Below are 144179 nucleotides of genomic sequence, written 5' to 3'. Positions count from 1 at the left end.
TATTCGCGAAATTTGTGTCGCGGTTTGCCCTTGTTACAGCTCCGCACTTTCTGTGGTTTAGAAAGGATTGTGCAATGATTTTTGTATTTTCAATTAATACCGCTTGCAATTCAACCTTGATGCTCAAAACAACTGGCACACGTGTTCTTTCTTTTCAAGGAATGGCAGCCCCAAAATGTGAAATAAAAAGAGCAGGTTGTGGGTATTGTGGGACGTCCTTTCTTTCTAGCCTCAAAAGAACTTCCAGCCGGAATAGCGGTTCCATTATTAAATTAAGGAGTTGTTGCCGGGACTGGGCTGGATCTTGTGGTTCGTGGATCCATTCCCAGCATAACCTGGGACAAAACTTCTTCAGGGTTGTAGGGAAGATCATCCCGTGGCGGCATTGCGTTGTGTTTTTGTCCTACGGAAAGCGGTCACGTGTTCCGCTCCACCTTTCAAATGGAGAATTGTACTGGTCGTTTCGAAGCGCGTCATAATCAGTAGACCTGATTCGAGATTGAGCAGGCCATCCGAACGAAGTCGCTTCGCCTACGGTTCCGCAGTGGGTCGTGACCACCCCTCCGGAATCGGCGGATGCCTTTCCTTCGGTCGTTTTTCTGGGAATCTCCTTCCCGCGGTCCAGGATCTCGAAGCACATGGTTTCGCAATCGTGGCGCTAATAACAGGTGTTCAGAGCACGAGCGAAGTTAATCATGATATAAAGATGAGTGTCCATAAGCGATGTGCATCCGCGTTGCAGTGAAGCCCAACTGTCTCTTCATCAAAATACTCTTGCACTGTGTCCAAGTACGTCTCAGTTTTCTGCCTCTTCCTCGGAGGTCCGAAAAGGCAGTCGAATATATGCGGAACATAAAAGAAATCCTGATCGTCGCTGCTAATCCACCCTCTGCTGCCGGAAGAGCAGCTCAAGCCAACTTGACGACGAACTGTCATCAAGCAGCAGCAGCACTAAAGTGTGCGGGACTTCACGAATGACCATTAGGAATCCTTTTGAGGTGAGATTCCCGGCGAGAAAGGAAGTCACGTGTGCTTGCAGAGCACACGTGACTTTCTTTGCTGGCTGGCCACGCTGACTTCCGGTCGAATCCTTCGAAATTGGCAGAGCGAATTTCCTCAAATCGGTATGCAACAAGATGCGACGAATGTGACTGATGAATGAGATTTAGTGGACTATGGAGGGAAATGTCTTAATTTTTCTGGTTTGCTTTAAAACAGGCACAGTTGTCATATATTAAAAAAAAGTTATCTCTTCAGTAAATCTATATAATTTCAATGCAAGTAATGTGGTTTTCGGAATTTACCTGGGTATGCACATTGTCTTACACCGAAATGAGCTGCTGGACGAGTTGGTTAGACATGTTGACTTTAACACCACAAATAAGGTAAGGAATAAAAGGATAACAGGAAGGCAGCGCTCGTTGCTTCCTATTGTCTCTTCCTTCCTTACCTTTGTTGTGATGTTTAAGTAACACATCCGCTTCGTTAAGACGTATTCATACCATTGTGCTAGCGTGTCACTAACTTTATTGACATGTTGGGAGCATATTTTGTCTTACTAGGAGAAGCAGCTCCTGTCTCTAGGAGACAGGAAGACGCTGCAAAAATTGTACGAGAGATGGTGGGGCGCCGGCTCTTGAAAGAGGTCCAGGAGCGGTTCCCCCTCCTGGGCTAGCTGTGAAAATCAAGATTTCAAGGACACTACGATGTCAATGTGGCCATCGGTAAAGCATATTCATTACTAGCTATTTAATTGATGGTTATAATGATAACAGAATTAATGAAAACGTGCAAGCAAGCTGGACGAGTGTGACGATCTCAAAGCTGGGTGGACTCCGGCATTGGGCCCGGCCTAATGTCGTCGCTTGGGGCGTTTCCGGCGCTGGCCGCTATCAGTTGTTGATGGGGCGGTATCGGCAAGCCAATACCACCCCATCCCCAACCCGGCGTGTTTTGCTACTTGGGTCAGTGTAATTTTCTCGGAAAGAGCACATCTCATAGCGCCATTCCAGAGAATCATATGTCTCCAAAATACCATCTCCTGAGACTAATATACTGAAAAAAATCTTCTAAAGATTAGCCGCTGCTGTCAATCGCAGCACGACTGCGGTGGTCGATACCTAATTCATTCTACCTAAATCATTTTGTTCTGGCAAAAAAACCTTTTATTGCATCCATCCACACCTTAAGGAGTAAATATATGAAAAAGGACTGTAATGCAGACCGGAGACTCGTACACCATCTTATATGAACAAACCCTACAACCAACGAACTCTCACGGGTTCCCCGTTGACATTTATATCAACGCTATGCTGTGTCCAGCACTCTTACTTAATCTCAGAAAACTGCCTCTGACTCCATGCATATAGTACAGCTTTGGAACGTGGTTGGTGGCCTCCACTTTGATTTTGACCGTTCTAAATTCAATAAACACGTTTGTACGAGAACAAAATAAAAATGCTACATTCTAGATTGCTCTTACATTGCGTTCCGCGAGTCACGAGGGATACATTCGTGAGCTTCTTGAATAATATTTACGCCTTTTGTAAACAATTAACTTGAGCCCCGTATTTATGAGACGCGCGGAATTTCTTAGAAACCTTTTTTTTTTCGCCTAATGAAATAATAAATGTTGATATACTCGATTCACAGAGACATCTCAACTCAGGCTTATAATATGCAAGTCTGATTTAACGGCATTTCATATAATATTGCAACATTTAACGAGACAGAGCGTCAAAGGACTAAGAATTTAACGTTTTATAAGGCACAGAAAAAATAGTTGCAGCGTCGCTGTCGTTGATGCAGGGGTGACTGTATGAGGGCGCCTGCTACGGGTGGTTCCTTTGAGGCTCCCTTCACATTTGGAAGCATTCTAAACGAAGACAGAGAGTCAACATATGAAATTCATCTGGAGCATTTTCGTCGGGCTAGCAAAGGTAAAAAAAAAAAATAAAAAAAAACGAAAAAAACAGGCAGCTGATAAAGGAGCTTTTTATCTCCGGGTGTGATCCCGGCCATGCGTGCGGCGATATTATCTGAACTTTTATAATTCGGTACGGTCACCAGTAATAGTAAATTTCTTCCACACCAGAATCCTCAAAGCGCAGTACTTTATTGGTAGGCCGTATGAGCAGGATGAGGGTATTTATATATGACTCAAATAGTCAGCAAAATAATGAGCAGAATAATTATAATTTCCGGCGTGTTAACTCTAGAACAAACCACTGAAAACGCGACATGAAAAACCCTAAAATATTTTAGCTTTTTTTTTCGTCCAGCGAACCATACACAAGTGTGCACATAAGTATCAAATATCCATCAACAATTTATATTTGCAATTGTTTTTGTGTAGTAAAAGCACACTATGGAACGGTTTTTTATGTTCCATACTCCAGTTGATTTTTCACTTTTCAACTCTGTTTTAAGCTTCAAATTCTAGATACGAGTGCAAACCACAAATAATTTTAAGCATATAAGGTTACTGCCGTTGTAGCTCAGATGCGTCCTTTCCATTCTGCATAGAACCACTACGTTTCAAAACACACAAAATTAAATTGTATTGCCACTCTTCTATGCTCTAGTTTATCGCCGATTGTCCCAGTATATTGTGGTATACTTTTTCTAATAGACGAGTAAGTCAATTTTTGTTACAGTTATTTACACATCTCATTGCCCCCTTCATGTTATCAGGATAGCCTACTGCGGATCTTGACTTGGCTTTCAGGGTTATATTACTGCGTCTCCGATACCTCGTAAAATGTACCGGGCACTCTTTGAGGGCCTGCATTATCGAGCTTGAACAGGACCTGAATTTTGCCTGTATTGAAAGCCTTCAAGCGCCATCAAAACCATATGACGAACGGCTGGAAGATTCAGCAAATTTTCTGGTGTACGAGATTCAAAAGAAGCTGAGGTGCATGAGAAGATCGAGTGGTCAGCTAACAGTGTCCTTCCCACTGGACATTTTCAGGTGGACGTTTTATGAACAGGGGCAGCAACTTGGCCGCGGTTGGCTTCTTTGTAATGAAGACTACTTTCACCGGCGCTCCCTACGGACACAATGGCATACCTCGTGCAGCAGTTCAGGAGAGGTCCTCAAAGGAAGTTTCCCCGTCCGGGTTACTGATGCACTGCGGTTGCTAAACTTTCGAGGACGGTTATCCCCAGGATCCCCCCCCCCCCCCCCCCCCCCCAGAAACTTCACATCTCCGCCACAAAGGGCTCGTGCGTGCCCCCTCTATTATGACAGATTATATAGACATTACTTTTCGAGAAGAGCAGGTTTTCATTGGCTTTAGCACGAAAACGGCGCTCGCCATTACAGGGAAATATGATGGCACCAGGTGGTCCAGCATTAATATTTAAAAAAAATATCTTCTTCAACGTGATGATGCATCACTATTTCAAATATCGGCTGACCAATTGAATTATTTTCTAAAAGACATGAACCGAGAGCACCCGAAAATGAAAAGTAGAAAAAGTACAATTTTGTAAAATAAACTTATACATTTACGCTTCAAATTGCGACCGCAAACTCGTTGCAACCATGAGCATTTCCTATACTGTTTTCGAACAAAGCTGAAAATCGTTATCTAGGGTTAGGCGAAGTTAGTAAACCTAGGACATGGCTTGAATTTGATGAAACGGAGGTGGCACGTTTGCAGCGATAATAAACAGCTTAAAATGCCAGCTATCTTGCGTGATTAAAAAGTGCCAGCAGTACAAGGAAGATAACGCACGGATGAAAGTATAAAAAATCGACGATCTCTGCAAAACTGTCCAACTGAAAAAAGAATGCAAAGGGATTGAGAAAAACGGACCGTAGCGCTTGGAAATCCTGGCCTCAATCATAGGGGATGTCTCCAACTGCCTAGTTCACAACTTTGGGTTAACACGTACCTTCCTGTCAAAGCTCCTAAGATCTTAAAATATGCTGACATATCCAAAAATTCTAATCATGCACTTCTTGACTTACGTAGTTGCAGGAATTATGGCACCTTCTCTATCAAAAGCAATCATACGCAAACATACAACCCATTTTTCATTTTACATGTGAAAGAACCTTGTCACCCGCTATGTGCGTTTTTCAATGAAAAAGTATAGTTAAATTTGATATTTGTTATGGTTTTCTAACATGCTTTTATAGTCAGATTTCATATCAATCGCATCGTTTTCTTTCCTCAGTCATTAATAATGTATCAATTAATGTTATCACAATTAAGTGCATGTAACTCGGAAAACCGTCAATATTCAACGTGCTTTATGTGCATTTTACGTGTGTAAGATAAGGTAGGTTGCCTATAATAAATTATAATGTGAAGACCGCTGAAAAATATCTAAGTTTCAGATGCTTCTTCCTGTGGTTTGGTTCTATGATATTATGGGGCACGTGTAGGATGAGTGCTAACAGTTTTGCTTCAGTGAGGTTTTGGCTTGTAATTGTTTGGTGCAAACTTTCCAACATGACCGAGCGTTCTATTAAAAGTTGTCAGAATGGTTTTCTATCTGGGAGGATGATAAAAATACGGTAAACAATTTATAAAAATAAAAATAATAAAACATGCAATGGTGACACGCTAAAAAAATTACAAACACTAAAAAGGTCGGGACTGGGGATAGCGGAGTTATAAAAACAAAAAAATTAAAACGCGTATGCTGTGTTATATCCAAGCAATTGGTATAGTTAAATAAAGATGGTTAGCTTACATACATTTCTCAATACCGGAAACGTAATTTTGGGTAATGAAGTTATTTCAGGTGTTCTCGTAAGAATCGTGGGTGGTGGCACTATTGAACAAATGCAGGTTAAGTATTACCGAAAGAACTCGGAGCTCGTCTACAGTAGTCTTAGAGTGCTGCAAAACCCTACAAAAGATGACCGCAGGCTCTCTTTATTTGTAAACTGAAAACATCTAGTACAACACGTTTTATACACATAAGATATAATCATTTTTATTACATGTTCTCAGTTAAAATCCCTGTCGAAATCTCGCTGAACCAGAACTTATCATATTAGACTAACTAAAAAAAAGAGAATAAATGAGAACAGACCGAAAAGAGAAAGATGAAAAAAAAAGTGTCTCACTTCAACGACTGCAAGAGTTTTTTGCGTAAAATTAATAGATCTCCATCCAAAAATTAACTTTTCAAAACTCAGACCACTCCTGCTTGCGAAAATTCACGATCACTCGGGAAGACGAAGACACGATTTAATTACTCCCTCCACGAAGACGCACAAAACGTGATCAGGATTCCGGCCTCAATATGATGGTTCTACCCCTAAAGAAAAGTAATGGCACGTTTTGCCACTATGCTTGTATAAAGCTAGTTCCTCAGCACAAGAAAGGGATCATGGATTTAATTATTGATTCCCAGTCAATTTCCCTGACAAATATACCTTGCAAAACTTTATAACACGTAATTCATTCTCATCTAGGGCAAAAGTTTGTAAAATTGTTTCTATCGAAACACAACATCGATTATTAAACTTGAGGAAGAAAACGGGAATGGGCGGACAAACACAAACTTCCAACTGGCAACAACATTTAATAACACCCGCTCGTTCGGTCCTTACAACACCGATCTTTCATTCATAATCTGTACGCCGTTCTGTACCGTCGGATGTCTCAAGCGGACTGCATATTCCTGAATTTTTCGGAATCATTGGATAAAGTCAGTATCCAGTTATTGCTACACAAACTGAGTTACCTTAATATTCATTCAAATGTTCGAAACAGAATATAATGTTTCTTTCTTCATCGCTGACAATCCATAAATGGTGCTGTTTCTATTTCTTTAACCCCAGTTAACTCCAATATACCCCAATGTTCCGTTTTAAGATAATTATTTTTTTCATTCATATTAACGACTTGTCAACAAGCATTTTTTAAACCTGGTTGTTTATTTGCAGTCGACTGCGTAATTTACCGTGACATATCATCTGACTATGACATATTTGCTTGTTGCTAATGTTAATATCTAAATGTTTCTGTACATATTTCACAGAAATAAACATCATTGAGTGCAAATCGAAGTGTGTCCCGTCGCAAGGCCGTTTTCCTATTTACTACTGGAATCAAATTCATTCGGAGTGTGTGTCTTGTTTTAAATACCTTGCTGTTTACATATCAGCCGACTTTTGTTGGATATTCACATAGATTTCTGCATTACAAATGTTTTATTTTTTAAGAAAAAAGTATTTTTGTTGATGCATCATTTGAATGTCTTCAAGATAAGTCACATACAAATGGAAGCCTGAGTGCGCAGCTTCCGTCTGAGTCACCGGCATCGACAATCTTACTTTTTGATTGGAATTTGTTAGAAGTAAATTCAAAGTTTGGTACATTCTAACAAACATCGCACCGCTAATGCGACCTCTATGAAACGTTTTTATTATCTCTACCGAATGTTTCTTTACATAGGGTGCATTTTCACGAATTCATTATTCATAAAATATACCATCCTTCTACACTCGAACACCACCTATGCCCGCAACCATCCTATATATCCAATGGCTTAAATGTACAACAAAAGGTTGTCACCTAATCGTAGGACTTATGTAGAGTATGACCACATTTCCACCAAACTGCAACTATTCATGACGCATACTAGAATATTGGTTGCTTCAGCCAGGCATTTCGAAGTTGAGAAAAAAAAAGAACTCTTTACGGAAACAAGTACCAGCAATGTAGGACTTCAGGAACGGCCAAAGCATAGCTGAATATTTAACTAAAATGAACTGATTGACTCTTAATTACTGAAAATGTACACACAGGTCCAATTACAAATCAGCGGAGCATCGTCGAAAACCACCAAATCAAGCGAAGCAGTCGTCACCGACACCTAAGCCGTCAAGTGACAAACGCCCAGGCCAAGTCGGTTGGCGGCGCGACGGTGAGACAGCCGACATGTTCGTCATTTTCCATCTAACTGTCGAGGAACCTGCTGTCCGGGTCGTCATTGAGGTTAACGGAAACCCTCTCAGATGGAAGTCGACTTGGGAACCGTGTGTTCCATGATCAACGAGAGACCTATGCGCAAGCTGGGGTTCTCCAAGCACAAGCTACGCCCTTGTGAACTGCGTCTTCGCACGTATGACCACCAGGAATAGATAATGCCCGGCTCAGTGATGGTCCAAGTCACCTACAAAGGGCGCCAAGAACGACTGCTTCTTGTTGTGATCAAGGGAGCAGGTGTAGGCTTGCTGGGCCGAGACTGGTTTAAGGCTCTCGGGATTGCGTTAAATCTCAATCAACTGCAAGGCAAATCGAAGAGCCAGAGTCCGTCCACAGCAGCAGTGCGGTGAAGTCACGCCGAGGTCTTCCAACCGGGTCTGGGTAAAAGTAAAGGACCAAAAGTCCGAGTCGAGGTTGAACCGACCGCTCAGCCCAAATTCTTGAACCACGTCCAGTTTTCTTTGCCTTACTACCACGAGTGGATGAAGCCTTGGACAAGCTTATCAATTAACGCATTTTGAAACCCGTGTGACATTCCCGTTGGGCGACTCTAATAATACCTGTGATCAAGAAGGATGTGGCACTGCGAATTTCTGGCGACCACAAGAGTACGGTGAACCCTGTCGTTCGTTGGGGAAGCTACCCCCTGCCCACAACGGAGGAAATTTTTGCGAAACTGGCGGGCTCTGCCAAGTGTGCCAAGCTTGATTTAGACCAAGCGTTCTTGCAAGTTACCGCCGATAGTGATACAGTTGACCTTCTCGCCATCACCACACACCCCGGACTTTCCCATGTCACGCGCCTGCCGTTAGGAGCTGTTGCTATTTTTCGGAGGTACATGGAACAGCTGCTGCAAGGACTGGAAGGGGCGCAAGTTTTTCTAGATGACATACTCGTATGCGGTAAAGATGACGCCGAGCACCTCACCCGTCTGCAAGCAGTCCTTCAAAGTATTAAAGATGACGGTGTCCGTCTGAAACGTGATAAGTGTACTTTTGAAGCGAATGAAGTCGTATTCCTGGGTTATAAAGTCAGCAAGGCAGGAATACAGCCGACGGAGGACAAAGTTAAGGCTATCCACGAAGCACCCGAGCCGAAGTGCAAGAAGGAGTTGCAAGCGTTCCAAGGTGCACTTAACTTCTACAACAGGTTGCTGGATGAAGGCCGTAAGTGGAAATGGAAAATGCGGGAAGCAGAAGCTTTCCAGCGGGCCAGGAAGTTACTGAAGTCTTCGGTCGTCCTTGGCCACTACAGCCCACAAGCCACTAGTCATGGCCTGTGATGACTCTTTGTATGGACTCGGGGTGCTGCTGAGCCACGTCGACAGCGAAGGCCGAGAGGTTCTGGTACCATATGGATCTCAAACAATGACACCTGTCGAACGGAACTACGCACAGACAGACCGTGAAGCCTTGGCAATAGGTTCCGGAACACGGGAACTCCACAAGTTCGTTTATGGCCGGCATTTTCGGATTGTGACAGATCACAAACCTCTAGTAGGACTATTGCATCACACAAAACGAATGCCGCAGGTTCTGTCACTGAGGATGTTGCCATGGTCGTTAATGTTGTCTGCTTACGACTACGAGTTGGAGTACATACCTGCTCATCAGCTCCGGAACGCAGATGCACTGAGTCGACTGCCTTTAAATGAGAAGGACAGCGCATCTGACCAGAAAGGTTTTGAAGTCCGGACGCTGGAGACTGCGGCGGAGATTCCTTGGGGTTACCAAAAGATTGCACGATGCATCCGCAACAACCCAATCTTGATCAGGGTTCTACATTGGACGTTGGTCAGATGGCCTCAGAAGAAACTGCCGGACCAGTTCAAGCCATTCGTTCGACGGCAGCGTGATTTGTCAGAGTATCGGGGTTGCCTACTCTGGGGAGTAGAGTTATAAAAGTTTTTCTTTTGGTGGTGGACGCACACTCGAAATGGCTGGAAGTCATCCAGATGGCATCCATGTCTTCAGCAACAGTTTGTCAAATGCTGCGAGCGTTGTTTCCAACATATAGTGTTCCAGACACTATAGTCTCCGGCAATGGAACGGTGTCCATCTCGTGAGAGAATTTTAAGAATTCACGCTGAGGAACCAAATTCGGCATGTCAAGGTGGCGCCGTATTATCCATCATTGTCACAGTCGCCCCCGCCTGGAGGTTAGAGGCGCGATTCCCCCTTGACAGTTCGCCCGCCGGCCCTCTACAACGACTGAGAACAATATTTATTTTTGTTGAGGCCGGTCAGCCCGCGCGGTTGGCGCGTGTGCTCAAGTCGGAGAAGAACGGAATGAGCTCAGGCGGACACATGGAGTTTCAACAATAAACAATATATTTGCTTGAAAAAAAAAATTAAATATAAATTTCAAGGTTTGGCACAGAGGCAAACAATGCACAACAAAAAAACAAAACCCCGAAGTTCCACACGGAACTTCAATCAACATTAAAGCCAAAAGAAACAAAAGAAAACGGTTGGCGCGCTACAGCAATACACAGGGCCGGAACACATACAACAATTAAACAAAGCAACCAAGCCACGGACGGAGAGAAAGTAAAAATAAAACGTCCGGAAGAGTAAAGCCCGAAGTGTACGGACGGGTCTCACTCAAATTTGGTAACGAAGGGGATCGTCGGGCTCTCGGCGGTGGTGAGCTGGCAGGAAGACGGCGTTGGTGACGATGAAGAAGACTCAGAAGATATCGCGTTGTCGGGCTGTCATTCCCGCCGACTTCACCCCGCAACCACGAACATCTTACCCCCTTGAAGACCCAAAAAGCTCTGCCCCGTAACTATCCGCTCCCCACGAAAGCCGTCTCAACCGTCCCCCTCCACGGCAACGTATTTCCCGCCTTTGTCGGCGCCGAAGGCACCGCCGAGTACCGGGTTTCGTCTTGCCGTTTTCCGGTCGCCGCAACCCGAGCCTGCGCACCGGAAAGGCAAATCGGCGAAGAGGCACGGCGAGCAGCACGAAAACACAAAGAAAAAAACATCGCGGGAGAGTCGGCCGGCGCCAGAGTTTGTGACAATCATCTAACGGTCAAGTAGAGCGTATGGTCGAAGAGACTAAACAGGTTTTCAGGCGCATTGAAAAAGGTGACATGGCCATCAAGCCAGCACGTTTCCTTTTGAGCCAACATATTCTGCCGCACTCTGCGACAGGAAAGAGTCCTGCAGAATTGTTGATGTGTCAAAGACTCCGTACAGCGCTGAACCGGCTTCACCTAGACCCATAAACAGAGATGGTAGACAAACAAGAAAAAAAAAGCGCTGCGGGGAAGACACGGTGTACGCGAATTTGAACTCCAAGACCCCGTCTTCATTCGCAATTATTTAGCAGGCCCTAAGTGCCTACCCGGTGTCTTCACTGAGATCCCTGACCCGGTGTCGTACGAGGTTCGAACCATCGACGGGCATTTATGGAAGCGACACCTAGACCAAATCCAAAGTCGGGAGTGGAGCACGTATCTGGAGCAGGAGCCTGCGACAGAGCTGCCACAACAGCACCGTCCCTTGTCATGCGAGCCACGACTTTTGGATAAGCCAGTAGAAGTGCGTCCGCTCTCGACGAGTAAGGCGGCCTTTTCCGCGGAATGAACCAGTCCCGATGAAACACCAGTGGCAACACTTTCTTCACAACTTCCGCCTGCTTCAGAACCAAGGCGCCAAGCAGTGTTGCCAAACTCAGCGCCCGTTCAAGAACGGTCGAGTCGCCCCCAGCGACAACGGTAACGTCCTAACCACCTTAAGTACTACGTGACCTAGGGGGGAGGGACGTTATGTGCTGGCAACTGTGAAGACTGCCACGGATCGGGACACGAGCACGCGCTCGAGCTCGGACTCTCGAACTAATTGTCGTGGATCCAGTCCAATCATGTCGAGTAGGGACCGCTACACTTGCTATGTACGTACATAATGTATATGAAGGCTAAATATACAACACTGGGCTTTTTATGAAGCGTGGAATCCAATTCAACGAATTGCTTGGCAAGAAACATAAGGAGCATGGATGTTCTGGTTTCTTGCAGTCGCAACGCAGTGAAACGCACTCAAACGCTCTCAAACGCAACAGTGCGTAGGGGCCTTAGCCCACAAGCACAGTTGCGTTTGAGAGCGTTTGGGTGTGTTTGACTGCGTTGTTGCTGCGAGAAACCAGGACAACCGTGCTTCGTATGTCACATGCCAAGCTACTCATTGAATTGAATTTCACGCATTATACGAAGCATGAATTGCCGGTGACTCGCTCCTGTTTCTCGGCGCACAACAGTCAAACGAACTAAAACGCATGTTTAGTTCTTCAAACAACACGGCGCCGTGTATTTTGAAGACCGGTGGCGTCGCTGCGTTTCGATAGGAGCTAAGCTTTTTTCCTTCTTTACTTTTTCCTCAGGTAAGTTCGCTCTTTGCAAATTTTCCAAAAAGAATGCACAATCTGCAGTGGACAACGCTGCACAAAGTCGTAGCGCGATAGATTAAGAAACCGAATTTTGCGGTCGATTTAAAGAGCCTGGCCTCTCCTGGAATCACCCTGTACTTTCATCTTGCGATGCGCTGTCGTCGAATGAACTGCTGGGTCGCCCAACTCGTCAAACACAAAATATGGGCCGAAGTTCGCGGACCGTTCTGACTAGACTCTTGGAGGGAGGCGTGGCGAAGACCACGCACACCAGGAGAGGCAACTCCAAGCGAGCCGACCACAGCTGCACGATGGGAGATGTGTTTGACTTTAACAATGTCGTGACTTTGGCTCGCAAGTAACGGTAGGGTCCGATAAAATGTGTGGAGTCCTGGTTTGTCTGCCATGAGCGAAAGCCGTGTGATATTAATGGGGGACCCTACGGGGGTATACAATAATGTTTTCGTTTATTGTATTTGTTCGTGCCACCCGTAACCACCAGGTAAGTGTATACCGAGGATGCCGCCTCTATAACGACACATCTATGTTGTTATTATGTATTGTTCTCTCAAGCCAAAGTAAACTTTTTCGGTACTTATTACTCGCCGCAAATGCTTCAGTCGTAGAGTTATCATAATGTACGCTAGATGTTCAACTGGCGCTAGTGTCTATTCGACATCCGGTTTGAAATTGAAGCAGAAAACAACTTGTTAAATATTGTGCTGCTCCTGCGCATTCCTATGGGTAAAGGAGCGTGCGTTTAGTCTCTATGACAGAAAATAACGGAAATTATATTTTGTTACTTGGGTCGCCGCGAACAGTAGGTAACATTATTAACAGCATAAAAAATTGCTTTAGTTAGAGTATATATATTTCCAGGGAGCGATATTTAAGTTCTTAGCTATTCCAAGCCCAATTCTATTTTAACAGTCTTATGCGATTAGACAGTACAGAGTCGAGTGGCCCAGATGTAATTCCTAAAGCTCTCTAACGAATTTACGCTGAATGGTGTTACAAGTTTCTTTGCGTGATTTATTCTTACAATTTAAAAAAATTGCAAGAATATTGCAAAGTAGCCATAGTTGTCCCTATATATGAAAGTGGAGAGAAAAGAAAAAACGTTTTTGCAACTAGAGACTGTCATTGTTGAGTACATGTAGCAAGGTTCTCGAAAATTTTATATTTAAGCACACCGTAACTTTCCTTGGATCTGCACCTTTTTAGTAGATTATCGACTCGGGTTTCGAAGAGGCTTCCCGAAAGCGACAAAGCTACTTCATACGGTCCACACTTTTTGTTCAGTGATTGATAAGAATGGTCAAGTCGACACCGTCCTCTATTTTGCGATGGCGTTCCACAGGGTTTGGCATAGATAGTTACTGCATAAATTGAAGCTAGTGTTAGGCAATGATTGGCTACTGAGGTGGATACACTCGTGCCTTACGAATCGTAAACAGTTCGTGTGTGTAGGCAATTCTGAGTCAATAGAGTTACCTGTTCTTTCTGGGGTGCTCCAGGGCTAGGTATTTGGACTGCTGCTCGTTTTTGTTTTATCAATGACCTGTGAGTTGATAAGCCCTCCGTACAGTGACTTTTTTGCTGATGATTGTGTATTGGTTTTAAATTTATATTGTGTATCTAACCAAAAATGCTTAGAATAGAGTATTCAAATGATATTGTGGTGTCAAAATGGCAAATGGATCTGAACGTCAAGTAATCTGTGCAGAGGTGAGTTACACTAAAGAATGTGCCAATCGTTCATCTTATTCTAACCATTCAAATGCCTCAGAAGTAGACAATGAATAAAAATATTTGGGTGTTACTATCACGTTCAACTTAGGCTGGGGTAATATTGAGCATATTATCACAAAATCTTCTAATAAGTTGCTGTCCCTGCGTACAAAAATGCGCGACTTTACTCCTCCCACAAAGCTCACGGCCTATAAGTCGCTGATTCGTTCTTTGCTGGACTATGCTGACCTTATATGAGACCCGCACTCGCAATCGCTCATTGACCGATGGGAAGGTCTGCAAAAAAGATCGGCTAGGTTTATTTATACCTCATACGGCAAAGTTGCGCATGTGACACCGTTGTACACCACCTCCGGAGTGTCTATATTACAATTTTGAAGGAAAGTAAAGCGTTTCAAATTTTAGAATAATATAAAATTAGCTGGTTTAAAACTTTATGATTATAACACGGATTCAGCTCGAAAATTTGCTCCTTGAGTTCCGTTGTACAAAATATATTTTTAAGCACTCCTTTTTTTCTTGTTGTGTCTGTGAGTGAAATGAGATGCCCCCAAATGGGACGGCGATTGCGTCTGCCATTTTTATTAGTAAGTGCAGTTGATCACTTTTTTTTTTCTGTCGCCAATGACAAAGCGACTTGTTAATTGTTGTTGTGTTCATTCAACTCATTGATGCTTTCTGATGTTTTCATATCATGTCTTGGCCCTCAAACGTTGGCCGCCAGTATTCTAAAAAAAGAATGAAATGTCCACAGCAAATGTATAAAGACAAGTGACGAATATACGCAAGAAGTCTTAGAGATCGTAAGGCTTGTTCAAGTAGCAACAACCCACCGATAACGCTAATACTAATAATCTGGGAAATAATCTCCAAGAGAAAACACTACAACGATACGCACACAAGAAAAGGTGCCCTTTTTTATATTCTGCTGAATATATTAGGCGCTAAGAGTTTTCTGACTTTTTTCAGCCCATTTTAAAAGTTTTCCAGCATGCACATATCCATTTGAACATTAGAACTACCTTTTCTCCTGACCTATACATGAACGGCATAGCGAATAAAACGAATGTTACCGTGAAACATTCTTTTACTAGATATTCGGCATTTTGAAAAGCACAGAAAAAAGCGTCGCCGCGAGGTTTGACACTGATTGATTGCCGGGTAGGAGATTGGAAGTGAGGTGCTGACGCTGATTGGTTAACAAGGAGGTCATGTAACCAGAGGGGTAGAAGAGGAGGAGTGAGCTAGGCGAGAAGCAGCTAGACCACCTGTGCGAGACGAGAGAGAAGAGATCGAGAGTAAGGAATGCACTGGAAGATCACCGGGTTCATCAGCCCGATTAGCGGTAGCGTCGCTTTACTGTAGAAACTAGCAAGAGTACGCATTAGACGCCTTAAACTATCTGATAAAGTGCGTTTTGAACGTAGGCATCTGGCGCCTCGAAACGTATAGCACAAGCTTCCTGAAGTTAGAACTTTTCACATATGCAACAGAATAAACTAGCAGTTTTCCACACATTTTTGTTTCTTGCAAAAAGATCTCATTACTTGACTTGAAATTTCATCCTCTATAGATGCACAAGTAGGTACTGACCCAGTGTTAGTGCCTAATTCTCAACTTGTCCCTCGGTTTGCGAGATGTTTTTCAATGATTTGGCACGTAGTACATCCCCGTGCAAAAAAGTGGTGACGCTGTATTCGCAGTAACAATGTCGTACATTGTACACATATAAATATACGTAGTTGCCATTTTAGCACCGTATCTAATGCCATGGTTTTCAAAGTAAAACAACGTAAATGACTAATATTTTTGTCTACCTGACTGAGAAATAGTCCAAGCCATCGAGTACGTACCAAATATTAGTGATATCTTTTTATAAGTCTTCACAGGGAGAGAATGCACTCACGTTTTGCCTTATCAAGGCATCGCCGGAGGCCAATTTCAAAGTTGTTTTCTTCTGCTTTCTTTTGCAACAGCAAACCGTTAGCAACGTGCGCCACAAAAAGCGCCTCTTCGGGGGCTTTACTTTCCAAGATTTGCTAAACCACGGGCATACGGGCATTGTCAGACGGTCAACATCGACACCGCCGTTGGCTCTATTGGGGCGAACCAAGGAGGTTAGGACACATGAAGAGGACATGACGTCCTGTTTTAGAAGCTTAAAAAATGAATATAAACAAGCAGAATGTAAACATGAACAAATTTGGTAAACACGACGCGTGTCACGTGTAAACAAAGTGAACGTCTTTTCGTTTGTTGTCGTTGCTTTGCCACGTTTGTCTTGTACGATCACGAGCAGAGCCGGCAGGGCGGCGAATCGAAAGTGTGTGGCATCGCGCGCCGTCGGGATGGGGCTTTGCTGTGTGAACGGCTGCAAAAGTGCACCGGCTGTTCTTCTGCGTAGATTTAGTATCCGCGGTAAGGCTCATGTGCGTCCTTTTTAAAATTTTGCAGTAACGTGAAATGATAAATGATTATCCGACGCTCACCGAACTGAGAAAACGATGGATTTCCGTAGAGGATCGAGTATGCAGACTGTGTGACTCTGTGCAGTTCAAAGCAGCCAACAAGAGCGTGCTGAAGAGCTGTACAGCCGTATTCCATCTGGCTACAATTCATAATTTCTCTTATTTTTTTCAGGAATGCCTCCATTGCCCGGAGGTGAAAGAAAAAAAAATAGAAAACACGCCTGGGTCGTTCGGGTGAGGCAACTGATTTAATTGCTACTAACAAAAGTACATCGGGCGCGAGCACGACATGCTCAAGCTGCCCAGTCAGCACGACACATGTACAGTGCTAAAAGATACTCATGAAGAGAAAATGAAGAAAACTGAATTTCAATTCTGAATAGAACCTGACGCGGTAGACGCGCAGTCGTACGCTGGCTGAACGCCTCAAACTGAGATAAATCGTCAGCGTACGCAAAGTTAAAAATTGATTTACATATTTTAGGCCAATCACACTATTTTTGTGCAGTCACACGTTTGTTCCGCTCTCATTTAGGAACACCTTTTTAGTTCAGTCGTACATAGGTGAGGTCATATGCAATCGGCGCTCGATGTCTTTTATCAGTTGCGATACGTACCATGTGCGAGAACCAGTCGAGGTACATAAAAAAATGCATCGCGATCATGCCTGGCGTGAGTGTTCAACAGCGCACGCATCAACAGCCTTCCTCCGTTCCCCAAAAACATAGCGACGATCCTCGATAATCACGAAGTTTCCATCAAAGACCGTCACAACATAACCGAACGCCGCACATGCTTGCACTTTCGCGTGCCGCTGTAAACATGTAAATCGTAAACAACGCGAGCACCACGGGATGCCCGTGGACAATTTTCTTTGGCATTTCGACGAGAGAAGTGCGCGTGAACAGCTCTAATTGACGATCATGCGCGTGTTTTGCAAAGCTTCAAAATCAGTATTTTTTTCGTTCGGTCGTTTAATGAGGCGCGCTAAATTTTTTAGTTGACCGTCGCACTGCACAATTAACATTAACCGAACGGTATCTTAATGCTTACGACTTCGGCATCATTTCATACAGCTAAAACCCTGTAATTCTCAATGTTAAATGTCGCTTCTTCTTTTATTGAGAAGCTTTAATTGGAACACTAAATATTTAAAATAGCTACCTATCACGAGGAAGCTCGCATGTCGAACACATGAGCCTCCACGATTATCTCTCTGACTGGTGCCCTTGGCAGAGGTGAGCTGATTTGACTTTGTATTTTCAAAACTTACTATGTCGTACCGATTCGCTTTTCCAAGGCAGGATCGTTGTGTTTTAGTAGTAACTCGGGGCTGGTATTCGGGGGCGTCTAGTACCTGGCGTGTAAAATAGACCCGTGTGTTTTGGCCAGTGTAAATGGACCACACATCGGAGGGAGCAGAAACTACGTCAGATTGTGGAGCCAGCAGTCGGTACAGAAAGCGAGAGTTTAAGAACGTGCCATTAACTGGGTGAAAAACTAAAAGGAAAGAAACGTTTTTTTTTTGAGCCCACTTCTACCTAAGCACGATATTGTCAAAGGAAAAAATAATATTGCAGACATCTTTAGGACTAACTTTTTTGACGAAACTAGCAAGTACGAAAGCAATATTCCTTTTCTTGCTGCCAAAAGCTTTGTCGCCGACAAAAATGTCAGATGTGTTCACAATGTCACGTTTCGTATTGGAAATTTGAGGCTTAGGTGGACGTCGGCTCGTAATAAAACGTTTGCATTTTTCTCCTAGCTCTTTTTTATCCAGAAAGACCTCATATTCTCGAAGGTTCGCGTTTTATCTCGTTCACTATATCGTCCCATTCTCAGGAAGTTTCAGGTTCCTGCGTTGTGTTTTTTTTATTTACGCAGGCCTCAAAACACTGTTCTTTTGTCTCAAAAGTCCCGGTACATTTACTGGCGTCGCCATAACATTCGACAACTCTAAAACTAATAACATTTTCAAACCATTAACTATCGCAAGAAACAATATTGAGAGACACCCGAATGCTTCTCCTATATTTAGACGCTCAAATTCCAGCACTGGAAATAACACAATGGAGTGGCGGCGATTAAAAAAATTGTGCCCGATTAATTTAGTCTCTACCTGGAGTTTATTGTCCTTAGTGGGGTGCTACTCACGCATTTTGACGAGGGACGTACTGATAAGAAAGACCATGGACCCATGCTACACGGCGTGACAAAGCGGGGTCAAGAGACGAGGACAAAGCCGTCTACTGGGACTGGTCAGAGCTGCGTAGCTGACCTAATCGCCGCAAGCGGTGTTTTCCTTGTCCCTTGGCTCCAGTTGGTCTCGCCGTGCATTATAGGGCCCCAGGGTAACTTATTGAGCTTAAAAACATACAGGGCACGGTGGTCTTGGACAAAACCCAACACTTTTATTTTGAACTGCACAAACTGGTTCAAACAAAAGGTCCACCGCCTCGGGTTCACTGCTCGGTCGCTTTGGCTCCACCTTTCGTTCTGTCCGTCTCGACTTTCCACGCTGCTGAACTTCTCGGCTGCATCCGAGCGCTGCGGTACTAAGTTCAGCTCGCCCCCGCGCTCGATCGTTTCCGAAGAGGCAAGCCGATGCCGTTGTCAAAAAGTTCCTATATTTCGTTGATCGTGAACTGTACTATTTAAAGCTCAGCAATATATTGTTTTACAAGTGCATCCTAAATATATATGCGTTATTTAATAAACGTGACCACTTATCGCCTATTGGTGTTTGTGTTCTCTAAAACAATGTCTTCGCTATACGTAAACTCAATCCGTTTTCCCCACTTTTTTTTTCTGTAAACTGCTTTTCCTTCTTAAAGAGGGGCATGTGAGATTGTCACGTATGACAACGGATGAGGCGGTAATAACTGAATAAACTAAACGTTTAATGCGGCGAACTTCCGCCAAAAAAAATAATTAGAAAACAAAACTGGAGCAGAAGAAAACAGCAGAGCGTCGCAGGGGTCGATGTCGGCGAAATCGCAGGATCAAGCGCTGGGGCGCGACTGACCCCGCTCGCCTTGCGGAGTCCCTTATGTACCCTCGTGGGTTTCTGGATCATTCGGCGTAGAACTTTCGGTGCGCAGAATATTCGAAACTAGATCAGACGAGAATTTTCTCGAACTTACGAGAAGGCCAAATTGAAAGAATAAATGAAAGGACAGTCCACTGACAGGAATCGAACCTACACCTACCGCGCGAAAGTCAAGATCGGTAACCACTCGGCCACGCACGCGCTTTTTTTTTTCTTTATTGGTCGGCCACGCACGCGCTTGCTTGCTGCCACGCGTGCCAATATTACATAATTTTTTTTATATGCACACTGCCAATATAGAACAGGTAATTACATGGTTATTCGATCGCACGCAAAAATACACATCATGAATTGGCGGCCCGTACCGGGTGCTTCGCGAAGCGCCAGGCGTGCTGTACGTGCCTTACAAGCTGTGTATAGCACAAACATATATATGACCCCAGTCTGGCTACCATAAAGAGCTCGTTCCGTTTTCTCAACCCTTTGTGCCCTGGTTTTACGCACCGGATAATGGAACATCCGCTGCTCCGCTAAAGATCGGAGTAGGGAACGTCAGTTGCCGTGATTACAGAACTAAGAAAATGCAATATTAAGTCAAGCACGAGTGTTCTTTATCAAAATAAATTTACCAGCTGCATTCTAACACAAAGATAAGAGGCATATTTTTTGCAGCAAAGCCGACCTGCGGAAACTGTGTTTGGCCGGTCCGAGAACGTGGGAGCGTTTCGGTCACTTCTAAAGAAGACACAACAAAAAAAGGGGGAAATCGCATCAAGCCAATTAAACGTTCATATGATCGGCAGCAATAATAAAAAAATGTACGGAATAAAAAATAGCTTTTTTGATCAAATGGGTTCAAAATATCGATCAATCTAAATTTTGACGATATTTCAAATTTTATATAAATAATTCCGTGAAAATTATATAAACTAAACTTATGCCCGTTGATAACCCATGTACAGGACTACACCCGTATAGTATGTGGTAAGGGACAAATATAATAACTCATGAGTTACAATGCTCTGAAAATGCCACCGTATTGTTAAAGAGACGATGTTTGACATTGTTTACCTCAATAAATAAAAATACAGAAGTATATTTCTTTGAATTGAAAAATAGTCGAAATAACATACAAGCGCATAAAAAATACCTGTGAGTTTCGTTTGCTTTCCTTGCTACCAGCGTACAGAACTTCGTAGAAAAATCATGGAGTAAAAAACAGATTTTCACCCCGCTCCACTTAATATTTTTCGTGAAACGAAATATTAAAAAAAAAAACGGTTTTGTTTTTTTGCGGAAGAGGGGCAATTATACACACACACACACACACACACACGCACACACACATATGTATATATATATATATATATATATATATTAAATCGAAAGTCCCACCTTGACAAGCGTGTTCGATTTCAAATGATGCCACCCAAATAGCAATAGTGCGCGTACATGACTTTGACAGGCGCTGAAAATGCGCCACAGCGGTTATCCTGAAAACTCCTAATATAACGTCACGCTCATGGACTGAGGGGCTTTTCAGTGGTACATCAAAACTAATTTCTGCAGCCTCCGTGTGCTCAATTCAAAACCAATCTTGATATTCGTGATACCGGAGGCCAAATGAAAACGAATACAAAACCGCTTCAGTCTCCCTTTAAGGGTGTAAGGATTACAGCTGTGCGGTTGGAGTGGGGCTTGTGACTATTATAGACTGCGTGACGTATCATATATTAATATTTTCATCGCAGCTAAAAAAAAGAAAGAATTCATTTCCAAAACGCAGCTTTTACTTAAAAATTCGGAGGTTGCGCCTGGCTTTTATACTTATTTTTATTAAAAACATATTAATTAATTTAAAACGTCCGTGTAATTCAAGTATTTTATGAGAAATAATATAGAATATTGTGTCCCATTGTATATACCATTTCGTTCCTTCGAGAACCGCGAAAGTAAGAAAAATATTCTTTGGAGAAGAAAGAAAATTGATTAATTAAATAGTATGACAAAACTCTGAAGTGGCTAAGTTAGAAACACCACAAAGATGAAGAAAACTATAAACTTATAGTCTACATGAGAAGCGTCTTGCAAACAGTTTCGAGAAAGCTCCTTAAAGGGCAACTCCGGTCAATATTGTTGAATTTGGCATTATGACTGTTTCCGGCAGAAACAGTGCCCCTGAACTACAAGGTATGTTGTTGTTCTTGTTGTTTGTTTTTTTCCCTGTATTGTGTGTAATTTTATAAATATCACGCCTCAAAATTTGGTACCGGGCGACCACGGCAAAATCGAACCCTAGCAGCAAACGTCCCCAGTTCATGCTTGGGCCAGTTTCGCGCAAGATTCCGCCAGTCTTGAGCCAAGTTGGCTCTGGCTCTCGCCAGTCTGGCCCAAGCCTAGGCAGAGGAACTGTGCTACTTGGGAAACTACCTGCTACAGGGATGGCGACACAGTTCATCAGCCGTGCGGCGGTGACGCAACGCCTGCAATGCTGAGGTGAGCGGTACAAACAATCAACCGCAGCTCCCGCGCTACGTGACGTCACAAGGGTTCTGCGTCCGTCTTTTTTTTACCCAAATCTTACCCGCTTTCCCCCCGCTAAAAAACAGCGGGTCGCATCCTTAAAGTTGTTTTTAGTGGGGTAGGCGGTTCACCTTCGGGTGTGATCATATTTCGTGCCACTTAAGCGAAACCACTCATTTATTTTGTTTTCCTTTTCGACCCGAGTTGCCCTTCAAGTTATGTACTCAAAAGTTTTTTTTTTTTTTTCACAACATCCTTGCATAAGTCTGACGTACTTGTTACGCCTCACGCCTTACTGAAAATAATGACGGAATTCGAAATGAAATACTCATTTTTAATTAAAAAGTACGGTTTATTTTTGGGCTTATTTTTTTACGAATTCAGCAAAATATTGCAAAAATTAACTTGATTCCAGAAATATATTACTTGTCAGTGATCGTGACGTTAATTTTTTTCCTTGTTCGGTATTCGCAAACCTAAAAAAAAAGTTAACCTACTAAAAGCAAACTTTCCGCAGCACAACCAAGAGGTAAAAAAGTACTAGAACATAAACACAACACGATTCTATCTCCTCTAAAAAAAAGGCCGTGAAAAAAAAAATTGAGGAATAATATTCACTTATGGACGTCGGTTCAAAAATAAAAAAAGCCATTCAATGGATTCAGAATCTGACCGTTGCCTGAAAAATTTTATGGATTACAATTACAAATTACCGAGCCTCAAATGTAGTGGATAACTGTTACTAATTACTTTCGCTGAAAAATAACGGATTGCTTTACTCGTTACGTTACAAAATACTTTCACGTTACTTTTCCCGTACACTCATCAAGAAAACAAAAGAAGCAATAGTGATGTTCAAAAAGAAATGTTCTGCCTATACTACGTTTCATTTCTCATACTCAGTAGAAAAAAAGCAAAAAAAAAAAAAAAACAGGATGAAAGACGATGGAAAAAGGCAGAACCTCTCGGCGTTGTCTTCTTGGTCGTTGTTTTTCACACTTGTATAGGCCTTACACGTTCTTCGAATGGTTCCAGTGAACGGTAATACAAAAAATTGTGTTTTATTTTCGGTCATACTTCTGTTCACGATGTTTTTTTTTCTTTTAAGTTTTCTAGGTCTTGTGCTGCTGAATTGCCTGCTCCACTCTCTGTATTGTGTTCATATTAGAAAAATGTAACGAGTAATTCAAGTAATTCGTTACGAATATTTGCACTGAAATTACATACAAATTACTGCCCCAGAAAAGTAACGTGACAAATACAAAACTACTTAAAAAAGTAACGGATTACAAGTAATCCGTTACCTGTAACGGATTACTTCCCAAGTTTGAGTGGAATGCTTCAAACGCATTTTATGACGTCACGCTGGTTGACAAGCGGGGCATGTGTACCTGTTATTTGGTTTTACCAGGGTACATTTCAAGAACACGCGCCATGTTAGAAAAAAAAACCCGCAATAAACATTCTTGTTGATACTAAGTATATATTTATCCGATTTATAATAATACATACATAAAAATGTCTCAATATAAATATAGCTTATAAAGATTTTTTTTACACCAGGAGTCAACGAATTGTCGTATTTACAACTCCGTCCTGCAGCGAAACCTTTAAACACAAGTATTTTCTACACACGAAGGACGGAGTTCACGGAAAGTTAAGAATTAAATACTCCAAGGCGCACCCGCCGCGGCCGAGAGTCGTCTTGCGAAGAGTGAATTCCGTGTTCCGCATACTGATAAGAGGGTGGTAGTGAGGGAATTCAGATGTTGCCGCGAAACCTCGTTATGACCTTCTGGCTGCTGGAAGCTGTCCAAGCCTCAACAGGATAACGCGATTAGTAGTATCTGCAGTGTCGCGACAAAAAGATATGCGCGGGATACATTGGGATCGGCGACCACAGTTGTTTACGTTAAGTACCCGTGTTTCCACATAGCCGCCTCATAAATGGATTCCTATAACAGGTCTGTATCACAGTCCTTACTTAAACGAGTCACTTGAAGCATCTCCGCACACAGACAGCATGAACACCTTAGTAAGTACCCTCGATTCTCGCTGCGATAGTGGGAATTTCTTACAGCAGCAAAATAGGAGTCAAAATTAGTTCAGATTTCAAAGAACTAGATTGAGTAACGCAAAACAATATGAACAACTTTTGTTTAATATTAACATTTCCGCATAGTTTGAACGAGGGATTGCAGCACGAACTCCAGCGCCACGATTAATTTTAAGATTATTCTTGGGATTAACAATCCAACTCATGATATCAAAGCCATCAGTGCATGTTTTAAGCTACAGCTAGGACATATCTTTCCAACGTGCTTAGCTCAGCCCTGGTGCTTTAGATCATCATTGCAAAAGTAATGGTTTTTCGGAATCGAAGGACACCATGCTACGCATTAGAGATACAATTCTTTTCCATGCTTTCAAAGGCAATTTTTTGTAAGTGGGTGGCATTCACCAACCTCCATATTTCAGTCTGTTTGTTCTGAGGCGGTGGCTAAAAGCAGGAATCTCCTAGGCTTCATTAGCGTGAGCTCAGCATCATAAACACTTATCCTTACCGGCAGGCATTCAAACTTGTTCCACCGTGTCGTTCCAGGACATCCTGGAGCCCTGCCTTGTCCTGCTGGCCGCCTGCTACTTTGCACCAAACTCCTACCAGGCTGCCGCCGTTCACATCCCCGTAGTCACCACGGTGGTGCGTCAGCCGGTGGCATACCAGCACAGCGAGGTGGCCTACGTACCATCCCACGCCCACGGGTACACCCTAACTCAGCAAAAGGTCCTCCACCCCAAGACCACCGTCATCAAGCACGATCTCTTGTTTGGGTGAGTTTCGTTTTGCTTCCTTGGAAAACAGGACTGTTTCAGAATCAGTGTCCATATGAATATTACTCGTTAAGGCAACAAAACGTTGTACCTTATTTCATGATGTATATGAGCTGTCATGGACGTATTTTTCTGGCCAACTCGCATTTTAGGTACCGTTGTTGTATTTATGCCAAATAGATGTATAGCTCTAGCTTGCCATAAAGTTACTCAGCAGCCGGCAGTATAGCGAAAGTGTAAAAAAGTCAGCCTGAAGCCATAAATAGGATTTAGTTATAATACATAATATCATGTGAAAATAACATAGAAGTCGATTTTGCTTTAACTTGCACTTAATATTAACGGAATTATTAACAATAAAAATTCTTTAGGGACATGCGAGTGCTTCGCTCACTAGTCCGGCTTTATATGTTTCCTTGTTACTTACTCTCAGCGATAACTAGTTTTGTTTTAAGAGTAAACCGTGGCATGACTTTTACACCCGCAGTGCCTACCGCCAGGCCGAGGTGCACCACGCTCCATTCGTGACCGGCTCTCACAGTTTCGTACACCACAGCCGAGGTGGACACTTCGTGCACCGGCCGGTCGACACCATCGTCTACTAGGCACCCCCCCCCCCCCCTCCTCCCGAAATCGTCATTTGCTTATCATACCCACATCTGAAGAAGGTCAATAAATGCAACTCACACTTTCGGCGCAGGTGTGACCTGCCTCTGATATGCGTCAAAACTGTCTTGTGAAGGGGGAACTACTTGAGTCCGTCACTCGGTTCATTATTTAATTAATTAATTAAATATTAATAAAATCACATATTCATTTATTAGTCTTTAAGAAGACAAGAGGGACGTTACAAAAAGGGAAGAGACAACGCAATTGAAAAATATGAATGTAGACCATTCACATGCAGATAAGAAAGGAACATTTTTAATATCGAGGGAAAGAAGATACACGTAAAATATTGTAGAAAAACAAATACAGCAAAGAAACCCATGGTAAAATAATCTGAACATGATCAAGCGGTGGTCACGCTCGAAAAAATGGCAGAATTCAAAACATAATGAGATACAAATGCATTTCTACAAAATATCAAAAAAATATATTTGGATCTCTTGTCGCTCAGTAAAATGTGAGCAGGTTCTGACGACTGACATTTTCAGACATTCCGAAGAGGAGGAATTCATTCCAGACGAAACAAACGTCATGCTTTTGCGCCTTGAAGAGTGTGATGCTAAGCGTTACCATTCATTTCTATATGTGTCACACGAAAGGAATTACAACCTTTATTTATTTTGACGTAGAAAAAATGTGACATTTTGTGGAAGACAGAGCAAATATAAAGCAAGTGACAAGAAAAAACATTCAAATGCCTGACTGATTTTTTTCTCTTTTGCCGGTTACTTGCAATAATGTGTGTGACTATTGTGCATAGTAGTTTTTGTTTTTAATTCTTGAAGACATTTGCGGATGTAAAGATGAAATCACACACTATAGGATTATTGCCTTAAAAATGGAATATTTTAGATTGAAAGCCCTACTGAAAAACAAAAATTGAAATTAAAATGGGTGGCAAACTGGTCGACCCGTTTGAATAAAACGGGTGGCGAACTTGTCAATCCGGTCGGATCAAACGTGGTTATGGGATACCGGTACCCGTTTAATACGGTACCCGTTTCATACGGTACCCATTTGAAACGGGTTCCCCTTTGATACGGATGACCGTTCGACCTGGCACGTGACCACACATTTAAACACGCCGTTCGGATAGGCAAATTATTCGCTAGCCCTTAATGCGTATTGTCTGGAAGGTTGCCCAAGCAGAAGGGATTTTGGCCAAGCAAGGGCCAATGTCTGGCGATGGTCTTTTGGTCAGTGGCCAGAGGGCGGCCATTCATTGGCCAATGCTTGGCCGATGACTGATGGCCAGTGGCCATTGGCCAGTGGCCATTGGCCAGTCGCCAGATAAAGGCCATCACCGGCCAGTCTCTGGCCACTGTCTGGCCACAACTCTGTGCTGCTTGGGTGGTTACCTTAAACTTATTTATAACATGCAGGAAACCCGTGGAAAAAATATGCTCGCACAGGTGCTACCAAATGGGCAGGAAAACAGACACAAAATATTGTTTTCAATTTTTCTAAAAGTTTATTACAACCTATTTGTTGTGTCTGGTGGTTTGGACCAAAAACAAGAAGCCGGTTATGTAAACTGATAACCGTCTTTATTCATAGACCCGGAATGGATCCCCTTAAATTCGCTTGCCTTTCTTTGGCTTACAGAACGGCGTGCTAAAATATCGAAACTGAAATCGATACACAACACTATTCCGTAAACAAATACAAACGTGCAAGTGGTCTGTGAAATGTGAAGAGGCACTCTAAGCTTTTATACAACTGAGAAGATTGTAAAGCCAAGAAGAACCGATTTAATCCTAGACTATAATGGTTGACTTAGGCAAAATTATTCTCCCGGCTGCCGCGAGAATCGATGCCGCATAATTCTATAGATAATCTGGAAGAGTACGCGTAGAAGAACGGTCAATCGTTGCCAACAAGTAGGTCCCTACTGATAAAAAAAAAAAAAAGTAGACGGGTTCATACCGGTAACATTTTAGCCATACCGGTCACCAGTTTGTCAACGGAGTCGCTTTTATGGCTTAAAGGGGTCCCCCGTATGAGCCATAACGGTCACCTATTTGGGCAAACAGGTTAGTCCTTTCGCAAAAGGGTCACTCGTCTGGGCGAATGGGCCACTCGTTTGGACAAAGTTGTCGCACGTTTGCTCAAACCGGTGACCATGTTGTACAAGCGGGTGACCGGTGACCGTCAAACTGTACCGGTTTAATCAAACAGCTCTCCAGAGCCCGTTTGATACTGAACGTACAGATCGGCGGCATGGGTCCACCTGTTGCAGCCATTGCAGCCTGTTTCCGGAAGGCCGGGAGCGCCGGTTCATCGATTTCAAATCGTCCGCGTAATGCAAGCAATTATGTTTATATTTAATTGCGCTAATGTTCACCTTAACTGCAACTGCAATAAGCAATTTTTTTACGTAAACTCGCGACGTTGGCGAGCCAATATTTTTTTACAAAACTTCAAAATTTCGGCGTTTTCGTTGACTCAATTTACTTATTTAGCTTGAATCTCTCTCGCAGAAGACGCGACCGCGTGAAAGAATATACTTCTAGACTCCGTTTCACCTCAATTCAAGACGCAGCGAAGGTAGCGCCCGAACACTTGGCTTCAAGAACATCGAGCATTGCGACAGCACGCCCGCCATTGCAGCAGTCAAACTACGAGCTCGCGCTGATTGCTTCGCTCCGGCGCAACCCGAACCGCCGGCGCCGTTGCCTGCGCTGCGCCTTGACCTCCTTGAACGCCACCCATCGCTCCTCTCTGGTCACCTGTCACGTGACCCGAAGTGGAGGAGGGCGCCAGTGCGCGCGAGCTACACGCTGATAAGGATCGCCTGCGAGACCCGGTAGCGCGCCTGATGGCAGCCGCTTTTTTCTTCGTCTGCTTGTTATCTGTTCAGTTCGAACTTCGTTCGTCCCACCTGCTTCGATCTGTCGCCTTACCCTGCGGTCTTATTTGGATGTCTCGACAACGTATTGGATGTGCACCAAAGCTATGAATGTTCGGAAAGTCCTATGCGTATATCGGCAACAAGCGAGTCTTCAAAGTCAGGAATTCTTGGGGTTTAGTTGGGTTCAGCAAATGGCGGCTTGTGCGCCGCATCGTGTTGAAACTTCAAGGAACCTTCCTTTTCGTTTTTGTGTTTGTGTTGTTGTCCTGCTGTGACCGGGTCGACAGATATCTCGGATTACAACTTTGAAGTCCGCTATTATTATGGTGAGTGCACTGCAACGTGCTGGACCTCATATTAACAGCATCGCCTGAGCTGATCTCCTCGTTAGCTTACATGCCTGGCCTTAGTGACCATTTCCTACTACATCTTTTGTTAAACATTCCTGGACGCAATAAGTCGAATCGCGCGAAAACATTTGTTGACTATGCTAGGGCTGAATTTTATTCACTCAACAATGAAATTTGTAGTTTACTAGAGGACTACATAGGGGGTTTCGCTGAGCGCTCAGTTGATGATAACTCGTGTTTATATAAGAAACAAGTTATGTCACTCATGAACGCACATGTTCCCCTTCGCGTGGTATCGTCTTCACCAGAATCTCCATGGTACAGCGTGACACTAAAAAGGCTGTCAAATAAAAACAAATGATTATTTCGTGCTGCAAAGCTATCGGAAATTGTACAACACTGGGGAGCCTACCATGTGGCAGCTGACATATATCAGAAAGCACTCAAAAAGGCGAAATTACATCACTTTAACAGTACGCTGCCGTCAATGTTACTTAACAATCCGCTTCAATTATGGAGAGTTATTAACCCTCCTACTAGTCCTGGCCAGGGATGGCCAGTATTTCAAATACAACTATTTGAAATACGTATTTCAAATACTTTGTGTATTTCGCACTTGTATTTAATTTCAAATTGGGTAATGTATGTGACGTGTGTATTCAAATACGAAAACGTGGGTATTTCAAATACAATTGTAATTAAATACAATTTTGTAGGCCAAAATACATCCCTCAAATTTAATGTCACGACTCAATTCGCTCATCCTAAGACGTGTCGAGAGCAGGAAGAAAACTACGTTCTGCACCGGAATGCAGTGTCTCTCCTTCAAGCACACGCGTTTAGTGACTTTGTGATTACGGTGCTAGTCCAGGGCAAAAATAGCGACGAAATCGAAGTTCACAGGCAGACTGGCTGATTAAGTGCCTGTGACAACTTGTGACGTTTTCCAGCCTGATTTCCATCCATACTTTTTTCCAGAACATCCTAAATGCGCGGGTCGTCCAGATTTCCGTAACTGGTGCGAGTTGCAACAAAAGAAATTCTCTAGCTAGTGCTGCGTCTTGGTCGTCTCGGTTCTTTGTTGGTCTATACCAAAATGTAATCAACAAAAAAAGCTGCTTGAAGCTCTGTACTTTCTTCATCTATTACATCCAAGCCGATTACATTTCTTTTGTCATTATATTTTTATTACGTTACTAGAGCCTCGCACAGTATCTTCAAAGTGTGCGATGCAAAATTAAAATGAGATACTCAGAAAGCCGTTGCAGGTGCCCTGAAGTCGCTGACGCAAATTTTGAGGAATGTATTTGGAAAAGTACTTGGAGGAGACCAAATACAATTGGTTGTATTTGTATCTTGTACTTAAATACTTTTTTGGAAATGTAATTAGATTTGTAATTAAATACATTTTTGACGAAGTATTTTGTATTTGTATTTCGATACATATTTGCATGTCTTTTGCCCATCCCTGGTCCTGGCATAGTACTTAGGTACACCCATGCAGTGGAGGTGCCCAGTGAACTGTATTTTTTGTGTTAAATGATGTTTTTTTTGGATCTTTCTCATGCACGGTCACCTCAGATTGTCCGTTATCTAGAACTTATGATTTTTTGCCCATGTTTCCTGTTATCATAGACTGTGAAGGCATATATAGCATTATCGAAAACCTTAAAACAATACGACAGCAGCATTCATAATATTAATGCTAAGTTTTTGAAAAACACTAATATGTACTCATGCGTTATCTTATATAAATTATTTTCTTAATTACTTGAACAAGGAGAATTACCAAGAGATTGGAAAATGGGGATATTGATCCCTCTCCACAAAGGAGACGATAAGCATAACCCTTTAACCTTTCCTACCATTTCGTTGACGAGCATTCCTTGTAAATCCTTGAGCACATCATTTAAACTAACATTTTAAAGTTTTTACACTACAACTCCCTTTATTATTCAGCGCAACATGGATTTCGAAGGTTTTTATACGTGTGAAACTCAACTCCTAACTTTTACTCATTACCTTCACGTAACAATTGACCGGGGTAGAAGGACTGAGTGCATATTTCTTGATTTCTCAAAAGCTTTCGACAAAATTCCTCACGCACTGCTTCTTCATAAACTCCGTAAACTTAACATAGACCTTAATATAATCGTTTGGCGTAGAATCGTTTCTATCAGACCGTTACCAATTTGTTCAAGCAAACGGAACTAGTTCTTCAACCTCACGTTTAAATTCCGGTGTCCCACAAGGTTCGGTATTAGGTCCACTTTTATTTCTTATATGTATTAACGATTTTCCCACGCATGTATCCTCTTCTATTAGCCTATTCGCTGATGACTGTGTAATTTATGAGGAAATCGCTAACCGCTCTGACATATCTGCTCTTCAGACTGATAATAACAATGTCACCCACAGGTGCGATAGTTGGCTTAAGGAACTTAACTCCTATAAATATAGATCCATGAGAGTGTCCCGTCAAACTAACTCTTGTCTTTCCTACTGCATTAATAACTCCACCTTGCTTTCAGTGTTAAGCTATAGATATCTCGGTGTTCATATAACTGATGATCCCTCCTGGAACATCCATGTCGAATATACCACTAACAACGCCAATGGTTTATTAGGCTATCTCAGAAGAAACTTTTCCCTTGCCAAGGTTTAACTTGAATTTCTCCTATATTAAACTTTAGTGCGCACCAAAACTTGAATATTCAGGCTCTATCGGAACCCTCGCGTATCCGTAGCATCATACATTGAATTCATTCAAAATCGCTACGCACGTTTTGTACTTTCTAACTATCACCATACAGCCAGCGTCACCTCCATAAACGTCTCTATATTTGCCCACCCTCTCCTTTCGTAAAACATAGGTCGCCCCTGCTTATTTCACAAGGTTTATCACTCTAGCCCAGCCCCTTCGAACTTCATTATTTTCAGAACCATCATACATATCGCAGCGCACCGATCATCCACTAAAAGTAGGAATCCCCTACCGCATCGCCTCCACCTTTTATGCCCCCTTGTTACCCCTGACCTCCGTCGGCTGGAATCGCCTTCCCGCATCCGTAGTCTCACTTACTGACGCTGCTGATTTTAAAACCGCCATCACTGATGCTCTTAAAGGGACCATGAAATGATTTTAAAATCTAATTTCATCCACCGCACGTCGTAAAAGGTGTGAAAAGAAACACAACAAACGCAAAAATAGGGAGGCAAAAAAATTATTTGCTATAGAACTTTTAAAAGAAAACGGGACTCTTTTGCGCCTTCTTTCCTTCGAAAGATCGCTGCCTTTTCACTACGATGCATCCGCGGAAACGGAGCACGTCAGCCGAATCCACGTCGCTTATTGGGTAAGAGCCTACCTCACTAGCACCGCGATCGTAAACAATAAATAGCCGGCGAATGTTTCCTAAAAGTTTTTTTTAAATATTATTCAGATCCACATTTTAAAGCATAATTAGAGGTGTGTGGCGAAAATTGCAAAATTTGATAATGCTGAGCGCCAAGCGCCATCTATTGTGTGGTAAACAAAGCAACTACTGAGCGTGGACAGTAAACCAGGGCCGACTTCAGTTACTTGGGTCGCATGGGTCGCGACGACCGACGAACGGTTATTTCCTTTGATTTCCTTCCTCTCAAAACTCTGACTGACTGAACGTTTATTTTTCTACCTGTTCTTCTCGCGCGTGCCGACTTCAAGCAGCAAGAAAAAAAGTGCTTAAAACAGACCACGACGAACAAGAACGCTGGATCCACAAACACCCGTGAAAAGCGACTCCGACGAAGCGAGCTGTTCAGAATCTAGGCCTAGCAGGCACTCCGACTCGGCGCAGCGTTGCTTCGTCGCAAGACCGCCTGCCTACGACCGGCTGGCGTGCTGGAGGGAATATGCCCGCGCTGCCCTTGTGGACCCTTCCCGTATTATAGTTCGATCGCTGACCTCAATTTTAGATTAAGAGGTTTTCCTTGTTTTCCGAGGCAGTGTTGAGGAACACTCGTCGAAAAGGGACTCTCGTCGATTCTATCTTCTTGTTTTGTGTGATATAGAGCTGAAATAAACGCCGTATGGATTACCTTCGTAACACGGTATGTACACTTTGTTATTGGTATGCCATTTTTAATCTGAGAGACTGCACGTCACTGTCGAGCTATAACAGTTCGTGGGAGATATATACGTGCAATGCCGGTCCAAACTTTCTTTGCCGAGTGTCGTGTCAGTATCAAGTTGCAATCGTAAAAGATCGGTCCCGAAGCGCTTACCGACAGCGCGAATACAGCACTTCCATCAAACGCGCGCGGCCGCTCCAAGTGTGAACAGGTATTTACATGGCCCTTGCTGACACTCGTAGTTCAAACGTAGCTTTTTTAACGTCGGCTCGCTCCTACATCTCCGAGGCCGTGAAAAACGCCGCGGCAATTTGTTTCCATCTACGTCGCTTTGCAAACGACTGGCACGGGCCGCCTTTACCAAAAATGACAGTCGGGTTGACTTCTGGGGTCTTCACCGGAAGACTCGCTGCACTTCCCAACAGGCATACCGGCGTATGGGACTAGTCCCATGCTGTCGCTGTAGCGCAACATATCTCATTGAATTTCGCTCAGCTGCGATGCGGCGATGAGAGGCGCCGATTCAGAAAATACGTCGGTGACATCAGCGCAGTAAAACCTACCGGCGCACCCCAACTCGTCGGCGCTAACGCTCCCATTCTCCTACTGCCGAGAAAACTTCCGGTTCCGGAAACAGCGTACGTCACGGCTTGTTTTGCGGTCAGTTGGAGAGAAAGAAAAAGTCGACATTTCATTAATTTTTTGTGTAGAAGTTAATAAACCGAGACGAAAACGGATGCCTGTTCGGCATTCAGTGAACATTGACGGTTTAATGTAAAAGTTATCTGGAAAAAGTAAGAAGTTCATTTCGTGGTCTCTTTAATAATATATTCCAGAGCGATGACGCAATCTGGGATCCTGGTCTCTCAACCCTCGTGACCGATCTTGAAGCCCTACAGAATCGCGGTGCCCGTTTTATACTTACTAACTATCATCGCACATCTAGAGTCTCAACTATGAAAACTAATTTATCACTTCCTGCTCTTTCATTGGGCAGAAAAATATATCGTTTGTGTCTGTTTTATAAAATTTATCATTCCAATACTTCGCTAAAAAACAAACTAATGTTAAATCCTGTTTTCATCTCGCCGCGCGTAGATCATCAATTTAAAGTCGGAATTCCTCATTGCATTACCTCAGCCTATTATAACTCTTTTATTCCAAGGACATCTTCAGAATGGAAGCGCCTTGCCGCGCGATTAGTAAACATACCGTCCTTTCACTTGTTAAAAAGCGCGTTGACTACTTACCTATGTTAATATTTTTTTTTGTTTGCCTTGTTCTCTACATTTCTTAATTTGTTTACACTTTTTTTACATTTTTAGTACCTGACTTTTAGTGATTGTATATTGTTTGTGTTCCAAATTTGTCTTGTATCACTCCTCTCTGTAATGTCCCAGGGCCCTTGAGGGTACTTAAATAAATAAATAGATTCTGTACCTTCAGTTGTTTTTTTTTTTTTCGCGTTTTATTTTTATTGTTTACTTTTATATTGATGTAACATTCCACTCCACTCTGTAATGCCATCCGGCTTTGAGAGTATAATAAATGAAATAAAATGAAATGAAATACCCGAAGTTGAAATTCCATTTACTTTCGCCGCCCCCCCCCCCCCCCCCCCTCCTTTCCCAGTATTATTCCCGTTTATGTTTCTTCTTTTTTTTTTCTTTTGACAAGTATCTGCAAAACCAGTTCCTGATATAAAGATCGGCTACAAGACGCTTATATTAATTATATGCATACATAATTTTGAAAGTCAGGACCGCACACCAATCATGATCAAGATGCTGGTCATGCCGTTTTTCTTTTTTTACTTTCTGCTGATGCGAAAACATCAAGCAAGAAAACGAAGATCTGGAGCCTTATACTACCGTTTTAAGACATAGAGCGCCAAACGTATTCATGTCTACAGCGATATTTATTGTTTCCACAGTTATACGGACTGTAGTTGCGTTCATACAAATCTGCTATAAATATATATATATACCTTTTTTTGTGATACTGAGTTAATGTCACTTTATTAAGCCAAACCTTGCCACAATAAACATTGCCTCCTAAGATATGTGCAACGCGGGATCAAGCAAAAGCGGATGCCCCAACACCTTCAGCCCTTCACTCTCCAGAAAATAAGTAATTTGTTTTAATGACTTTAAGACAGCGTGAGGGAGGTCTACCCTCAAGGGCGTCTGATTTTTTTTATCCATATAAGCATTTTAGCCAAGGCAGCATGAGTGTAGGTGGATCTTTGAACACGCATTAGTAATACTAGAATGAGCCTGGGAACGATGCTTATACAGATTGAAACAGGCAGGCATAAAACAAAATAAAACACGCTGATGCAGGAGTTCACAAGAAAAGAGTATTATTACTGGAGTGTACAAAAAATAAAGACATATTGGAAGAACTGAAAATACATTAGTTTTTTTAAGATTATCATCAACGCTTATTTACTTATTTTTTTTTATTTACATTGTACCTACATCGCCCTGTGGGCATTATTGTAGGGGGGTTTTAGAAAACATTATAACAAGTGAAAAAAGAAAACGTCATTCTCATCAATGGACACAACATCTTCCGGGAGATCGTTCCACTCTCTCGCGGTTTTGACAAAAAATGAATTCGCAAAACTGTCAGTCCTGTAAGTGGGAACAGCAACCTTTTTAGAATTATCACAACGGGTAGAAACGTAGGATGACTCCATAAGATAAGTGGCTTTATCAATTCCTGTTTTGTTGTGAAAGACACGGTGGAAAAATTTTAGTCTTAGTTTTTTTCGTCCACATTCGAGTGTTTCCCATCCCAGCATGGCTTTCATATCTGTAACACTAGCATAAGGGTCATAGTTGTTCAGTACAAAACGCGCGGCCTGATTTTGAATTTTTTCTAGTTTATTGATAAGGAAGTCGTGATAAGGGTCCCACACAACGCACGCGTAATCAAGGATCGTTCTTACCAAAGTAAAATAAAGTGTTTCTTTAACGTTTCGCGACGCGGATCTAAAATTTCGACGGATAAAATAAAGGCAACGAGCTGCTTACATAAAGGCAACGAGCTGCTTTCTACCACTGTGCTTAAAAAGTGTGAAAAAGTAATTTAAACCGTCGCATCCACTCGGCGAAGGTGTTGTTTTACTCTAGTCTCTCCCTAAGTAACCTATACTCCGCGACAACATTTCTTATCAATGCAGTGGAAGGTACAGGCCCGCGTCCCCTCTCCCATTTTGAGTGTACGCAGGGTCTCCTCCTTCCCCATTTCCGGGGAGAGGAGGAGAGCACGCGCACACTCAAAATGGGAGAGGGGACGCGGGCCTGTACCTTCCACTGCATTGCCAAGAAAAGTTGTCGCGGGGTATAGCACTGAATCGAGCGAGCGTCATAGAAGGAAGGCAACCGAAAAAGTAGAGACCGGGGATAGCCTACACTTTAATCCGGCTGTGTTTTACATAAGATGTCTCGTGAATGCAGTTTGTTAACTTCCTCCATGCAAGCTCTCACTGAATACATATATCACGTACTTGAAAACGAGGAATCAATACCGATATTATAACTATATTTGGAAATGTATTAGAATATAGATCACAATTTATTTGCGTAGATTGAACCCAATATGTTTTTTAAAAAAACGGGTATACCATTTTCTATTAAATACCTAAACTGTAACATAGACAAAACACGCCGAGTATGAGTACTCTGCCGAAGTACCGAAAAATAAACTAGCGAACATCTGAAGACAGGTTGATTGCTTTAGACCAAAGTAGATTCAATTCAAGTAAAAACAGTGAGAATGTAAGATTAGTGTCTGCTGTCTTCTCACCTGAATCTCAACTACTTATTTCTTCGCATTTGAACTCCGTCCACCATTCTTAAAAACCACAGTGGTGTGCCTTGAGAGGCTGTATTGATATATGAAGCGAATTTAATTAATTCTACTACCGGTGTGTCGCTGGAGCGGAACGAGAATTTTGCAATTTTTTGGCGCAAAATTTGTCTGATTCAAGAAACACAGTCACAGAACAAAATCAATTACGAATAAACCGCAGAGCTAATACTTTTTGAAGGGCTTTTTTAACAAGTCATACACTATTTGTTTCAACGATAAGCACAATGGAGTAGGTGTAGATACATCAAAGGCCTGTGGAGAACCACTCAAGAGAAGCAATTTAACTTTAATGATGAGTGCGGTGCACAGGAAATGCAATGTTCATATTTAAAGCGCAGCAGCCGCAACATGCAGTCGTCTCGCGCAGATCAAGAAACGTGCCGTGCACTTTGATGAGATGCCTGTAGTACGCGAATTTTTAAGTTGTCGCTAAACTTCGCTCCTGCTGGTGACACCTTGAAGGCAACCACAGGTAGAAAACCACGATCAGTAGTTCTTGCGGTGTCGCGATAAAAACAGGCGCGTGGCCCTGTTTTGAATTGAAGGGAATATCTATCAGTAGCCAATGGCCATTTCAGTTTGCGCAGGGATTAAAGTTTTATACGTGTAAGAGGAAATAATTGTATGATATTTAATTTTTAAGTTTCTAGATTAACGTAGCTCTCTGACCAGAGACCGGAAGATACTCCTGTATCAGGGTTCCATTAAAAACTGGTTATTGGGTGCAATACATTGCGTTACGTCTCTAGATCCATCTACAAAAAACGAAATCGTAAGGCAATGTGCTACCCGTTACACCCCACCAGTACTCGATTTTAAGTGCAAGTGGACATTTCCCCTAATACGCTACGTGCTCCTCATTGAGTATAGAGTGCCGTCGCCAATCTCAGCCACCGTCATGTTTTAATACAGATGATGTTCAGTGGCGGCCAATGCTAAGTTTGTTTCTGCGGCAGTCACGCAGAACCGAAGCTTCAATAACGCTTTCGAAACGTCCACTTGGGATGACCAATGCATTTCCTTTCTGGCGTGTGGTAATCGGAGCATCGGTCTTCGCGTGCACTCTCAAGATCTCACTAAAATATGACGTCCAAAAATGTTGCCCCACATCGTCTAAATAAAAGCATGTTCCATATCGTCCCTAAAGGCCACCTTCGTGCCCTGCCTCGTACTCCTAGCCGTTTGCTGCAAGGCCGGCTACGTGGCACCTTACGCCTACCACACTGCCACCGTCCATGTCGTTGTGGCCACCACCGTGGTACGTCAGCAGGTGGTGGTGCACCCCAGCGTGGTGGCCTACGTGCCACCCCACGGCCACGGATACAGCATCAGTCAGAAAAAAGTTGTTCATCCTAAGACCATCATCACCAAGCAGGACCCATTCTTTGGGTGAGTGACATCCCGCTTCCTTAGAAAGCAGGGACCGCTTCAGAATTACTGCTCCCTAGGACATAAGCGGAGAGCAGATAGGACTAGGATCTTTTTTTATATTTCTAAACTATCAACGAGTTTTCTGGTCGTGATCTCACATGACAGACGGCGTTCATGCATACATATATTTTAACATGTTCTACGGTTGGGCATGCCGCCAATGAATGCACGCCGATAAAAAAATAATTTACACCAAACTGCATCGCGGGAAATGTTGTGTGGATTATATAAAACCGACGCACATTTAACATGATGGAAACCAAAATTTACATTGTTTATAGTGACAGTAGTACAAACACAGGGCTAATTTAGCTGAACAAAACGAATGATGTTGAGCCGCCCCATTTTCGAAACTTTAATACTCTTTTGGAGAGGGACTAACGCACGAAATATATTTTCTTTTGTCAGCACTTACCACCTGGCAGAGGAGCATCACGCTCCAGTGGTGACCGGCTCTCACAGCTCCGTACACCAGAGCAGAGGTGGACACTTCGTGCACCGCCCGGTCGGCACCGTCGTCTACTGAGCGCGCTCGCTTCTAAAATAACCATTTTCAGACCAAACTCACTCATATTTGAAGCACAATAAATGGAACTCACTCTTCCGGTGCGGAAGTGACGTGCCTCTGATATATTAAGCCAACCTTGTTTTCTTAAAACAATCACTGCATTACTCCTTGGCACTAGTGCATTATTGACCAAGATAATTAGATTTGTCAATATAGGCATTAAAATATGAAGAAATACAAGTGACATTTCTAGAAATCTGAGAGGGAGGGGGGGGAGGGCGGATTACGTCCGACGAATTTAAAGTTTTTGTATGGCATACCGCAGGATTTTGACGCTAGACGTGTCCAATTTTATATCTGTTTTGCAGTGACTACTTCGTCGACAACATTTAAAATAGTTTTAAATCTTATTTTAACGTAGGTGGAAACACTCCCCGAAGACGTGAAAATATTTTCAAAATCATTTTGACGTCCCCCGTCACAATATTTGTTTCTCCCTATTTGGACATCTGTAACATGGAAATTTTGAGCTTCGGAGTTCTGAGTGGAAGGTGATGGAAAGTGGCTGTCAAACCAATATAATCCTGCTTGCAGGCGGCGTCGCGGTTCAACACACATGTTCCGAAAACCACTGCGAAGCCGACTGCTGGTATGAATACCTTTCAAGTAAAGTTAAACGCACAAAAAAAAAAACTTTCTAAAGTATGTATTACCTGAGCTATCAGGCCCAAAGTAGCCTTTGCAAGGTTGTGCCCAGTATTAAAAAATCCGGCACCATTTGTTTTCATTATTTATCTCAGGTGTTTTATACAGACACTTATCTGAGTGTTGTGTCATCAAATTTGCAGCTGATTGAAAAATGCGTGCATCTCGTACAACCGCGCCAGAACATTTGTTCACTCACACCGGTCAAGAAACATAAAGGAGGCAATGTTTGCATTTACCAATTTTTATTTAATATTCCGACAGTTTCGTATGTAACGCGGTTGTTATCCACGAACCGAAAAGAAAATCTATTCTATTAGCCCCGAGAAGTTCGCGTGGCGCCCCCTTACGGTGAACCGGGGTGACGTCACGGCGAGGAGAGAATTTTTCCCCGACTCGGCCCGCTCGCCCTGTGGAGGCTGTGACGACGCTAGCTGTTGGCGCGCTCGTTTCTGTTTAAGTTTTCTTTGGAGTGTTTTTCGTAGGGAGTGTAAATTTTTATATGTGCCTTTATTGAGGTATGGCCTGTAGCTACAGGCGAAACTTCAACCAACATTTTAAGCATGGTTGACAGGGCAGGCAACGCGTGAATCATAGCTGGTATATGAAAATAAAGAAATATGGCCATATTTGCAGGAGCATCACTATAGATTTACATCTCGCACAATGAATCGGCAGGTTATGTATCCTATTTTTTTTGTATCTGTTTTTAAGCAAGATCGCCGAAGCAGAAAAGCTGCATGCTGCTCGAGGAACATGCTAAATACAGTCTGGGCCATGGAGAGAATCACAAGTAAGACAGCCCAAGTGCAGGAGCAAAGTAAAAAAAAAAACATTTATTATATACATTGCTCGCATTTGACCTTTGCTGGATTCGGATAGTATATCAATGGACTACAAGGGTGGTATCTGTGGACTTGTTTATATCAACCCTCAAGTAATGTATAACAAACGTAAGCCAAGGTGTCTATCTCGTTATTAGTTCCTTAACCCCTAAAATTGAGATTTTGTTTAAATCGAATTGTCCTGAAGCTAAAATATACCAGAAGCTTTTCTCACGCAGACTGTCGCCCTTCACAGGTTCCATATTTTCTGCTGCTAGTGCTGCATCTACGACTGGACAGACGTTCGAATGCTTGCTTTTACTCCTGTTTTCCTCTGTTGTCAGAGAGTCCAGCTGCAGGGAGTTTGGAGGCCGAGGAAGCTTTTGGGGACCTGCAGCAGTGTCTTTTATTTCGAAATGACAATTCAGACTAAGCGGTGTATTTTCGGAATACCCAAGGCTGGAATAAGGAATGACAAGAAAAAGTATAAACATTCTATATTACGGCACTATTGCCGTGCATATTTTGGCAGTTCAGTACATATCATACAGGCAACTGGGGGCAATTCGGCCGTTTTTGCTGCTACCATACAAACTAATTTCCAGTAATTGTGCAGCTTCTAAAAAGTATGCCTGCATACGTGTATAAACTATATAATTAATTCACGAAGAAGCTACATTTATGTAAAAGAACCCTGTTCCACGAGCACTTCCAAGATCATCAGACGCAGGGCCTTTAAAACATCTGCGAACCCGTATGGAAATATTATATCTGGGCCATATCTCGCCATATCAAACATTATATGATTATATACGACCTATATACAGTCTTATCTGGCGTATATACAGACTTATCTGGCGTATATACAACCTGATATGGCGTATATACAGACTTATCTGGCGTATATACAGTCTTATCTGGCGTATATACAGCCTGATATGGCGTATATACAGACTTATCTGGCGTATATACAGACTTATCTGGCGGCCGGTTTTCAATATATTAAAAAGTTAAAACAAGTAAAAAAATTCTTTGTTAGAAAACTCTGAATGACTTATTGTTCGCGACCTAAATGTTAGCACAAATAACTCCAAACTTCAGCTTCGACAAGCTTAAGTTTAAGATTATGTGTGCTAGTTTTCGCTAGGATTTCAATGTAGCTTAATTATTTCAAAGTGTTAACATTACGCCCGAATAGACAATTTGCTAAATCCCGTAAGTGCCTCGGCCCGTACTCGAGGAATCATGGGGACGGTGTTTCTTCAGCTGCCTAGTGATCGAACATTTTGAGCAATTCTATGGTTACACAGATTTGAGTGTAATTCGAAGTCGCCCTGAACACGTGCTGTACAGAACCCAAATACCTGCCATACCACTTTTAAAATGTCCCGCCAGTGTCAGTACTGTGCATTCCGTCTAACCTTCAACCCGGGTGAGCCGCAGACATATCTCTTACATTATTATCATTCTCGTACTACTTCAAAGACGCTGATATTAAGTTAGAAACGCTAAAAATGTCATAAACAGCTCCGCGGAATCCGAGCTAAATCCCGGTTTTGGTTGTTGTGATTTCTCAGCTTTTAAGCAATTCCTGCTAAAACAAAAATCACGAGAATGATAATATGGTAAGAGATTTCGGCTGCTCAGCCTGGTTGAAGTTTGGACAAAATGCACAATATCCTGAACGCTGCCATTGACGAAAAACTTAAAAGTGATATGATAGGTACTTGAGCCCTATGAGAGGCTTGTTCATAGTGACTACGAATTACACTCGAAACTGTGTAATCATGGAATTGGTCAAAAGTAGCGATCACTAAGGAGCTGAAGGACCACCGTTTCTATAACTCCTCGAGTGCGGGCCGGGGCACTTGGGAGAATTGTAGACAATAAAAGGATATAAAGTGCTGATTTCAGGTTTTTGTACTTTTGAAATGCCTGGTCAGATCTGGAATTTCCTTACTCAGCCAGATCTGGGATTTCCATATCTGGCCACGGGTATCAGGCTATATCTGGCGTTATGAGGCTATATCTGGCAGATATACTATATCAGGTTATATGTGGCCAATTTTTGATATGGCCATATCTGAAATCTTCAGATCTGGCCAGATATACATTTTTTGTAAGGGAACCAGCGCATGCAGAGTGGCCGCGGGGTCGCGAGCTAATTTGCCACTTCAAATGCTTTGATAGCGGGATGTATCATCGTCTTAATTCATGAACATGCAAGGAACAGAATTGCAGCGTCTGAAACACTTGCACCACCGCGTCACCGACCCCTCGCAAGATTGCCTTGTGTCGTGTGGACGGACGGGGAGTTTCATCGGCGGAATTGCCTCCGCCGATAGCTTTCGGGATTTGTAACCCAATTTTAAAAGTAAAAGGGACAAGCAGGCTTATAAAATGAACGGAAGCACGTCAATATCGGCCTAACTCAACGTCTTGCACACCGGGTAAACGAAGTCCAGCTCCTCGAAGAGCTTGTGGCACGCAACGCCAAACCAGGAAACCGGTGCTGGGGAGCGAGCCGATGCGAGATCGCGGAGCGGAGTCCTCCTCCTGACGTCACGGTACACCTCACCCAATCCGGGCGCGGCGACCGCAGCGACGCTTGTGTTCGCTCTCGGGGCTAATACAACAACTCCACAAACTCTAGTTAAAAACAGGGCGAGAGCCAGATGCAAAGCGAGATTACAACCATACGAAGACAGGCTCGCACGTCATGGGGGAACAAAGAATTGCAGGCCGTTAAGCAATCACGTGGCAGCTGCTGATCTCAGCTCCACCTCTCAACTTGGCCTATTGGGGCTGCTCTAACATAGGATGATACCTACCAGGCGCACTGGCTTGTTGTCATATCACTGTATATCAGTGACATTGTTCTTTGGTTCGGTGGTTACATCAAAGCTTACACGACCCTCTTTAAAATCTCATCGTTCTTGAATGAGCAGTTAGGGAGGCGGTTGGGCCGGAAAGTACCAACAGAGAGGAGTCCCCTTTCAGTGCACATACAAGTCCATACGACGTGAAGCAGCTGTCAAAGGACACCTTAAAGCTCTTGCTCGGGAGCGCGAGTATTCAAGCATGAGGACAATGTCCCCACTGATGCCAAGGTAGATGATTGTTCGTTTGTCCACATACACATCAAACACATAGATGAAACCGCTAGTACCAGCTCAGGCAAGCACCTTGATCCCCCACTAAAGGGGCTTGTTTTTCACGTACTGCTTCAGAGCACATCGAACTTTGAATGAGATTATTAATTCATCAACGGCATTGTGCTGTTCAGGTTCGATTTCAGCCATGGCTTCCGACACTCGAGTGAACAGTGGTCAAACCTTAAACAGTCTGTCATTGTAAGGGTCTGTGGATAGCGTAATCTCACTGTTGTCATTGATGTGGAAATGTGACATCAATTTTGCTGATTCTGTTATGTGGCATCACGTCCGCGACAGTTCTCTAGCGCGCGGCTTTACTCCAGTACATTTTCAAGGACAGCACCTTGACATGAATGCCAACAAACTGTTCCATTTCTTTCGCAGTCGTCTTTATACAGTTTCTAATCTTCTGCACCGAGTAAATATTTGTTTGTAATGCAAAGTTCTAAAAAATAGAAGCATCCCAAAATATCTTGATGTACTTATGCGAAGACGGGAGTTCGCCAGGTGGAGTACTCAACTCTTCTGTGAACTCTGCATTCACAGGCGCGCTGTCAAGCTTATTTCAGACGAGTGTTTTTTGTTTTTTTTCCTTGAACACTTTTTTTGTTCTCTTTTCTCGCTGGCGCTGGGTTGATCTTAATCAACATACTCTTCGATTTCGTCTTCAAGGCCAACATCAGGTACAACGTCGTTTAGCATGTGTGTGTGTGTGTTTTTCCTGCTCTTATTAGCTTCTCTTTCTTTTTCACCGAGAATTTCATTTCAACATCGTAAACTTCACCCCGCGGGATGGGAAGAGCTACAGGCATTTTTTTTTCATCCCATAAAACTTGATGGCGTTAAAAAACCCCACCTGTTCCAATAAAAGAGTAATATATCAAAACAAGGAACAAAACACAAAAATATCACAATGAAGCAAAAAAAAAAAAAAGAAGGCCACGATTGTTGCATTTGAAACAAACGGATGGAAGCATACTGTTCAGAAACGAGTCTGCAAGCACCAATGATGCCATTTGGAATTGTAATAGTGTTCGAAGTTGTTTAGAACACGTAGGCATTCCTTGGCAATTATAATTCCTTTTAGGAGCTTCGATAAGGCTCATTGCTGAGAAATATCGACGAGTAAAGAAGGTATAAATGATTGTTCTCACCGGGAAGTCTTTACAAACCCCAGACGACGTGGACAAAAAACATCAATTCTCTCGATAGGGTGTTCCCGGTCCTTCAAAGATGGCGGTACTTTACTGTCGACTATAGGGTCGCCAGTAAACATAGCTAAAAATTTGTTTTTTTATCATGATTCCACTTAGAATCACTGCTCCTAAAAACGTCTTTTCAGTTTGAAAAGAAGTGATTCCAAATAGAATAACTGGTCCTGAAAGGAAATCAGTGTTCATATGAATATTAGAATATAATGCTACGAATTTTGTCCTTATTTGATGATGTATGTGAGCTGTCATGACGTAGTTATTTGGTGAAGTTGCATTCTAGGTAACGTTTTAGTATTTATCCCAGATGAATTTATAATTCGAACGTGTTATAAAGTTACTAATCAGTTGCCAGTATATGCCAAGGGGGAAAAAATGTTAGCCTGAGCTTATAAATGGGATAAACTTCTAAATTTCTAAATACTTCGTAATTTCTGATACCAACACGGAAATCAATTTTGTTTTAAAGTTGTCTTAATATTAACGGCATAATTAACAATACAACGCTTTAAGGACATGAAAGTACTTTGCTCCGGAGTAAGACATTATATATGTCTCTTGCTACTTACGTTCTCATCGATAACTCATTTTCTTTCAAACAGTAACCCGTGGCATGACTTTTACACCCGGAGTGCCTACCACTAGGCCGACGTGCACCATGATGCAGTGGTGGCCGGCTCGCACAGCTACGTAGACCAGGCCCGTGGTGGACACTTCTTGCACCGCATGATCGGTGCCATAGTCTACTAGGCACACCCTACTCCCCCGAAATAATTCTTTCTTTGCTGTATTCACATTTGAAGGTCGTCAATAAATGCAACTTACACTTGCGGTGCAGGTGTGACGTGCCACTGATATCTCTCTGAAATGAGTTATGAAGAGGGAACTGTTTAAGTTCTTAACTTGGTTCATTAATTAATGAACTAAAATATTAAACGCGTTTGTTCATTCATTAATATTTAGAGACACAACAGGGGCACTACATAAAAGATGGCGGGACACGAGAAAATATCAGTGTGGAACATTGCCATGTAAATAAGAAAGGAACATTTCAAATATTGAGAAAAAGATACACGTGAAATAGTGTCTCGCACAAAGACAAAGAAAGAAAAAAAAAGTAAAAAACCTGGAAGTTGATCACGTGGTGGTCATGCTTGCAAAAATCATTGACTAGAAAACAAAAGAAGTTGAGAACGTATTTTTATCAAATACAGAATAAAGGATTATCTTTTGTTAATGTGTAGAAAGTGAACAAAATCTAACGACTGACATTTCAGACATAGCGAAGAGGGGGAGGCATCCTAGACGAAAAAGATGTTCCGGTTTTGGCACTTCGAGGTGCGTGACGCTAAGCGTTTTCATTCCGCTCTAGACGTGTCACACGGAAGGGACTACCACTTTGTTTTTTGTTTTGTTTTTTTTTCGTACACAAAAATGTCATTTTGTTGAAGACAGAGCAAATATAAAGCAGTTGAGAAGATAAAAATTTTGAAATGCCTGGCCGATTTCTCCTTTTCTACCGATTACTTGCAGCAGCATATGTGACGTTTTGAGCATTCGTAGGTTTTCCCAATTGTTCAAGAAGTTTCGCATATAAACTTGAAATCCTACACTATAGCACTGCAGACGCAAAAATGAAATATTTTAGGTTGAGGGCACACAAAAATGCACACGAAGGATCCCCAGCAAACGCGCTTTAGAGCTGCAGATATTTATTACAGTGTTTCTCCGCTATTTGCAAATTTCGGACGCTGTTTGACTAATCCAAAATAGAGACAACAACCAAGAAAAAGTGAAAGAAAAAAAAAAAAAAACTACAAAACATTTTGTGAGCATCACACTGTGTTTAGACAAACGTTTAAGGAAAAACAAATGGCTTTGCAGCGTTTCTCCGCTATTTGCAAATTTTGGACGTTATTTGACTAATTCAAAGTAGAGACGGCAACCAAAACAAAGTAAAAAAGCAAAACAAAAAAACAAAAAATTTTGTGAGCTTCACACTGCGTTTAGACCAAAGTTTAAGGAAAAACAAGCGGCTTTTCAGATGGCCGACAAAACATGATCTTTGTCTGAGACTAGTCAAACTATTAGGCACTTGAGAATATAAGATAGGTGGACTAAGGCCTCCTTTCAAACCAGTTTTGTTCACGCTCTGCCCATAATTAAGGACGTCAAAAGAGCCGAGGCACGCAGCTGGTCTCACCATGCCACTGTCTGCTTCCGCACGATAAAGACCGTCTGCTATGGTCAAAAAGACCTTGGCAACGAAGCATCTCCTGAACAGACCCGCACGCGAACGTAGCAATCAGAAGCCAGGAACAGCTGGCGCCATTTTTCGCATATTGTCTGGCATGTCGACGCAGCAACGATGCCCTGCGGCTTTAGCTAGGCTTCCGAAAAAACGCGATACGGGGGTCATTGCTCACCTCGGTCCGCTTTGCTTGGGGTAATTACATTTTAATATGTGGTCCAAACATACTCCATGCGACATAGGTACTTCGAAGAGTTTGGTAGGCGACAGCTTCCCCCTCTCAGCGTTGAGCGCCAACACCGGCGCTTCCGGCTTTGGCGAACTTCACGGCATTGACTTTACAGGAAGGTGTTCGGAAACTAGAGACCGCTTTCTCTGGCGTCTGACTCGGCGTTTTCGTGTGCCTTTATTCAGGAGCTGCTTTGTTGCCATGAAGATGGTGTCCCCGGCAGATAACCTTCATTGTGCGGGAGGGGCTGGTGGTATGGCAAGATCAGGCACGTGCTTCGGTCTTTTCACTGTGCATTTCTATAGGCAAAACGTGAACAAGTATAGTTATAAAAAAAAGAAAAACGGAGATTGCGAATTAACTTATGCGACTAAAATCTTGCGAACCTTACACGGACAGCATGCTTTTAGCTCAGAATTCAAACTAATCCTTTTTTTTCTCTTTTTTGTGCAATAAATTGAGGTTAGATTGCGCGTGTGCATGTAACTGGAATAAACGGTAACGTATTGAGGAAAAAAAATAACGGAATAGTAAACACGAGGCATAATCTTCGAAAGAAAAATATGCTGTAAAGCCCTGTAAGTTTCACGGACAACGTTGTTTGCGATCTGGTCAGGGGGGTCATATTTCCGACCAATGAATTTTTCGAATTATAAAGGATGGACTGATTTCCGATTTCTAGACGCGAGAGATTGAGGCGTGTCTTTAAAATCTGCAAATTTTAGTGTTTTTGAAGTCTGCGAAATTAAGACCCCGAGAATATTCAGGGTTTTACAGTACTTTGTATAAATATGCGCAATGTGCGATTCGTGAATGCCGATCGCGAATTATTACTGAGTACTGCAACACTGTATAACCAGAAGGAATTGTTGATGGCATTCTCTAAAACTTGATGATAATAGCAAAAATAATAATAATATTATTATTATTATTCATATTAATTATGATAATTTTATTAGTACACGTATTTAACAAGGTAGATACATGGGTCTGTCAAATCGAGAAGAGGCTTGTGGGACAGCAAACTACAGTTCATGCTTAAAAGAGTCCACACAAACAAAGAAGTTCATAACTCAATCTCACCTACAGATACAGAACAATATAGGTGATGATGGTGATTCCAACATATGCACACAAAGTATACAGTCGCAGCTTCTCCCTAATACATTAAAGTGATTCTTTCAATTTTTTAAAGAGTCCACAGCATAGATATCATCTGGTAAGTTGTTGAAAATAAATGCAACGTAAAAACTTCGCACTATTTTTCAGTAGATTGTTTCTACGAAAGGCATTTCAAACCGCTCAACATGCCGAAGAGGCCTACATAGGACACGACGTATCTTAAACGTATCGCTCTAGAAGTATTTTAAAACAACCCTGTGTACAAGTAAAGGATTGAAAGGGAAATCCAAGCATGCTAACATTCCTTCTTCAGTTTGTGACACTGAACAGTACAAAATACTTTTAAATATTCCTTTCAAAATTGAGTCACTTTTTTTGCCCCATAGTCTTTGGCTGAGATCAAAAATAGTTATCCCGTACCGTAATACACTGTGTGCTAAAGCGTGAGTTATTGTCTTTTTGGTTGAAATGGGTATCAGAGATTTGGTATTATACAGCAAACAGTATACACCAACTCATGTTTACAAACAAACCGGGGCGCCCCTAGCGCACGCCACCGGCGTCGCGCATGCGCGGTGGACGGTGGGCAAGAAACTCGCCGTCGCCCATAAACAAACCATTGAATTGCGTTGTTGTCGGCGTCGGTGTGACTCCCCGGGCTCTTTTTTTGCGTTGGAATTGTTGATTCTACGTCCTCTACGTCCTCTACTACTTGAGCGGCTTGAGCGAAATTAACGAAGCTCGTTACATCGCAAAACTTTGCGTGAATAATGTGTTGTGCGGCGATTCATTTCACGTGGACGCCGAAGAGTGGGCGCTAAAGCCCGAGTCCCACGATGAGATTCCGCTCGCTATGTTCAGTCGCGACGTCGCTCGGGCTGCAAAAGCTTGGACCGTAGCTGAGATGGTGGATGTCGTTACTGAAAACTGCAAGTAGAAGCGGGCATTAAAAGCCGGTGATGGCCACTTGTAACAATGATCAACATCTTCGTGTTTCGGCAGTTTACACTTAGCCTATTTACCCCAACCAACCTTCAAATGTGTTTTGAGGCCTGCACTTCTTAACGCAATTGCCGGGTCAACGTTTGGTTTACGGACCGCTGTCGTTTGAACGAGTTGACGAAAAAAAGCAGACAAGTTTGAAAGAGCAGGCGACAGTTCGAACGCATGCGCAATGGAGTGCGGGCAAGAAGCACCGCGTCCCGCGTCAACAAACCGTTGGAATGTCACGTTATCGGCGTCTGTTGGAGTCTGCATACTCTTTTTTACGTTAAATTTCTCCGTGTCTTACAACTTTAATTGCCTGAGCGAAATTACCAAGGCTCGTTACGCCTCTAAACTTTGCGTAAATAATTTGACGTGCGGTGATTCATTCGCATGAACGCCGCAGAATGGACGCCAAAATCATGATGACATTCTTCTAGCTATTTTCGGTTGCGACATCGCTCGTGCTGCAAGAGTGTAGAAGGTAGCGGCGATGGTCGACGTCGATACTGAAAATCTGAAGCGGGGACAGACCAAGCGCGACAAGTCGGTGATGGCCACTGGTACCAATGATAAACATCTTGTATCTTCTGTTTACACCGAGCCTACTTAATACTTTTGAGGTCTGCAATTACTTTTTATTACAACCACAGGGTCAAAGTTTGGTCTATGGGCCGCTTTTGTTTGAACGAGCAGACGACAAAAAGCAGACAAGTTTGAAAGAGCAGACAAAAGTTCGAATAATCAGGTGGCCGTGAATTTGAAGACGCACTGAACCCGCGGGTGATCCCGACATCTTGGTGGTTTTCTCTCGTTCATATTGGAATAAAACAAAAGCATCTGGCGACCACAAAGTGTTGCCCGCGCAAGCAATCGTAGTTCGACAGCGTCTGGTTTTCCCTTTTCACGGCTACTATCCAAGTTCTTATTTCCTGACTCTCTTGGTGCAGCCCCTATCGCAGCATTTTGACGAGAAGGTGGGTTTTTTGTCTGGTTTCTCCCAAAGAACACAGGAATGCATGTTTCGCACGGCGACTTCTGCCCACCGGCCCAGACCGGAAGTGCGCCCGACGCGCCACCACCGTGGCGCGACGTAGGGGAGTTGAGTTCGTGTATACTTTTCGCAGCTTTTTACAAAGTTGTGACAAATGGGTTTTCAACGACAAGTCACTCCCAAATTGTATTCTTAGATAGATAGTTAACTTGATCCACATAAGACAGAGGACAACAGTTGCAGGGTGTACACCCAGATGAATGCATATAAAGTGGATGATCGGTAGTTATAAGTATAAGTGGGTTATGAAAGCAAACAAGCTTTGTTTTATGTATATTGCTCGTGAGAAAATTACCAGGGGCGTTCATAAAGTTCGTATTATAGCACAAAAAAAATCGGAACAAACCAGGCATCAACATGAGTGCGCGACCCTCTGCTTTCCGCACAATATAAACATCGCATGGAACGCTGCTAGGGAGGCGAAACAAAAATGGCACCGCCCGTCGGTGCCAAGCAATGCAGCGATCCGGTTTTTTTTTATTTGAAGGGAAGCAATGCCAAGGATATTCATTCCAATCTGGGAGCGTCGTTCGCGGATAACGCCCCAGTTTTTGACACTTTGGTTAAATTGCGCAGACGCTTCCAGTGTGACAAAATACGACGAAAGCATTTCAAGGACGGCGACCAAGTGATTGCTGAATTGGAGCGATTCCTGAACACTCAAAGCGAGGAGTTCCATAACAATGGCCTCCGGCATGTGGTGCGTCGCTGAAAAAAATGGGTAACTTTTGGTGGCGAACATTTAGAGAAAGCCTCAACTTCTACTCGAGTTTGATTGCTGAATCTCTATTTCTTCGTGACAATAATACGAACTTTATGAACGCCCCTCGTAGCTCTAAACCAGTCATGTGGGTATTAATAATAATAATGATTATAATAATAATCACATATTTTTCCCATCATTACAAAGTCATGGAGGAGGTGAGAAAAAAAGCGGCAATATAATTGGTAAAGATCTCACTTCCCTTAGATCAGTCAGCGACGGAACTACAAACCATTTCGCATTACAAACAAATGAAAATATGTATATGTTCTAATCTCTCACGTAAACTAAGCCAAATAGAACTTAATATGCTTTAAGCTAAAACGTAAGGCGATACGTGATGAAATAACATAATGTAACAACAATAAGAAAAGAAGCGTGAATTAACGAAATAATTTCTAGGAATTACACGTTTGGATGAGGGAATTATGAATTCGAGACATTACAGAAGTAATGTCGGCTTTAACAAGTTTCTTTAAAACTGTCGTCAATTGATGGTTAATGCTCTGGCGACCGTCGTTGGTCCTCATGAGTGCCCAGTATGTAGCGTGGTTTGTGGGGGTGCGGAAAGGGAGATCCAGTGTGCTTCATAAAGCAAGCATGGCATCGAAAGGTTGTTGATGTCTCTTCCGTGCTCGGTTTTCTAGCATCGTAGTAACCTATGGGTGTATAGATTAAACATATATCTAATTTTGAAGTGAACAAATAAATGAAGAAGTGTGTGTCCGTTCGGCAAATCATAACTTATACGAAGAATGTTTTTCTGGACAACAGATATATACGAGAGCGGTCCGATAAGTACTTAGCCTCACCGCCCAATGGCGCCACTATCGCAAGAAAAATGTACTATCGTGTAGTACATTCTCGTAGACAGCTACTATGGAAATTTTAACCAAATGGGACTCACAGTTTTGTTTTGACCGCATATGGAAGCGGGCGTGTCTGTGAATTTTAGAAAAAAAATGGAAAAAGAGCAATATCGGTCGGTGATTCGATTCTTGTTTTTGAAGGGAAATCGTGCAGTGAAAGTAAAGAGGCCTTGGATGCTGTGTACAGTGACTCTTCTCCTTCGATGGCGACCGTCAAAAATTGGTTTAACAAGTTTCAACATGGTCGCCCGTCGGTTTTTGGAGAGTCACGCCCAGGTGCCCTGAAAACGGCTACTTTGGAGGATAATGTTACAAAAATCCACAATCTCCTATTGGCAGACCACCAATTGAATGTGCGTGAGATAGCTGAGACAGTAGACATCTAAAAAAACCGCGAGGGTCATATCCTGCATGAAAGTTTGGGCATGAGAAAGTTGTCGGCGAGATGGGTGCCGCGATTGCTCACTCCGGACAACAAGCGCAACCGTGAGACCACTTCAGAGCAGTGTTTGACGCTGTTTAAGCGCAATCCCAAGACGTTTCGGCGTCGTTTCCTGACAGTCGACGAAACATGGATTCACTGGTACACACCAGAGACCAAAAAACAGTCGCAACAGTGGACTTCACCCGGCGAACGTGCTCCGAAGAAGGCGAAGACTGTCCTATCGACCGGAAAGGTGATGGCCACCGTTTTTGGGATTCACAAGGTGTGATCTACATCAACTACCTGAAAAAAAGCAAAACAGTCACAGGGCTGTTTTATGCCGAATTATTGGGCCGATTCGACACCGAATTGCAGAAAAAAGGGCCCCATTTGGCGAAGAAAAAAGTGCTCTTCCACCATGACAACGCATCGGCTCACACCTCCGCCCTCGCCACGGCCCAATTGGTCGAATCGGGCTACAAACTGCTGCCCCATCCACCGTATTTTCCAGATTTGGCCCCGTGCGATTTCTTTTTGTTTCCAAACTTGAAACAAGTTACTCGCCGGGAAGAATTTTTAGTCGAATGAGGAGGTCATCGCCGCCACGGAAGAATACTTTGTAGACCACGAAAAAACCTGTTTTTCAGAAGGGTTAAAAAAGTTGGAGCATCGCTGGGTCAAGTGTATCGAACTAAAAGGAGACTATATTGAAAAATAAATCGCCGCTTTTCCAAAACTTTTTTTTTGTAGGCTAAGTACTTATCGGACCACCCTCATATATATATATATATATATATATATATATATATATATATATATATATATATACACAGGGCGCTTTACCAAAGGTGGATATATCCGATATTTTGAAAGCAACGCATCGCACTAAACACACAAAAAAAAGGTTTGTGTCGTTTTTGGTCCTAGGACAGGGGCCCATCTAGGGACATAATTAAAGTTCAGGATAATTAAGTTGTAAATCATTTGCACGAAATTCAGTTTTTCAATATTGAGCTTAAGGGTATGATTTCAATTAGAATCTTGCTGAGCATCATCGAAAAACAATAAATCAAGTAACTGCAGAACGATAGAAGGCACGCACTGTATTTTATGGCTTTCTGAAAAACCGCGCAACTTCGACGGGTTTTTAAGTTTCGGTTTGCAATCAAAGCGCTTTTCAGCACTGACGGCACAGCACCCCGTGGAGAAAAAGTGCAACCAGCCTCTGCTGCGTTGCGTGAAGACAGTGCAGCAGAGCTTGGTTGCACTATTTCTCCACGGGGTACAGAGCCGTCGGTGCCGAGAGGCGCTCCGATTGCAAACTGAAACTTTAAAAACCGTCCAACTTGTGCGGTTTCTCACAAAACCGTAAAATGCTTCGCGTGCCCTCTATCGTTCTCAAATCTGTTGATTTAGTATTTTTTGATGATGCTGAGCAATGTTTCAATTGAAACTATGCCCTTAAACACAATATTAAAAAGTTGATTACGCAAGAATAATTAACAATCCAATTATCCCGGACTTGAATAATTTTCCTAAATAGGCCCCCGACCTATCTTTTTTTTCTTTTGTTACGAGGCGTAGTTTTCACAATATCGAATATGTCCACCTCCCTTGAAACACCCTGTATATTTTAGTAAGTTTCGTGGTAGCCGAAACTAGCAAGCAATATTTCAAGTGGGAGCAAAATAAAGTGCAAAATCAAATGAGTTTAGCCCGTCGCGACAGAATATGTCTATAGCATGTATAGCACTCGTATCAATCAGTTTGAACTTCTCCTCAATTTCTCCAACTTCCATTGCGCTTAATTTGAAAATGGTTAATTAAAATCGCTTGTAGGACCTCCATGGATAGTTTATGTAATTAAAACCGTGTTCATTCCACGCCTTTAATTGACTTTTCGATTAACTCTTTCGAAATTTGGATCATGTCATTTAGTCTGAAGTCGGCCAGACGGAGGTTCGTCTGCGACATTTCACCTCTCTTTAAAGAAGAGGAAGACTGGTTGACCGGCGTTTTGTATGAAGTGTTTTGTGGTTTTTCTTTCACAGAAGTATATCAATAAAACAATTTTCAATATTTTTTTTCACGATAAAAGCAATAATCAACGCACACTCTGCCTCTCTCCGTGAAATCGAACAATCACCGAATGTTGCTTGTACGCGTCGGCAAAAAAATAGTCAAACAAATGACCCACTTTTGCTAGAGCTACCCAAGTTGACCCATTGAATATAAAAATTCGCACGCTGTGGAAACCAGATTAGAGATTCGTCACAAAAAAAAAAAATTATACAAACCCGAAGTTGAAATTCCATTCAATGATGCCCCACCTTCTTGCCCTTTCCAGTATTAATTCCGGTTTTCTTTATATTCTTTTTAACAAATATGTACAAAATAAGTTCTCAAAACACAGATCGGCTAAAGGACGCTTACGTTATTTATAGGTACAGACATTTTTTAAGTCAGGACTCCATACCCAAACATAATATGGACTCTGGTCGTGTCATTCTCTACTTCCTGCTCATCCAAAAAACTAAAGCAACAAAACGAATTCGAGCCTTATACCATCGGATCGCGACACAGAGAACTTACGTGCGCCCATATCGTCCATAATATGTATTTTTTTAACAATTATATGGACTGGAGCGGCATTCATACAAAATTTCTATGAATCTATATATATATACCTATCTTATATTACACAGTTAAGTCACTCTATTAAGCCGAACCTTGACACAATAAACATTTCCCCCTAAGATAAGGGCAATGACCACGGGAACTTGCTATAACAGATGCCAACAAGTTCAGCTCTTCGCTGTCCAGAAAAGAAGTACTAATTTGTTGTCATAACTTTAGGACAGCGTGAGAGAGGTCCACCCTCAAGGGACGGCTGACTTCTTTTTTTTATTTCGAAGAGAATTTTATGCAGTGCAGCATGACTGCTAGCCGGTCTTTCATATCGCAGTAGTAATACTCGAATGCCCGTGGGAACGATACTCATCCAAATTGAAACGGGCAGGCATAAAACAAAAAAAAAAAAAAAAAAAACGATGGAGGAGTGCACAAGAAAAAAGTGTATTATTACTTGCGTGTACAAAAAAATAAAGACATTGGAAGAATTGAATGGTCATTACGCTTTTTTAAACGGTAATCTACGCTTGTACATAAAGCCAGCGAGCTGCGTTACTTAATAGTGCTTAAAACATGTGTAAAGTAATGTACACCATCGCATCAACTCGGCGAAGGTGTTCTTTTTCGCTAGTCTTTTCCCAAGTAACCCAGCAGTGAATCGAGCCAGCGTCATAGAAGGAAGGCGACCGAAAAAGGGAGGGAGGGGGGATAGACCACACTCAATTCCGCTTGTGCTTTAAATAAGATGTCTCGTGACTGCAGTTCCTTTACTACCGCCCGGCAGGATCTAACGGAATACATATGTCACGTACTTGAAGACGAGGAATCAATACCGATATTATAACTCTATTTGTAAATGTAGTAAAAATTTGATCCATCTTTATTTTCGTAGAGTGCATCCAACATGTTTGAAATAACCGGCGTGCACCGGTTTCGTCCAAGGAACAATACTGCAACGTAGCTAAAACACGCCGAGGATGAGTGCCGTACCGAAATACCAAAAATAAAGTTTTATCATACGAAGACAAATGGATCGTTTCAAGCAAAGATAAATTTAGTTTGGCTAAGCAAAAAAAGACAGAAAGTATAAGATAATTGGCTATTCACTTCCAAGCAGAAGCTTAACTATTCCTTACTGAGGCTTTGCAGCACACCCACCATTATTAAAAATCATAGTGTCGTGCATAGCGAGAATAAATTTAATATTTGAAGCGAATTTTGTTAATTTTACTGCCAGTGTGGTCGCTGGAGTCGAGCGTTAAATTTACAGTTGTTTTACGAACTATTCGTTCTAATCCAAGAAACTCAAATTCAGAACAAACGAGATTACGTGTAAAGTACAGTCCCATTATTTTTGAAGAGCTATTTTAACGTCTGAAACGCCATTTGTTTACACACGAAGTAAAACGGTATAGTTTTAGTTACATCAAATGCCTGGAGTGGACTACTCTAAAATAGCCATTTAACCTCAATGAAGAGGGCGGTGCAAAGGAAAACGGGGTTCACAATTGAAAGGGCAGCCACCGCGACTTGCAGTCGTCTCCTGCGTGTAAAGAAACCTGCCATGCACTCTGATGAGATGCCGGTAGTACGCGCCTTTTTAAGTTGCTGCTAAACTTCGCTCGAGGTAGTAACCGCTGTCAATGTAGCCACAGCTAGAAAAACACGATGAGTAGTTTTTGCAGTGTCTCGACAAAAACATGGGCGTTGCTGACCGCGGTCTGTCAGAAAGCTTGCTCAGTGCGCCTTCCAGTATCTCCTTATTGCCGCCCATAAAATCACTCCTGTGACAACCCTGCCAGCACACTCTTCGCTACAGCGAGTTTCTTGAAGCAACTCCGTACACAGAAAACATGAATACTTTCCTAAGTACACTCAGTGCGCGCTCCAATTTAAGAAAATACGCATCAGTAGCCAGCGGCCACTTCGGTTTGTGCAAGGATTAAAGATTTTTAGGTGTAACGCGAAATAATTTTATGACATTTTCATTTTTAACTCTGTGGACTCACGCAGGTGTCTGCAGCGATCGGAAGGTATTCCTTTATTATGGTTTCGTTACAAACTGGATATTCGGCGCAATATATTAAGTTTTGACTATCGATCCACGTAGAAAACAGAACTGTAAGGCAGTTCGCTACCCGTTATACCATTTCAGTGATCGTTTTTAAGTAAAAGCGAAGATATTTTTTCTTCTTGGCATGAAACGTTAGCCTGTGGTGTTCTTGATCGCCATCGTTCTTAAAGAGTAGGTGCTTTAAGAGTTAACGCGCTATATGCTCCTCATTGAGTATACAGTGCCGTCACCAAACTCACAAAGCGACATCATTTAAGATTGATGATATTCAGTGGCGGTCGATGTCGAGTTCATTTCTCTTCAAGTCACGCTGAGCGCAAACTTCTAAACGCTTTCGAAACGCCCACTGGGCATAAGCAAGGCTTGTCTTTTCTTGAAGGTGGTAATCGGAGCCCCGATCCGCGCATGCACTCTCAACAACGCACTAAAAAATGACGTCCAGAAATGTCCTCACCTATCGTCTAAATAAGGACTTGTTGCATATTGCCCGTAAAGGCCACCCTCGTGCCCTGCCTCGTCCTCCTGGCCGCTTGCTGCCAGGCCGAATACGTGGCACCTTACGCCTACCAGGCTGCCGCCGTCCACGTCCCTGTGGCCACCACGGTGGTACGCCAGCCGGTGGTGGAGCACCACAGCGAGGTAGCCTACGTGCCGCCTCATGCCCACGGGTACACCATCAGTCAGAAGAAGGTCGTCCACCCCAAGACCACCGTCACCAAGCACGACCCATTCTTCGGGTGAGTGACATACCGTTTCCTTACAAACCAGGGACCATTTGAAAATTAGTGCTTTCAAGGACCTAAGCGTGCAGCAGATGGAACTTCGAGTGTATTTAAGAAGTTTCAACGAGTTTTCTGCTCGTGATCCTACATGACAGAGGGCGTTCATGCATAAATATAATTTTGACATATTTTAGAGTTTTGGAGCCTGGCGCCAGTGCAAGACGCTGATAAAACATTTCATTAACTTGAGGGTGCATGTCAGTAAATGCTATGCGTGGATCATATAACATCGCCAAGTATTGAATATTGCGTAAACTGAACTTCACAGTGTTAATAATGTCAGCACTACATCAGCAGCGAGAGTTTAACAGTATAAATATAATGCTGTTGAGCAGCCCAACATATGAAACGCATTTTTGATTAGAGGGAGGACTAACAAATGAAATATATTTACTTTTGTCAGCACCTACCACCAGGCCGAGGTGCAGCACGCTCCAGTGATGACCGGCTCTCACAGTTCCGTGCACCAGACCATGGTGGACACTTCGTGCACCGCCCAGTCGGCACCGTCGTCTAATAAGCGCCCTTGCTTCGAGAATCATCATGTTCATATCATACGTACTCACATTTGAAGCACAATAAATTTGACTCACTCTTCCGGTGCAGGAGCGAAGTGCCCAGATATATATAGCCATCGTCGTTGTTTTTGAAACACCACTGTGTTACTCCTGGGCACTTCTGAGTTATTGAACAAAAAAGCGTGAACAAGCACGAGGGACACTTTTAGAAGTGCGAGGAGGGGTGGCATTACTTCCGACAAATTTGAAACTTTTGTATTGCATATTGAAGAGTTTGGACGCTAGACATTTCCATTTCTAAATCTACTAGGCTGTGACTACTTCGACGTCAACATTCAAAATAGTTTTAAATGCTATTTTAACGTCGGGAACGCCCCTCCCTGAAGACGTGAAAACAATTTCAAAATCGTTTTGACGTCCCCCGTCATAGTATTTGTTTCTCTCTATTTTGACTGCTGGAAATTTGGAGTTTGGAGCTTCGGAGTTCGAACCAGAACGTGAGAGAAAGTGGCAATAAAATAAATATCATCGTGCTTGCAGGCGGCCTCGCGGTATAACACATATTTCCCGAAAACAAATGTGCAGTCTGCTGAACATTTTATGACATTTCATGTAAAATTGTGGAATGCAATAAACAAACAAACAAAAAAACTTCTTAAGGTATATTATGAGCTATCAGGCCGAACGTAACGTTTGCATATAGTTATGCGCAATGTTACAGAAAGCGGTACCGTTACATTTCATATTTTATTTCGGGTATTTTGTATACACAAAGTAGCTAAATGTAGTTTCATAAAATTTGCAGATGATTGGAAAATACCTGTATTTCGTACAACCGCGCCTGAAACTTTGTTCTTTGCCAATGGTAAAGAAACATGAGTGAGAGAGTGTTTGTAGTCGTAACCCTTTGTTTAAACACCGAACGTTTCGTAGTTAAGCCGCTCGTTACACACGAAACAAAAGGAAACCTAAACTAAAAAACAAACTCACGAATCCCGGTTAAAACAGGGCAAGATTCAAATGCAAGTCGAGACTGCAACCATACGAAGACAGGCACGCACGATATGGAAGAACAAAAAGCGTGTCAAAGTTCACCGTGTAACGTAGTGTATGCACTTACATTTGTTACGTGCAGGCAAGACAGAGGGATATCAAGGTCGCCCCTGTTGTAGATTCAAAATGTTTGAGTGAGGAGCGTGCCGAAATGACTTTCGCGAGCTCAGACCATCGCCGCCGGGCGTGTCACATCCGAAAGCATCAACTGTCAAGCAATTTCCCATTCGCACGCTGAATGAGAGATTTACGCTACTGCACGCAACACATGACTTCGTCAACACGTCAACACAACGCCGTCAACACCATCAAAAATTAAGCAGAACGACACAAGAAACACTGCGACGGCTGCTTTGACGGGGAACGTTGAAATTTAAAAAGCCTCTATTTTGAAGTTTTACAGAAGTGACGTCAAAGAGGTCAAAATATTTGGTGAAAAGTTTTTACGGTGGACGTCGAAATAGTCACTACCAACCTGGCAAACGTCAAGATTTACGGCATAAATCCTTTTTTTTTCCTACACAAAAGTTTCAGGTACTGAAATTTAAATAAAATAAAGTTTGCGGAAAACAAATGTTCATATGGATAAATTTTTCCATCCTTTTTTTCTCTTTTAGGAAGACATATATACGGGCAATAAGTCCTAATACTAAACATTTCGAATCAATCAATGAATCATTTTTCTTTTGTACGACTCGACCAACAACCTATGATATTTAATGTACGCTTGTAGTCTTGACAATCTTCAAAAGCAAATTTTGTCATTCAGTAAACATTCAAGGTACTACGATATCATATCAAGCCCGTCTCAAGGCTCCAGAAATTAAAATAAGTCATTCCCTCAAAAATCGCTACTTCTTTTTCTTTTTTTTTATTTGCGCCGAATAAGCCGGATGCATAAACCTTTTTGCTCGTTAGAGTTCATTTCTTATGCGTTTCACTGATCTTGTAATTATGTATCGCCGTTCACGATAACAGTATATCACGAGTAAAACTGGGAGTTATAAAGGAGTATGACTCGGATTGATAATTGAGCTCGACATTTACACAGAGTCCCTTCAACCTTTCAACGTTTGCTCGCTGTATATTTTCCTTCCGCGTCCCAGCTCATGCACTCGTTATAGATAACTCTACTAGCATTCACATTTGGCACAAATGTAATACTCCTTCCTCCGAGACAAAGCACATGAGTAATTCAACAAATTGTATTTCTAGAACGAAATATTACAGCATTCGTCTTATCTGGGTGATTTACTAAAGAGTTGCAAATCGGCCATCCACTTGTTTCCTGCACCAAGCTATTCATCGTACACACAACTTCATGAACAACCTCCCCCCGAAAAGAACAAACTGGTATAGTATGCGTATATTATAGATTCTGCGCGGTCTTCTATATTTACTATAACAGTTATGTATAAGTTAAAAAGAAGGGGTCCGTAGACGCTTCCCTGTGGCACCACTGAAGTCCGTTTCTTCAGGCTATCTATTACGACACATACTAATGACAATATATGAAGAAAAAAAATACTGGATCATCTTTCAGGCCTGGCACACCGCATGCATTTTATTCAAAAGAAGCAAGGCATTATATTTTCGACCAATGGTCTTCAAACGTTTTGGCAAAGGGGCGAGATTGGGGGGGTCGGTCGCAGTGTCAAGTGCGGGAATATAAATATGGATGTAAAGTAGAAAAAAAAAATAGCTCTCGCCTTTTCTGCTGTTTTAATGGGAGCGCCTTACTGCGGGTCGCGGCGCCGTTTTATAATAGCGCTTTTTCTTGAGTCGATAGCGACAGGCCTTGTGGAACCGGGCCGCGAGCAGGGTGTAACTGGAAGGCCAGCCGCAGGCCGGTCGGAAGGCCTACACAGGATGGGTCTGAACCGCCGCCCGGGGCTTAGAGACCACTCCTGGTTTAGAAGGTCGAAATCTTTTAAAACATCAATAAGGACTCTCAAGGGAATCAGTTTTTTTTAATCGTATATAGTGTTACCTCTTTTTTGATTTAGTTGTGCGGGTTTCGTTAAATATCCTTTTCTGAAACAAAGCTGGCTGGATGTTACGAAATAAAATTTCTCACGAAAAGCGTATAATCCCGCAGGTATTGTTTTGTCGAGACCTTTTGACAAACCCCGCAGAAATGGTATGGCACATGCATTTTTTACACCACACTCAATCTGCTGCTTTGATGCTGTGTGCTATGGAATTTTCGTGTTTCTTTTTTTTTGCAGCGAGTTATTTTGTCGATCGTTGTTTTTTCGTACTGCTATTTTTGGCACCTCGCTGTATTGACGCGTGTTGCCTTACCCATGCCTTTTTTTTAAGCGCTGTTTTGTCACGGTGTCGTACCGCTACCTCGCCGTAGTAGATCTTAGATTCTGGGAAACCATATTTCTAATCTGCGTTAAATTCTTTTTGAGAGAGGAACACACAACAATTTGCGCTGTGCAATAAAAACGGCGAATTTTATGGGGTTTACTTGGGTTTCATGCGTCAGCAAGGGACCCAGCTGCGACTATATGTACACGGATAGTTCTTCGCTTAACAAAAATCCGCTAAATCATGGCGAAACAAACTCTTTAATGGCTTTGCACTTTTATCACCCTTTTTGGGGTGCACGAGAGCTATAATAGATTGTTTTTATTCCGATCATAGGCAAAATCGCGTGGGGAAGTCAGTAAGCCGTCCTCTTACCATTTGTTTGCATTAATTCACGAAATATACGCAGTTGGCAACGAAAAAAAGAACAGAAATTTGACTAAGCTTCTTCTCGTCTCTATTAAAAACTATTAGAGTATCATATATCTGGAAAGCCACACAATAGACCCTTTCAGAAATTCAGTGCCATCTGGTGGTTCGTAAAGCAATTTAGGTTTTGCCATTTCAATGGCGGAAATGAAATTGTGTCGGTACCACCACTTTCGCAAGTCAACGGCTCGCGAGGACTTGTTCAGTGTGAGTTCTGTCTCGATCACTTTCAGTTCGATGGTGACCAAGAACCTGCATTCAGAACAAAGCTCAACCCACTCAGATCCCTCGAGAAAATTCTATACTCCAAAGTGCTTTAAAGCCGATTGTGTGCCGCTTACAGATTGACTGAATCTTAGTTATTAGAAATACGCGCTTACGTAGCTCTTGCATTCCATTCCTACGTCGCGTCGTACTGACCCCCGAATGTACAGGGCTCGCAACATCCGTTAAGGGGCATCTTCAACGTCCTTCTTTATCACTCACTAAAAGGCCGCCATTGGTATGGCACAGATGCAGTTCCACAGATGATGATAGTGATCAAAGTAGCCAGTCTGAATTTCGGAAAGGGTCCATTGAAAATACAAGGAGCTTCTCCTCCAGCGACGTGATGTAACAAATTCAGGCTAGACAATAATGAAAAAAAACGCTTTGATTTTGTAAAAAAAAAAGACTATTTTGAACGTTCACCATTCCTTCACAAGAAAGGCAGCTGTTTTTTCTTTTCTTCAAGGCGCGGGCTTTATGTTTTGAAGTCCTCTCACACAGGGAAACAACCGTGTCCTGCACGCTGATGAGATGCCGGTAGGGTGTGCATCTCAATCGCAGTGTTGCCGGTAAACTTCGCTCCGGTTGCTGGCCGCTAGCAGCCGAGGTCGTCACAAGATAACACGATGAGTATCCTCTGCGGTACGGCGACAAAACTACGAGCGGGACACACTGCGATCTGCGACCAGACATGGTTACGATACGATCAAGTGCTTCCTCATAACCACCCATAAAAACATCTTTGTCCCCGAACTGCACCACAGTCTGAACTCAAGGAAGTAACCCGAAGCGTCATTCCGTCCACAGAGAGCATGACCTGCTTCGTAAGTACACCAAGTGCTGTCAGCGAGCTTGGAGATTTAGACGAGCAGCCAACAGAGATCTTTATTAGTGCAGATTTAAAAGTTTCATTTCTGTAACGCTGGAACGTTTGACTTTTTTTTTTCGTTCCGTATAGTTGATTCCTGCGGATTTTAGAGATTGAACGAGAGATCGGCAGCCATTTCAGCGTTCCACCTCTATTTCGGACTTATCTTTTGTCTGAATTCTCGAGTCCCGTCTTCAATGTCATTTGAAAACAATATGGTAGACCAGTTCGCTGCTCGTTAGTTCACATCAAGAGCATGTACCAGTTCAAGCCACCTTTTTCCTGTTCGGCGTACTAAACGAGGCTTTGGTTTTCTGAAGTTCCACCATCCTAGTAAATATTACTCATAATCAAAAACCAATACGCTTCTCAACATGCAGTGCCGTCGCACGTATCCCCGGGTAACTTTAGTTAAGCAGGCGGTATTCACCGGTGGTCATAGTTTTTATTTTATCTCTCTTCTGCTGAGGTTGTGCTCAACGCGGGCTTCAGTAGCGCTTCATTTCTGAGCGTGCACTCCACACCACGAAGAGGTGTCCTTTTTGGAAGATGATCAGACCATAGACCTTTGCAAAAACAAGTCTCTGTGCGCCGTCACTTTGCGATTCTAGCGACCCCTATAAGCCAGAAATGTCTGCCACCCGCCTGAGCTGTGGAAACCCGGTCAGCGCAACTCTGCACCTGCATTGTGCATTCAGAGTTCTCCGGCTTTTCTTGAGAGATTATACTTTATTTCCCTATTCAAGATGCTTAATCTTTGTTTGTGTATATTCCTTTGTGAGAACCAGGGAATAACAGAGCTCGTAGTTCTAAGTCTTCGCAGGAAACGAACGAAGAATGCCAAAGTCAAGTAGCCAGCGACGCGGGCCATTCGACGTTCTTCAAGGATTATTTACTTCGAGATAATCTGCGAAAAGCCTTCCCGGGATTGTTTCGGGTCTTCGCAAAAAATAGCTGGTAGACCAAGGTACGGGGTGCGGGGACGGAATACACACGTTCGTTCCTTTGCACTGGTGTTGTGCGAAAAAAAAGCAGCTATCTTCAACAAGTGCTCTAACACAAGGAAGACTCCGTGCGTTTGTCGAAAGGTGACTCTCGTCGATATTGTATCTATATTGAATGTGCTGTGTTATTTGAGACCTTTCTCAAATCCCGTTCGGATAACGCGGCACCGTAGGGTACGTACAATATATGTTGTTCAATTGATGATACACGATGAATTTCATGTTGTGTTCGGCGAGTACTCATACAATTCGGCTATTCTTTGTGGCCAAGTATTTGTGTCAGTTTAGACCTCTGCACTTTGGCACGGCTGAGTGTATAGTGCCCTAAAAAATCACAATTTAAAAAAAAAACAAAAAAAACATTCCATTTGCATATGTTCTGTCGCAGGTGGACTCACCAAAACAGCTTTGATTTATTTGTTTTTGTTCCCAAAAATAGTACAATGCGTTTAAAAAAGCCTCAAGAAATTCTATTCGCCATAGAACATAAAAGAAAAAAATTAAACGCGGCGATTTAGCCACCACAGCGACTGGGAGTACGCCTTCGCAGGCTGCTACAGCCCACGGACGAGCAAACCCACAGCCCAGCGCAGTCGGGCAACACTGACGTGCACTTTCCAAACAAGGTTCCAGCGGCTGTCTCGCTCGGTTCGAGACAGCCGCTGGAACGTTCTAAATCTATCGTGCCCATGCAGGCAGCCCTCGTGCCCTGCCCCGTCCTGATAGCGGCCTGCTGTCAGGCCGGCAACGTGGCACCCTACGCATAGCACGCCGCTGCCGTCCACGTCCCCGTGGCCACCACAGTGGTGCGTCAGCCGGTGGTGGAACATCACAGCGAGGTGGCCGACGTGCCACCCCATGTCCACGGGTACATCATCAGCCAGCAAAAACTCGCCCACCCCAAGACAACCGTCACGAAGCACGTCCCCTTCTTCAGGTGAGCTGCATCGCTGACTCGGAAAACAATGATTGTCTCTAGGTCAGTGTCAACGTAATAAATGCACTTTCGGCCGTCGCGACTTATAGAAAAGCTAAAATACACTAAGCCAAGCCCTTAAATTTGTAATTTTTGAGTGAGATTCGACATTCGTGTGTATATGGCCTCTAAACTTGGAATTTGAATGTGTCGTAAGGTTACTGCGCAGAAGCAAGTACGTCCGACCTGGTAGAACGTTGGTATAAGCTACACTGCATGAAATATCATATGGTCGTTTTGAGCATGTCTCGCGAACACCAAAGAAAACTTTTCGGGGAATAAATTCGCCATAGCACCATTTTCTTCTTCTTCTTTGGGGAAGAATGGGATGCTGGTTTAAGTAGCGCTTTCACCATATAAATTAAATTCTTGCTGAGCAGTCTGACGTCATAGCAATATTGTTCGAGTGTTCCTCTTTTTGAAAACTGAATTAATTTTGAGACTCCCAAATTACATGTTTTTATTGTTCTTTTGACAGCACCTACTGCGAGTCCGAAGTGCACCACGCTCCAGTGGTTACCGGTTCCCACAGTTCCGTGCACCAGAGCCAAGGTGGACACTTCGTGCACCTCCCAGTTGGCACCGTCGTCTACTAGACACGCTCCTTTCCCAACATTACTCTTTGTATACCATACTGAGTCATATTATTCGTAGAATAAATGCAAATATCTCTTCCGTTGAGATAGTCTCCTGTCAATCGGATATATGGCCTACAGCGTCGTTTGAAAACAGAATGTTTTTGTGTCGTTTTCTATGATAAAATCCCCATACACGAACGACGCAGGGGAAGTGTAGACGACGTTAAGGTTAAACACACCACTTAAGAAATAAAAAGTAAAAGATGAGAAAAGCAAAAGGAAGCTAACGCAACCCACACACGGAATCTGCCCTGTGTGGGGGACATTCCATAATCCCTGATCTTTATCAGAATGATCAAGCCTTTCTAATTTTTCAAAAGACGACAGTCACACACAGGTTAAGAACACGGGCCGTGACATGTTTAAAGTATGCTATTATCTCATCCAATGAAAAACCTGCATTAGCCACTGATTACGACGCAAAGCAAATCAGGGAGCAAGAAAGCTTCAGCTGACTATGCCCTACCCTGCTTGCATAAACTGTGAGTGACTATAGTATATATGCCCACAACTGGATCGGATACATTACTCGACCAGGTGTTGTTGTTCTTTTCTTTTAAGTAGGCATTGAGTATAGATTTTTTTAAGTACAAAATGAGGTTTTACGGCGAAAAGTCGGGCAGCTTCTCAATGCCGCCACTTGATACCGTCTGCCGCGTTGCTGTACTTTGGGTTTCTATTGGAGCTAGACACCGATCACTGGGGCTAACAAAGTCCCTCCATCCTTGGAAAAGTGGCGCCATTCATTGTTGTGGAAATGCTCGAGTCACGTGCCACGCGCCTCTTCTGGGAAGAACATTGCGTCTGACATCTAGCTCAGGGCTGCACTGTGCCGCCATCATCTTCCCGAGGGCTGCACGTTTCACGTGCGTCGGGCATCGAAGCAAAATGCGTTATTCTTGAAACATGAATGGGCTTTAGGGCTAGTATTGAAAAAATAGTTATCATGTTTTTAACACCCATCACAGTACAAATCCCGGCTCAGTTTTGCCTAAAAGCCTCAGGATTTGGCACGATCAGGTGTATTGTGGTCAAAATTGCACAACATGGCGGCTGCCAAGGGGGGGTAACTTTTGCTCTATGAACGGGATACCAGCTTATCGCTTTAAGCCTCTCCGCCTCGTTACTGACGCCGACGGAACAGCGGCAGGTGCAGGCTAAAAAATCTGGATTGTCTGCTCTCCAGAAAAGCGCTTTGGAGAGACAATCGCTACGATCTGCGCAAGAGTCTCTGTGAATGACGGGGATAATAATATGCTAAGTCGTAAGAGAGAAAAAAAAAACTGTCTGCGCTATTACATTGTGCATGAAGTCTAAACGTGCTCAGTGCCACATCGCAGACCGTTTTTAAGGGTCTAAACCTAATATCCGACCCATCATTTGCCGAGGGCATTGCGCATATTAAAGCGATTCAGCGAAAGCGAAAGCAGGATGTCGGACCATTTTATTAAAAATAACCTAATTGTTGAACAACAATATGGATTTTAAAAAGGGAAATCAACCGAGGAAGCTTTACTGAAAATCAAGGACAAAATTTTAACCAATTTTGAGACCAAGCTTTACACAATAGGAATATTTTTAGATTTCAGGAAAGCGTTTGATTCTATTAAGCATGAAATAATTCTGAAGAAGTTGTATAACTATGGTATTAGAGGAGTAGCCCTAGAACTTATTCAAAATTACTTATCAGATCGTGTGCAATATACGACTTTAAGTTGCGAGAAATCAGAAATCGGTCAAATACAATATGGTGTTCCCCAGGGGTCCATCCTTGAACCACTCTTATTTTTGGCGTATATTAATGATATTGTCAACATTCCCCACACACCTGACATTGTGCTATACGCCGATGATACAAACGTATTTTTTTCTGGTGCCAACATAGATGAACTTGAATCACTTGCGAATGATTGGATGTTAGAGTTAAGTGCATGGTTGACATGTAATGAATTAGAGCTAAACACCGAGAAAACAAAGTATATGATATTTCGAGCAAAAAATAAAAGTATTAATCAAGAACTTAACCTACGATTTAGAAATAGTGAAATTCAATATGTAAAAGCTCACAAGTTTTTAGGTGTATACTTTCAGGAAAACCTTAATTGGTCTTATCATATTATCAGATCCGGCCAAACATCTCCCGGTCAATAGGCATTATAAATAGGCTCAAATATATCATTCCGGTTTGGTTAAAACGACAGTTATACTTTACTCTTGTTAATTCTCGTTTAAATTACTGCAGTTTGGTATGGGGTACGTGCTCACAGACCTGTATATCCAAGCTGCTCATTCTACAGAAAAGAGCAGTTCGGTCAATTGCCAATATCTCATATAAGGAACACTCTAGCCCATATTTTATCAAGTATTCTCTCCCTACGGTAGAACAATCACTCATTCAAAAACTGGCAATTTACATGTTTTACAAAATAAAAGCACACCCTCAGTTTGTACATGAAAGTTACATCAACAATGCATCAATATACTCATTTCGCCATACCCACTACACTCAGTCCAGAGTACGCACAAACTACGGTAAACAAAGAATACTTAATCAGATCGCAGAGCTATTAAACAACCACCCTGAAATACTGTCCATGATAAATAATTGCAACACAATATACACATTTAAACGAACACTGAAAGCGTACCTTTCAGGTATAACATGATTTATTAAAGTTTCCGGCCTCATTTCTTTTGTTATATCAATGTATCTTAGTGTAATCCCACTATTAGTATTTGATTGTTTTTGTTCCTATGTTTCTGTACGTTGTGCTGCTGACTGTACAGGGGGATGGAGCCCTGTCAGGCGATTTCAATCGCCTTTTGCCCCATCCTCCTAGACACTTGTCTGAATAAAGAATATTATTATTATTATTATTATTGACATTCCTATGCGCTTTACGGGAAAACGCTCCAGATTTCTCCTAGTGATGGTGTGCCAATAGGCGTCCTGAGTTTTGAACAAACTAAGGCGCTCTCATTTTGGGTAGTACGCGCTCACCTGATTGGGATTCCCACTATTTGTAACGCGTTTGCTAAACTTTTTTTTTTTTTTAAAGTCTGACGAACGGAAAAATACCTTTCGACGCCCGAAATCGGCTATATCCAAGGCCGCCAGGAAATGAAAAGTTTTAGATTCATGCCACAACCGCTAGGGTACGCGTCTCGTATTCTGGGTGGTGATGACGTCAAAACACCTGAAGTCTCGACGTTTTCTTTTCCACATTTTTTTTTTTTAACATATGATCCGGTATGTCTTTTTTCACGCTCTTTCCGTGTTACCTCTCACCTGTGCTTCTACGGCGTTAGAACTTGGTTGTTACTTTGTATTTTTTGTTATCACGTTCCGCACCAGAGCAGGCATCGTCTACATGTGTGACAGATTGAGACGCTCCAGTCTGTACTACCCTGAACAAATCATAAAAAGTCCTTTTTTTTTGCAGCGGCTCCTGGCCAACGCAACAGGCCTATCAAACAAACGAAAAGACAACTATTCGAAAAGGGAGCAAAAGAGGACATTAAAACGCATCATCCACGTTTGCTGTCTTTTATTTTACCATAGTTGCATTTTTCCTTTAATCGGCGACAGGTTAAGCACACGCTTCCTACCTTTCGCCAGGCTTTGACTGCGCGGTAGACAGAGTTATCTCAAACACAAAAAAAAAGGAGGAACTTCCACTCAACTATGAACCCGTAACCGGCGGCAGTTGGTCACAGATATGGCTGTTCCGATGCAGCTAAGGACAATCGCGGTAATCACCTTTGATTTTGCTGATTTATTTTTGTCTTAGAAAGCCTTTACTGCACTAGGCCTACGTCCTCCATTGTTATTTCGTTTCATTTATTTTATTTATTGCGCATTAAGGGCCCTTTTAGGGCATTGCATAGGGGGAGGAGGATAATTTATACAAAATGAAACACGTACACGAAAAAAAAAATACAGTAGATCACACACTAGTTAAAGTGAAAAATATTAATAACATGAAACACGTGATCTAAAGAGATGGTTTGAATTCCCTCGGGGTGACGATGTAGGATGGGAGGCTGTACCAGTCATACGGCTTGTGGTTGAAAGCATTTGTTGAGCCAGAAACGCGTCTGAAGATACAGGCATTGTTAAAACGAGATGACATTCGGTTGGGAGGTGATAATAACTATCCCTTAAACGCCACCTGAAAAGAAAAAAAAAATAAGCAGTCTTGTAGGGACACTCGCCTCAAAACATAAATTTTACGCGATAGAAATTTTTTTAGAGCAATATTGACGGCGAGAGGTTTGTTTGAAGCTCTGCGCGCAAAGTTTATGACGTCACGGAATAGCAGTCTTAGGTAGTAACGCGTTACTAGTAACGCGTTACTGTAACTTCGTTACTTTTTTGGTAACTTGTAACTGTAACGAGTTACTTTTTAAAAATGTAACTTGTAACAGTAGTTCTATTACTTTTTTCTGGGGTAACGATGAAAGTAACGGCGTTACTTTTGTCGTTAGTTTCCAGGTTTTATGAATAATATATCACTGAACGAGGGTACAATTTAGCCATTCCCCGCCTTGTGCTTTCCAAATCGCCTATTCCAATATTTCGAGTGTCAAGTTGGCTTTGCACAAAGTTGTGAATACGTTCATTCTTGCGAGTCATGACCCGAATATAGCCACGTGTATATTTTATGAAAATTATCTAGTTATCTTTGCGCATGCGCTTGTACCTTGTGACTGAACCTTGCATCTTAGTGTCTTGAAGCACTATGTTGTGGTTTTTGTTCTTTTTTTTTTGTGGAAACGCTTTTTAATGGGGTAAATCAACCGTGAAACAACAATACACGTGGAGAGCACTGCGCATGTCTCGTATTTTGATTAGCGCTACTACTCCGCACTGCGCATGTTTCGTATTTTGATTTCCGCCTCTACTCTGGCGTGGAAATTTTCAAACACTAACTTTGAGAAGCAGATCTTGCTAAGTTACCAGATTAAGTAAAAAGCGTACTTTCTAATTTTACTCAATAAAACGTTGTAAGAAGCGTTTTCTAGATTTTTTCTATTTTTTTGTGTTATAGAAAAGTAACTGAAAAGTAACGTCGTTACTTGTCAAAAGTAACTGTAACTGTAACGAGTTACTCTTTTGTGGAGGTAACTGTAACGGTAACTTTGATGCTTTTTTCTGAAAGTAACTGTAACTGTAACGAATTACTTTTAAAAAGTAACTTACCCAAGACTGCGGAATAGTCATTCGCTCTTTCGACCTCAACGTGAAGGAGAAGCCGGTCGACCTCTCCTGCACGCGTCCGAAATACCGAGAGAGAAAATCAAATGAAAAGGGTGTGCCTACCGACAAAATCATGTTTCGCGCCCTCAATATTGTTATAATTTTTTTTGGCGCGTAAATTTAATTGTTTTTGACACGGATGTTTAAAGCAAACTGTTATTTTTCTTCCTTTTAAGGGTTACTTTAAGGTTGGGACAATGGTGATTGATTTAATAAAGAAGGCAGAGCGGGAAGACTATTTTTTTTTTTGATCAAGCAGTACGGGGATTAGGGTTTCATTGACATTTTAAGGCTGCTACAATGATAGAAAGTGTGCATGGGATAAGATGAACCCAGTAGCCCTCTTTTGAATCGCTTCCAGACGAGTGATGACGTAGACTTCATGAGGGTTCCAGATGGAGGAGGCATAATCCGATCTTGGTCTAATGAATTCAATGGAGTCCTAGAGTTTCGGAACTAACAACACTGATGGCTTTGATGTGGTCATTCCAAGAAAGGTCTGATGTCTTTTTTATCCCCCTATATGTATCTCAAGGAATGGTCACAGGGATAGGGTAGATTTGATAGCATAAAATGCCTTTTGAAGATAACCCCCTCCCCTCTTTTGCAAGGCCCTTCGTCCGTCCGTCCTTGCATTTCCCGCTAAGTTTAGCGGGGAAATCGATTTCATGTGACCTCCACACAAATTCGGCTTGTCCACTAAATTTAGCAAAAAATTTGATATCGCGTAACTTGACGTGACGAAACCTGCAGACTAACTCCGTTCCCGGCTAAATTTAGCAAAAAAATTGCGATTCCATGGCCAATACACCAACAGTGTTTCCGCTCTAACCTTGACGGGAAAATCGATGCCTCATGACCTATAAACCGAATAAGTTTACCCGTAAAATTTGGCGGGAAATGTGTTGTCGCGTGACCTCATACACCATTCAGTTTCCCCGCGAAATTCTGCGGGAAAATTTATGTCACGTGACCTCTACACCAATTCAATTTCCCCGCTAAAATTTGGAGGGAAAAATTGAAAAATTGTTGTCGCGTGACCTTATACAGCATTCAGTATCCCCCCTAAATTTTGCGGGAACATTGATGCCCCTTGAGCCATTAGGCAGATCTGTTTCCGCGCTAAATTTGGCGGGAAATTCGGTGTCACGTAACCTGTACCAATTCAGTTTCCGCGCTAATTTTAGGGCAAAATTAGAAATGAAACTTCGCATAATGCCTTTTATAAGTTATAGGAGTGTGAAAGTAAAGGTTGCTGCAATTTTTTCTAGGGAACTGGATTAGCTTACATTTAGATTTATCTAAGGGCATCAGTCACGTTTGCATAATTTGTTAATTCTTGTTAAGTCATCTTGAAGTTAAATATTACCATGCCAACGTTTCACTTTCTTATAGACGACGCAGTCATGTGCAAAGAAACGTATATTAGTAGAAAATTGTGCGCGAATGTCGTTTGGGAGTAATAAAAAAGTACTGTTTACCAGAACTGGCCATCCAGGAACATCAGACGCGACTCTTGTTGAGGCAGATTCGTAATCATTAGTAACCATGTGCTGCACGCAGAGAGAAAGTCGCGTATTCATGTAAGCAATCAGTGGGTCAGGACGAAGGGAAGCAAGTTAAAAAGTAATCGGTGATGAGGATCACGATTAAAAGCTTTGGAAAGATCCCGCAAAACGGTGTCCGTCTAAGAGAGACACTCTAGTCTAAAGTCACTCATATCACACAGCTGCGTGTCACGGGAGAGCCTATTTTGTAAATTTCTGTTGCTGTTTAAAGAAAATTGTAATTGTTGTTAAGTGAAGCATGATATGGGAGTTCAGTATCTGCTCAAGACGTTTAGATAAGATTTAAGAAGATGGGACGGTATTTGGAGATAGACTAGCGACTTCCCCGGCCTAAGACTGGGATAACCCTGCCAAGCTTCAACTAAGAAAGAATGCAGCTTTCAGAGAGTGTCTGGCTAAAAATTAATTTCAAGAACTCACCAGAAATAATGGTAGTATCTTTAGAGTTTTTGAAATGATATTCAGGGTCCAGGGAACAACAACCCCTTCACTTTGGAAATAAAATTTTGAATGCCGGACACTTTTGCACTTATTGGAGGCATGGGCTCTTAAGGCTTCTCGAAAAGAATGGGAGCAACGTCCAAGCACTCGATAGCAAAAAAACTGGAAGAATACTATGCGTTAAAACCCGTAGAGCCGCCTCTTTCAGATATAAGGTCACCGTTGTAGCCGCTTAATTGTATGGACTTTTCGGGTGAAACCAGGGTATGGCACTTCCCCGTTTTACTCTTTAGGATGTACTATAAGTTACAATTTCTTTTTGGCCAATTTCAGGTTTCTGTTGTAGCTTTTAACGGCAATGTTATAAGAGTCCCAACCTTGAGGGGTGTTAACTGCTTTAGCCTTTGCAAAAGAGTCAATTTTTCTTGTTACGCAAAGACAACATGAAGGGGCGATATTTTTAAGCAACTCGCAATCGTACGTACTAAAGACCACGCGCGTACAAGCGGCGCTCTTACGCACTCACGACGCCACGAGCAGAGAAACAGCAGCTGCCCGAAAGGAACCCCAGCATTGAACGGCGCGCCGACTAAAGCGATGACACACGAACGATGGTCAATGCAGACGTAAGAGTGTATTATTTGGTAAACAACAAAATTAGAGGATAGCAAATAATACTAAGTACCGCAGGGTAAAAATTAAGGTTAGTTCGACTGAGTGACATCGTCTCATCGGCCAATCAGCGCGCGCTGGGCCACTCCTGGCACAGCGCGGTGCACACGCGACGATCGTGGTCACAACCGTAGGCTGATTCGCCGAACATTAAAGGGCCACTTACACCCCCCCCCCCCCCAAAAAAAAAAAACAATCGTGTCCCGCACACTGATGATCGAGACGCCGGTAGCGAGCCAACATAAGTGTTGCCGGTGAAATATGCCCCCCTTGAAACCACCCTCTAAGTCGTCGCAGAATAACGCGATGATGTATATAGGTTTTGACAAGAGTTCACCAGGCGACAGTGTCCCACTCTCAGCTCCGACAACTGCACCGGCACGTCCGGCTACGGCGAACTTCACGGCATTGAGTCATTGACTTTACAGGGAGGTGTTCGGAAAGTGGAAAACGCTGTCGCTGGCATGAGACGACTTTTTTGTGCACGTTTATTGGGGAGCGGCTTTGCTGCCAGTAAGATGGCGATGCCTGCACATACCGTACAAGAGTAAATTACTTCCAAAGTATAATTTAATTACAATTACAATTACTTTTCTTCAGAATTAGTTTAATTACAATTACTACTACGTGAAAAGTAATAGTTACAATTACAAATTACTTTTAAAAAGTAGTAATATTACGTTACAATTACTTATTTCTGAGAGTGGCCCGACATGGGCCATATGTCTTTTAATGAGTTGTATAGAATGCAGCGTATCTGTTCATTCCTTACTCCAATGTCAACGTATTGTACTTTTTTTCTGCGAATTTTCTTAAATTCATGATAGAACTTGATGGTATGGGGAAATTAGGTACTACGTTCTTATATTTTTAATAAATAATAATAAATTATTGTATATGTGGCTAGATGCCAGATCACTAAAGAAAGAACGAGGTGGACATACTTCAGTTGGCTAGTAAAATAAAAATGTGACATTCAGCCATATAGGAATATTTTACAAGTGTTAAAATAAACGTAAAATCCACATGCGCTAATACGACCACATACACATACAAACATCATGGTATTGTAAATTATCTACACTGAGTTGAAATGATAATGACTCAGAAATATGCAAGTAGCGAATCAGTGCACCCGAATTATCGGTGACAATATTCACGGGTCCGAGGTCAGTCTCCAAAGCGCTTATGCCAATAATACCACAAGAAAAACCAACATGAAATAAACTTGAAAATAATACAACGATACACATATGGGACAGCACTGGAAGAGGGCCGTAAAAAACTGTCAAAAAAAAAAAAACTTCATCGACAAATAAAATTCCCAACCTCGGCTGAAATCTGAAGTTTAATTTTGTTTCTTTCAATAGTTTGGTATGTTTACGCTATTTCTTTCTGCTCGCATCAGAAAGGGGCAGACTCCAAAGAGGATTGTCTCTCAGCCCGCAGTGTAAGCAACAGAACAGCAAACAATGCGACGCTATTTATGTTTTAAGCGTGTGTGAGTTTGTGTCTGTGCATGACTAATTCACTGAGAAATAGGCCGCTTGTGCGAGCGCTGAGGTTTTCAGAGGGGTTCCGTCGGCTCCACAAAGTTTTGCAACAGTAATTGTAATTCTGTATGCAATTTTGCCATTACTGACGCTAGAAAGTAATTAAATTAAAATTACAATTTGTTTTAGAAAAAGTAATTCATTACGATTACAGATTGCCGAGAGAAGTAGTTAAATTACTGTAATACAATCACAGTAATTGAATTACTACCCAGTATGGCAGATACAGACTGTTGTGCTTGGGTTCTTTCAGCGTGCATTTCCATATGCACAACCTGAACAAGAAGAGTTCAAAATGTAGCGCAGATAACTAATTTTCTTATGCGACTGAAATCTTATAAATCTTACACGAACAGCATGCTTCCAAATCAAATTTAGTCTACCTTTTTTTTTTTTTTCTTGTTTGCTATAACGTGGGGTTAAAATACTGATCTGCCTGATTCTGCTCATTATAGATCTGGAATGGAGCCGTTATTAGATCTGTCGATTACCTGCAACCAGAAGTGGAAAAGAAATTTACCGGTAACAAAAATAAGCAACAAGGTTTTCACAAAAAATAAATATCGTGTAATGCCTTGTTAGTTTCACGGACAACGTTATCGGCGATTTGTTTAAGGGGGTCATATTCGCGACCAATGAATTTTACAAATTCTAAAAACTGGATCAATTCGGAATCTCAAGACGCGAAAGTTATACGCGTGTCGTTAAAATCCGCGAGTTTTAGAGTTTGCGAGGCTTGCGAAAATTATAAAGTCTCGCGAATATTCACTGCTTTACAACACTCTGTAGAAATATGCGAAATGGGGTATTCTTGAATGCTGCGCGCGAACTATTTCTGAGTACTATACTACTACTACTACTGCTACTAATAATAATAATAATATTTATTTGCCATTATTACAAAGTGATGAAGGAGGAGAGAAAAAAGCGATAACTTACGTGATTAGGTTTTCAATTCCTTTACATTAGGTAGTGACTGGACTACAAACGGTTTCGGAAGACAAACAAAAGACGAATACGCACATATTCTCATATCTCACGTAGACTAAACCAAACATAACTTAAGATGTTACATGCTGAAACGTAAGGTGGCACGTGCTCAAATCAGAAAAAAAACATTAAACAACAATAACAGAAGAAGCGTTAGTTAACAAAATAGTGTTTAGGAATTACGTGTTTGGAGACAACGGAAAAAGTTATAGTTGCTTCAAGAAGTCAATTTTAAGTGGTCGCCAATTAGTGGTTAATCTTCTGGCGACCGTAGTTGGTACTCACGAGAGCCCATCATCCAGCGTGGTGTATGGCAGTGCGGATACGACGATTCGAATGAACGTGAAGAAGCTAGCACGGAAATGGTAGTCATATGCCTTACTTGCTCGGTTTTGTAGCTTCATAGTGACAAATAGAGATGTAGCCTAAATGTATCTACAATTTAGAAGTGAACAAATAGATGACGAGTCTCCTGTCCTTTCTGCAAATGAGGACTTATACGGATAACATTTTTTTTTAACATGGATATTTTATGTAAGTTAGTATGTGTTGTGGTGGCCCAAATCAGCGTACAATTATTCAAGTGAGAGCAAAATGAAGAGCGAAATCAAACAAGTTTAGCACTTTGCGAGACAATATATCTAGGCTTATAAAGCACTCGTATCAACCAGTTTCAACTCCTCCGTTTCGGCAAATGCAATTAAACGCTTGATTTAAAGAAAAAAATATCTTCAATTAAACGCCGCTGGTAGGACCTACATGGATAGTTCATGCCTCTGAAACCATGTTTGTTCCACGCGCTTAAATAATTTTTCGATTAACACCTTTGATTTGCATTATTTCAATTAGCCTGAAGTCGACCATATCGTGGTTGACCAGTGACTGACATGTAACCTTTTTGAAACAAAACAAGCATGGGTTGACCCGAGTTTTGTAGGAGGTGTGGTGTTATATTTGTTTTACAGAGGTACATCAAATTCAACATATGTATTCCGTAAAAAAAAAAAAAAAAAAAACAAAAAAACGTTTACACATATTGCGCTTTTCGTCGTTGTCAGGCACCATATAGTGGCCGAATGTTGCTTGTGTGCGTAAGCGAAAAGCAGTCCAAAACTGACCCACTTCAGCTAAAGCTACGCAGCTTTGCAGACTGAAGTGGAAATCTACAAGCCATGGAAAAAAAGACTGAGCAATTTGTAACAGAAAATCACTCACACCCGAAGTTGAAAATTTCTTTAATTCACCCCTCCCCCACCTCCCGTATTACACCCGTTTTTTCTTAATTATTTCTTCACGAATATCCACGAAACCAGTCCTTGAAATAAAAATCGGCTACAAGACGCTTACATCCATTATATGCATAAATATCGGTCAAAGTCAGGACTGCAGACCCAATCATAATATGGACTCTGGTCGGGCCTTATTCGTCTTACTGGTGATCCGTAAACCTCAAGCAACAAGACAAAAAACTTATCCTTACACCACCGGATTACGACACAGAGCGCTTACGTGCAGCCTTATCTCCCGTCATAGTATTTTTTCACAATTATAGAAACAAATGCTATAAATATATGTATACCTAATTTATGCAACTGGGTAGACGTAATTTTATTAAACCGAACCTTGACAGAATAAACACTTCCACTAAGATATGGGTAATTATCACGAGATCATGCTAAACAAAATACAACGATTTCAACTCTTCAATCTCCAAAAATAAGTAATTTGTAGTAATGACTAAGGCAATATGAAGGAAGTCTAGTTCAAGGGGCATCTGATTTCTTCGATCTAGGTAAGAATTGTAGCCAGAGCAGCGTGCCTGAAAGCGAGTGTTCGAACTCGCAGTAGTAATATTCAAATGCGCGCGGGAACGATGCTCATCCCGATACAAACAGGCTTTCATAAAACAAAATATTTACTCTGATGCTGGGGTGCACGAGAAAGAAACTGTATATTTGCTGACGTGTCCCAAAAATTAATGCACTGAAAGAATTGTATAGTGATTGCCGTTTTCAAAATTGTCGTCTACGCTTACACATGAAGCCAGCTAGCTGCTTTCTATCATGATGCTTAGAACGTGTCAAAAGTAATGTACACCATCGCACATATTCGGAAAAGAAGTTCTCTTCCGCTATTTTCTTCGTATCTAACCTAGCACTGAATTGAACGAGCATCATAGAAAGAAGGCAAACAAAAGTGGAGGATGGGGGATATACTACACTTTATTAGGGTTGTGCTTCACATAAGATACCCCGGCAAGATCCCACGAAATACATATGTCACGTACTTAAAAACAAAGACAAAATAAAGATATCCTAGCTCTATCTGTAAATGTTATAAATGTTTGATTCATCTTTATTTGCGTAGATTTAATAAAAGATGTTTAAAATAACCGACATGCACAAGTTTCTTGCATGGAAAAAATACTTTGACATAGCCAAAGGACGCCGAGTATGAGTGCTGCAGCGAAGCACCAAAAATAAACTTTTAATATGTGAAGAAAAATGGATTGCTTCAGGCCAAGGTAAATTCAATTTGGCAAAGCAGGAAAAGAAACAATATATGAGACTATTGGCTGCTCACTTCTCAGCAAATGCTGACCTATTTCTTTCTTGGTATTGGCACTACATCCAGCATTACTAAAAATTATAATGTCGTGTTTTGCGAAATTCTATTAAAGATGTGAAGCGAATATCATTAATTTCACACACTAAAAAAGCTTGTGCGTCCACTGTCCCACAGAAAACATAAAGAGCCAATCTGCGCAACTTACAGAGGCAGCTCATACAATGACGATGACGAAACATACGTTTAGTCCCCCCCCAAAAAAAAACGCAGTCTGAGTTGTGACATCAAGCAATGCAAGCGTGACGTTCTGCATTCTTTAATATCACAGTGCGTTTGTTGGTCTAAATACATGTTTCGGCATCGACTTACGCTGAGCTGCCTCCTTAGGTTGCGGTGATTGGCTCTCCGAATGTTGTGCAGGAAAGTAGACTCACCGGATTTTTTTTTTAAAGTGTTCTGCCAGTGTGTCGCTGGAGCTGAGTGTCAATTTTACAATATTGGACGTTCAAATATGAAAAATAAAAATAAAAAAATTAAAAGAAAAACTATATTATCTGTAAAGTGTGGCCCTAATATTTATGAAAAGCTATTTTAACATGTCAAACACTATTTGTTTGCACAAAAAGTGCAACTGAATAGTATAAGTGGAATCAAAGGCCTGGAGTGGACCACTCACAAATGGCTATTTGACCCCAATGAAAAGGGCGGTGCACAAGAAAGACAATCTTAATAATTTCAGACGCAGTCACCGCGACTTGCAGCCGCCTCCCGCAGGTAAAAGAACGCGTCGTGCACTTTGATGAGATGCCGGTAGTACGGCTGCTAAACTTCGCTCTTGCTGCTGACCGCTCTCAAGGCAGCCGCAGCGAGGATAACACCATGAGTAGTTTTTGCAGTGTCGCGACAAAAAACATAGGTGTGGCTGACCGCGGCCTGCGAGAAAACTTGCTCAGGGCACTTTTCAGGATTTCCTCATTGCCGCCTATAAAATCACACCTGTGACTGCCCTGTCAGCACACGGTTCGCTCAAGCGTGTTCATCGAAGCAACTCCGTCCACATACAACATGAACACCTTCGTGAGTACACATAGTGCACGCTTCGATGTAAGGGATTACGTATCAGTAGCCAGCGGCAACTTCAGTTGGTGCAGGGATTAAAGTTATTTACGGGTAACACTAAATATTTTTATGACCTTTTCATTTTTAAGTTTCTGGATTAACTCAGCTGTCTAAACAGAGATCGGAAGACTTTCCTGTATCACGGTTCCATTACGAACTGGTTATTCTTCGCAGCGGCTTGAGTTTTGTCTCTGCATATATATAAAAAATGGAACGTAAAGGCAGTTTACTACCCGTTGCTCCACATCAGTACACAATTTTGAGTAAAAGTGAACATTTAACTTTCTTGGCGTCCACGATACATCTCTGGTGCCCTCAATCGTCAACGTTCTAGAAGAGTAGGGGCTCATCAGAGTTAACGCGGTACATGCTCCTCGTTGACTATACAGTGCCGCCGCCAATCTCAGCCAGTGACATATCTTGAAATAGTTGATGTTCAGGGGTCGCCAATGTTGAGTTCGCTTCTGCTGAAGTCACCCATATCGCAAGCTTCTATATCGCTTTCGCAACGTCCGTGGATTGTGTTTTCTGGCTAGTGATAATCGGAGCCACGGTTTGCTCGTACGCTCTCAACAACCCACTAAAATACTGCGTCCAGATGTTTTCCCTTATACCTTGTAAATAAAAGCCTGTTCCGCATTGTCCCTACAGGCCACCCTCGTGCCCTGCCTCGTCCTCCTGGCCACTTGCTGCCAGGCCGGATATGTGGCACCGTACGCCTACCACGCTGCCGCCGTCCACGTCCCTGTGGCCACCACGGTGGTGCGTCAGCCGGTGGTGGAGCACCACAGCGAGGTGGCCTACGTGCCACCACACGCCCACGGGTACACCATCAGTCAACAGAAGGTCGTCCACCCCAAGACCACCGTCACCAAGCACGACCCATTCTTCGGGTGAGTGACATACCCCTTTCTTAGAAAGCAGTCACCTTTTGAGAATCAGCGCTCTCAAGGACTTACGCGTACAGCAAATGGAACTTGGAGCATATTTATATTTATGAACTAACAACGAGCTCTCTTATCGTGATCCTACATGACAAATGGATTTCATGCATACATATAATTTGAGCGTTTTAAATTTGTTGGGCATGCCACCAGTGCAAGGGCGCCGATAAAGTGTTTCATTTACTTGAATTAGCTTCACATGAAAGGTTGTGTGGATCATATAATACCAACACATATAGAATATTGCGCAAACTGAAATTTACATTGTTAATAATAACAGCAGTACAAAACAGAGCTAGTTTAACAGTATAAAACTAATGGTGTTGAGCAACCCAATAATCGGAAGTTTTTTTGTTTTTTTTTGGAGTGGCATTAACATGCGAAATATATTTACTTTCGTCAGCACCTACCACCAGGCCCAGGTGCACCACGCTCCAGTGGTGACCGGCTCTCACAGTTCCGTGCACCAGAGCAGAGGTGGACACTTCGTGCACCGCCCAGTCGGCACCGTCGTCTACTAAGTGCCTTCGCTTCGAGAATCATCATGTTCATACAATACTCACATTTGAAGCACAATAAATGCAACTCACTCTTTCAATTCAGGAGTGAAGCGGCCCTGATATATATAAACCTCGTTGTTATTCTTGAAAAAAACAAAAAACCCTGCGTTACTTCTTGGCACCAGTGCGTCATTGAAAAAAAAATAATTAGGTTTGTCTATTTGCACAGTAAAATGTGACCAGGCTTCAGTTACTCTTCCAGAAATCCGAGGTGGGGGGGGGGGGGGGCATTACTTCTGACGAGTCAAGTTTTGGAGCGCCAATTTAGGCGCCCGTTTACGGGTTGAGCGGAGTCGCCGTCGGCGTAAGAGCGCGTTGCATTATGGTACGTTGCCCTCCTCAATTTATCGGAAAACGTTCCCCGCTTAATTTAGCGGAAAAATTTCCCCCCTAAATTTAGCCGGTAAATTGACCTCACAAGACCACAATAAACATTTAATTTCGCCGCTAAATATAGCGGGGAAAATAACGTCCGAAGTTCGTGTCACGTCACCCATGAACGAATTCAGTGGCAGCAGGAGAGGAGGAGAAAAGGAGGAGAGGGAGGAGGGGAGGAAAAAGTAGAGAGACATACCCTCCCCTCCTAGTCCTCAAGAGCTGCGCTCCAGTTTCGCACTACAGACATATATGTAAAGTATTTTTTTTTCTTTGGTATCGCACAATGAAAGATTTCGAAGCTAGACAGTTCTTCAAAGTCAACACTCTAAATAGTTTTTCATGTTATTTTAACGTCAGTGGTACTACTTTTAGAAGACGCGAAAACATTTTCAATATCGGTTTCACGCTCGTTCTCAAAATGTTTTTTTTCCTATTTCGACATCTGGAACACGGGAATTTGGAGCTTCGAATTTCAAACGGCAAGGGGATAAAAAGTGGCAAACAAATATCGTCCTGCTTGCAGGCGGCTTCGCAATTCAACACACATGTTCCGAAAACGAATGTGCAGACTACTGCAGTTTTTTCTGACTTTTCAAGCATTGTGAAATGCAAAAAATTTTTGCATATCACAATACTCCCAATTTCTGAACTCTCAAGTGATTGCACCATAATAAATGCACCACCGCCTCTGCCCAAAATAAAAAAGCGCTTTATTCACTACGTAAAAATCGTCTCAGATCATTCATCTGTGGACAGGAAGGAAATCTTGCCATAATTTACTCACGCCGCATGATGAGCGCGGCAAACTCGCACGAGATTTACAGGAAAATATCGGTGGTGACTTAAATCTCTCTCAAATTCTGTATAACAGGTCGTTTAGATCACCAAATCATCTACTCGAGAGGTGTGCGCCGCTGTGCAAACTCGTCGCTGAGCAAACGCAATCCAACAACACGAAGCATTAAAACGGCAGGTTTAGGACAACAATTCGGAGTTAACTGTTAAATTAAAACGACGTAATTTTGTTAAAAACACCCGCAGCTTTTTACTTAGGGTATGCGTCGGGAATCTTCTACATTTTGAAACGGAACGAATAAAGATTTACTTTTAAAAACGCTCGCTGCGTCCTCCCGAACCAGCTGGACCGGATCAGCTGACGACGACGGGACTGAACCCGTTGAACCTCAACCCCACAACAACCAGTTTGCGCTCCCTGCTAATGTGGGTTTCCACCTCCAAGCACCGCACCACACACCCATACCTCGAACGTCTCAGCTCTTTTTTGCATCACCGTGTTGCAGCCAACAAGGAGATCGTCGAAGTCAACGCAGCGCTGTCGTGAACATTGGCTTGTGGTTGTGCACTCGTGGACCCTGTGACTCCCTTCGCTTGCAAGTTTCAAAGCACACACGACGATTACGAATTACACTTTCCGTCGACCGGGAACAACACAAGGGGCACTTCTCCGGTCATGTCTTTGCAACATGTGATCGGAAACCGCGGAGTTTCTCAAGTCCCGTCAAACCAAAACAATACCGACGCCATGTTAAACGTGCCTTGTTGCCAGATTTTCTCCGACCAAAGAAAAACAACGAAAGCAAACCGGCTCTAGCTTCCAGCGTACATCGGTCTTGCACCGTGGCCAGAAATTTTCTTTCAGCTCTAACTTAAAGATGACCGACAGATGAAGCACCACTGGTGTAAAGATTTAATATGGCGGCCACCACGGAGCGCCGTAAATTCTGAGGAGGTTCATGGGAAGCGGCAATAGAAGCGGCGGCACCTTGCCCCCCCCCCCCCCCCCCCCCCCCTCCCCTTACGGCCGTTCCGCTTGCATTGTAAGGGTTAAAGCCAAAATGAAACCAACGGCAATGTCACGTGTTCAAATCGAGGGCACGCTTTTTATATCCATTTTAACTGTTTAGAATGAGTAGTAAGACCCATAGGTTTATTTATGGTGCGTAAGAAACTATTATCCATACCCCTAAAATAAATACAAACATAGGCAACATGAGGGAAGCCGCATTGCCATCGACCACAATCAATGGCAGCGCCTGAGAAGCGGAGGCTTCGCAAACGTCCTGCGACGTGGCGCAATTGCTTTTGGTGCATATCTGTCACCGAGACATGTTTTTCTTCTCTAAACTCTTCTCCACGGTCCTTTCTAGTTGTGTCCCCAGGCATTCCGGTGCTTCAATAGCTGGCAATGCTGCGGTCGACGCCGGTGGTGATGCGTGATTTCGAGGTCGGCTACACGGTTATGCGTGTATGACCGAACCAAAACACGTTTTTTACAACTTCCCATGATTTTTAAACCAATTATCTTTTACTCAGCGTGTAAATTTATGCAATTTGTGTAAATGGCGTGTTTTTCACCCCAAATATTTACCAAATATACGGGACTTGCTAACAGTGTAGTCCCTCATCTTTATCACAATTATCCAGCCTTACTAATTTTTCAAAAGACGACCGTCACATACAGGTTAAGAAGGCATGCCGTGACAAGTTTAAAGTATGCTATTATCGCAGCCAATAAAATAGCTTCATTAGCCGCTGATTACGACGAAAAGATAATCAGGGAGCAGGAAAGCTAGAGCGGACTATGTCCCACACCGCTTGTATAAACTGTGGTGACTATGGTACATAAGTCCATAACTTGGCTAGATTACTCGATATATTGTTTTTCCTTCTTTTTAGTATGGATATAATAGAGATATGTTGTAAGTCCAAATTGTGTTTTTACGACAAAACCTCGGGCAGCTTTTCAATGCCTCCACTAGATGCCGTCGGCCGCTGTGCTGTACTTTGGGTTTTTATTGGAGCTAGACACTGATCAATGGGGCTAACACATGCGCTACTTTTGAAACATGAAGGGGCTTTGGGGCTAACGGTGTTGAAAAAATAGTCGATCGTGGTTTTACAACATCCCAATAAACAAATCTCGGCTCAGTTTTGCCTGAAAGCCACGGGATTTGGTTCGGTCACCTGTACAGTGGACAAAATTTCACAAAATGGCGGCAGCCAAGTGGGGCTCAGTTTTACACGTTGAACGGGATACCAGTTTATCGCTCTAAGCCCCTCCACCTGGTTACTGACGCCGACAAAACAGCGGCAGGTACACGGTAAAAAAATCTGGATTGTCTGCTCTCCAGAAAAGCGCTTTGGAGAGACAATCGCTACAATCTACGCAAGGCCCTAGGTGAATGACGGGTATAATAATATGCTTAGACCTAAAAGAAACTCTCTGCGCTAAGGCATTGTTCCTGACCTACGCCATGAACAATGCCATAGTGCTCAGTGCCACAGTGCAGGCTGTGTTTAAGGGTTTAAACCTAATATCACTTTATCATTCGCCTTGGGCATTCCGTATAATAAAGATGGGTGTAACAGTTTCCGGACTTCGGTCAAAAATGTGCGGAAATTGCGCTCTGAAAATTTTGAAGTAAAGAGCAGAAAACCGATTTCGCCTCCGTGTCTTACCTGGCACCCCTCAACTCACTCAGAGTCTTCAGGGTCACACCTAATCGCAGTCCTAGTGACGTAATTTGGGGTGTCGTGTAGGTTCGCGAGTGCTCTCTCGGAGGACGCTTCATCTCCCTCTCTCTGCTGATATTAGCGGGCGTTATGCTGCAGCTTAAAGCCGAGCGAGGTCACCTAAGTTTGTCGCCGTAGTTCTTTCTTCCACTCGCGGCTGCAGGCGGGGAAAAAGCTCGGGTTTTGATTTGCGACAATGCAGTGGAAGGGCGACATTTTTAATGAAGGAGATGTTTTTTCTACCCTCCGGGACGCGGTAAACAACGTAAAAATAATCAGATGCAAATTATTTAATCTTAAAGTCGATGCAACAACTCCCCCTTTTCAGCAAGGAACACATGAGCTAAAAAAACGGGCGCCACCTGCAGATCCCCATGGCAGCAGCCTAGGATGCTGTGATGTGGACCTATGCCAAGCCGACACCTCAATGCGTCCTCCCAAGTTGGTATATGAAAGCCGCCACGCGGATCCCGTTTTCGTCTCTCATGTGTTCTTTGCTTTCATTTATAGTCCATAGAACTTGCAATAAACGTTAACCCTGAGGCTCTGGGTTTGTGTCTCCCGCGTGTGACGCGCAACTTACATGTCTGGATATTACACTTTTTGTAAAACAACTGTATGTGGCCCGTCCCCCCGGTTTCGTGGCGGCGTAAAACATCAAAGGAATCCAGTTTCCGCCCTAAAATTAGCTAAAAGTTTTAATTCACGTCACCTCTGCACCAATTCAGTCTCCATGCTAATTATGGCGGGAAAACACTACACGACCTTGCTTCCGCTGTCTAGACACATCACATCGCGTGAAGGTCGAGCAATTTTTTTTAGGTTGATATTCTTCAGAAGCTGTTTCGCCCTTTAGTATATATATAGCATCCACCAAGAAGAAGCGCACCAGCTACGAAGACTCCAGACGGTCTCTCTACGAACGCCGGACAGAGTCAACTCGTCGTCTCTGTCCGGCCTGTTTGTCTGTTCTGACGACGAATTGACACTGCCCGGCGTTCGCAGTTACACCCACCTCCTGCATGCACTCACGGCGGGTGCAAATGGGCCGATGCGTAGCCCGTCGCGTGGGCCTGTCAGAAGATCCCCGGCCCAAGTGCCTTTCACGAACCCGAAGGCCGAGCGATGGGTGGCCGCGTTACGCAGCGAGGACGTCAGATAACAGCCACTGCTGGCAACGAGAGCCGCGATAGCATCCGAGGCCGGTAAAGCCCTGATTAGACGCAGCCACCCATCGATTTCCATATCCTTCTTTCCATTCTTTGGGGTCAGAATATGTTTTCCTAACAACAATAACCAAGGGGAGTATTTGAATTCCAAAATTAACAGTTTACAAACGTTCAGTATATTCTCTGTCCCTGTCCTTCTGTGCGCAAACGCAACTCTAATTATGTTCAATCTGTAAAAACCCGTCCAACTGTCTACAGTACTAAACTAATGCGCTTCCAAATTGATACAATACGCTGTGGTGCGTCCGATATTTAAACATTGTAATCTTCTATTAAGTACCGCATTTATTAGAAAATAGACCAACCTCTGTGTGAACAATACCTGCGCGTTTGTTTCTCTGCAAATCTCAAGAAGAAACAGTCATTGCGATTTGTGGAAGAGGCCCAGCAAATGATGAGGCACCGACAACGTCAGAACAAAGGAATAAAAGATCCGTGTACATCGCATATCTTTTGTTTATTTTATTACCAACGTTACCTCTGTTCGCCATTCGCCGGCTGTTTTTCTAAGTCTAAATGATTGACCACCGTGGGTTCTGTTGGAAGGTAGATACACGCGTCTGCTCATTAAAAAGACGACCTATTTTCGAGTATGGCAGTTAAAAGGAATCGCGTGCATTTGTTCTCCTTCCCATCTCCAGCAATAGCGAAGCTTTGCTTGACGTTTCTCCCGGACTATATTCCGGGGACTCTACACGCCTAAAAATAAAAATTGTCGCGGTGCGAAGAATGAACAGGTGCAGATTGCAGAATATATATTTTTTTTTATTTCAAGATTGTTAACTGTCACGAGGGCTGGTGGACATTGTGAATCACAGATTATGTTAATTAAGCTTTTTCTACAATGCGCAAAATATTTTATTTATCAAACGACATCAAATAAATCATGAATGTTTTTTTTTTTCAGTCAGATTAAATTGGTTTAATGCAATGTAGTTAAAGAGTAGTGGTTGTTAATCACTACACGTTTTTTTAAACGTGAACGATTGATCGATCTATCCGTCCGATCACTGAAAATGGTGCGGAAGAAGGAACTAGTCTTTAATCAAGTCCGGCTGAATTAAACATTTTTGATTGAGTAAACCGTGCCTCAATAGAACCAAAACTGTCTAATATTTTTTATTCGGTAAAAAACTTTATTTTTTTATTTTTGTGTTCTTATTATTTTTCAGTAGAACATTAGATTTCTAGGGTTAGTGCCTTCATTTTGCGCGCTTAATTAATTGGAGTAAAACGTAACGTAACGTGGTAAATAATAGAAAGAAAGCACTATATTCCCATTTCATTGTAAACACTACGTCTTTGTGTTCGCACTCAGACTGATATAAATCTTTCTGTGTTTGACCATTCTTTGATTAGAAAACAAAATAAATGCACATTCATAGCGCCCAAAAATAGACAAATAAAAAACAAATCATACTTTGGTATCTTTATTACCAAAAAGTTCGGTTTAAATTAAGATTAAAAGCTTTAAATTTTAAATCACGATTTTAATCATGATTAAAAACACAGTTTAGATAACACTGCTTTTTATTCTCATCCCTGCTTCTCTATGTTTCACACTTATTGCTCGTCAACAACGCAAGCAAGGTTTGCTGTGTGGTAAGATATTTTGACGTGCGTTCTATATGCAGGGTGCGTAGTATTTAAAGAAAATGTATATTTTCAGATTATATTTCGCTCTGTGGAGTATGAACTTGGGACATATTATCGTAAAAGAAATACGCTACCCAGTGGACTCGAGAGCACAGCACCTTGTTTACGTTGCCCCCAGACACGCTCCTATATTTTATTATTTTTTGTTTTTCAGATTCGGTGCCCAATTTTCTACCCTCAGAAGTCTTATCTTTCTATGCATGGAGAGATTCAGAAAGAGCGGTGAAAGGGTGTGCCTTAATATTTGCACCCTGTTTTGACAAATATAAAAACCATTATGTTTGATATTGCACTGAGTTATCCCTATTTTAGATTTTCAATTAAGACAATTTATTGGTGCTTATGCAATAAAGTTTTCAAAATATAGCGGTGATCTAAAATCAAAAAAAAAAAAACGCACGGAAAGAAAACTTGCAAGTTTCGAAACTTTTTCTACGCAACAATTCAAGGAACGACGTGTTGGGGTGCATTAAGCGTTTATTCACTAATCAAACCCCAAGCTTCACAGCTTGACAGTAAAGGAAAAAACATTCTTTCTCCCACCCGGAACCCTTAATATTGTATAAATTTAAAAGTGTTATGTAATCTCGTTTATGCTGAAACCATAAGCGTAAAGTAAAAAAAGTTGTCGGGCCGCGCAGATATTTGTATGTAGTTTTCACACTTCAATAAGCGTTCAAAGCGATACCTAGGTGACGATTGCGAGCCTTTGTGGGTGTCCTTTTAAAAGAATAATCTTTCTAAGCTTATTGAAATAAGAATAAAACGAAAAAAAAAACATTTAGAGACAGCAAAAATCATAAACCTGTTTCCGATAATAAAACTCGAAACTTAAAAGAACAGTTGCCATTTTTTAGAGTTTCCCTGCCGTAATCGTAACCCAAATTTCTGTTGCCACTTAGAATGAAGCTCAAAACGCCGTAGCCACTTCCGAGTTTAGAAAGTCTTCAGTTTAGTTTCCTAGGGGCCGCAAAGTGTCGTCACGTATGAGGAATGTAGAGCTTCTGTTGACGTTCAGCAGATTTTTTTAACACTCATAATTAAATGGCTTTCAGACACTTCTTGATAGAACCGCCATAAACAGAGAACTCCAATTGTATCCCAGTTCCCTAGTGAAACCCCAAGCACCAAAGATATTTTTCATTAAACAAAGAAAGCATTCCACAGGAAGGGCAACGACCCCATCCTTCAAGGGAACACCAACCGCGGCTTTCACATGACTCCTTCTGCGTACAAACAATCGTGTCCCGCACACTGATGAGGTACCAGTAGTGAGTGGAAGTGTTAAAATATGCCCTCGTTGCTTACTTCTCTCTAGGTAGCCGCAGAAAGATGCGATGAGTATTTTCTGCGATGTCGCAATAAGAATATGGGCGGGACATTTCGCGCTCTTCGAACACACTTGTTATGGCACATTTCACTGTTTCCTCAAAGCCAGCCATAAAAGGACTCCTTAACAAGGCTGCAGCACAGTCTTGGCTCCAGCAAGTCAGTCCACAGACAGCATGAACACCTTTGTGAGTACACTTAGAGCGCGCAGATATTTTATCTGTAACGCAAAACACTTTAAACACGATTTGTTTCTAGCGCACTAATAGTTCTCCAGGTATCTTAACGAGGGATCGAAAGAATATGTGTGCTACGGTTACAAGTCAAACTGAATAATTGGATGATCAAGTTGAATACCGCCCGCGAGGCAAATTACAAACTGGCATGTTACTGAAGTTCACTGCCCGCGATTCCACAAGAACACCATTTTCAGCCGTAGAGGTTGTTCTCTTTCAGTGTTCTAGAATGGCGCTCTTAAGCGCTTTTCTGCACAAAGCTAAATATTCATCGTAAATTAATATGCAACATGCTCCACCAATTGAATGTGGTTTCAAGTCTCTCAAGATAACTTCATTCGAGTAGTCCGTATTCACTGACAGCAAAATGAATTTCATTCTGCTAAGGACATGCTGAACGAACCCTTAGGATCCCATCCACAGCGGGTACTCCGCACCAAGAGTGGATGATTTATGCCAGGTGAAACCCCGGTAGTCGGAGTGCGCATGCGCTCTGAACAATAAGCTCAAATATGATGTCCACGTGTTTACACCCTTAGTGCCTATGTTAAAACCAGTTCCATCATGCTCATCCAGGCAGCCCTCGTGCCCTGCATCGTCCTGCTGGCCGCCTGCTGCCAGGCCGGATACGTGGCACCATACGCCTACCACGCTGCTGCAGTCCAGGTCCCCGTGGCCACCACGGTGGTGCGTCAGCCGGTGGTGGAACACCACAGCGAGGTGGCCTACGTGCCACCACACGCCCACGGGTACACCATCAGCCAGAAGAAGGTCGTCCACCCAAAGACCATCGTCACCAAGCACGACCCATTCATTGGGTGAGTCAAGTTCGTCTTTCTACAAGACAAGGAAAGATTCAGAATCAATCTCATTGGAAACATTTCAAGTCCATAGGTTGAAACCTGGACCTCAATTGTAAATAATTTTCTCCGCTATCACCACGTGCTTTGTTCGTAATCTTGCATTCCAGGCTGCGTTCTAGTGTATTGAGAAATAATGTATTACTTGAAAGTTTATTAGAATTACTGGGCAGCCTCCACTGCGCACAGGTTGATTGAAACTTAAGTTGGCGTGAACCAACATTGCATATCATATTAGTCTCTCGCTCTCTACAAGTCGACACCGACTATAATAGAAGTCCCTATGTGCGAAAAAAATAGTGAGTGGTTATTTCTAATGTATGAATTAGGTTGTTCTATAATAAAATTTAAAACAAAGACATCTAGCCGCATTCTGACGTTACAGCTCATGGCCTAGGAGTGCTCTTCTCGTCGACAACGGATTTGTTCTTGGGACTAACACAATTAAATGGCTCTCCCAAACGCAGCACCTACCACCAGGCCGAGGTGCACCACGCTCCAGTGGTGACCGGCTCTCACAGTTCCGTGCACCAGAGCCGAGGTGGACACTTCGTGCACCGGCCCGTTGGCACCATCGTCTACTAGAGGAATCCACTGACTAAGTCACCATTTATCAAAAATACTCATCCACGCTTGAAGCACAATAAATGCAACTCACTCTTCGGGTGCAAAAGTGACGTATTATTGTGACATTTGGCCAACAACGTTTTCCAACCGTCTAAACCATACCCTGCGTGTTTTGAGCTGTCTGCGTCTATTGCGCATGAGGTGATTATCCGATTGCATTATTCGACTTAACAATTTAATTTTGTATTGTGTAGTAACATATGGGAACAAACTATTCTGACTGACACATTCAGAACTGCGCAGGAGGCTAAATATTTCGGGCGAACCAATCAATATTTTGTAGGTTCCAAAGCGTGCATGAAGCTGTGCTCCTAGCAAGTGCTCTGCAATGATCCTATTGCGCGCCTGGACGCAAGCAGGTGCAGCCTACTGAAGGGGCAATGTAGAAGACGCGCAGACATCGAGCGAGGGCGATGGAGTTGAGCGCTCGCCGTCATTGGGTTCAGGACGGGGGAAGCAAAAGCGCGTCTGCTCATTCGGGGGTAAACAGACGCACGACGTGCACAAGGAGCAGTCTTGCCACCTTCAGAAATGCAGAGCGGAGGGATTTTCGTCTATCTCCATTACTGCTCCGATGCCAGTGAGATGGCAGAAAGAGTTGGTAAAACTGCGAAGAACAAATCACGATGCAAGAAGCGGGAACATAACAAAGACCAGGGATTGTTCAGATGTCGATAACTACAACCGTTCACATTTCTAAAGGTGACAAATAATGGACAACCGCAACTTTTTTAACATAAAAAGGGGATCCAAAAATAACTGGAATAAATTTATGTTCGTAGTACCAGCTTCCGCCGCTAGTAGCGCTTAGGGACATCCATTCCGAGTCCGTTTGCCGTCCGACGTCTTCTGCTAAAGTTCTAGAACGTGTTGCGAATTTTTTGCCCAAAGCGCCTCAAAATCATGTCTCGTTTCCTACAATGCCTGAGTTGAAAGAACTTTTTGTAAACATATAATTAAAACTGCGGAAACGATTGCAAGGACAAGTAGTAGGAGGGACACAGACGCAGCGCAAGACTTGTACGTAACTAAACTTACTGTAGTTGAACTACTTTCCTGAGTAGTTTAGTAACTTTCAATTACATTATTATTCTGGAAATTACCAGTTTCTCCATTGCTTTTCCGAAGTAACTTCTACTCAAGTTACGAATTACTTTTCTAATTTTAGTTGTAGGTTTGCTGTCAACAAACGTCCCGGCAAAAAAAAAATCAGCGGACGGGCACGTCGCAAGTGAGGCCCAGTAAATGCGGGATTAACGCAAAAACTGGCATTTTTTGTGTTCCGACTAAGCAAATACATCAACCTAAGAAGACAAATAAAGGAAAAAAAAAAAAACTTGTCATAGGGGCGTAGCGGAGTCACTTTGTAAATTATCCAGGAACCTCCCTGGCATACTTGACAACGGTACCCCTTTCCTGTGGTAAGGTGTATATTGGGCAGGCGGACGCATGAATTAATGTTAGAGCTTGTTAGCATTCTCCGTCCTTGGAGTATTCACCTTCGGGTCACCTAGCCGTTCATTGAGATACGTGTGGCTGGTTCACCTCGGTTAGGTGACAATGAAATTTTGGCTAAACCCTCACGAAAAATGACTAGGAAAATTCAGGAGGATTATACATTAGCCAACACGGTCCCGATCTATGCGTAATTTCAGAGTTAGTTGAGCTATCCAGAGAAGACTTAGACTTTGTTCGGAGTTTGGGCACGTGTGTCTAATACTTTGTTTCAGCTTCCGTGGGAACGATGCTATGGCTACAAGCGCGTACATGCAGCCAACAAACGGTGCCCACACACCGCGAGGCCGTGTGCGAAAGAGGTACGCACAGATATGAGGTAAATGTTGTCCTCTCAGCCAAAAACAAACTAAGTAGATTATGTTCCGCTGTACGAGTAAGAAGGGACAGAAAAACAAAATCAGAATATAACATATGTAAGGTAAAGCTTGGGAAGAAGTTTCTGTCGTGCGTAAAAGGCGTCGTTTATCACATTCCCTTCTCTTGTGGGCGCTCTTATATCGGGCATTCTGGCCGATGCTTAAACATCCGCATCACAGAGCAGCACAGCTCTTTGCAAGGCACCCCGTAATTACATCTAGCGGTACATTTCCGAGATTGCGGGTGCAAACCACGCTTAGAAGACACCAGTATATTATATCGACACCACGAGCAAACATGTCGACAGATGGTTGAAGCGTACAATATCACAAAGAGGAACAGTTCGTGTGTGAGCCAACCCTCGGTGAGTCTGACCCCCGCCGAGGTGAACTTTCTGGATTCAGGTTAACGACTGCTCCCGAGGAAAGAAAGAAGCAAATAAGTACTACAATCAGATGAAACAAGAAGGTGACATATTCCACGAGGCGCCCAGCAAACGCGCGAACATTTGACTCTATTTTTATAATGCAATTAAATGCAAAGGTGCAAGCGAGCTGGACGAGTGACGTTCGCGCACCAGTCACCTAGCTGTGTTTGGAGATGTGTATTTGTCCTTTGTCCCTCTTGATCCCCTTCTCCAGGGATTATTTTCCTCATTTGACTCTATGTTTTTTCATTTCATTGTTTTTGGTTCTTATGTTCTATTAACACACCACTTAATAGTCAGCGCTTGTCTGGTGTCTCTTCGTCTTTTGTCCTCGTCCCAGTCACGCTGTTTTTCAACAAAAAGTCAGTAAGTCGTCCTCGTACCAGATGTTTGCATTTATCATCAAATATACTCAGTTGGCATGCAAAACAACAAAAAAAAAAGTAAAGAAGCTGTTCCCCGTTTCTCTTCCAAACAGCTGGAGTATCGTGCATTTGTGGAAGGCCACGTAATAGAAAATGTAAGGAGTGTATTCAACAGCGACGTCATAACGTAAAATCAGGCTGGCCATTAAAAAAAAAAAAGCGCTTCGAATTTGTAAAAAGTTCATTTGTGAACACTCATCATTCCTTCACAGAAAAGGCAACGTTGTATTTTGTTTGTTTTTTTGTTTTTGTTTTGTCTTCTTTAAGGCGCAAGCTTCACGTTTTGAAGTCCTCTCACGCAGGAGAACAACCGTGTGCCGCACGCTGATGAGATGCCGGTAGGGCGTGAATCTCAATATAAGTGTTGCCGGTAAACTTCGCTCCGGTTGCTGACCGCTAGCAGCCGAGGTCGTCGCAATATAACACGATGAGTAGCCTCAGCGGTATGGCGATAAAAATATGGGCGGGACACACTGCGATCTCCAACCACACATGTTTACGATACAATCCATTGCTTCCTCATAGCCGCCCATAAAATAATCTCCGTCCCCAACCTGCACCCGGCACAGTCTGTACTCAAGGAAGTAACCGACAGCGTTTCCCCGCCCACAGACAGGATGCCAAGTGCGGTCTGTGAGCTCGGAGATTTAGACCAGTAGCCAAGAGATATTTATTTGTTTAGATATGAAACTTCTATTTCTCTATGCAGGAACATTTGACTTTTTTTTTTCTATTACAATTAGTTGATTCCCGCGGCTTTCAGAAATTGAACGAGAGATTGGTAGACATTTCAGCGTACCACCCCTATTTCAAACCTAGTTTTTTTGCTGAATGCTCGAGTCCCGTCCTCAATCAAGATGGTGGTCCATTTCGCTGCTACTTAGTTCACATCAGCAATATGTACCAGTTCAAGCCACCTTTTACCCGTTCGGCCTACTGAACGATGCTCTGGTATTTTAAAGTTACACCATCATAATAAATATTAGTCACAATCAAAAACACACATGCTCCTCAACATACAGTGTCGCTGCATGTATCCGCGGGTGTTTTCATTTAGGCAGGCGGTATTCACTGCTAATCATAGTTTTTTTTTCCTCGCTTCTGCTGAGCATGTATTCAAAACGGGCTTCCGTAGCGCTTCCTTCCTGAGCCTGACACTCTAAAAAAGGCCCATACGTCTACTTTCCCGCACAACACTCCGAGAGCCAATCACGGCAACTTACGAAGGCAGCTCAGCCAATTACAATGCCGAAACATATGTTTAAACCAAAAAACGCAGTCTGAGTTGTGACATTGAGCAATGCAAAACGTCACGCTTCCGTTGGTTAATGTCGCAACACAGACTGCGTTTTTGTAGCGTCAGCTGCACTGGCCGAGGTTGAGCAGCTTCGCGTGGCTGTCAAAGAGCCGTGCTGCGCAAGCGCGAGAAGCAGTGACGTCACACGGCGCCCAAATGTGGCGGCGGAGCTGCCGCCGCCGCCGCGCGTGCCTCGCCGGTCTGCGCATGCGCAAGGAGCAGTGACGTCACACGGCGCACAGCTGGCGCGCCTGAGCCGCCACCGCCGCGTGCTTCGCCGCCACAGCGCGCTCCTCGCCGGTCTGCGCGTTCCAGAGTGACGTCATAGCCCCGACAGACGCACTGGCGCCGCCACGTGCCCAGCTGTGCGCCTCCGTTGCGCAGTGGCCAAGTCTGACGCTGCACCGGAGCCGCTTGATAGCGGCTCTCATTTTGTGTGCATAAGGTATAGCCGAGCTAAGCCACCGCAATTTTATTTGGTCCAAACATATGTTTCAGCATCGTCATTCGCTGAGCAGCCTCCGTAAGTTGCGGTGATTGGCCCTCGGAATGCTGTGCGGGAAAGTGGACGCCTGGGCTTTTTTTAGAGTGTACTCCTCACCACGAAGACGCGTTCTGTTTGGAAAATGATCTGACTATAGTCAGTTACAGGTTAAGAATGTAGCGGGAAATGCCCCTGAAAGGGAATCATATATCCCTCTGCCACCTCCGCATGCAATAGCGTCCCATCGTTTCCATGACGTCGCGGCCAACGCGCATGGAGGGTCTTGCCTGTCTGTACATATTTGCTTTATCTTTCGACTTTGACTTAGCACTGTGGAAGCCACGCGAGGGAGATTAGAGTTTTCCCCTCCGATGGAAACAAATAAGACTTTCGGGGATTAGCTTCCCCCTCCGGTGAATACAAAGGCTGCTTTCAGGGGCTCGGTTCCCCCTCCAATGAATACAAAGGTCGCTTTCTTAAAAAGTGGGTTCGGAGACAATTTGGAATCCATTGAAGCAGAACAAGCAGCGTTTCCAGTGAACTCTTCTTTCGACTGCGAAGAGATTTGAAACGGGCGCACCACGCTTGCGGGAGGAGCTTCTCGTACCTTCTTGACTTGTAACCGGCTTTACTTCTACCGTGCCCTTGCAGGCAGCCCTCTTGCCCTGCCTAGTCCTGAAAGTGGCCTGCTGCCAGGCCGGCTAACTGGCAACATACGCATACCACGCCGCTGCCGTCCACGTCCCCGTGGCCACCACAGTGGTGCGTCAGCCGGTGGTGGAGCACTACAGCGAGGTGGCCTACGTGCCACCCCACGTTCACGGGTCCATTATCAGTCAGCAGAAACTCGTACACCCCAAGACAACCGTTACCAAGCACAACCCCTTCTTCGGGCGAGATGAATTCGCTGACTCGGAAAACAATGATTGTCTCTAAGTCAGTGTCAACGTAATAAATGCACGTGTAGCAGTCGCGACTTATACAAAAGCTAAAATACACTAAGCTCAGCCCATACATTTGTAAACCTTGAGTGAGATTCGACATTCGTTTGTATATCGCCTCCAAACATGGAATTTGAATGTGTCGTAAGGTTACTACGCAGAAGCAAGTACGTCCGACCTGGCTCAGCGTCGGTATGAGCTACACCCCATGAAATATTATATGGTCGTTTTGAGCATGTCCCGAGAACACCAAAGAAAACTCTTTGGGGAAGATTGGGATGCTGGTTTAAATCGCACTTTCACGATATAAATTCAATTCTTGCTCCGCAATCTGACGTCATAGCAAGTATTGTTCCAGTGTTCCTCTTTTTGAAGACTGAATTATTTTTAGACTCACAAATTAAATGTTTTTTTTTTCGTTTATTTTTTTTTTTTTTTTGACAGCAGCTATCATAAGTTTGAAGTACACCACGCTTGAGTGGTAACCGGTTCCCAAAGTTCCGTGCACCGGAGCCCAGGTGGACAATTAGCCCACCACCCTGTCGGCACCATCGTCTATTAGACACGCTCAACTCCCCAAATCACTATTTGTATACCATGCTTACCCATATTATTTGTCGAATAAATGCAAATATCCCTTCCGTTGAAATAGCAGCCTGTCAATCGGATAGATGGCCAACAGTGTCGTTTGAAAACAGCATGTTTTTGTGTCGTTTTCTATGATAAAATTGTCACGAATGAGCGACGCAATGAGAGTGTACACGACGTTAAGGTTAATTGCAACAGTTAAGAAATAAAAAAACGTAAAAGATAAGAAAAGCAAAAGGAAGCTAAGAAAACCTACACACAGAATCTGCCTTGTGTGGGGGACATACCGTAGTCCCTGATCTTTAACAGAAGAATCAAGCTTTTCTGATTTTTCAAAAGACGACAGTCACATACAGGTTAAAAAGGCAGGCCGCGAAAAGTTTAAAGTATGCTATTTTCGCAGCCAATGAAATAGCTCCATTAGCCGCTGATTACGGCGAAAAGCAAATCAGGGAGCAAGAAAGCTTGAGCTGACTATGCCCCACCCTGCTTGTATAGACGCTTTGCTACAGCTGTGCATCGGTGCCGCCATAAGCGACCTTCAGTTTTTGTTACCTTTTATTACAGTTACTTCACTTGATCATTACCACAGCAGGGCAGGTTATTGCCCTTTTAGGTTCTGCTGTGTCTTTCTCCACAGCACTGACCTCTGTGGAGGCTCGTCAACACCTGCTTTAGTTGCTTGGCATCTGAGAAAAACAACCGAAGGTCATCAATGGCAGCTGTAATTTGGCGCGTGTGTAAAGCATCTATAAACTGTGAGTGACTATGGTATATACGTCCATAACTCAATTGGCTACATTACTGGACATACAGTTTTTTTTTTTTTATGAATTTAGTACAGATTACGGGCAAAAAGTCGGGCAGCTTCCTAATGTCGCCAGTAGATGCCATCAGCCGCGGTGCTGTACTTTGGGATTTTATTAGAGCTAGACACCGATCACTGGGGCTAATTAAAGTCCCTCTTACCTGGGAAAAATGGCGCCATTTATTGTTGTGATAACGCTCGAGACACGGGCCGCGCACCACTTCTGGGAAGACCATGGCGTCTGAAATCTAGCTCGGTGCTGCGCTGTGACGCCATCGTCTTCCCAAGGGCTGCACGGCGCGCGTGCCTCGTGCATCGATGCCACATAGACTACTTTTGAAACATGAAGGGGCTTGAAGGCTAACGGTATTGAAAAAAATAGTGGATCATTTCTTTTTACAGTTATCCCAATGCAAATTTCTACTAGTTTTGCCTAAAAGCCTGAGGATTTGGTACGGTTTTATGTGTGTTGTGCAAAATTACACAACATGGCGGCAGCCAAGCGGGGTCACTTTTGTTCGGTGAACGGGGTATTAGTGTATCGCTCTAAGCACCTCCACCTGGTTACTGACGCTGACAAAACAGCGGCAGGTACACGGTAAAAATCTGGATTGCCTGCTCTCCGGTAAAGCACCTTGAAGCGAAAAATAGAAACTCTAACCAAAAATTAAATAAACATTAACCCGACGTTTCGTGACCAGTTCGGTCCCTGGCTTGACGGGTGAGTGACGAAAAGAAAAGAACGCGCGTCGCTTAAAGGTACATACGGATGTAGGTAGCTTTGCTCAGGTCACGCAGTCCCGAGACGTAAAGTATCTGCTGGACAGGGGGCCCGAAGAACGATTCGCGTTCCCCTTTGTATGTTGAATGAACCAAGACCCAACGAAGAGCCACATTCGCCAATTCTTCTCCAAGGCCAGCAAGGTGCTTCCCTTGAAGTCGACTGTGTGGCCGGCTGCTTCTGCGTGCTCCGCGAGAGCGCTCTCCTCCACATCATTCTTCCGGACATCGTATCTGTGTCGCTTAAGCCTCTCTGTGAAGTTCTTAGTTTCGCCAACTTATGAGGCCGGACAATATTTGTATGACTCATCGAAGAGCCTCTTTCGCCGATTCCTCTCCAAGCCTTGCGCCCTTCCCTTAGTGAAAACTAATACATTCGAAATATGTCTAAATGTACTTAAAGTGCATTTAAACGTATTTTCTGTATCTAAATGCATTAAAATGTACACTAAAATGCATTTTTTTATCCTTCGTGTAATATTAAAGTCTATTTCTCTAAATACGCAAAAATAAGTGTTTTCTAAAATGCACTTTAAGAACACCTCAAATACACTTAAAGGCATTTATGCGATGTTATTACATTCAAAATGCATTTCACATAGTTTTGGTTAATAAAAATTTTTTTTTGCTTTGTACTAAAAGATATTTTCAAAAATATATTGTAAATACATTTACAAAACTACATTGTGGTAAATATGAATTAGGCACAGTCCAAATGCACTTATACATAAAGTCGTGGAATGCTATAGAGGGGATTCACTGGACGACATACTTGAGGTCGATGTTTAGAGCTCATGCTCAGAACGAGCTCACATTAATAGGCTGCTAAGACCGACGCTCTTGATGGTGCGAAATGTCCGTTGCAAAAGAACTGTGAAAGCCCGCCGTCAGCACGCACTCAGCAGTCGAGCACAGAGCTATTTCCACAGTGAATACTCTCTATAAGCGCGACCGACACCAACAATAATACATAATTTGGCTTGCCATAATCTAAATAAACGTTAAATGTTGCTACACGAGGTAGGCTTCGCCAAAATCTGACTTGAAAAAGCAAGGCAAATTTCGAGCAAGGAGTTTTTTTTTATGTACACATTTTACTCTCAATCGCCCAATTCCGAAAAAAAAAAATCCACACTTCTTTTTACGGTTGGCAGCACTGTAGTAGGAGGCCAGCGTGCGTCAGGTCTCTACCATCGACCACCCGAGTTTCTACGTTTTTAGCCGGAAAACGTCTGAATCCTCGCCCAACGATTCCTGGAGGGCTGCATGACTGTTCAAGAAAACCATACGATACGTTTCTCGATCATTTGTGTAGCTTTTCAAGCTCCGAGGTGCACGTTTCTATCGTGAAGAGACGGCCTATTCAACATGGCTGCCATCTGCCCGCCACTGGAGGCCAGGATCGCTAGGTTGGACATTTGAGAAAAGGTACATGGAAGTGATGTAATGCAAAGGAGGAGCGTATCCTAGCAACACTCACGTGGCGGCTCTGCCCACTTTGACGCCGCTACGTCATCGCAAACTTGACACCCGTCACCCGTTTCAGCGACGTCCGGAGCCAACCACCGACGAGCGGAGGTAGCTACGCATTCCCTGGGGCGTCCATACGCGCGGGATACGGGGTAGGATTTACTACGACGCGGGGAGCAGTTCCTGCGTTTAGCGAAGGAACGGCAACCAATCCTGTGCGTCGCTGGCCTTCTCATCTGTTCTAGTGCAGGTGAAAGTATTGAAAAACAATCAAAACCTTTTGGGCGTTGTTAAAACAAACCGCTTTTTTGTACCCTTTTGCAATACATTTAAGAATTAATTGGAGAGAAAGTTGTTCCAATATTATGCGGGATGTGCGCTACGCGCCTTCTTCAAACCAAAATGTCGAACCACGAGGAGCCGGGTGCGCCGGGGGCAGCGGAGGGGTCGGCGGAACCAACGGGGAGCGCGCTTGTGACGGCTGCTTTAGTCAGAAACAATTTTTTTGTCTTTCGAGAACTTGCTATTGCTGTGCTCAAATAAGAATGTTTGGCGCAACATCTGTGATAATTCTTTAAAAGTGGTCCAGTGTTTATATGGTAGTATGCTAGTCAGAGAATATATATTTTTTTTTTTTTCCTTTCGAAATTTAACTATTGTGCTCAAATAAGACCAGAGTGTTCAACAAGATATCTGTGATACATACTTAAGATTGCCGAATTGCTTACATGGTTCCAGTCGATGCTCAGTTTTACTTCCAAGAATGAAATATTACATTTCATGTTATCACGCTTTTATTCATGAAGTCACAGGTTTTTCTTTAGGAAATAAAGCAATTTTCAAAACAAACTACATGTGCACTGTCTTGGGATAACACAATCACCTAACTTTGATGAAGTACAATAAAAGAGATAATAAAATGGAGCAGAAGGCAAGACGCTCTGAAGCTTTTGTAAAATGAAACAATGTCCATGACAACAATATCCCTGGTTCAATCAGCAACTAAGAAAGCAATCTCTGCAAAAGCAAGCATTTCTTTCTAGAGGTAGTCTAAGTTACTTCTGAGTTCTTTGCAGGGGCAATCCAGACGACCTGTTGGTCTGGCAACTAAACCTCCGAACCCTTTCTGTCACTGTCGACTGCGTCTCGTGCCTTCTGCTCATTAAAATAAAAAAAAGGCTGTATCGATATCACCGCGATGCACTCGACACGTATCCGGAGGCAGCACGCTGTCAGTGAGACGAACTTCACAAGGTGTAGGAGCTGAAGAGAGTATGTAGCTTGTGGACGGCCATGACTGTGGAGCAGGAAGCGAAGTGTGCACTTTACGGCTTCCACGGGGACGGCTTCACTGAGGGCAAGGATGTGACGGGGTCCTTGGTGGTCAGGACCTCAGTCGTGGTGGCGAGAGGTTCCCTGTCGCTGGCGCCGTCCATGCTGGGCGCCACCGCAGCGAGGGCGCTGAGGGGCTTCCCGACGGTGTCCCTGGTGGTCGGGACTACCGTCGTGGCGGCGGACCCCTTGCGTGTGGCGCTCCGCACGGGCACGTCTGCGGCGGGTTCCGAACCGGGCGACAGGGCGCTGCCTCAGAGCTTTCCCCCTGTCCGAGAGGCCGACCGGAAGGCCGACCGGAGGGCCGGCAGGAGCCAGCCTCTCGGGAGCCGACGCTGACCTCTCCGAGCTCGGCTCAGAACCGTCCGAGCTCGGCTCAGACTCCAACTCTGACTCTTCAGGGTCGGAGTCTGACTCCGGTTCTGGCTCGCTCGATGCAAGGCAGATGTTGTGGAGCACTGCACACGCCGAAATAATGGCGGTGGCTGTTGAAGGGTGGTAATACAGAGCCCGGTGCCTTTGCAGACACCGGAATCTGTTTTTCAACAGCCCGATGCAGCGCTCCACAACAGACCTGATCGAGGAATGCGCCTTATTAAACCGGTCGCAAGCGGTGGAGGTCGCGTGGTTCCCGGGGACAGGGGTGATGAGCCAAGGCTCCAAGGGGTAGCCGCTGTCACCTGCACATGTAGAGGATGGAACATATTACATTCTTTACTTTTTAAAATAAAAGGCAAGAAAACAGCTGTGTGCAACTATGTCAATTATAATGTGACTTATGTGTGACTTAAATGTGTGTTAATATTTCTGCACTACAGTATCAGTTTACATTATAATTAATTAGCACCAGCTTGCCTGCAAACTCCCAGTTATTTCATGTAACTATGTGTTTTCCTGGTGGGTGGTATGGGATGTGTGCACGATTCCTTAGGGGTGCTGTGTTGTATGCAAGTGCAGTATTAGGCCCTTGCATCCGACAGATAAAAGCTCTGTTGCTTTTGGGAGTGTGGCCGTGACCTTAGGCACGGGCAGAGCAGAACACGCTTGCCTTGTCTTTGGCAAGCAAGGGGATAAGGCGCCAGTTCGACGAACCTCTTTCCTAATCCTCGGTGGAGTTGGAGATGGAGAAAAGAGCAGGGGCGGTTAGATTGGAAAGGAGTCAGGTCCTGTTGGGACACGGAGGCTCTAATAGGAGGAGCTATATAGGCAGACCGAAGAAGAAGGGTCAGGGAAAAGAATCCAGTGTGTGGGACAGAGACGACCCGAGGACAGATTAGGCGAGCCCCAAGTGGCCAAAAAGGAATTGATCCCATTCCGTACAAACTGACGACCGTCAAAGCGACCAGGCGAGCCCCCAGGGATCAGCGAAAGAGCTCCAACTTCATGCAAAAACCAACCAGCAAGCGGGTACAGGCAGACAGTAACAGTGAGTGGGCCGAACCGGACAGCGACTCGCACTGCGGTTGCATGCCTTGCGCAGTCTATCACTGTCGTGAGATTGGTGTACTGTGGCTTTCGTAGCCGGCAGAGTGTGAGAGTTATGTGGACATAAACAGAGACTAATGGCCAAACTTTGGGTGTTGTCTCACTTCAAGGAGTTCCAGCAACTGTGTCTGTGTGCCTCAGAACAAGCACAGTATGTGTGGTACTGTGGCTTTCAAGCAGTGGGAGCCATCGTGTGCGTAAGGAATGAATTTAGTATGCTCACCAAGCAGGAACCGGCCGTCGCGTGGCAGCTGCCCTTGCTCGAACTGGTTTCGGAGCCAGGTAAATTGCCACACGAAGGAGTCGTGCACCGACCCGGGATACCGTGGGTCGATGCACATTATCCGGCAGTCGGCGTCACACACCTGAAAGTGAGAGAGATATTGACATGTAATTACCTGAGTCCACAAGTCGTAGATTGTACTTATGGTTCACAAAGCAGTCGCAATTTCAGAACCTTTTAAGTTATTTTGTCTGACACACGCATGTCAACACACCTTCCTGGATGCAAGGTACCTTGAAACAAAAATAATGTTTTTTTCTTGTTTTGTTTTTTTACGGAAGCTTTAACAGACAAGCATTATTTTTGGGAGAAGTCTCTCACGGCTCACATGCTACGTAGAGCACACGCTCGCGCAGTCGTGAGACCCCACAGCCCGCAGTCATAAAACGGCATACTTAAACCGTATCGGCAATACGCTTTTTTTTTCTACAGATTTGGGGCGCGTTTTGACAACGTAACATGAGTGTACTTACCACCATCACGTTGAGGGCGTAGAAGTACTTGCGGCACCAGTACGCCGCCTTCGTGACGGTGGGGTCGTTCTTGGACGGGCCGGCGATGGAGACCATGGTCCCGTCCACGCAACCGATGACGCCGGGTATCCTGCCGAGCAGCCTGAAGCCCTTCTCCGCGTCGAACCTCTCGCTCGGCGTCTCGGGGAAGTGGATCCAGCCACGCTGGACCCCGAGACGACGCACGATAGCGACGGACACGGCGCGGACCGCAACGCTGACTGTCTTTTGGTCCCGCGCTACGTGTTCGTCGCTCGCCACCATGCCTTGGAAGCTCCCCGTGCCGTAGAAACGCAGTGCACACAACACTTGAAGCTCCACAGTCATGACCGTCCACGAGGTACGCACTCTCCTCACCTCCGGTTCCTCGCGAAGTTCGTCGCACAACCACCGCACCACGATCTTGGGCAGGCGGTATTGCTTCCGAAAGATCTCCTCCGGGAGCTCGAATGCATCGCGGTGTTCCCGATACAGCCTTTCGGCCGAAAAAAAAGCTCTATTAAAGAAAAAGTCGAATTAACGAGACGGCGACGCCTCGCCGCCGAAAACATGCTGCCAATGACACCTAGTTCCGAGCAAGTACCTTTTGAAACGTACTCGGTACAAAACGAAACGTCATTTTGTTGTCACGTCCGGTAGCCGACTCCGCCCAGTTTTGCCGACTCCGCCCACATTTTTCTACGGAAATTACGTCACTTTTGTTTCCAACCAATCAGACGTGATGACGTCACTTCCGTGTACTAAAAAAAGGTAGAGTGCTGCGCGAACAAGCGATCGCCGGTTTTTCCCGTTTTTCTCTTTGAAACCAATGGATGTCCTCCAAGTTATTATTTCTACAGAAAGAGCTCATTTAGTTCTATATTGTAAGCGATAAAATTTTGTGCTCGCTAATACCTTTTAGATGTAAAATGCGAAAATGCGCCGATGTGTTCGCGCTAACAGTGTCGCGATGTGTACATGTACAATGTCGAACCTAGCTATCCAGGGGGGCTATGTTGCGCTTTTTGCACTCCCAGGAGACTAGGGAGAGGGAAGTGACGTCAACGACACAGCAAACGCAGATTGGATGTTGATTTCGTTTTCTTCTGTCAACATCCAATCTGCATTTGCTGTGTCGTTGACGTTACTTCCCTCTCCCTAGTCTCCTGGGAGTGCAAAAAGCGCAACCTAGCCCCCCAGCTGCAGCCGAGTCAACATGGCGCCCATATTCCCGCCCGCCTGGCTATCCTGCGGCACCTCTTGTGCAACTTTGCGGTGCCTTCTGGCGGTCAGCAGGTGTGCCGGACGCCTTCCCGATTCTACAGGCCTTCGCGGGATGGCCGAATGACGACCAGGCGATTACAAGGCGAAAAACTTAGTTCCGAGACCGACCACCTTTGTTTTTGCGGCATTCGCCAGTGCCGGACGCCTGTTGGCCTCCATCGTGTTAGATTTTCAGCCATCGGCCGCCGGCCTAAACGGACGGGCGACAGCTCATCTTCGACAACACACAGCAAGCGTTTTTTTTTTTTTCGAAATGCGTGTTTTATTAATTGACTTTGTTTTTAATGTTTGTTTGCATGTGCGTCCGGGCACGTCCGTGTTCCAGAAGTTGTGCAAGAGAAAACTATTTTTTTTTCTCTACCTTTAAGGACAACAGTCACTAGTTCTGTTTCCTCTGTTGTTTATTTTTTGTTTTCTTTCTTCGACGCACGTGTGAGTGTTGTTGGAAGCAAGTGCTTATCTTTTCTTAAGCGTAAAAGTGCATTCTGTAGTAATTTGGAAATGGTGTTGTTTAAATATAAAGCTTTGTATAAAAAAAAACGAGAAGGCTGAGGGGATGAAGTTTACGATTGTACCGGTAGTACAAAATAAACCAGTTTCTACTTGCAATCTGTGTAAAATGCTCAATCTGTTTGACAGTTCTATTTTGTGTGTCTAGCATTCTGGGAGGGGTCTGTAAGTGAGCATTAATTTGTGCATTTGTTGTACTAGATGGCTTGCATTTTTTAAGTCGGCGGGATACTCAGTAGCATTATGTAAGAAATAAATAGAACGTAGAAATACTCTGCACCTAAAATGCATTTAAATGAAATACAGAAATGCATTTCGAATACATTTTAGGACGCCTTCGTGGTGCAAATTTAATTCATTCCGGAATGCATTTGAATGCATTTATAATATATGTTCCTTCATACTTTTAGTGCACCAAAAAAATACGTTCGAATGCATTTGGAGAAATGCATTTGAATGCATTTCAAGTGCGGACAAAAAAATTCGAAAAAATACATGTACTAAATGCATTTAAAATGTATTTAAGATATAGGGTTTTTTTTTGCTAAGGGTTTCTTTGGGGGGCCGATCCTTCGGGAGGGGGAGGCGACGACCGATTGTCGGCACGGGCTTATGAGTCACCGCAATCCCGTAGCGACCGAGGACGCAGGAAAGGGCCTCGCTGGTGTGGCTAATGTAGGGGACACAGACGCGATCGGGAGGGGGACTGCTGTGCCCTAGCGGTGGAAGCCTTGATTTCTCCAGTATCCGAAGAATAAACCGTCGAGGGTAGCCGTTCTTGCGAGGATCCGAAGTTACGACCTTGATTTCCTCCCGGAGGTTCTTCTTTGTGGAGCAGGTGGCGAAGGCGCGCCTGAAGAGTGCAGAGGCCACCGGTGCTTTATGACATCGGAGGTGGTGGGAATCAAACCCCAAGTATCTGCCAGTATGGGTTGGCTTCCTGTAAACAGAGATGCTTACCCCACTGCCACTCCTGGTTATCAGTACATCCAGAAAGGAAAGGGAACCTTTATCTTCGCGTTCGACCGTGAATTGTAGCAACTCATCAACCGAGTTCAGGTGCTTTAGAAGATGATCGACCTCGCTGGTTTCAACAACGCAGAAACAGTCCTCAACGTAAGGCAGAAAATTTTCTGGGTTTAGGCTCGAAAGTGTCGAGAGCCTTGCGTTCGATGGCCTCCATGGTGAAGTTTGCCATTGTCGCAGATATGGCTGCCCCCATGGCTGTGCCGCTGGTTTTGCTTGCAGTACTTCCCGCTTGGGGCACCTCGGAGAGACAATCGCTACAATCTACGCAAGGCCCTAGGTGAAATAGGTCAAATATTTGTGGAAGTGGCCCGCTGACATTTCTGAAGTATAAAATAGAAAACCGATTTCGACAGCGTGTCCTTGTTGTTTTGTAAAAATAGATAAATTTGGCATTTCTGTCACCCCTCAACGCGCTTCCAGTCTTCAGGGTCACACCTGGTTGCACTGCTAGCGACGTAATTCGGGGTGCCATGTAGGTTCCCGTGTGCTCTCTCGGAGGACGCCTCTTCTCCCTCTCTCTGCTGACATTAGCGGGCGTTATGCAGCAGCGTAGAGCCGAGCGAGGTCACGTAGGCCTCTCGCCGTAGTTCCTTCGGCTGCCACTGGCGGCTGCCGGTAGAGAAAAAGCTCCGCTTTTGGTTTGCGAATAAGCTGCGGAATCGCGACCTCTTTTAGTGAAGGAGATGTTTTTTCTATCCTCCGGGACAAGATAAGAAACGTAAAACTGACGAAATGTCAAAAAATTCTAAACCTGAAATTGTTGCATTGCATCCCCTTCCCTTTTTTAGCAGAAAACGCATGAGCGATAAAAACGGGCGCCGCGTGCTGATCCCCATAGCCCAGAACGCTGTGACGTGGACCTATGCCAAGCCGCCACGTCACAGCGTCCTCGCAAGTTGGTGTATGAAAGCCGCCGCGCGGAGACCGTTTTTGTTGCTCGCGTGTTCCTTGCTTTAATTTTTAGAGCATGAAACTCGCAATACATGTTAACCCAGAGGCTGTGGGTTGAAGTCTTCCGCGTGTGACGCGCTACTTGCACGTCTGGATATTACACTTTTTTACAGGCCACTACTAACTTTACAGTTAGTAGTGGCCCGTCCCCCCGATTCCGTGACGGCGTAAAAGAGCAGAGGAATTCAGTTTCCCCGCTAAATTTAGCTGAAAGCTTTAAGTTACGTCACCCCTGCATCAATTCAGTTTCCATGCTAAATATAGCTGGAAAAAACAGCACGATCTTGCTTCCGCTGTCTAAACGCATCACGTCGCGTGATGGTCGAGTAATTTTATTTTGATTGATAGTCTGGGGAAACTATTTCGTCCTTCAGTATATTTATGGCAGCCACCAAGAAGAAGAACACCTAACCTGAAGACTCCAGATGGTCTCACTTCGAACGCCGGACAGAGTCAACTCGTCGTCCCACCCGTCTCCCGCAACCCCACGCTGCGGGTGCAAACGGGTCGATGCGCAGCCCGTCGTTTGGGCCTGTCAGAAGTTCCCCGGCCTAGTGCCTTTCACGAACCCGAGGAAGGAACGAAGCGGAGGCCGGGTTATGCAGCGAGGGCCTGAGCCAACAGCTGCTGCTGGGAACGGTTGCGGCGATAACATCCAAGGCCGGTAAAGCCCCCGAATAGGCGCAGACACCCATCGTTTTCCCTTCCTTTCTTTCCTTCTTGCAACGTCCACAAGTTGACCACAAAGAATGAACATTTTACAAACATTCAGTGTAATCTATGTCCCTCTTCTCTGTTCCTGTCCTTTTGTGCGCAACTGTAACCATAAATGTAAACATTTTCGACGGACATCCGTCTGGTTAGGAATGATTAATAAATCTTCAACTTAGAAACTCTAACCAAGCTTTATTAAAAAGCAAAAATCCCGACGTTTCGGAACCAACTCGGTCCCTTGATCACGGGTGACTGTTTTTGTCCCGCGGAACGGCCTGCCCACGAACCCGAACACCCCCGGGTGTTTTCTGGATTATCCCTCTTAACCCCGAAACGTAGCTGCTGGGAAGGGTCCCCGTCGACCGGTTTATGTTGCCACGTGTGCATTGAATGTGCCACGACTCCAACAGGAGGCGCCTCCGCCAGTTTTTCTCCGTTCCGAGGATGGAGCTGTTGTCAAGGTCGATGGAGTGGTTCGTCTTCTCGACGTGTTCGGCCAGCGCGCTTCCCTCCACATTTTTCTTCGCGATGTCGTAGCGGTGGCGCCGCAGGCGCTCTGGATAGTTTTTCGTTTCCCCAACGTACGACGCGGGGCAGTCACCGCAGGGAATTTTATAAACCAGTCCCTGTGCCCTCTCCCTCGGGGGGCGATCCTTTGGCAGGGGGAGAAGGCCGCCGATGGTCGAGACTGGCTTGTGTGATACCGCTATGCCGTACTGTCGCAGTACTCGGGCGAGAACCTCGCTTGTGCCCTTGATGTAGGGTACACACACGCGGGTGGAGGGAGGGGGGGCGTCTTGGGTTGAAGGGGTGCGTCGAATTTTTTTGATCGTGCTTTTTACAAATCCAGCTGGAAAGCCATTCTTCCGCAGGTCTTGTTTGATCGTTTCGATCTCTTTTCGAAGGGTCTCCTCTGATGTGCAGACCGTGATCGCCCGTCTGACGAGTGCCGAAGCCACGGAAGACTTATGTGTCCTAGGGTGGCTTGAGGAAAAGTCCAGGTATCGGCCTGTGTGTGTCGGCTTCCTATACACACGGAAGTCCAGGTGGCCGGACTTTCTCACTGCACAGACGTCTAGGAAAGGGAGACAGCCATCTGATTCGTGCTCAATCGTGAATTGAATCGCTGGCTCGATGGAGTTGAGATGTGTGTGGAGACGGTCGATCTCACTGGTCTTTACAACACAAAAGCAGTCATCAACGTACCGCAGGAAACACACGGGTGCTGGGGAGAAAGTGTCCAGGGCTTTTCTCTCGATCGCCTCCATTACGAGGTTTGCCACAGTCACGGAGACCGCAGCACCCATAGCCGTACCACTGGTTTGTCTGTAGAAGCGGCCAGCAAAAGAAAAATAAGTGCTGGACAGGCAGAATTCCAGTAGACGGCAAATCTCGTCCACCTCAAGGCACGTTCTTTCGGAGAGTTTCGTGTCAGACGAGAGGGCCTCCCGCGTCACAGACACTGCGAGAGGCACAGGCACACTTGTGAAAAGCGACACGACGTCGAAGGAGACAAGGCTCTCGTCGTCCCGCAGTTTGAGGCCCGATGTTAGCTCGATGAAGTGTCCAGAATTTTGGACGTACGTGTCGGTCTTCCAGGTTAAAGGCGACAGCAGTCGGTGGAGATGGTTGGACAACGCACGTAACGGAGACGTGGTGAAATCCACTATGGGTCGGAGGGGGACATCTGGCTTGTGCACCTTCGGCAGGCCATAAAAGGCCGGCGCTGAACCGTTCCGGCAAATGAGACCCAAGTAAAGGCCTCGGGACTCGGGATACCCATCAAAAATCGTAGAGAGCATTTTGTTTAGACTTGCCTGAATCTTGGCAGTCGGGTCCTTTGGCAGAATCATGTATGCGTCGGTGTTGAGAAGCTGAAGCGCCTTCTCATCGTAGTCCACGCGGTCGAGTAGCACGGTTGCGTTCCCTTTGTCGGCAGGGAGGACGACGATGCTCTTGTCTTCTCTCAAGTTCTGAATGGCTGCTTTCTCTTCCGGCGTGTAATTTAACTGCTCCCGTCGGTGCGCCTTGGACAGCACGCCGATGGCCTTGAGGCGAGCTTCTTCACGGATGCAGGGGTCTAACTCACGCAGGCCATATTCGACAGCAGCTGCCATCGAAGCAATAGGCGGCGTTGTTGTGGTTAGGTTGAACTTCTTTCCCTTTGCCAGAACACGCGTCTCGGTCTCAGAAAGCACTCTCGAAGACAAATTCTTCACGAACCTCTTGTTGGTCTCTTGGGAGACGGCGGGACGCAATTGGAGAGATACGAGCTTCTTCTGGTGGTCCGAACTCCTTCTCTCAGCGGCCGACGTGGCAGCAGATCTGGCAAAGTCGTCGATGGCAGGAAAATGCTCCGGAGCACGGTATTCCAGCTGTCTCCGCAAAAAGAAGAGATCCAAGTCCCTCTTCCTGAGAGTTTCCCGGCATTCTTGAATCCTGGAGTCGAGCAGACGACGTTCGGCCTGTTCGAAGATCCTGTGACCCTCGGTGCCGTGGACCAGGCGCTTCAGGCGGAGACTCTTCAGGATTAGCCGCAGTTCCTTGCAAGTCTTGTTGAACGTGAGGTGGGTTTTGACGGTAGAGATGGAGTTGTAGAGGTGAACATATCGCTTGGCAAGCCGCACCACCACAGGACCGTAGTCATTGCAAAGAGACTTAAATGTAAACATTTTCGACGGACATCCGTCTGGTTAGGAATGATTAATAAATCTTCAACTTAGAAACTCTAACCAAGCTTTATTAAAAAGCAAAAATCCCGACGTTTCGGAACCAACTCGGTCCCTTGATCACGGGTGACTGTTTTTGTCCCGCGGAACGGCCTGCCCACGAACCCGAACACCCCCGGGTGTTTTCTGGATTATCCCTCTTAACCCCGAAACGTAGCTGCTGGGAAGGGTCCCCGTCGACCGGTTTATGTTGCCACGTGTGCATTGAATGTGCCACGACTCCAACAGGAGGCGCCTCCGCCAGTTTTTCTCCGTTCCGAGGATGGAGCTGTTGTCAAGGTCGATGGAGTGGTTCGTCTTCTCGACGTGTTCGGCCAGCGCGCTTCCCTCCACATTTTTCTTCGCGATGTCGTAGCGGTGGCGCCGCAGGCGCTCTGGATAGTTTTTCGTTTCCCCAACGTACGACGCGGGGCAGTCACCGCAGGGAATTTTATAAACCAGTCCCTGTGCCCTCTCCCTCGGGGGGCGATCCTTTGGCAGGGGGAGAAGGCCGCCGATGGTCGAGACTGGCTTGTGTGATACCGCTATGCCGTACTGTCGCAGTACTCGGGCGAGAACCTCGCTTGTGCCCTTGATGTAGGGTACACACACGCGGGTGGAGGGAGGGGGGGCGTCTTGGGTTGAAGGGGTGCGTCGAATTTTTTTGATCGTGCTTTTTACAAATCCAGCTGGGTAGCCATTCTTCCGCAGGTCTTGTTTGATCGTTTCGATCTCTTTTCGAAGGGTCTCCTCTGATGTGCAGACCGTGACTTTTCCTCAAGCCACCCTAGGACACATAAGTCTTCCGTGGCTTCGGCACTCGTCAGACGGGCGATCACGGTCTGCACATCAGAGGAGACCCTTCGAAAAGAGATCGAAACGATCAAACAAGACCTGCGGAAGAATGGCTACCCAGCTGGATTTGTAAAAAGCACGATCAAAAAAATTCGACGCACCCCTTCAACCCAAGACGCCCCCCCTCCCTCCACCCGCGTGTGTGTACCCTACATCAAGGGCACAAGCGAGGTTCTCGCCCGAGTACTGCGACAGTACGGCATAGCGGTATCACACAAGCCAGTCTCGACCATCGGCGGCCTTCTCCCCCTGCCAAAGGATCGCCCCCCGAGGGAGAGGGCACAGGGACTGGTTTATAAAATTCCCTGCGGTGACTGCCCCGCGTCGTACGTTGGGGAAACGAAAAACTATCCAGAGCGCCTGCGGCGCCACCGCTACGACATCGCGAAGAAAAATGTGGAGGGAAGCGCGCTGGCCGAACACGTCGAGAAGACGAACCACTCCATCGACCTTGACAACAGCTCCATCCTCGGAACGGAGAAAAACTGGCGGAGGCGCCTCCTGTTGGAGTCGTGGCACATTCAATGCACACGTGGCAACATAAACCGGTCGACGGGGACCCTTCCCAGCAGCTACGTTTCGGGGTTAAGAGGGATAATCCAGAAAACACCCGGGGGTGTTCGGGTTCGTGGGCAGGCCGTTCCGCGGGACAAAAACAGTCACCCGTGATCAAGGGACCGAGTTGGTTCCGAAACGTCGGGATTTTTGCTTTTTAATAAAGCTTGGTTAGAGTTTCTAAGTTGAAGATTTATTAACTGTAACCATGCTCAATCTATTCGAACACGTCAAACTGTCTTCATTACTAGAGTAATGCGCTTCGAAGTTAATACCATACGGTGCGGTGGGTAATTGGGTTGTGTGTGTGTTTATACAGGCTAGAACTTGGTCTGCCTCACAGGGGCGACGAGTCTCCCAGCTGTAGATGAGAAATTTAGCCAGTGCGGTACAGCCGCTAGCCTGGGGTCTTTAACGTGCGTCACGCAGTAGTGATACACGACCGCACGCCGGTACGATGCTCATCCAGATCGAAACGGGCAGGGGTGGGGCTCGAACCAAGAATCCCTGGTTTCTGCAGCGCGAGCTTTCGCTCCACGTGCTCCGAGCTGGTGTGCGCTAGACTACTCGGCCACCGATCCCGCTTTTTAAACATCGTAAACGTCTGATAAGTACCGTATTTATTCGAAAATCGACCAACCTCTTTGTGAGCAATACCTGCGCGTTTCTTTCTCTGCACCTCTCAAGAATAGGCAATCTTTACGATTTGTAGAAGAGTCCCGTCCAATGATGAGGCACCGACAACGTCAGAATGCAAAAATAAGATCTCTGTAAATCGCACATCTTTCTGTTTTGTTTATTACCATCGTTACTTGTGTTTCGCCATTTGTCGGCGGTTTTAGTTAGACTTCATGTTTGGCCTGCGTGGGTTCTGTTGGAAGGTAGATACACGGGTCTGCTCAAAAAAAGGACGACCTATTTTTGAATAAGGCAGTTAAAAGGAATCGCGAGCATTTGTGATCCTTTCCATGTCCAGCAATAACGACACTATGTTTGACGTATCTCCTGGACTATATTCCAGAGACTTGTTATGTTTTAAAAAAATAAAAATTGACACGGTGCGAGGAATGAACAGGTGCGGACTCCAGAATATATCTTTTTTATATCAAAAATGTTAACTGAGGAGGCGTGAGGGATATTGTAACTGACAGATTATGTCAATCAAGCTCTCTGTACAGGGTAAAATACAATGCATTTATCGAACAAATCATATAAATCATAATTAGTTTTTTTTTCAATCATAATAACTTTGTTAAATTCAATGTAATTATAGAGTAGTGCTTGTTAATAACTACATCTATTTTTAAACGTGACAGATTGATGGATCAATCCCTTCGATCACTGAAAACTGTGGGAGGAAGGAATTAGTATAAATTTAATGTGCGGCTGAATTAACTTTTTTTATTGAGTAAACCGCGCCACCGTAGAACAAAAACAATCTATTATTTTTTTTATTCGGTGAAAAGCTTTGTTTATGTTTATTTTTTGCGTTCTTATTATTTTGCAAAGGACGTTACATTTCTAAAATTAGAGCCTTATATTTCGCGCTCTTATATAATTGCAGTAAGACGTCCCCTGATTTAAAAACATGATGAATGCAAAATCATAGCACCCAGTTTTAGATAAATTGAAAAAGAAATCATACCTGGGCATCTTTTTTTACCAAAAGCTTTTGACTTAAGTCATGGTCAAGAGCTACCAAATTTAATTCATGATTCAAACTGATCGAGACCATCATTGAATGGTGGTCTCAAAATATTACGTCAGTTTCTATTCAACCAAAAAAAAAAAAAAGAACGCGAGGTAAGAAAACAGATTACATTCAAAAGATTTTACGCAACAATTTATGGAACGACGTGTTTGGGTCCATTAAGCCTCTATTCACAAATCAACCCACAAGCTTAATATTTGACCTCCGTGGGCTCTGTTGGAAGGTGGATACACGGGTCTGCTCATAAAAAAAACGACCTATTTTCGAATAAGGCAGTTAAAATGAATCGCGTGGATTTGGTCGGTGCGGACTGTAGAATATATATATTTTTTATATCAAAAATATTAACTTGGACGAGGCGCGATGGATTTTGTAAATGACAGATTATATTAATCAAGCTTTCTGTGCAGGGTAGAATACAATGCACTTACGAAAAAAGTCAAATGGATCATAATTAGTTTTTTTTTCAATCATATTAAATTGGTTAGTTCAATGTAATTATAGAGTAGTGCTTGCTAATAACTAAATCTATTTTTAAAAGTGAAAGACAGATCGATCAATTCGTCCGATCACTAAAACGGTGCGGAAGAAGGAATTAGTATAAATTTAATGTGCGGCTGAATTAACAATTTTTATTGAGTAAACCATGCCTCAGTAGAACAAGAACAATCTTTAGCTGTTGTTTTTTTTTATTCGGTGAAAAGCTTTATTTATGATTTATTTTTGCGCTCTTATTATTTTGCAAAGGACTTTACATTTTTAATGTTAGTGCCTTATATTTCCCGTTCTTATTTAATTGCAGTAAGACGTTCCTACCGAGGTGGATGATAGAAAGAAAGCACAATATTCAAATTTGCTTGTAAAGACCACTGCTTTGTGTTCGCACCTAGACTAATATAAAGCTTTTTGTGTTTGATCATTCCTTGATTTAAAAACAAAATCAATCCCCATTCACAGCACCCAGTTTCAGATAAATCGAAAAAGAAATCATAGTTGGGCATCCTTTTTTACCAAAAGCATTTGACTGGAGTCATGGTCAAGAGCTGTCAAATTTAAATCACGATTTAAATTGATTTCGACCATCATTGAATGATAGTCTCAAAATAGCACGGCAGTTTTCATTTGAGAATAAAAAAAAGAACGCAAGGTAAGAAAACACATTACATTCAAAATCTTTTTACGCAACAATTCAAGGAACGACGTGTTTGGGTCCATTAAGCCTTTATTTACTAAGCAACCCACTAGCTTCATACCTTGATAGGGAAAGAAAAACATTATTTGTTGCACGCGTAATGCTTAAAAAATATAAATTTAAAAGGGTCATGTAATGTTTTGTACGCTGAGACCATAAGGGTACAATGAAAAAGTTTTCGGAGCGGCCGGATATTTGTATATAGTTTTTGTCATTTAAATACGCGTATAGTTAGGTCACAACTGCGAACCTTTATGGGTATCTTCTTAAAAGAAGGGTGTCTCTAAACTGTATGAAACAAGACCAATAAAGATAAGGAAAATTTAGAGAGAAAAAAATCATTAACCCGTTTACGATTATAACACTCAAAACTCAAGAGTACATGTTCGCAGTTTTTCAGAGATCGCCTGCCGTTATCGTAATCCATATTTTTTTTGCCACTTATAATGAAGCTCCAAAAGCCTTCGCAACTGACGAGTTTACAACGTCTTCTGTTCATTCTCCCAGGAGCCACAAACTGTCATCGCATTTGAGGAATGCTGAGGATCTGTTGACGTTTAGCTGATATTTTTTAAACACCCTTAATGAAATGTCTTTCAGACATTCTTTGATAGAAACGCAATAAAGAGAGAACTCTAAAGGCACACGAGTTCCGTAGTGAAACCACAGACACCGAAGGTATTTTTCATTCCACGAAGAGAGCATTCCACAGGAAAGGCAACGACCACATCCTTCAAGGGCCACCAAACGCGGCTTCCACATGTCACCTTGTGCGGAAAAAGAATCGTGTCCCGCACACTCATGAGATACCAGTAGTGAGCGAACGTAAGAGTTGCCGGTAAAATATGGCCCCGTTGCTGACCGCTTTCTAGGTAGCCGCAGAAAAATGCGATGAGTATTTTCTGCGATGACCGGGATGGACGAACGATGGGTGGCCGCGTTACGCAGCGACGAAGTCAGACAATAGCTACTGCTGGCAACCAGAGCCGCGATAGCATCCGAGGCCCGTAAAGCCCACGATTAGGCGCAGCCACCCATCGATCTCCCTATCTTTCTTCCCTTTCTTTGGGGTAAAAATATGTTTTCTTAACAACAATAACCAAGGGGTGTATTTGATATACAAATTTAACAGTTTACAAACGTTCAGTATATTTTCTGCCCCTCTTCTCTGTCCCTGTCCTTCTGTGCGCAAACGCAACTGTAACTATGTTCAATCTGTAACAACTCGTCCAACTGTCTACATTGCTAAACTAATGCGCTTCCAAGTTAATACCATACGGTGTGGTGCGTCCGCTATTTAAACATCGTAAACTTCTATTAAGTACCGCATGTGTTCGAAAATGTACCAACCTCTTTGTGAGCAATACCTGCGCGTTTTTTTCTCTGCAACTCTCAAGAAGAAACAAGCATTGCGATTTGTTTACCATTTCTTAGACCACCTGAGACTGGGTGGAAGAAACACGACAACCTCTCGAAATTCCAGACGTTGTCGTGTTTCTTCCACCCAGTCTCAGGTGGTCTAAAAATGGTAAACTTACACCAGCTCGCCTGAGCCCTAACTGTTTTTTCATTAATTGCGATTTGTGGAAGAGGCCCGGCATATGATGAGGCACCGACAACGTCAGAACAAAGAAATAAAAGATCCGTGTAAATTAGATATCTTTTGTTTATTTTACAACCAACTTTACCTCTGTTTCGCCATCAGCCGGCGTTTTTCTAAGTCTTAATGATTGACCTCCGTGGGTTCTGTTCGAAGGTAGATACACAGGTCTGGTCATAAAAAAAAAAACGACCTATTTTCGAATACGGCAGTTAAAAGGAATCGCGTGCATTTGCGCTCCATTCCATCTCCAGCAATAACGAAACCTTCCTTGACGTATCTCCCGGCCTATGTTCCGCAAATTTTATATGTCAGAAAAGAAAAAAAAATATAGCGGTACGAAGAATGAACGGGTGCAGACTGCAGAATATTTTTTTTTTATTTCAAGATTGTTAACTTTGACAAGGGGTGATGGATTTTGTGAATCACATATTATGTTAATTAAGCTTTCTCTACAGGGTGTAAAATATTTCATTTATCGAACGAAAACAAATAAATCATGAATACGCTTTTTTCAGTCAGATTAACTCGGTTTAATTAAATGTAATTATAGAGTAGTGCTTGTTCATCACTACACGTATGTTTAAACGTGAACGATTAATCGATCTGTCGTTCCCATCACTGAAAACGCTGCGGAGGAAGGAATTAGTGTATATTCCAAGTGCGGCTGGATTAATCATTTTTATTGAGCAAACCGTGTCTCTATAGAACAAAAACTGTCTAATATTTTTTATTCGGTAGAAAGCATTATTTTTTTATTTTTTCGTTCTTATTGTTTTTCAGTAGAACATTAGATTTCTAGAGTTAGTGCCTTTATTTTGCGCGGTTAATTAATTGGAGTAAAACGTACCGTAACGTGGTGGACGATAGAAAGAAGGCACACTATTCCCATTTGCTCGTGAACACTACTGCTTTGTGTTTGCACTCAGACTGATATCAATCTTTCTGTGCTTGACCATTCTTTGGTTTAAAAACAGAATAAATTCACACTCATAGCACCCAATAATATATAAAAAACATACTTTGGCATTCTTTATTACCAAAAACGTTTCATTTAAATTAGGATCAAAAGCTGTATAATTTAAATCACGATTTAAATTACGATTAAGAACACAGTTTAGATAACACTGATTTTTATTCTCATCCCTGCTTCTCTACGATTCAATCCTATTGCTCTCCAACAACGCAAACAAGTTTTGCTGAGTGGGAAAATATTTTGACGTGCGGTCTATATGCAGGGTGCGTAGTATTTAGAAAAACAATATATCTTTTCAGGCTATATTTCGCTCTGTGGAATATAAACCTCGGACATATTATCGTAAAAGAAATACGCTACCCTGTGTACTAGTGATCACAGAACGTTGTTTGCGTTGCCCGCTGACACGCTCCTATATTTTTTTTCCACATTGGGTGCCCAATTTTCTACCCTCAGAAGTCTTATGTTTCTATGCATGGAGAGATTGATAAGGAGCGGTGAAAGGGTGGGCCTTAATGTTTGCACCCTGTTTTGACAAACATAAAAACGATTTTGTTTTCTATTGCACTGAAGAGTCCCTCTTTTAGATTTTCAATTAAGAGAATGGATTGTTCCTTATGGAATAAGGTTCTCAATCTATAGCGGTAATCTAAAATCGAAAGAAACACGAGGAAAGAGAACACGCAAGTTTCGAAACTTTCTCTACGCAACAGTTCAAGGAACGATGTGTTTGGGTGCATTAAGGCCGGTTCACACATACAGCGAAGCGCTAATGCAGCGCTTCTCACTTGTCGTCCGCTACTTATTGTCTGCCATGAACAACAGTATTGATGGTGCGATAAAAAACTGGGGAACGCTCCCGTCAGCACGCGCTTAGCGCGAGGTCAGCGCTACACTTGTAGCGCTCCGCTACATGTGTGAACAGGCCTTTAAGCTTTTATTCACTAATCAACCCCCCAGCTTAACAGCTTGATATGAAAGGAAAAAATCCTTTCTTTCACCTGGAAACCTTAATAAAGTATAAATTTAAAAGTGGCATGTAATCTCGTTTATGCTGAAACCATAAGGGTACAATAAAAAAGTTGTCGGACCGCGCGAATATTTGTATATATTTTTGACTTTTCAATAAACGTTGAACGTGATAGTTAGGTCACGATTGCGAGCCTTTGTGGGTGTCCGTTTAAGAGAATAATCTTTCTAAGCTTTATAAAACAAGAATAAAACGAAAAAAAGCAAGATTTAGAGAGAGCAAAAAATCATAAACCTGTTTCCGATAATAACACCCGAAACTCCGAAGTACAGTTGCCATATTTTAAAGATCCCCTGCCGTAATCGTAACCCCAATTTCTGTCGCCACTTACAATACAGCTCAAAATGCCGTACCCACCTCCGAGTTTACAAAGTCTTCAGTTTATTTTTCTAGGGGCGCGCAAAGTGTCGTCACGTCTGAGGAATGCTGAGGTTCTGTTGACGTTTAGCTGTTTTTTTTTTTTAACACTCATAATTAAATGGCTTTGATACACTTGTTGATAGAAACGCCATAAACAGAGAACTCTAATTGTATCCCAGTTCCGTAGTGAAACCCTAAACACCAAATATACTTTTTATTAAACGAAGAAAGCATTCCACAGGAAAGGCAACGACCACATCCTTCAAGGGAAACCAACCGCGGCTTTCAAATGACGCCTTCTCCGTACAAACAATCGTGTCCCGCACACTGATGAGATACCAGTAGTGAGTGAAAGTAAGTGTTAAAATATGCCCTCGTTGTTTACAGTTCTCTAGGTAGCCACAGAAAAATGCGATGAGTATTTTTTGCGATGTCGCGATAAGAATATGGGCGGGACATTTCGCGCTCTCCGAACACACTTGTTTACGGCGCACTTCAGTATTTCCTGAAAGCCAACCATAAAAGCACTCCTTAACAAGGCTGCAGCACAGTCTTTACTCCAGCAAGACAGTCGAAGTATCTCTATCCACAGACAGCATGAACACCTTTGTGAGTACACTTAGAGCGCGCAGAATATATTTTATGTGTAACGCAAAACACTTTAAACACGTTTTTATTTCCAGCGCACCAATAGTTAACCAGGTATCTTAACGAGGTATCGAAAGAACATGTGTGCTACGGTTGCAAGTCAAACTGGATAATTGGATGAACAAGATGAATACCGTCCGCGAGGCAATTAAATTACAAACTGGCGTGTTAGTGAAGTTCACTGCCCGCGATTCCACAAGAACATTATTATCAGCCGTAGAGGTTGTTCTCTTTTAGTGTTCTGGAACGGCGCTCTTAACCGATTTTCTGCATAAAGCTAAATATTCATCGTAAATTAATATGCAACATGCCCCACCAATTGAATGATGTTTCAAGTCTCCCACGATAACTTCATCCGAGTAGTCGGTATTCACTGACAGCAAAGTCAATTCCATTCTGCTAAGGGCACGCTGAACGAAGCCCTTATGATCCCATCCACAGCGGGCACTCCGCACCAAGAGTGGTCGGTTTATGCCAGGTGATACTCGGGTAGTCGGTGTCCGGATGCGCTTCGAACAATGAGCTCAAATATGTTGTCCACGTGTTTACACCCTTAGTGTCTAGGTTAAAACCAGTTCCATCATGCTCATCCAGACAGCCCTCTTGCCCTGCCTCGTCCTGCTGGCCGCCTGCTGCCAGGCCGGATACGTGGCACCATACGCCTACCACGCTGCTGCTGTCCACGTCCCCGTGGCCACTACGGTGGTGCGTCAGCCGGTGGTGGAACACCACAGCGAGGTGGCCTACGTGCCACCCCACGCCCACGGGTACACCATCAGCCAGAAGAAGGTCGTCCACCCAAAGACAATCGTCACCAAGCACGACCCATTCATTGGGTGAGTCAAGTCCGTCTTTCTAGAAGACAAGTACAAATTTAGAATCAATCTCGTTGGAAACATTACAGCGCATAGGTTGAAACCTGGACCTCAATTGTGAATTATTTTCTCCACTACCATCACGTGCTTTGTTAGTAATCTTGCATTCCAGGCAGCATTCTAGTGTGTATTGGGAAATAATGTATTACTTCAACGCTTATTACAATTACTGGGGCAGCCTCCACTGCGCACAAGTTGGTTGAAACTTAAGTTGCCATGAACGAACATTGCATATCATATTAGTTTCTCGCTCTCTACAAGTCGACACCGACTATAATAAGTTTCTTATGTGCGAAAACAAATAGTTGTTGTTTCTAATGAGTGAATTAGGTTGTTATTCTATCATAATATTTAAAAAAAGACGTCTAGCCGCATTCTTACGTTAAAGCTCATGGCCTAGAAGTGCTCTTCTGAGCGACAACGGATTTGTTCTTGGGACTAACCCAATCGAATTGCTCTCCCAAACGCAGCACCTACCACCAGGCCGAGGTGCACCACGCTCCAGTGGTGACCGGCTCTCACAGTTCCGTGCACCAGAGCCGAGGTGGACACTTCGTGCACCGACCAGTTGGCACCGTCGTCTACTAGAGGAACCCACTGCCTAAGTCACCATTTGTCTAAAATACTCATCCACGCTTGAAGCACAATAAATGCAACTCACTCTTCGGGTGAAGAAGTGACGTATCATTGTGATATTTGGTCAACCATGTTTTCCAAACATCTAAACCACAACCTGCGTGTTTTAAGCTATCAACGTCTATTGCGCATGTGGTGGTTATTCGATTGCATTATTCGACTTGACAATTTTATTGTATATTATGTAGCAACATATGGGAATAAACCATCCTGACTGACACATTCAGAACTGCGCAGGGGGTAAATATTTTGGACGAACCAATCATTATTCCTGTATTTACCAAAGCGTGCATGAAGCTGTGCTCTGAGCAAGTGTCCTAGCAAGTACTCTGAAATGCGCCTTAAAAAAAGTTCGTGTGTCTACTTTCAAGCACAACACTCGGAGAGCCAATCACCGCTACTTACGGAGGCAGCCCAGCAAATGACGATGCCGAAACATATCTTTAGACCGAAACACGCAGTCTGAGTTGTGACATCAAGCAATGCATGTGTGACGTTTTGCATTGCTTAATGTCACAACTCAGACTGCGTTTTTTGGTCTAAACATATCTTTCCGCATCGTCATTCGCTGAGCTGTCTCCGTAAGTTGCGATGATTGGCTCTCCGCGTGCTGTACGGGAAAGCAGACTCACAGGCTTTTTTTAGGGTGCACGAGGTGCGCAAGGAGCAATCTTGCGACTTTCAAAAATGCAAAAAGGGGGGAGTTTCGTCCATCTCGATTACCGCTCCGATGCCAATCAGATGGCAGAAAGAGTTGGTCAAACTGATAAGAACAAATCACGATGCAAAGAGCGGGAACATAACAAAGACCTGGGATTGTTCAGGGTGTCGAAAACTACAAACTCCCCAATTTCTAAAGGTGACAAATAACGCATAACCGCAACTTTTTTAACACAGAAGGGGGGACCCAAATATAACTATAATAAATTTCTCGAGGGTGGCGGGGCCGTTCGTAGTACCAGCCTCCGCCGCTACCAGCGCGTATTGGCATCCCTTCCGAGTCCGTTTGCCGACCGACGTCTTCTGCTAAAGTTCTAACGACGTGTTGCAAATTTTTTGCCCAAAGCGCCTCAAAATCATGTCTCGTTTCTTACAATGCCTGAGTTGAAAGAACAGCGTGCAGTCGCAATATTTTTGCAGATATATAATTAAAACAGCGGAAACGATCGCAAGAACTGGTAGAAGGAGGGACACAGACGCAGCGCCAGACTTGTACGTAACTAAGGTTACTCTAGTTTAACTACTTTCCCGAGTAGTTTAGTAACTTTAAATCACATTTTACTTTCGGTAATAATTAGTTTCCTTTAATTGCTTTTCCGAAGTAACTTCTACTCAAGTTACGAATTACGTTTCTAGTTTTAGTTGTAGGTTTGCTGTTCAAAAAACATTCCTGCACAAAAATTAGTGGACGGACACGTCGCAAGTGAGGCCCAGTAAATGAGGGATTAACGCAGAAAACTGGCATTTCTTTGTGTCCCGACTAAGAAAACGCATCAACATAAGAAGACAAATAACGGAAAAAAAAAAAGAACTAGTCATAGGGGCCTAGCGGAGTCACTTTGTAAATTATCCAGGAACCCCCTTAGCATACTTGGCAACGGTACCCTTTTCCTGTGGTAAGGTGTATATTGGGCAGACAGACAGATGTATCATTGTTAGAGCTCGGGAGAATTCTCCGTCTTTGGGGTATTCACCTTTGCGTCACCTAGCCGTTCATTGAGATACATGTGGCTGTTCACCTTAGCTAAGTGACAATGAAATTTTGGCTGCACCTTCGCAACAAATGGCTAGGGAAATTCACGGAGTACTATACATTCGGCAACACGGTCCCGATCCATGCGTAAGTTCAGAGTTAGGTAAGCTATCCAGTGAAGAGTTAGAGTTTGTTCGGAGTTTGGGCGCGTTTGTCTAAAACTTTGTTTCAGCTTCCGTGGGAACGATACTGTGGCTACAAGAGCGTACATGCAGCCAAAAAACGGTGACCACACACTACGAGGCCGCGTGCGAAAGAGGTACGCACAGATATGAGGCAAATGTTGTTTTCTCAGCCCAAAACAAACTACGTAGATCATGTTCCGAATTATGTGTACGAAGGGACGGAAAGACAAAATCAAAACATAACATATGTAAGGTAAAGCTTTAGAAAAAGTTTCTGTCGTGCGTAAAAGGCGTCGTTTATCACATTCCCTTCTCTTGTGGGCGCTCTTATATCGGGCAGTCTGGTCGGTGCTTAAACATCCGCCCCAGGGAGCACCACAGCTCTTTGAAAGTATTCACATCTAGCGGTACATTTCCAAGATTGCGGGTGCAAACCACGCTTAGAAGACACCAGTATATTATATCGACACCACGAGCAAACACGTCGAGAGATAGCGGAAGCCTACATTATCACGAAAAACAACAGTTCGTGTGTGAGCCAACCTTCGGTGAGTCTGACCCCCACCGAGGTGGGCTTTCTGGATTCAGGTTAACAACAGCTCCTGAGGAAAGAAAGAAGAAAATAAGTACTACAATCGGATGAAAAAGAAAGAAGGTGGCATATTCCACAAGGGCGCCCAGCAAGCGCGCGAACTTTTGACTCCATGTTTTTCATTTCATTGTCTTCCTTATGTTGAATTAACAAACCAGTTGATAGTGAGCACTCGTCTGGCTTCTCTTCGTATCTTGTCCTCGTCCCACTCGCGCTGTTTTTCAACAAGAAGTCAGTAAGCCGTCCTCCTACTAAATGTTCGCATTTATTCATCAAATATACGCAGTTAGCAAAGAACAAAATAAAGTGACCAAGCTTTTTTTCGTTTCTCTTTCAAACTACTAGAGTATCGTACATTTGTGGAAGGCCACGTAATTGAAAATATATGGAGTTTATTCAACAGCAACGCCATATCGTAAAATCGGGCTGGCCAATAAAAAAAGCGCCTCGTATTTGTAAAAAAGTTCGATTTTGAACACTCATCATTCCTTCACTGGAAATGCAACGTTTTTTTGTTGTTTTTTTGTCTTCTTTAACACGCACGCTTCACGTTTTCAAGTCCTCTCACGCAGGGATGCAACAGTGTGCCGCACTCTGATGAGATGCCGGTAGGGCGTGAATCTCAATCTCAGTGTTGCCGGTAAACTTCGCTCCGGTTGCTTACCGCTAGCAGCCGAGGTCGTCGCAAGATAACACGATGAGTAGCCTCTGCGGTACGGACACAAAAATATATGTGGGACGCACTGCGATCTGCAACCATACATGTTTACGATACGATCCACTGCTTCCTCATAGCTGCCCATAAAATAATCTCCGTCCCCAACCTGCAACAATGTCTGTACTCAAGGAAGTAACCCGCTGCGTCTCTGCGTCCACAGACAGCATGACCTGTTATAAAAATTAAATAGCGCAAAGGTTAGACAAAGGACAGAGCATGTAGACAGGACAAGCGCAGTCCTGTCTACATGTTCTGTCCTTTCTACTTTGTCTAACCTTTGCGCTATTTAATTTTTATAACATGTATATCCAACTAGCCCACCTCAATATCTTAGTACAGCACGACCTGTTCGTAAGAATGCCAAGTGCGGTGTGTGAGCTCGGAGATTTAGACCAGTAGCCAAAAGAGACATTTATTTGTGCAGATATGAAAGTTTTATTTCTGTAACGCAGGAACATTTGACATTTTTATTACAATTAGTTGATTCCCGCGGGTTTTAGAGGCTGAAGGAGAGATTGCCAGACATTTCAGCGTTCCACCCCTATTTCGAAACTATTTTTTAGCTGAATGCTCGAGTCCCGTCTTTAATGATATTTCAAAAACAAGACGGTAGACCAGTTCGCTGGTGCTTAGTTCACATCAGCAACATGTACCAGTTCAAGCCACCTTTTACCCGTTTGGCCTAGTGAACGAGGCTCTGGTATTTTAAAGTTCCACTATCATAGTAAATATTAGTCACAATCAAGAACACACATGCTCTTCAACATACAGTGTCGTTGCATGTATCCGCGGGTATTTTGATTTAAGCAGGCGGTATTCACTGATAATCATAGTTATTTTTTTTTGTTTTGTTTTTTTCTCGTTTCTGCTGAGCATGTATTCAATGCGGGCTTCCGTAGCGCTTCCTTCCTGAGCGTGTAAACTCTAGGGCGGCTTCATGCGCGCTTTGCTTAGGGTGGTGACATCTCGCCATTTTGTCTCACACGTTTATTTTTATTTTTCGTTCAGAAGCGCGTGAAAGAACGTGGCCCTGCACACGTTTGTGGCGTTGACTGTATTATGGTGCCATTTTGTTTTCGCTGATTTTTTTGTATTTTCCCCGTGAGCGCGTGCTGTCGGCATCGGGTACCACAAAGGGTGGCATCACCCTAAACAGAAGGACATTGAGGCACCCTAGTAAACTCTAAAAAAGGCTCATACGTCTACTTTCCCGCACAACACTCCAAGAGCCAATCACCGCAACCTACGGAGGCAGCTCAGCCAGTCAAAATGCCGAAACATATGTTTAGACCAAAAAAAAGCGCAGTCTGAGTTCTGACATTAACCAATGCAAAACGTCACGCTTGCATTGATTAATGTCACAACTGAGACTTCGTTTTTGTAGCGTAAGCTACACTGGCCGAGGTTGAGCAGTTTCGCGTGGCTGTCAAACAGCCGTGCTGCGCAAACGCGAGGAGCTGCTTCTGCGTGCTCCACAAGGGCGCTTGCCTCCACATCCTTCTTCCGGACATCGTATCTGTGTCGCGTAAGCTTCTCTGTGGAGTTCTTACTTTCGCCAACTTAGAAGGCCGGGCGATCTTTGCATGACTCAACGAAGAGCCGCTTTCCCCAATTCCTCTCCAAGCCTTGGGCCCTTTCTTTGGGGGGCCGATCCTTCGGAAGGGGGAGGGGATGATCGATTGTCGACACGGGCTTATGAGTCACCGCAATGCCGTAGCGACCGAGGAGAAGGGATGGGGCCTCGCTGGTGCCGCTAGTGTAGGGGACACAGGCGCGATCGGAAGGGGGATCACTGCGTTCTAGGGGTGGATGCCTCGATTCCTCCAGTATCCGAAAAATAAACCGCCGAGGGTAGCCGTTCTTGCGGAGATCCGATGTTTCGACCTTGATTTCCTCCTGGAGGCTCTTCTTTGCGGAGCAGGCGGCGAAGGCGCGCCTGCAGAGTGCAGAGGCCACCGACGCTTTCTGATGTCGGGGGTGGTGGGAATCAAACCCCAAGTATCTGCCGGTATGGGTCGGCTTCCTGTAAACAAAGAAGCTTAGCCCACTGCCACTCACGGTTACTGTAGTAACCAGCGATAGATGGCGCCACGTCTCCCAGCGGTGCCTCGGTCTGAGCAGGAGCGCGGAGCGCGCGATAAAAAAGATCACACGTTCGAATCTCCGTGCTGGCCGATGCGCATTGTTTCTTATATGGTGGCAGCGATTTAAGCCAAATTAGTTCGTAGCGGTTTAAGGAAACGAAACAACGCTGGACAGTAGGCCCGGAGACGGTGGCGGCCACGAAGAACGCCAAAGTGAGCGAACAGCGATCAATATGACAAGCCTGCTACCGCCGCCGAAACCGCTAGACAAGGCAAGCGAACCCTGGAACGCATGGAAGAAGTGGCTAATAGGATTCTAGCTGTTTGCCGTAGCAACCCACCTGATGGGCAAACCTGAAAAAGTGCAAGCAACAGGTTTAGTCTGCATCAGAGAAGAAGGTAGGCGAATTTACAATACCTTCACATCCGATAACGAAGAAGGCAGAGAGAAACTCGAAGTCCTGAAGAATAAGTTCGCGGCGCACATGAAGCCAGCGTTCAACCTCACGTACCAAGAATTCATCTTTGGGAAAAGAGACCAAAAAGAAGGTGAGAAATTTGATGAGTGGTTGACGGAACTGAGGGTGCTTGTGCACAACTGCGAGTACGGCGACGTCGAAGAACGTATGCCGAGAAGCCGAATAATACTCGGAACTAAAGACCGGCAGCTGCAGCAGAAACTGATTAACGACAATCCTACCTTTGACAAAGTCCTGAAGATATGCCGAACAAGGGAACGAACTGAAGAACAGGTCAACGAAATCCACGGAAAGGACGAGCGACACGAGGACCCACTGGCAGTAAAGGTGCTTAGATAATCGGACCAAGCCACGTGCTACTGTTTCGGCTTCGTTCATCACGCGAGCACGTACGCAGCTACTGGAAAACCGTGCTAACCGTGCCTTATTCGAGGCGAGCTAGGCCACTTTGCAAAATGCTGCAATGGCGGGACCCGCACATCAGATAGCCGTCAGCGACGCCAGACGGAAAAGGACGAAAATTTGATCCCAAATTACGACAACTAGAGCGCGAGGATACGTTCGACAGAGATGAAGATTATCTGCTGTGCCATTAAACAGTAGATAATATAGAGAAAGAAGACCGATGGAGCGAGACAGTCACAATAGAAAAAGATAGCGCACGCTGCAAGCTCGACACCGGGGCTAATTGCTCAGTCATCCCAGAGAGACCTGATTCATTTAATATCAAACAAAAAAGTCCGGAAGTGAGAAAACCACACTGTCATCGTTTTTTGGCCACAAGAAAAAAATATGTAGAAGAACAACACTGACAGTGTCGAATGGAGCCAGAACTGTCCAGGAGGAGTTCTTTGTGGTCAAGGAAGAGGTACCAGTGACGTTGGGAGGAGAAATGAATGAAAAACTTGGAGCGATCAAGCGTCTGGCTTCAGTGGCAACAGAACACGAAGACACGAATGCAGCAGGTACAAACCTTTGTGACCCTGCCGGACCATACGCAGACGTTTTTCGCGGACTTTGAAAGGTCAAGGAATTTGTGTACAACATGAAGGTGAAGCCAGGTTCACAAGGTGTCGTTCGCACAGCCAGAAAGATGCCTGTGGCAGTGCAAGAAAGGTCAAGTGCGAACTTTAAAGAATGGAGAACCAGGGAGTTCTGACAAAAGTAAAAGAACCGACAGAATGGGCCAGTTTCATGGTAGTTGTCGCAAAGAATGACAAAGTGCGCATCTGCATGGACCCAGTTGACTTGAATCAAGCCCTGAGGAGAGAACACTACCCGATGACAACAATGGATGACAGTGCCGTTCAAATCGCGGGAGCGAAAGTGTTCTCTGCGCTAGACGCCTTCTCAAAATTCTCTCAGATCGAACTTGATGAAGAGAGTTCAAATTTGTGCACCAGGAGTACTTTGTATGGAAGGTACAGGTTTAAGAGCATGCCCTTCGGAATAAGCAAAGCACCTGAGGTATTTCAGCGTGTCATGATCGAAGTACTAGATGGACTCACAGGAACAGCAGTCGTGATGGACGATATATTCTTGTGGGGAAAGACCCGCCAGGAACATGACGACAATCTTCGACACTTGCTCCAACGCTGCCGAGAGGTGAATCTACGACTTAACCCAAAAAACCTCCAATTTGCCAAACAGAAGTTCGCTACCTCGGACAAGTGCTGACTGGAGATGGAGTGGCTGTTGACCAAGAGAGAATCAAAGCCCTACTGGAGGTCAATGAAACAAAAGATCGCAACGAACTTCAAACATTTCTCGGAATGATCACCCACTTGTCGAGCTTCATACCGCGTCTTTTCGAGCGTGCGGCACCACTACGAGAACTGCTGAAGAAAGAGATCGCATGGGTATGGACCGAAGATCAACAAACAAGTTTCGAAGACCCGCGAGACGCTTTGACGAAGGCGCCAGTGCTGGCTTACTACACTGCAGAAAAGTCGATTACGCTGTCAGTCGACGCAAGCCAATACGGAGTAGGGGCCGTTATCACCCAAGACGGGAGACCAATAGCGTACACATCGAAATATTTGACCGCCGCACAAACAAAATATGCGCAGATCGAGGAAGAGATCCTGGCCATTGTTCATGGTTGCAGCACCTGAAGTTTTTCAGGGTGTCATGAACGAAGTACTAGATGGACTCACAGGAACATCAGTCGTGATGAACGATAGATTGGTGTGGCGAAAGACCCGCCAGGAACATGACGAGAATCTTCGACACTTGCCGCAACCCTGCCGAGAGGTGAATCTACGACTTAATCCAAAGAAGATCCAAAGTTCCACCATTACATATTCGGCCAACCAAACGTAACAGTGGGAGCCGATCACAGGCCGTTACAGGCTATTTTCATGAAACCGTTGCATCAGTGCCCGATGAGACTGCAGCGGATGAAAATGGCTCTTCAAAGATATTCATTGGAAGTAAAATTCATAACTGGAAAAGACTTGCAGCTAGCGGACGCACTGTCACGCTTTCCCACGAAGGAAACAATGCAAGAAGAAGAGAAATTTCAAGTCAACGCACTGGTGCACATATCTGTCATGCATCATCCGCTAAATTAAAGAAGAGACGCAACTTCAGCCGATGTCCAGATGCGGCTACTGCGCGACTATGCATAGACATCATGGCCCGAGCAGAAAGAGCAAGTTCCTCAACTCGGAAGGCCATTCTGGTCTTACAGAGAGGAGATCCACGAAGAAGACGGCCTTGTGCTGCGGATAAAAGAGATAATAATACCAACAGCCATCTGATCCAAGATTCTCAGCTTGCTCCACACGGCACACACGGGCAAAGACAAAATGAAGAGCCCGAGAAATTTCGTTCTGGCCTGGTATCAACGCTGACATTGACCGCGAACATGACAAATGCAGCAAATGCGAGAAGTACAAATCAAGAAACATCAAGATGCCACTCCTGAGCCACGCACTGCCAACGCTTCTTGGCAGTTGGTCGGGACTGATTTCTTTACTCATGAAGGAAAAGACTGCATAATCCTGGTGGATTTTTACTCATTTTATTTTGAGGTAGAAGAAATGAAAAGCACCACAGCTTCCAAAGTCAAAGAGTTATGCTTTAAAGTATTTGCAACACATGGACTGCCGTTGAAAATAATAAGCGACAATGGCCCACCATTTGGCAGCCAGTAGTTCAAGCAGTTCTTGGAAAACCTCAATATAGAACAAGTTACATCAAGCCTTTACCACGCTCGGTCAAATGGCATGGCTGAACGAGCCGTGAGACAGGCCAAACAACTGTTGCGAAAGAGTGCCAACAGTGAAGAGTGCCAACAGTGAAGAGAAACACTCCACGGGACGATGTCCTCCAATCACCAGTACAGAAGCTGATGAGCCGACACAGAAGAATACTGTTACCTGCGCGATCGGAACATTACCATCCAGATGTTGTGCTACCCAAGGCTGTCACACCTCGTCTCAGAGAAATAAGGCGGCAACAACTACGATAGAAGCTCAAGAACATTGCCAGACATTGACACGGGTTCTACAGTCACCGTCTACAACACCTTGCGGCGCACATGATCACCTGCCATACACGTAGGACATCCAGCGCCGAGGTCCTACGACATCCTAACCCCAGGGGGTCAGGCCCACCGAAGAACCCGTGAACACTAACGAATGGCGACTGATTATCGACGAGAGCTGACCTCCACAGGGAAAAACACAGCCTGCACGGAACAGAGCCCCAGTGACTTTAAGAGTCAGCCTCTCCCGGGACCGCAGCCTCGAAGAGGAACAAGGGAAAGAAGGACAGCCGGCACGGAACAGAGTCCCAGTGACTTTAACCAGATTCAGCCTCACCCGGGACCTCAGCCTCGAAGAGGAACAAGGGAAAGAAGGACAGCCGGCACGGAACAGAGTCCCAGTGACTTTAACCAGAGTCAGCCTCACCCGGGCCCTCAGCCTCGAAGAGGAACAAGGGAAAGAAGGACAGCCGGCACGGAACAGAGTCCCAGTGACTTTAACCAGAGTCAGCCTCACCCGGGACCTCAGCCTCGAAGAGGAACAAGGGAAAGAAGGACAGCCGGCACGGAACAGAGTCTCAGTGACTTTAACCAGAGTCAGCCTCACCCGGGACCTCAGCCTCGAAGAGGAACAAGGGAAAGAAGGACAGCCGGCACGGAACAGAGTCCCAGTGACTTTAACCAGATTCAGCCTCACCCGGGACCTCAGCCTCGAAGAGGAACAAGGGAAAGAAGGAGAGCCGGCACGGAACAGAGTCCCAGTGACTTTAACCAGAGTCAGCCTCACCCGGGACCTCAGCCTCGAAGAGGAACAAGGGAAAGAAGGACAGCCGGCACGGAACAGAGTCCCAGTGACTTTAACCAGATTCAGCCTCACCCGGGACCGCAGCCGCGGAGAGGAACAAGGGAAAGAAAGCCACCGCAGCGATAGCCCAACCTTTTTGATGGTGACGCTGTACGCTGACTTTTCCATAGAAAAGAGATGTAGTCACCAGCGATAGATGGCGCCACGTCCCCCAGCGGTGCCGCGGTTTGAGCACGAGCGCGGAGCGCGCGATATAAAAGATCATTCGTTCGAATCTTCATGCTGGCCGATGTGCATTGCCTCCTAGAGTTACCAGTACGCCCAGAAAAGAATGGGAACCTTTGTCTTCGCGTTCGACGGTCAATTGCAGCGACTCATCCACCGAGTTCAGGTGCTTTAGAAGACTATCCACCTCGCTGGTTTTAACGACGCAGAAACAGTCTTCTACGTACCGCAGGAACGTTCTGGGTTAAGGCTCAAGAGTGTCGAGAGCCTTGCATTCAATGGCCTTCATTGTGAGGTTTGCCATTGTCACAAATATGGTTGCCCCCATGGCTGCGCCGCTGGTTTGCTTGCAAAACTTCCCGCTTGAGGCACCTTGCAATCGCTACAATCTACGCAAGCCCCTAGGTGAATGACGGGGATAATATTATGCTTAGACCTAAAAAAACTCGACGCTATGGCATTGTTCATGATGTCTGTCATGAACAATGTCATAGTGCTCAGTGCCGCAGTGCAGGACGTTTTTAAGGGTTTAAACCGAATATCCACCCCATCATTTGCCGAGGGCATTTCATATGTTAGAGGGGAGGGGGCGGGGGCGCAACGATATCCGGACTTCCGGACTTCCGGACTGAAATGTCAGAGTTCCCTTTGACATTTCTGAAGTAAAGAACAGAAAACCGATTTCGCCTGCCTGTCCTAGTTATTGTGTAAAAAAACGATAAATCTGGCATTTCTGTCACCCCTCAACTCGCTCCCAGTCTTCAGGGTCGCAGCTGGTCGCACTCCTAGTGATGTAATTCGGGGTGCCGTGTAGGTTCCATGTGCTCTCTCGCAGGATGCTTCTTCTCCCTCTCTCTGCTGACATTAGCGGTCGTTATGTTGCAGCGTAGAGCCGAGCGAGGTCACGTGAGCCTCTCGCCGTAGTTGTGTCGGCTGCCACTGGCGCTGCCGGTGGCGAAAAGGCTTCGCTTTTGTTTGCGAATATGCTGCGGAATCGCTACATTTTTTTAATGAAGGAGATGTTTTCTATATCTTCCGGAAAACGATAACCAACGTACTGACGAGACTCAAAATATTCTAATCTTAAAATTGTTGCATCCCCCCGCCTTCCCATCTTTCAGCAGGGAACACAAGAGCGACAAAAATGGGCGCCATGCGGCCATTACCATGGGAACAGACCACGACGCTGTGACGTGGACCTATGCCATGCCGCCACGTCACAGCGTCCTCGCAAGTTGGTGTATGAAAGCCGTCGCTAGGAGCCCGTTTTTGCTTTAATTTTTAGTCCATGGAAATCGCAGCAAACTTTAACCCTGAGGGTTTGGTTTAATGTCTTCCGTGTGTGACGCCCTACTTACATGTCTGGATATTACACTTTTTTTGCAAAACAGCTGTTAGTGGCTCGTTTCCCCGGTTTCGTGGCGGCGTAAAAGAGCAAAGGAATTCAGTTTCCGCACTAAATTTAGCTTAAAGCTTTAAGTCACGTCACCTCCGAACCAATTTTGTCTCCATGCTAAATATGGGGGGAAAACACGACACGACTTTGCTTCCGCTGTCTAAACGCATCAGGTCGCGTGAAGGTGGAGCGATTTTTTTTTAGGTCGATGTTTGAAGAAGAACACCTGCTACGAAGATTCCAGACGGTCTCTCTAAGAACGCCTGACAGAGTCAACTGGTCAACTTTGTCCGGCCTCTCTGTCTGTTCTGACGACGAGTTTACACTCTACGGCGTTCGTAGTCATACCCACCTCCTGCATGCACGCACGGCGGGTGTAAATGGGCCGATGCCTAGCCCGTCGTGTGGGCCTGTCAGAAGATCCCCGGCCCAGTGCCTTTCACGAACCCGAAGGCCAAACGATGAGTGGCCGCGTTACGCAGCGAGGAAGTCAGACCACAGCTACTGCTTCCAACGAAAGCCGCAACAGTGCCTGTGTATGCTTGTATATTGATCTTGTGGAATGTGCTGTGCTGTATGTGTTGGTATGCCGCCGTCCACTCGAGCGTGGCATAGCATCCAAGGCCGGGAGAGCCCCCGATTAGGAGCAGCCACCCATCGATCTCCCTATCTTTCTTCCCTTTCTTTTTGGTCAAAAATATGTTTTCTTAACAACAACAACCAAGGGGAGTATTTGACCTCCAAACCTAACAGCTTACAAAGGTTGAGTATATTCTCTGCCCCCCTTCTCTGTCCCTGTCCTTTTGTGCGCAAACGCGTCTGTAACTTTATGTTCAATCTGTACCAACTCGTCCAACTGTCTGCATTACTAAACTAATCCGCTTCCAAATTAATACCATACGGTGTGGTGTGTGTGCTATTTAAACATTGTAATCTTCTATTAAGTACCGTATTTATTCGAAAATAGACCAACCTCTTTGAGAACAATACCTGCGCGTTTGTTTCTCTGCAGCTCTCAAGAAAAACAATCATTGCGATTTGTGGAAGAGGCCCGGCAAAGGATGAGGCGCCGACAACGTCAGAACAAAGGAATAAAAGATCCGTGTACATCCCATCTCTTTCGTTTATTTTATTATAACGTTACCTCTGTTTCGCCATTCGCCGGCCGTTTCTTTAAGTCTAAATGATTGACCTCCGCGGGTTCTGTTGGAAGGTAGATACACACGTCTGCTCATAAAAAATACGACCTATTTTCGAGTATGGCAGCTAAAAGGAATCACGTGCATTCGTGCTCCTTCCCATCTCCAGCAATAACGAAGCTTTGCTTGAGGTATCTCCCGGACTATATTCCGGGGACTCTACACGTCTAAAAATAAAAATTGTCGCGGTGCGAAGAATGAACAGGTGCAGACTGCAGAATATTTTTTTTGTTATTTCAAGATTGTTAACTGTGACGAGGGGTGATGAATTTTGTGAATCACAAATTATGTTAATTAAGCTCTTTCTACAGGGTGTAAAATAGTTTATTTATCAAACGAAATCAAATAAATCATGAATAGTTTTTTTCAGTCAGATTAAATTGGTTTAATGCAATGTAGTTATAGAGTAGTGCCTGTTAATCATTACACATATTTTTAATCGTGAACGATTGATCGATCTATCCGTCCGATCACTGAAAATGGTGCGGAGGAAGGAATTAGTCTTTTTATCAAGTGCGGCTGAATTAACCATTTTTAATTGAGGAAACCGTGCCTCAATATATCAAAAACTTTCCAATATGTTTTATTCTGTAGAAAGCTTTATTTTTTATTTTTATTTTTGCGCTCTTATTATTTTTCAGTAGAACATTAGATTTCTAGAGTTAGTGCCTTCATTTTGCGCGCTTAATTAATTGGAGTAAAACGTAACGTAACGTGGTAAATAATAGAAAGAAAGCACAATACTCCCATGTGACCGTGAACATCACTGCTTTGTGTTCGCACTTACACTGATATAAATCTTTCAGTGTTCGACCATTCTTTGATTTGAAAACAGAATAAATTTACTTTCATAGCCCTCAATAATGGACAAATAAAAATATATCATACTTTGGTATTTTTTATTACCAAAAAAAGTTCGATTTAAATTAGCAATAAAAGCTTCAAATTTTAAATCACTATTTTAATCACGATTCAAAACACAGTTTAGATAACACTAATTTTTATTCTCATCCCTGCTTCTCTATGATTCAATCTTATTGCTCGCCAACAACGCAAACAAAGTTTGCTGTGTGGGAAGATATTTTGACGTGCGGTCTATATGCAAGGTGCGTAGTACTTAGAGAAAATGTATCTTTTCAGATTATATTTCGCTCTGTGGAATATAAACTTGGGACATATTATCGTATAAGAAATACGCCACCCTGTGGACTCGAAAGCATAGCACCTTGTTTAGGTTGCCCCCTGACACGCTCCTAAATATATATATATATATATATATATATATATTTATATTTTCTTCAGATTCGGTGCTTAAATTTTTACCCTCAGAAGTTTTATCTTTCTATGCATGGAGAGATTGATAAAGCCCGGTGAAAGGGTGTGCCTTAATATTTGCACCCTGTTTTGACAATATAAAAACAATTTTGTTTTGTATTGCACTGAATTATCCCTATTTTAGATTTTCAGTTAAGACAATGTATTGGTGCTTATGCAATAAAGTTCTCAAAATATAGCGGCGATCTAAAATCGAAACAAAAACACAAGGAAAGAAAACACGCAAGTTTCGAAACTTTTTCTACGCAACAATTCAAGGAACGACGTGTTTGGGTGCATTAAGCGTTTATTCAGTGATCAAACCCCAAGCTTCATAGATTGACAGTAAAAAAAAAAAAAAAATTCTTTCTTCCAATTGGAATCCTCAATAAAGTATAAATTTAAAAGTGTCATGGAATCTCCTTCATGCTGAAACCATAAGCGTAAAGTAAAAAACGTTGTCGGGCCGCGCAGATATTTGTATGTAGTTTTGACGCTTCAATAAGCGTTCAAAGCGATAGTCAGGTCACGATTACGAGCCTTTGTGGGTGTCCCTTTAAAAGAATAATCTTTGTAAGCTTTATGAAATAAGAAAAAAAAAAAAAAAACATTTAGACAGAGCAAAAAATCATAAACCTGTGTCCGATAATAACACTCGAAACTTAAAAGAACAGTTGCCATTTTTTAGAGATTCCCTCCGTAATCGTAACCCAAATTTCTGTTGCCACTTAGAATGAAGCTCAAAACGCCGTAGCCACTTCCGAGTTTACAAAGTCTTCAGTTCATTTTCCTAGGGGCCGCAAAGTGTCGTCACGTCTGAGGAATGCTGAGCTTCTGTTGACGTATAGCTCTTTTTTTTTAACGCTCATAATTAAATGGCTTTCAGACACTTCTTGATACAAACGAAATAAAACAGAGAACTCCAATTGTATCCCAGTTCCGTAGTGAAACCCTAAGCACCAAAGATATTTTTCATTAGAGTAAGAAAGCATTCCACAGAAAGGGCAGCGACCCCATCTTTCAAGGGAACACCAACCGCGGCTTTCACATGACGCCTTCTGCGTACAAACAAGCGTGTCCCGCACACTGATGAGACACCAGTAGTGAGTGAAAGTAAGTGTTAAAATATGCCCTCGTTGCTTACTGCTCTCTAGGTAGCCGCAAAAAAAATGCGATGAGTATTTTCAGCGATGCCGCAATAAGAATATGGGTGGGACACTTCGCGCTCTTCGAACACACTTTTTTACGGCACATTTCAGTATTTCCTCAAAGCCATCCAGCCATAAAAGGACTCCTTAAAAAGCCTGCAGCACAGTCTTGGCTCCAGCAAGTCAGTCAAAGTATCTCCATCCACAGACAGCATGAACACCTTTGTGAGTACACTTAGAGCCCGCAGATATTTTATGTGTAACGGAAAACACTTTAAACACGTTTTTGTTTCTAGCGCGTTAATAGTTAGTTCTCCAGGCATCTTAACGAGGGATCGAAAGAACATGTGTGCTACGGTTACAAGTCAAACTGGATAATTGGATGAACATGTTGAATACCGCCCGCGAGGCAAATTACAAGCTAGCATGTTACTGAAGTTCACTGCCCGCGATTCCACAAGAACACCATTTTCAGCCGTAGAGGTTGTTCTCTTTCAGTGTTCTAGAATGGCGCTCTTAAGCGCTCTTCTACACAAAGCTAAATATTCATCGTAAAATAATATCCAACATGCTACACCAATTGAATGTGGTTTCAAGTCTCTCAAGATAAGTTCATTCGAGTATTCGGTATTCACTGACAGCAAAATAAATTTCATTCTGCTAAGGGCATGCTGAACGAAGCCCTTAGGATCCCATTCAAAGCGGGTACTCCGCACAAAGAGTGGACGGTTTATGCCAGGTGAAACCCGGCTAGTCGGAGTGCGCATGCGCTCTGAAAAATAAGCTCAAATATGGCGTCCACGTCTTTACGCCCTTAGTTCCTATGTTAAAACCAGTTCCATCATGCTCACCCAGACCGCCCTCGTGTCCTGCCTCGTCCTGCTGGCCGCCTGCTGCCAGGCCGGATACGTGGCACCATACGCCTACCACGCTGCTGCAGTCCACGTCCCCGTGGCCACCACGGTGGTGCGTCAGCCGGTGGTGGAACACCACAGCGAGGTGGCCTACGTGCCACCCCACGCCCACGGGTACACCTTCAGCCAAAAAAAGGTCGTCCAGCCAAAGACCATCGTTACCAAGCACGACCCATTCATTGGGTGCGTCAAGTTCGTCTTTCTACAAGACAAGGAAAGATTCAGAACCAATCTCATTGGAAACATTATAAGTGCATAGGTTGAAACCTGAACCTCAATTGTAAATAATTTTCTCCGCTATCACCACGTGCTTTGTTTGTAATCTTGCATTCCAGGCTGCATTCTAGTGTATTGAGAAATAACGTATTACTTGAAAGTTTATTACAATTACAGGGCAGCCTCCACTGCGCACAGGTTGATTGAAACTTAACTTGGCGTGACCCAACATTGCGTATCATATTAGTCTCTCGCTCTTTACAAGTCGACACCGACTATAATAGAACTCCCTATGTGCCAAATAAAATAGTGAGTGGTTATTTCTAATGTATAAATTAGGTTGTTCTTCAATAATATTTAAAACAAAGACGTCTAGCCACATTCTGACGTTACAGCTCGTGGACTAGAAGTGCTCTTCTCGTCGACAACATATTTGTTCTTGGGACTAACACAATTAAATGGCTCTCCCAAATGCGGCACCTACTACCAAGCCGAGGTGCACCACGCTCCAGTGGTTACCGGTTCCCACAGTTCCGTGCACCAGAGCCGAGGTGGACACTTCGTGCACCGCCCTGTCGGCACCATCATCTACTAGACAGGCTCCCCTCCCCAAATCAACCTTTGTATACCACGCTTACCAATATTATTAGTACAATAAATGCGAATACCTCCTCCATTGAAATGTGTCAGTTTGTTTCGTTTGAACACATAATGTTTTTGTGTCGTTTTTTATGATAAAATCGCCATGAACGAGCGACGCAATGGGAGTGTACACGACGTTAAGGTTAAATGCAACAGTTAAGAAATAAAAAGTAAAAGATAAACAAAGCAAAAGGAAGCTAGCACAACACACACTGAATATGCCTTGCGTGGAGGACGTTCCATACACTGTTAGCCAAAATAACACGCCTAGGCGTGTAAACTGTTGTCCCGTGGCGGACACTCCAAAACGTGTTCATTTTACACGGAGCTATGTGTGCTATTCGTTCACACATGAGGTGCTGTGTAAACTTAACACGATACACAGTGTTTTCCTTCCGCGAAACACGGCTAAGCGTGTTGGCTGAGCGTGCTCCTCATAAAACATGGCGGCCAGCAGCCGAGAACACGCGAGAGACGAGCCGAGCGAGCTGCGCTCCTTTTTGCCAAGTGAGAGCACACAGGACGCGCTTTTTCTTGTTCGATGTCGTTTATACAGAGTAAACAGTCTCCAAGCGGTCGACGTAGCTACGTGCCAACGTTACTAAAACACTCAGTTGGGAAACTCGCCTGCGAAATCTGGGCCGCTGGCGTCCACCGAGACGGAGCTAAATGCGAGAACAGCGCCACTCTTTATCGTTTGTCTGTACTGTGGTCACCTTGGGCTTTTTGAAAGCCTGTTTTTGCGTAAAAACAAACGGAAAAGACTCTTTTTGTATGACATTTATGGAGTTTAGTACCAAATGATGGGCGCGTGATGTTTTTATCATCTTTAGTTCGCAACGTTTGGCGGAACAATTAATATTGTTTTCATACAACCATGCCTCAGCGGGCCTTTCAGGTAGCGCTCCCCGACCTAGGTGCTTTTTGACTTCCGCAGTTCAACGCGGCGCGTCCGCCGGGGTGACGGGGGTGGCATCCCTGTATCCTCTTTCGCTGTATCTGTTCTTAAAGCCAAAATGGAAGTCACGTGCAGTTCCTCGAGTGGCCGCTGCGGGAGAAATGGTGGCGTTGTGTTCGTCATTAGCTCAGTGCTCGGAGACAGATTGGGGCCACTTTTTCAAAGCTGTCTCTTTGGGAGTTTCCCAACTGAGTGTTTTAGTAACGTTGCTACGTGCGAAGGTACGTACGTCCGTCGGCGGCGCCAGTAGCAACACCTGGACTCCTAGACAGATTAACGAGTGGCGAACGTTTGAGAATAGACAAATGACTAGAGGAAGCGAAATATTAGAATCGGGCGACGACTAGCGCCACCTAGTCGTAGCGACGTTGGGCAGCTACAACGCAACTGCTAGACAGGCATACGAATGTCAAACTTACATGAATAAATAACTCGAACCAAATATTCGGAATAGGGCGGTAACTTGCGCCACCTAGTAAGACTTTAGCGGCCTGTGAAAAAGAAACGCGTCTGCTTTTCCGTTGCGAACGATCGCGAGTAGACACCAACCCTACATACGTGGCAGGCAAAACAAGCCGCACATATTACACAGCACCGCCATAACCACAAACACTACAACGGCACTGCGCCCACGCTTCCCACTCGACATTCACTTCTCCCCGCGGCGTATATAAGCTTGACATGTACGGCTGAGCTCTTTAATCGCTGATCGTTACAGATTTATAGAAGGCACAAAACACGGAGCAATGGACAGCTGAGTGCAAGAACTGTTTGCATTCAAAAAGTACGGAGGTTAAATTTATATTGTTAGTACGTTGCGACAAATAACGATGTGATTACAATAGATCTTAGACCGATCATGAAAAATTTCAAGTTTTCTTTATTTTCTTCCTTGACCAGTGTTATGAGCAGTCCGACTAACTTGAATCAGATAGAAAACCAATGATTGGGATTTTATCATTCTGTAATATTCGATATTAAATAGAATTGATCATTCCACAAAGCATTTTCTATATATTCTTTTTTGAAGGGCATCTGCCCAACACTTCACCTTCGCTGGTTCCGGTACGCGTACGGGAGCCAATGACGGGAGCAGACGCCTTCACTTTTGGGGCGTTTTGATGCAGTTCGTGGTCATATGTCGTGTCGGTGTCGAGTGAAGCGATTGGGCTTGGGGAGTTTGTGACCGGTGTTATTCGTGATCACTGGTGTGGCGCTGATGCGCTTTTTTTATACCGCCACCACCCCGAACTTTGAAGATTCACGGGCCCGTGGCACTGCATTATGCTGAATCGCAGGCTCCTTCTCTGTTCACGTCGTTTTCCTGGTACCACTCGTGGATCGTGGAAGCGTTTAAACAGTGTGCACCGTCCATCCTACATCCCCGGTGACGTACTGGGCCTGTTGAAACTTATTGCTTCTGTCATTTTGGAGTAGGCTAGGCTGTTATCTCGCCGCTCTGGTTTTGGTTACAAAATCAAGACAAAACGCTCGTAGTTCCCCCCTCAGTGCACGTCGGACACCTTCCACACTTTGACACCAGATAACTGGATGAACGGGGGTTTACATTTACTTCAGAGGTCACTCTCGCGGCTTCCTTACCGTCGAGCGGCAGGATCAGCTGGCGAGAACCCACGTATGAAAGGCTTGAGCATCAACAGCCCAAGTGCGCTCGGTGCCGATGCTGGCGACGCGGATTTCTGTCAACCGGTAGGCTAGCACAAACCATGACCGTTCCAGCTCTTCGTCATGACACGGTGTTGCACAGAGCAGGGTAAAATAGAACTACACGAACCACCGAAGCAAACACTCTGTTATCGTAAATCTTGGTTAGTGATTGCGCCTTTGTAATAGATCATCTTATTCGTTTCGCTGGAGAGACACAAACGACGGGCATAACAAAATCGTTTGCGTATTCCGCGTACCTAGTAAAAGCACTTGCCCAGTCACCTTGCGAAAAGCGCGAAACACGGAATCTGCACCGTCCTGACTTCTCAATCTTTTGCCTGCTTTAGAGAAGTTTGCACCTGCTAGTAGGTACGCCAACTGAAACTTGAAACTAGGGGCAGTGCCAGAGAAAAAACAGACGAAGTTGGGAAAGCTTGCTCGCTCCCCCCAATTTTTCTACTCTCAAGTGATTGTACCATAATAAATGTGTTTGCCCATAATAAAGAAAAAGCGGTTCGTTCACTACACAAAAATAGTCTCATTTCGGTCATGTGTATGCAGGTAGGAAATCTTGCCCTAATTTATTGACACCGCATGATGAGCCCAACGAACTCGCACGAGATTTACAGGAAAGTATCGATGGTGGCTTAAGTCTCCATGAAATTCTGCACAACCGGTCGTTTAGATGACAAAATCATCTACTCGAGCGGTGTGGGTCGCTCTGGAAACGCAATTCAACAACACGGAGCATTAAAACGGTAGATTTAGGACAAGAATCCGGAGTCCATTGTTCAATTAAAACGACGTAATTTTGTTCAAAACGCCCGCAGCTTTTTACTTACGGTATGCATCCGGAATCTTCTGCATTGTGAAACGGAACGAATAAAGATTTACTTTTAAAAACGCTCGCTGCGTCCTGCCGGACCAGCTGGACCGGATCAACTGACGACAACGAGACTGAACTCGTTGAACCTCAACCCCACAACAACCAGTTTGCACTCCCTCTTAATGTGGGTTTGTACCTCCAAGCACCGCACTACACACCAATACCACGAATGTTTTAGCTCTTTTTCGAATCGCCGTGTTGCAGCGAACAACGAGATCGTCGAAGTCAACGCAACGCTGTCGTGAAACTTGGATTGTGGTTGCGCACTCGTAGACCCTGTGACTCGCTTCGCTTTGAAGTTTCAAAGCACACACGACGATTATGAATGACACTCTCCGTCTACCGGGAACACCACAAGGGGCACTTCTCCGGTCACGTTTTCGCAACATGTGATCGGAAACCGAGGAGTTTCTCGCGTCCCGTCATACCAAAACAATACTGGAGCCATGTTTAACGTGCCTTGTTCCCAGATTTTCTCCGACCAAACAAAAACAACGAAAGTAAAACCGGCTCTAGCTTCCAGCGTACATGCGCCGTGGCCAGAATTTTTCTTTTTTCTTTTACCTCTAACTTAAAGATGACCTACAGATGCAGCACCACTGGTGTAAAGATTTAATATGGCGGCCACCACGGACAGCCGTAAATTCTGAGGAGGTTGCACGGGAAGCGGCAATAGAAGCGGCGGCCCCTTTACGACAAAACCTCGGGCAGCTTCCCAATGCCTCCACAAGATGCCGTCAGCAGCGGTGCTATTCTTTGGGTGTTTATTCGAGATAGACACTGATCAATGGGGCTAACACATGCGCTACGTTTCAAATATGATGGGGCTTTGGGGCTAACGGTGTTGAAAAAAGGGTTGATCATGTTTTTAAACCCATCCCAATACAATTCTCGGCTCAGTTTTCCCTAAAAGCCACAGGATTTGGTACGGTCACATGTACAGTCGTCCAAATTGCACAACATGGCGGCAGCCAAGTGGGGCTCACTTTTACACGGTGAACAGGATATCAGTTTATTGCTCTAAGCCCCTCCACCTCGTTACTGATGCCGACGGAATAGCGTCAGGTGCACGCCAAAAAAATCTGGATTGTCTGCCCTCCAGGAAAGCGCTTTGAAGAGACAACCGCTAGAATCTACGCAAGGCCCAATGTGAATAACGGGGATAATAATATGCTTAGACCTAAAAGAAACTCTCTGCGCTAAGGCATTGTTCCTGACCTACGCCATGAACAATTTCATAGTACTCAGTGCCACAGTGCAGGCCGTTTTTAAGGGTTTAAACCTAATATCGGCCCTATCATTCGCCGTGGGCATTCCGTATAATAAAGGTGGGTGCAACAGTTTCCAGACTACGGTTAAAAATTTGCGAAAGTTGCGCTCTGAAATTTTTGAAGTAAAGAACAGAAAACAGATTTCGCCTCCGTGTCCTAGCTGGCACCCATCAACTCACTCAGAGTCTTCAGGATCACACCTAATCACACACCTAGTGACGTAATTTTGGGTGTCGTGTAGGTTCGCGAGTCCTCTCTCGGAGGACGCTTCATCTCCTTCTCTCTGGTGACATTAGCGGGCGTTATGCTGCAGCTTAGAGCCGAGCGAGGTCACGTAAGTTTGTCGACGTAGTTTCTTCTTCTCCCACTGGCGGCTGAAGGCGGGGAAAAAGCTCAGGTTTTGATTTGCGACTATGCAGTGGATGGGCGACATTTTTTAATGAAGGATATGTTTTTTTCTACCACACGGGACGCGGTAAACAACGTAAAAACGACGGGATGCAAATTATTTTAATCTTAAAATCGATGCAC

General features: G+C 43.9%; 3 protein-coding genes across 3 annotated transcripts; all 3 read left to right on the top strand.

Moving 5' to 3' along the window:
* The first annotated feature begins 80004 nt into the window (after positions 1–80004).
* LOC121837411 lies at positions 80005–81666 on the top strand. Its single transcript, XM_042293035.1, has 3 exons — positions 80005–80050; positions 80744–80985; positions 81440–81666. The coding sequence occupies exons 1-3, from the start codon at positions 80039–80041 to the stop codon at positions 81555–81557; spliced, it is 372 nt and encodes a 123-aa protein (XP_042148969.1). The 5' UTR covers positions 80005–80038; the 3' UTR covers positions 81558–81666.
* Positions 81667–89898: 8232 nt separating this feature from the next.
* Positions 89899–91403, top strand: LOC121837410. Its single transcript, XM_042293034.1, has 3 exons — positions 89899–89910; positions 90535–90776; positions 91286–91403. Exons 1-3 carry the CDS (start codon positions 89899–89901, stop codon positions 91401–91403), a joined length of 372 nt encoding a protein of 123 aa, XP_042148968.1.
* Positions 91404–120203: 28800 nt separating this feature from the next.
* On the top strand, positions 120204–121717 carry LOC121837409. The gene is made up of 3 exons (XM_042293033.1): positions 120204–120215; positions 120849–121090; positions 121600–121717. Exons 1-3 carry the CDS (start codon positions 120204–120206, stop codon positions 121715–121717), a joined length of 372 nt encoding a protein of 123 aa, XP_042148967.1.
* Positions 121718–144179: the final 22462 nt, after the last annotated feature.

This window comes from Ixodes scapularis, unplaced genomic scaffold (assembly GCF_016920785.2).
Source record: "Ixodes scapularis isolate PalLabHiFi unplaced genomic scaffold, ASM1692078v2 PGA_scaffold3__209_contigs__length_174095766, whole genome shotgun sequence".
Taxonomy (NCBI): Eukaryota; Metazoa; Arthropoda; class Arachnida; order Ixodida; family Ixodidae; genus Ixodes; species Ixodes scapularis.
This window is presented reverse-complemented; position numbering and strand designations above follow the sequence as displayed.

Bases quoted from the DNA above. Each gene is read 5' to 3' on its own strand.
- LOC121837409 (XM_042293033.1), top strand. The intron at 121,091-121,599 runs GTGAGTCAAGTC...TCCCAAACGCAG, and splicing joins AAGCACGACCCATTCATTGG to CACCTACCACCAGGCCGAGG.
- LOC121837411 (XM_042293035.1), top strand. The intron at 80,986-81,439 runs GTGAGTGACATA...TACTTTCGTCAG, and splicing joins AAGCACGACCCATTCTTCGG to CACCTACCACCAGGCCCAGG.
- LOC121837410 (XM_042293034.1), top strand. The intron at 90,777-91,285 runs GTGAGTCAAGTT...TCCCAAACGCAG, and splicing joins AAGCACGACCCATTCATTGG to CACCTACCACCAGGCCGAGG.